Raw genomic sequence first — 144,179 nt, 5'->3', positions numbered from 1 at the left:
TAAAAGATAATGATGCTTCCTACTACCTTCATATTCCACATGCATAGCTCCAGACACTGGTGCTTTCCAGAGTTTGCTCTAGTTTGCATTGTGTACAGATGAAAGGTGATGTTCATATACTATCTCATATTCATTCCAGTTTACCGCTTTTGTTGCCCCAATTCTTTTTACCAAATAAATAGTTGTGTTTTTTGCTTGTTTATTTGTTTGTTTTGCTTTTGGGGTCACACCCAGAGATGCACCAGGGTTACTCTTGACTAATGCATACGGGAGTTACTCCGGAAGTTACTCCTGGCAGTGCTCGGGGGACCATATGGGATGCTGGGAATCGAACCCAGATCAGCCACGTGCAAGGCAAACGCCCTACCCTGTTCGGGGTCCTGGCCAGCCACCCCGGCAAACTGGAGTAAGAACCCCGGAAGTCACTGGACTTACTCCCTAAAGGGGAGGGAGTGGGTAGGGGAGAAGCCTCTGCCTTGGCCCTCTGAGCACTGGGATTCCTCAGTTCCTGCCCCTGCAGCTGTCTCTGTCACTGCCACCGAGAAAGAAAGCCATGGGGGGGGGGGGTGAGTCTGGTGGTCAAGCAGTTCTCCGTTTATTGGCCCCTACCCAGGGGTTCTTATAGTATACTGGGAGGATGGGAGGGAAGGGGCGGGGAAATCCAAAACTCAGCATGGTTCCCTAGTACACCTCTTTTCTCAGGCTCCTCAGGTAAGGCTCACAGACGTCAGTTAACGATTTACATATCCTGCTCTTAAGGCCGGATTAACAATATGGGTAGGTGGGCTCAGTCATGTCCCTCATTCTTAGCCAGAGTGCCCGCCTGTGGGGAGTGCTTGAGCGGGCCCCCTGCGTCTTTGTCTTGCTTCCAGGGGCAGGGGATTTGGTCAAAGTCTCAGGCTAGCTGCTGAGACCCCAATACTACCTGCTGTGTTATCGCTCCAGCCCCCAAAGAAATAGCTTTTACTCATACTTCCAACTACTTTTTACTGTCGTGCTTAAGACCAATAATTTTAACTTACTTAATAATTCAGATGTGTATTGTTTATTACTATAACACTCCATTATTTGTATTGCAATCTTAAGTATTTTGCACAATAATGGAGATTAATTAAAGTTTCCTTCCCCCCCCCTTCTTTATTGGCCTTCACTTAGCTACTCATATACATAGATGATCTATGGCAGAAATTCCCAGACTTACTTACCCTATAGACTCCTTTCCAGAAAAAGAAAAATTTAGTATCTCTCTGGAAATCTACCTTCTTTTAGTGAGCAAACAGAGAACACCCCACTTGTACTTGAGGCAACTCACCACTGCCCTGTATAATTCCAATGCCGCCTCTCCATGGAGGATGGGAGGGAGACATGTCTCCCATTTTGGGAACAACGGCTCTCCCGCATCACTAATACTGATCATCATCAAAACTTTCATTTTTTTTACATTGCATTCTCTATCATTCTTTCTCATTCATTCACTTCCATCATGCACACTTGCCTTCAGTGCAAACACAAATTCTTAATTTTAATACAAATACCCAATTACAACCCCATTTATTCAGTCTAGCCCTCCTATCTTCTGGCTGGTTCAGATGCACTCAGGTACCAGCTCTCCACTGGTTCAGGTCACCATCATTTTCTATGTGAATTACTGTGATACCCCTCACAAACCATCCTGCTTCTGCCTTCTTCCGCTGTCATCTATTCTCAAAATATCTAGATAACTTTAAATGTAAGTCATAGTCTGCATCTTGTCTCTCTGCTGAAAGTGACTCCCACTGCACTCAGTAAAAGTGGGAGGGATACTGGGACCCATGGTGGTGGAAAATGGGCACTGGTGGAGGGATGGGTATTTGATCATTGTATAATTGAAACCCAAGCACAAAAATCTGTAAGTCTACAACGGTACCTCATGATGTTTCACTAATTAAAATTTAAAAAAAAAACCTCAAGTCCCTAAAGTATCATGAGCCCTTTCTGGCCACTTTCCCTCACTCACTTTTCTCATACTATCCTCCCTGATCATATAAAATGCAAGGCCTTTACCTGAATTTACCTTTTCCCTGGACTATTCTTCCTCCATACTCTACAAGGAACACTCCTCCAAAGATTGCTCAGCTTCTATCTGTTCAGTGCCTTTATCACCTACCTTTTAACCTGCCTCTTGCCTTTCACCACCAGTACTGCTGTCTTCATTGCATTTTTCTTGTTCTTTTTTTCACGGTACTTAACACATATTTATTTTCTATGCTTATTATTTGTTTTCCATCTTTACTAAAAGAAAATGTTCTTTGTTTTGGTCATTGGTCATCATACATTTCATTTCATCATCCTGTTAATCGTCGATTGCCTCGAGCAGGCCCCAGTAACGTCTCTTTCATCCTAGCCCTGAGATTATATTCAGGGCTCTTTAGGAGAATGAGACCCATCATTGTTACTGGTATTTAGCATATTTGGTAGGCCACGGGGAGTTTGCCAGACTCTGCCCTGTGGGCAGGCTACATTCGACAGCCTGCAAGTTTGTCCAAAGTAGGAATGAGATAATAAGATGTCGCGCGGCCGCGATGCGGCCGCGCGGTTCCGGAATCTGGATTTTATAGTCTCTGAGTCTTGGCCGCTGATGGGATTACACGGCGCCAGGGGGCCAGGTGGTGGGTGTGACCCCCGCCTACTGGAATTTGGAGGATCTGGGTGGAAGATGCTCGACTCCAATTCGAGTAGGCTTGGAGGTCTCGGCCCCGGAACCCGCGTGGCTTTGTCCCTCTGCCAGTACCTTCAGGTGTGCGGAGAGTGGTCTCAGCATGGTGGTGGCTGGTCCTGGAGGTCTCCGGCTGCCGTAGCCCTGGCCGGGGCGGGGAGGAAAGCTCAACCCGCTCCCCTCCAAGGGACTCCGGGAAGGAACACCGAGGCGCGGGGGCAGAGACTGCACTGCTCTCGTCCGGGATCTGGATTTTATAGTCTCATCATACAATCCTAGAATAATTCACATAATAGGTGCTCAATATGGATTTAATGGGGGCTGGAGAGATAGCACAGCGGATAGGGCATTTGCCTTGCATGCAGCCGACCCGGGTTCGATTCCCAGCATCCCATATGGTCCCTTGAGCACTGCCAGGAGTAACTCCTGAGTGCAGAGCCAGGAATAACCCCTGTGCATCGTCAGGTGTGATCCAAAAACCAAAATATATATATATATATATAATGTATATATATAATATATATATTTAATGGAGGGAGTAGAAAATAATAAAGGTGCTGACACATTTCTTGTCAGAGACAAATCCATTTCATCCCCAATAACACATGGTCCTCTGGGCATTGTTAGGTACAGCCCTGGAGGCTACCTAGCACCCCAGAGGGACCTACACATCACTTGACATTTCAAGGCCCAAACAATACCATGTTCTTGGGCTCTCACATTGAACCATTAGCCCACAGGGTTAAGAATCACTGGGATGGACAGGCCTCTTGAGCACCACTTGGGATGCAAGAAGAAAAAGTAAAAGGATAAATAAATATTTATCTATTTGCTTCAAAGGTAGAATTGTTGAAGGATTAGATGAGTTAATTCAGGAAATGCACTTAAGCAGTACCTAACAGTGAGTAAACATTTATCAGTATATTGCATAAAAATTAGCTGTTTTTAACACCATAAAAACTTATGAGTGTTTCTGAAGGCTCAATTCCTAAAAACAGAATTTCTTGGTTTAAGAAATACTTTTAAGATTTTCAATATTCAGTATTTACAAATTTACACTCACACAGATGGAGTTTGAAAAAACTGTTGCCTCACACAATTAATAATACTAGATATAATTAAATGCTTGTTTTAACTTTGCCAATTTAATGGAGAGTTAGAGGATCTACCATGGCTTTCATTGGTATTTCTTTGCAGGCTAGTGAGGTTGAGTATTTTCTCAAGGAAGAACTGATTTCTTTCTAGTGCTAGAAAAACAGCAAAAGGGAAGCATTTCTATGCTCTCTTCTAATGATTTTTTGCTGTTTATTATAACTTGATAAATCTATCGTTATAGATTTAAGGTTTTATGGATCATCTTTTAGAATTCCCGTAAAACATCTTTATCCACAACAATTTTTTTCCAATGCTCATAAAATAATTTTGTTCACATGTAATCAAAACAGTCATTTTTCAGCATCCCTTCCTAAATTGCACAGGAATACCTTTTGAAGTCTGACTCAGACAGAGACATACTTTCATTGATTTTTGTGAAAATTTTTCTTAGGGCTGTCATGAACAGTTTTAACATAGATCTATGAATGTCTAATGGAGTATAACTGTCCCATTATATATTGATTAATAAAAAGTTTGTCCTAAAAATATTTTAACTGGGGCTTAAACACTGGTCAGTGGATTGTAGGCAGCAAGTTATCATAGATTAATGAGGAAGATCAACCTTCCAAAGTAGACATAATTTATTACTTAAAAAACATAATTTTTATATAACTCTTCATTAAATATATTTTTACAAATATTCATAGTATCAAAGTTACAATAAATAGTTCTTGAAACTCAACACAGACTTCAGTATTGTTGGAAAAATCTTAGCCTTTCTCATAAATAGTCTTAGAAAGTCAACTTTATAATAACAAAATTGATGTCAGTTGTATTTTTTGGTAACTAGAATGTCAGCGTTTGCTAATTTTCTCTCAATTTACCCTCCTATCAGTAAATCCTTGAACAGCTACCAAGAAAATCTTATAGTCTCTGCCTTAAATGTTATTAAGGTAAAAATCAAAGAAATTTGGCCTTACAATAATTAATATTTACAATTACTTGCTAAATCTCATTTTAATGCTTTTATTATAATTTATAGACTTTCATATTCCAGTTTGCTTACTGTTATTGGTAAAGATCATTATGTATTCATCATATAATGTGTGGTCACATTACTGGAAATGCTTTTATGATAGGTTCTTATAGGTAGAATTATTAGGTCATGACAATGACTTTCCAAAACCGTAACACTGATTTATATTTCCCCATCAGTATATGAGAACATATGTAGCTTGCCACCTTTGCATCAGTCTGAAAAAAAATTTTTTTCAAATTTATTTGGAACAGTAGTTTCTCATTTGGTTTTTAATGTAACAATTAACCTTGATGTATTATAATAGACATCATCTTGAGCTATGTAATGATCAATCCCTTCGCTAAAAATTGATTTTACCTAACTGGCAGATCCACTATTTTAGAAGTATGATCTCATCTGCCTGGATATAGATGAAGGTAGATAAATCATATAAATGAAGCTGGCCCATCAGATGTACTTCTTTGGAAAACTCAGGGAGATTAGTCTGTGAAAACTATTGAATAGAAAACATATAAACCTAAGAGTTCTGTTGTTCATATACAGAAAAGGAAAAATCTTTGTGGAAAGAGAAAAAGGCAGAAAGCTAGAAATACAAAGAAAATGGAAACAGACACTCAAAGCAGTACAGAAACATCCAGAAAAGAAGTGTCATGATTTTTCCAATTCTTTTGTTGTTTGTTTGTTTGCTTTTTGAGTCACACCTGGCGATACACAGGGGTTACTCCTGGCTCGGGCACTCAGGAATTACTCCTGGTGGTGCTCGGGGGACCATATGGAATGCTGGGAATCAAACCCGGGTTGGCCGCATGCAAGGCAAACGACCTATCTGCTATGCTATCGCTCCAGCTCCGATTCTTCCAATTCTTGATTCTTGCCCTTGATAAAGTGCCACTGCACTCTCTTCTCTTGGATTATATAAGATACTTCCACATCTTTATAACATATTTCTCCATTTTTCTTAAATAGTTCCATGAGCTTAGCTATTACCTGAAACAAGCAAATATAGTTACATTTAAGTTGTTACAACTAGGAGGATTGCAACTAGCAGACAACCCTTAGAGGAAAAAAATGTCCACTTGGTAAAGTCAAAGTTTAGTGGGTTTAGTGATATTTTCCATACAATATTTATTTTAGGATAATAAACTTAGTTTTGGTGTTGGTTAATATGAAGCAATTGGTTGCATTATAACATAAATCATCTTCTAATTATTTAATGCATATATCTATTGATGATTTAGAGTATTTGGTTGCCGTGTATGGAAGAACCAGAGTTTATGAACTGTTGCAGTAAATAACAGATAGATCTGACTCCATAAATTCCCCAAACATAGCAGAGAAAGGTATAGCTGGTCAACCGAGGCAAGCCTTACTCCAACAACCCTGAGTTTTGCTGAATTCCTGCAGTCTGGTTCACCATTGCTCTTTCCAAGCTAAGCAGGGCCTGACTGAAAAACCAAATGCTCATAGAAATGGAGATAAAGAGGAGCAATCGGGGCTGAAGTGATAGCTCAGCAGGTAAGGCATTTGCCTTGCACACAGCCCAACCCGGGTTCGATTCCCAGCATCCCATATGGTCCTCTGAGCATGGCCAGGAGTAATTCCTGAGTGCATGAACCAGGCGTAACCCCTGGGCATCGCTGGATGTGACAAAAAAAGCAATTAATTAATTAATTAATTAATTAAATGTTAAAAAAAAGAGGAGCAATCAGAGTTAGTGCACATCCCCAAACCAACATCCCCACAACCTCTCATCCAACTTTTTCCCCTAATGAGAAAAAAGATGTTTCTCTCTGTCTTTGCATGCCTTCGACTCCATTCATGTTGAAATACAGCATAGAGGCCGGAAGGAGTAGAGAAATGGGAAGACTGTCCCTGAATATTCCCCTTCCAGCCTGTTCAGCACACCTGTGGCTTAGAGCTATGGCCATTATTTATAGGACTGGGCTCTGAATCTTGCTAACTGGGTGTATTTCCTCCAACTGAGGACTCTTCCTTCTGAGCTGTGAATCAGGTTCTGAATGCTGATGACTGTGTGAGCGAGGAGGACCAGGTGGACTTTTCCTTAGGAAGTGCAAGTCTCTGGACTCCCATCTCACTTCCGGACAGAACTACCTGTAAGTGCTGCCACGCTGAGAGCAGGGCGGTGGCACAGTTGCTCTGCTTTTTAATGAATGGACATGTCCATTCTACCTGGATTTCAAAATTAATTCTGGCATTTGTCTGGAACCCTGGGTTTTTAGGTCTTGTGGTTAGCACACATGAGATTGAGAGTTTAATTGTCACTCTTCCCGTCTATATTATATCTACCAGAAATTCCACACTTGTTTTGTTTTGTTTCAGTCAAAATTCTCCTAAACTTCCAGATCTCCCATGAATTTGTTTCTGTGTGTTTATTGATCTTCTGCTGTGTTATTGGGCACTTGGAAAACTAAATGGATTTGTGTTCTCATCTCCCATCTCATCCTAATGCTTGCTGTTTTCTTCAGTTCTCTCAACTACCAGATATTCTTCTCTCATCTGCAATTCCTTTGTTGAGGGCTCCCTTCAGAAGTGGCTCTGTGCTTTTAAAAACCCATATGGCCCCTCATTACCTGAAAAATAAAATCCCATTTTTTCTGGCAAATCAGCTAAAATAGTTTCTAATGGATATTAACCTGTCCTCCAATTTTGTAATTTTTTGGTGCTTATTTCTCCAAATCAATTTTTAATTCCTTGTAAACAGAAAGCACTTCTCACTTTTCTATTCCCTGCCACCTATTGCCTGTGCAAGATAGGCAGAAACATTGATTATATTCCCTTGACTGCTGCAGCATCCTATATACTCAATAAACATTTGCCTGAATATATAAATAAGTGGCAAAATGATCATATTTTTTAATCAGGAATTGATGTTAAAGCATCATTAAATATTAGCATTCAGTTTTACAACTCTATATTTTTAATCAGCATGATTTTAAGAACACAAAACAATTTTTAAAACATTTTTACTCCTTTTTTGTTGCCAGGGGGCATACTTGACATGTGCTCAAGACTCTGTGTGGTGCCAGGGATCTAACCTGGGTCAGTCATGTGTAAGGCAGATGCCCTACCTGCTGTACTGTTTCTCTGGGCCCACGCACACAGTTTTGCTCTTTGGGTCATGCCCAGCCATGCTCAGGGGTTACTCCTGGCTCAGCATTCAGGAATCACTCCTGGCAGTACTCAGGGGACCATATGGGATGCCTGGGATCAAACCAGGGTTGGCCGTGTACATGGCAAAGACCCATCCTGCTGTACTATCACCCCTGCTCAACCCTCACACAATTTTTTAATGATTCTATATTCTGTCATATAAAAGGTTGCCTCTCACAAAGCTATTCTTAAATATATAAAAAGCTCCTGCTAAGTATGTTAACTCTTACACAGCTTCAGTAACAATTAAGTGGTGTGTTAAAATGATATAGTTATCTATAATATATTTCCTTCTCAGTGGTGCCATGTCGGTGAAACCTTCAGGGTCAGGTGAATGAGACCAGTTGTAGTTACTGGTTTTGGCATATCGAATACACAACGGATAGCTTGCCAGGCTCTTCCGTGTGGGCGGAATACTCTCGGTAGCTTGCCAGTCTTTCCGAGAGGGATAGAGGCTTTTGGGGCAACCTCTAATCACCCTTGTAGGTGTTACTATATTTGAACCCTATCAAATAGGACCGAGATAGGACCAAGAAGATCAGCTGAAGAACTTCACATCGGGACCCATGGCCTAGAATGGAATGAACAGGGTGAGAGACTGTCTGAGTTCATCATGTCGACCAAGACCATTCATGGTAACTCACAGTTCCAGAAGGCAGAATCTAAACGATGGACATGGGAGTCTCCCAGTGGACGATTCCACAACGAAATAGACCACATCATATTCAATCAACAGTTTTGCCTGACTGATGTCGCTGTTGTCCCAAAATTTCGAATGGGATCGGACCGCCGTCTCCTTCGTGCAAAATTCTACTTCACAGAGCGAGGAGAAAGGGCTGCAAAGTTCAAAAAGAGAACTCCCAGAATGACCACCAACTGGGAACTCTTTGGTACTATTGCGGCAACATGGGAAGATGCCATTGTTGACAACATTGACGAGGAATACGATCGACTGGTTCAGCACCTCCATGAATGTGCGAGGAACGCCAAGAGAGAGATAGCCACAAAAAATCGCCTATCTTCGAAAACTCTTGAGCTAATTTGCCAGCGTGGTTTGGCGCATGCCTCAGGCAACCGCAAGCTAACGTCCAAGCTCGCAAAGCAGTGCAGAGATGCGATCAAGGAAGACCTCAAAGACAGAAGAGCAGAAGTACTGGTAGATGCGGCAGAAGCCGGGAAAAGTATTCGTAACGCCCACCTGTCCTTCGCCAACTACAAGACCAAGATGACTGCCCTCCAACGTCCTGATGGATCCATCACATCCTCCAGAACGGCAATGGAGAAGATTATCCATGACTTCTACTCAAATCTCTTCGATAGCCATGTCCACTTGCCGACATACCAAATTCCACAGGATGGATATGTCGTTCCCAACATTCTCCCTTCCGAAATCCGACACGCCATTTCGTCGGTAAAGAAACAAACAGCACCCGGCCCAGACAAGGTCAGACCTGAACACCTGAAGAACCTGCCGTCAGTACTCATCAATACACTGGCTCGGCTCTTCACTCGCTACCTGTCTGAATGCAAGGTTCCGTCCCAATGGAAAACCAGCAGGACCGTACTACTGTTCAAGAAGGGAGACATCCATGACATTGGCAACTATCACCCGATCTGCCTATTGTCTGTCATCTACAAGTTGTTCACTCGAGTCATCCTAAATAGGATTGGCAGAACACTAGATGAAGGACAACCATGCGAGCAAGCCGGGTTCCGCAAAGGATTCAGCACCATCGACCATATCCACACGATAACCAAGCTCATTGAGGTTTCTCGGGAGTTCAAGATGCCGCTCTGTTTAACGTTCATTGATTTACAGAAGGCCTTTGATTCTGTTGAGATGGAAGCAGTCATTGAAGCCGTAGCCAATCAGAGCATTCAAGCCCAATACATCAGGATCCTTCGTGAGCTGTATTGCGGATTCACTACCAGGATCTCACCATTCTACAAAGAAGTGATCGTTGATGTCAAGAGAGGGGTGCAGCAGGGTGATACCATTTCACTGAAACTCTTCAGTGGCACCCTCAAGAACATCATGTGACGACTAGAATGGGAAGGAATGGGAGTGAAGATAGATGGTCGGCAACTACACCACCTCCGCTTTGCTGATGACATTGTTTTAATAACACCAAACCTCAGCCAAGCGGCACAAATGCTGGCCGAGTTTGACCGTGAGTGTGGAAAGGTAGGACTACAGCCGAATCTTACAAAGACAATGTTTATGAGAAACAGCCTCGTTCCTGACGCCCCATTCGCTCTCAACGGAACGACCATCTTCGAATGCAACAGCTATGTGTACCTAGGTCGAGAAGTCAACATGACAAATGACCTTGCACCCGAGCTGCGCAGGAGGAAGAGAGCGGCTTGGAACGCCTTCAAGAGCATCGAAGAAATAGCTAAGAGGACGAAGAACCTCCGGCTCAGGGCACATCTCTTTGATTCCACTGTTCTTCCTGCATTAACATATGCCTCAGAGACCTGGGCCCTACGCAAACAAGATGAGAACGCTATTCAGGTCTCCCAAAGAAGAATAGAAAGAGCTATGCTTGGAATATCACGTTTCACTCAAATGAGAGAAAGAATCCAGAGTTCTAACATCTGTCGATGATCAAGAATCAGGGACGCTGTCTCATTTGCCAAGGTGTCGAAAATCAGATGGGCTGGTCACGTAATGAGATTTAAAGACGACCGCTGGACTAGAGCTGTTACCGACTGGATTCCACGGGATGTCAAAAGACCGCGTGGCCGCCCACCTACCAGATGGTCAGACTTCTTCGTCAAGATCATGAACGATCAGTTTGAGGCTCTTCATGTTCCTGGAGTGAACAGATGCCATTGGGCTACACTAGCACGCGACAGGGACAAATAGAGATGTTACTGGCGCCCGCTCGAGCAAATCGACGACTAACGGAAGTTAAGTGATTAAGTGAATATATTTCATTGTTTCTCTCAGGGATATGTTACTGCCAACTTTCCCCCTGTTTACCAAAGTTTAAGATGTGCATTATTTAAATGATAGGGCATTTATATCTGTAGTTTTGCTTTCATGTAGGTGAAATATTTAGATTTGTTAGTGCTTTATTGTTGTTTGTTGTTACTGCTGGAGTTGTTATTTGTTTTGAGTTATTTGGTGGGGTAGTAGGAGGGATCTAATAAATCATAATAATGTGCAAATACATACACCTTAACTATTTTAGTAGTCGTGATAGTGATAAGGAAGTCACAAATTAATTTTTTGAGTAGTATTGTCACGTTTTTCCCTTAAAACATTTTATTTTTTCTCCTACAGGGAGAGAAAAGTAAAGATGCGCCTTCCTGGGATCCCATTGGCCTGAAATTTCCAGACCAGCCTGCTCCAAGAGACTCTCATTGTCAACTTTCCAACAGCCCTCGAGCCATAGAGCATGCCTATCAATACGGAGGAACAGCCAATAGCCGTCAAGAGTTTGAGCACTTAAGAGATGATTTTGGTGAAAAGTAAAGTAACACCATCCCTCCGAAACTTTAGACCCCTGCTTAGACTTTCACCTCATTTGCCACATCTCATCTTTTTTTTCCTGTCGTCTTTTCATTTTATGACACTTTAATCCAATTCATATCTCAGCTAACTAAGTACTATATATTAGGTAATTTATATTCCAACTATATTATTTCCGACTTCTCCTTTCTAAGTAAGATTGACTTTAAAAGCATTCTTCTCAGTTATCTTGTGTTTTATCATTTAAAAAAAAAGACAAGAAAACATGGAACAACTTCCAAATGATTCATCATTTAACTCTAATGCCACCATTCTTCCCCCTGCCCAGGCCTCCTGCAAAAAATATATATATATTTCTGGTTTTAGAATAGAAATACAAATCCAATGGAAATACAAATCCAAATATCTTGAGATTTAATCAAGAAAAACAATGAAAATACAAATACGCTTGTATCTTTACTGCCCAGTACCTCTTTCCAGTATTTCTCAAATTTCTAAGTTATTTACCGTTACTAAAGTTTCATTTATATATTTGTTTGTGTATCAGATGTTAACACTCAAATATTTTAGATAAATTGTATATAGTACTCTCAAATATTCATGTGGACAGTACCTTGGATGAGAACCCCTATAATTTGCTACTTTTCTAATAGAATCCCTCTTTTTGTGTTCAGGAAAAATTTATACTCAGACTTTGGCTTATTAGAAATTACTTCTAAAGCACGAGGGAGATAGCTCAAAGGCTAGTGCAAATGTTTTGCATGCAGGTTCAGTCCCCTCCAGCACATGGTCCCCTAAGCATGCAAGAATGAACCTGAAGCGGGGCTGGAGCAATAGCACAGCGGGTAGGGCGTTTGCTTTGCAAGCGGCTGACCCAGGTTCGATTCCCAGCATCCCATATGGTCCCCCGAGCACTGCCAGGAGTAATTCCTGAGTGCAGATCCAGGAGTAACCCCTGAGCATCACCAGGTGTGACCCAAAAAAGCAAAAATTAAAAAAAAAAAGAATGAACCTGAAGCAACATGCTAAGCGTTGCTAAGCAACATGCTGAGCACCACCTGGTATGGTCCCAAAGTAAGAGAGAGAGAGAGAAACAGAGAGAGAGAGAGAAAGAAATAAGTTCAAAAAAAGCTCAAAACATGGGTGGGAAGATAGTAGACAGAGCAAGGCACTTACCTTGTGCATGGCTGACCCTAGTTTGATCCCCACCTCCATATATGGTCCTCCAAGCACTACCAAAAGTGACTGAGCAAAAGTAACTGAGCACACACCTAGGAGTAATCCCTGAGAATCACTGGGTGTGGCTCCAAAACATAAAAAAATAAATTAAAAAAATTAAAAGCTCTAAAGGCTTATTTGAAGTTAATCTCATAAATATTTCTTTTCTTTGGACTACAGCTAAGTTTCTAGAGTTTTTGTTAATTTCTATACAACTGATGATAGTTTTTAACATATGATAGTTATCTATTTTTTCATTTGCTTATTACTGAGCCATACCTGGCAATATTTAGGGTACTGTATGTTACCAGGAATCAAACCTGTGGCTTCTGCATTCAAAGCATCTACTAAAACTGTTTGAGTCATCTCCCTGTTTTTTTTCTAGGAAAACAATGGAATCTGTATTTTAGCTAGTGCATACATACCATTTTATGAGATTTACGTATGCACATTATATTTCACTAGTAATTTTCCACATTAATGAGCTTTTTTAACATATAAATTGATACTAAACTCATACCAACTATTTTTACTGTCATAATATGATCCACAACTGAAACACTCCCTTAAAAATGAAAGGTGTCTGTGTTTAAGGAAAGAGGAAGATTGACATTTTTAACTAGTCGTGCTTGCCCAATATCCATAATAAAATATAATAAGCAATTCTGCTTGGTATTCAATAGAATAGATACTTATTAAATCTTCTTTACACAGGGTTGCTATGGAAATAGAGATCACACCAGTCTCATTTCTATGAGCTAAGTTTTTCTTTTTCATTCACTAGATCTCAGTTTTCTATTCGCCTGAAAACTCGTTCCTCCCATGGGATGATTTTCTATGTCTCGGATCAAGAAGAGAATGACTTCATGACTCTATTCTTAGCCCATGGCCGCTTGGTTTTCATGTTTAATATTGGCCACAAGAAACTAAAGATTAGAAGCCAAGAGAAATACAACGATGGACTGTGGCATGATGTAAGTTGAAAGCAGGGAATCTTATTATCAGCAAATATTCAGTACCAACTGGACTGACACTAGTGTGCAACTTTGGTTTCTTTAGAAACACCCATTTTAAAATCCTATTACTACATTCTCAGAGTGGAATTTCAAAACCTTCCCTATTTTTATTCAAAAATTCTTGTTAAAAATCTTGAAGACTGCCTCTATAAAAAGACACAAATTAAACATAATTTTTGACAGATCAATTTTCATTTTATTTTCATTTTTAGTGCAGTTATTTTAACCAAAGAATCTATCACCAAATTGAAGTTTGGTTTCTAATAATTTTTCACTCAAAGTGTTTTTTTTTCACTTTCTATCTAAATTTCAATAATTTCTGAGTATCTTTATTGACTGAAATGTAGAAAATACTATGGGAAGAGTGAATTGGTTAAGGAGACAGAATATCACAGAGAAAATGACCTAAATATAGAAGCAAATCAATGTGTATATAAGAGAAAAAATAAATCAACATATGATGCACTATAATTTATTACAATACATTTAAGAGAGAAAGAGAGAGTATATATGCTAGCCAATGGAGAAGAGATTTATAGTGTACACAGAAAAACAGCTGGATTCAGAAATTATGCCTTTTTTTTGCTTATATTTTTTCATTGAAGTAACAGTGTATTATAAGAGTTTGCTGTGTGCTGAAAGTAGACTATAGATAGAATATGATTGCCACGCAATAGCTCTTTTGCAAACCACAGCACCCAAAAGGAGAGAGAGAACAAAAGGGAATGCCCTGCCTCAGACCCAGGGTGGGATGGGGGGATGGGGAGCGGGAGGGAAACTGGGATCCCTGGTGGTAGAAAATGGGCACTGGTGGAGAGATGCGTACTTGATCATTGTATAATTGAAAACCAAGCACAAAAATTTGTAAGTCTACAACTGTACTTCATGGTGTTTCACTAATAAAAATTTAAAAAAAAATAAGTTTGCTGTGGTATCATGGTCACAGTCCTCTTATTGTTCATCGATTTGCTCGAGCGGGCCCAGTAACGTCTCCATCATGAGACTTGTTGTTACAGTGTTTGTCATATCGAATATGTCACGGGTAGCTTGCCAGTCTCTGCCAAGCGGGCGAGATACTCTCGGTAGCTTGCAGGGCTCTCCGAGAGGAATGGAGGAATTGAAGTCGGGTCGGCCATGTTGGCCGCTTGTAAGGCAAATGCCCTACCATTGTGCTATTGCTCCAGCCCTAGCTGTGGTATAAGCATCATTAAAAATCCGCGTGTATACATGCAATGCCATGGGCTGGAGCGATAGCACAGCGAGTAGGGCATTTGCCTTGCACGCGGCTGACCCGGGTTCGATTTCTCCATTCCTCTCTGAGAGCCAGGCATGCTACTGCAAGTATCCCGCCCACATGGCAGAGCCTGGCAAGCCCCCCCCCCCCGCCCATAGCATATTTAATATGCGAAAAACAGTAACAACAAGTCTCACAATGGAGACGTTACTGGTGCCCGCTCCAGCAAATGGATGAACAATGGGAGGATAGTGCTACAGTTCTACATACATGCCATATTAATGTGCCTCTGCCCTTCCAAGGCTGGACCATTTTCTACAAACTTCTGTAGACTTACAACAGTATTGCAAGAACAGAGTCCTTTGTCCTGGAATGTACTTGTGATACGCTGTTCTCCTTCACTCCACATAGGTTATATTTATTCGAGAAAAGAGCAGTGGCCGACTCATAATTGATGGCCTGCGTGTTCTGGAAGAAAATCTTCCTCCTTCTGGGGCTGCTTGGAAGATTAAAGGTCCAATTTATTTAGGTGGAGTGGCTCCTGGAAGAGCTGTGAAAAATGTCCAGGTAAGCCAGGTATGACCAGGTAAAGCCATTCGCCGTAAGAGTTGCAAGGTCACAGAGTTCAGAACCTTGCTTTACAGTTAGAACAACTACCATTTGTCCCATCTGATGGCATATCCTTGTGTGTGTGATGCTCTGGAACATCTGTCTTGAGGCATTACAAAGTCAATAGGGATCTTTTGATTTTCAGGTACAAGTTAGATGAGAAAAGTTTCAGAGGTATAAATTGCAGTGAAAACTTATATCTCAAAAAGATTATTCAAGTATCCATACTTTTGCTGTAAAATATACTTAAAGACATGAAAGTCATTCCACTTTATATTATGGCTTGGCCGGGCTGGCTGCGCGCAAGGCAAACGCCCTACCGCTGTGCTATCGCTCCAGCTGACTTATATTATGGAGCAAAGTAAAATCATCCAAGCCACTACATGAACTGTGAACTCATTTGCTTCTTATACCACAAGGTGGGGGTGGGGAACAGGAAGAGAAAGAACAATTTGTAAATATGCAAGGCACTATGATTACCCTTTAGACGTATAGTCAATGTTATTAATTTTGTAATTTAAAAAGATAACAATATTGAGGCCATGGGGCCAGAAAGAAATAGAACAGCAGGTCAAGTATTTGCTTTACACACAGCCGACCTGTCTGATCCCCAGCACCAAATATGATCCCCCATGCATCACTAAGAATTACCCTTGAGCATAGAGCAAAGAACAAAAAGTAAATTCTGAGAATAGCCCCAACAACCGACGCCACCACCCCACCCCCAAAAGAGAGCAGGCAAGCCAGGGAGATAGCTAAAGTGATAGAGCATCTGCTTAACATGTGCAAACCCCGAGTTCTGTCCCCAGCACCATGCGCCCTCACACCAGACTTTAAGACCTGAGTGTTAAAGCATCAGGCCACCTGATTCAAGAAAAACCACTGGGTCCAACAGTGCTAGGTTTGAAACAGGACACTTCTTGAAAATATTTAGCAAAAAATCTAAACACATCAAAGGACCACATTTTTCTTGACATAAAGCATACATTGGATTTTATGTTAGTAGCCCCAATTTCCATGGCAACTTTTAAAAGACAGATTTTTTTTAAAAAGTATGAAAACAAAATATGAGATTAATACCCAAGAATAGCTGAGATCAACACCAGGAGGATTACTCCATAGCTTAGAGGCCAGCCGGGCATTCTAGGGGAAAGGGCAGCTCAGATAGAGAAGGGAGCACCAAATAAAGGGTGTTTGGAGGATCCTCCCAGGAGGGGAGATGCATGTTGAAAGTAGACTATGGACTGAACATGTTTGCCACTCAAAGCCTCTTTTGCAGACCACAACACCCAAAAGGAGAGAGAGAACACAAGGGATTGCCCTGCCACAGAGGCAGGGTGAGATGGGAGGAATGGGGGTGGGAGGGATATTATCCATGGTGGTGGAAAATGGGCACTGGTGGAGGGATGAGTATTTGATCATTGTATAATCGAAACCCAAGCACAAAAAATTGTAAATCTACAACTGTATCTCATGGTGTTTCACTAAAAATAATAATAAAAAATATATATAGATACTCAAAAAAAAACTGAACTTATGATGTGTTCATTATATATTAATGTAGCTTTTATTAGAAAAAATTTCAGAATGAGAATGTATAAATACAAAAATTATACCTGAATGTATGTTTGTGTGCATGTGTAACAAGTAGATGCAAATTTTGAAAACTATACAAAGGGTATTCAAGAGTGGATTGATGAGATATAAAGAGGGGATTTCTTGTTTATTTCTTTTTTTGTGTGGTTCTATAACTTTAATTTTTTCCACTAAGAAACCCATATTGCTTTGCCCTAATAAGACTTTCATATTTTAATACAATTGAATAAATTTCCAGTGCTCCATAAAAAAGTATGAAAGCAGTTGTTTAAGGTGGCCCAATATTTCAGTTCCTGTGGTATGATAAGAACTCAACCACTAAAATAGCTTTTGGTCTGTTTGTTTAATATAGCTAAAATAAGGCCAGAAATATGAGCTTTCCGCTCTTAATTTATCCTGGGAAGTTTAACAGTTAGGAACTTAGCTAGCTCTCATCGGCTGTGGGTGATCTTATGCACAGCTGTCATTTTTGAAGGAAAACAAACAAGGATGCTTCTAATATTCTATTTGAAAGCTACAACTATAATCCGCTTTGTCACAGCTCAATACTGCAGGCTGACTTTAAGAAATAAAAAATTCCAGCTTCAAAGAACTAGTTAAAAGAGAAAACTACCTGGAAATTATTGATCTTTCAGAGAGCTAAAATAAGGAGTTATTTGGTTTCCCTGAAGACTTAAATTTTGGACATTTGTGAGTGCTGAGTACATGGATTAAGACTTGTGTTTTTCTCCCAGATCAATTCCGTCTACAGCTTCAGTGGCTGTCTCAGCAATCTTCAACTCAACGGGGCCTCTGTCACCTCTGCATCTCAGACGTTCAGTGTGACTCCTTGCTTTGAAGGCCCAATGGAAACAGGAACATACTTCTCAACTGAAGGGGGATATGTGGTCCTAGGTACTAATTAACAATAACTCATGGTGAAAACATGAATCATGAGCTACTTGGAAGTGGTTCACTGGGGAATTGGTGGCCCGGAGTGAGAGCAGGAGAATGACAGACTCACATATTCGTAGAAAATGGACTCTTTCCACAAAGACTCCTTTCTCCTTTCCTATCACACACTACTTCCTTTGTTCGCTTTTCCCAAGCAGAGCCTCTCTCCACAGCTGCCCCACCTCTGGATGTAGAGCATTTTGGCTACTTTAGAACTCCTGAAGCAGGTCTCTTTCAGGTCAGCTCTAGACTGCTTACTCTCCTCCATCTTAACATGACCCATTATTCCTACTCGTCTCCTTCTCCATAATCACCAGCGGGCAACACTATCCTTCAGAATTTTTATTTCTGATTTTTATTCACCTCCACCTTTATCTCATTCATTCAACAAGGCATTTATGGTATGGCATTTCCGGGCAATGGGACATGATAGTTCTAAAAAGGAATCAAAAAATTCTGACAGGGAGCTAGAGAGAAAGTACAGCAGGCAGAAGAGATAGTGCAATGCTTGCCTTGCACACTTCCGACCCAGGTTCAATTCCTGCCACCTGCCAGGAATGACCCCTGAGCACACAGTCAGGAGTAGACTCTGAGCACTTCTGGGTGCAGCTCAAAACAATCAAAAGAGAGTACATACAATTACCAACCAATCAATTCCAGCAAACATTCTACACAGCACCCATGAGGTATGAGGCAGGCGTCAGGACAGACTGAGGGAAATAGTTCAGAAGGATATAAACTACATGTTCTCTCACTCAGCATCCTCGAATACAAAAGACATCCTAAGTCAGACAGGTCCATCCTTTTAAGCCCCCCACAATGTCCAGCAGAATAAGTAGAAGTCATATTGCCTCTTTGCCTAGTGCATGATTTTGCTGTTCTTCTTCTTCTTTTTCCCTGCTAAAATACCAACACATATTTCTCAGTCCCTATTGAGTTTCGATGATAAAAACTACAAGGTTTTCATTACAACTTGAATGCCTAACAATGTGCAGAGTTTATGTTCTCCATAAACATTCACAGCAGGAAAAATTAACAAGAAATTTATAAGGAGACACATCAAATGAGTATTATTAAGATGCCCAAGTTGGCGGTGTGTGTCTTAGAGGGAATATGGCTATACTTGATAAGAATTTATTTCCTTCCATCACTGTCATAGCAAATCCTACCTGCTTGTTGCTACCACCAACTTTATTTCTTTTTTTAATTGAATCATCGTGAGATACAGTTACAAAACTTTCATGTTTGAGTTTCAGTCATAAAATGATCGAACACCCATCCCTCCACCAGTGCACATTCTCCACAACCAATTTCCCCAGTATTACCCCCGCTTTCCAAAACTCCCCCTGCCGCTATGGCGGACAATTTCCCCCATACTCTCTCTCTACTTTTTATACCACCAACTTTCCCTTTTAAAATGCTATGCAGTCCTGAGAATTTTTAAGAAATTACTATTTTTTTTACTTTTTTTATTTTTTTTAAATAACTTAAAATGGTGATTTTTTAAAAAAAATTATCTCAAAAACAGGCCCAGATCAAGTGAATTCCCTGGCTCACTAATGGCTTAGTAAAGTCTAATTTCCATTCTTCAGCCTGAGAACCCCTTCTGGTGTGTCTCCAAAAGCTTCCTCACTCATCTGCCTCCTTCTCCAGGAATCAATCCAGCGACACTAACCCTGAGGGTTTGCAGCTTCCAGTTTCTGCCTTTCTCTGCAGATGTCCCTGATTTCCCCTCAGTTGTGAAATATAAATGGTCCTGTTAGTTGGAACTGCGTTCTCCTTTCTGAATTCCTATAGTCAGAGCATTGGTGTTGTTCTGCACCCGCCTTGGTGTGCCAGTAATCTCAGTCTCCCTCAGTACCTTCCAGAGTTTGGTCAGGAAACTGCTCCTTTCTGATTCAAACACCTGTATACAACCACAGAGTTATAAAATAGTAACAATGTTCCAGAATTTAGGTGACTGTTCTTGAATGCTAATGGCATTTCTTTCCACAGATGAGTCTTTCAACATTGGCTTGAAGTTTGAGATTGCATTTGAAGTGCGGCCCAGAAGCAGTTCTGGAACCCTGGTTCATGGCCACAGCGTCAACGGGGAATACCTGAATGTTCACATGAAAGATGGGCAGGTAGAGTGTTTCAACAGTCTGTCTCCAATGATCTTCTGTTCTAGATCTAAGCAGATTTAGTCCACACATCTATTTCGTCGATCTTTCCTAAGTGGTGGAGTGGGTGGAAGAGAGGAGAAAGCTGTAATATGAAATTTAAATGTAGACAATCTTTTGATTCAGTTTCATAAGCTAATAATTGATTTTATTCAAGAAAAGAACATGAAAGAAAATGCAGCACAACTAAAAACAAGTATCAACTGCACAGATGGTTTTTCAAAATAATTTGGGAGAGAAATTTTTTCTGTACTATATGGAAACAATAAACTAAATGTCCTATCAAAATTAACAATCTAAACATCTACTTATATTATACATGCATACCAAATACATGTATGTGTATGCCTTTTATTTTGGCATGCTAGAGGTAAAAAATAAATCTGTTATACTTAACCACAACTTTTCTCCCAAAATGTCACTAATGAACTTTCATGGGATCTCCACTTTTTTCCAGAAATGTCATTAATGAACATTCATGGGAGCATTTGAATAAATATTAAAGGAACAGAAGCTTATTTTTATTGTTTTCCCTAAGTGAATATCTCTGATAATTTGGGTTTAAAACATATTTTGTATTTCAGGGCTGGAGAGATAGAGCAAAGGATAAAGCATTTGCCTTGCATCCCACCAATCCAAATTTGAATTCTTCATGTCCCCAAGAATCGCCAGGGGTCACTCCTGAACACAGAGCCAGGAAAAGCCCCTGTGAACCCTGCAGGGTGTGGCCCCTAAACTCAAAATAAAAATAATGAATAAATACATAACATTCTCTATAACTATATAACAATAAGATAGGTATTGATTTGGTTCTTACTATTAGTCACGTGCTATTTGAAATGCATTCTGTGGGTTTATGTATTTAATCCCCTGGCAGCAATGTGAGGTAAATGGTATTATCACACTGTGGTAGCACTGTAGCACTGTCCTTCCGTTGTTCATTGATTTACACAAGCGGTCACCAGCATCATCTCCATTGCGAGACTTGTTGTTACTGTGTTTGGCATATCGAATACGTCACGGGTAGCTTGCCAGGCTCTGCCGTGTGGGCAGGATACTCTGGGTAGCTTGCCGGGCTCTCCGAGAGGGACAATGGAATTGAACCTGGGTTGGCCGCGTGCAAGGCAAACGCTGTACCAATGAATAAATGGGCACAGTGAGGAAAGAGGGAGTGCTAGAGTGTCTGGGCCCAGACAGCAGGGCTCACGGAGTCTATACTTTTCTCCGGTACCTTAACCAGCACTTTATAGCATTTGTCATCTTCCAAAACTAAAGGAAGTCATTGTCACTGTTCTCTGTCACTGTTCTCCCCATCTTCTCTCCTTTGTCCTATGAACATTCGATTAAAATTATTTCTATATTTTACCAAACAGTGACCCCTTGTGGTAGATGACAAATGGCAAACTTTGTCATCTATGGAGGCTTTTTCAAATATTTGTTCCCTGTGCTAAATTTTAAAATGTAGCTTAATCTCTCTCTCTCTCTCACACACACACACACACACACACACACACACACACACACACACACAGAGTGAGAGAGAGATGAAATCAAATTACATGACATGCCCTATCTTTTTTCAGGTCATAGTGAAAGTCAATAATGGTATCAGAGACTTTTCCACCTCAGTGACACCTAAGCAGAGTCTCTGTGATGGCAGATGGCACAGAATCACAGGTAAGAAAGGCTGACTATCCTGGGCTTGCATTGTAAAATGAGGCTACTTGCTCACCTATGAAATGATGTTTAGTACAATGTAGACCACAACTTATATGAAGGAATAGGTAATGAATGATGCTTCGAACATTTTCAAAAAAAGAGACTCAAATGTAACTGTAACAATATATATGTGTTGAATCAACATGACGTGGTTAAATAGTATTGGTTAAATAGTATTTATGGAGCAAAGAGAATATCCTAAGTATTAGCCCTTCAACAGAAAAATGTTAATGATTTTTTGTTTATATGTTGATGTTTTTAATCATATAGTAGTGTGAGAGTTATTCTGGGATAGACAAAAGCCATTTCTCTGATAAACAAGCCCCTCTCATGCAAAAAATTAACAATGTTGTAAATCATGGTTCCTCATATTTTTTAAAATTAATCTCTCCAATTCCACTTATGATTTGTCTCTTCTCTGTATTTCAGTCATTAGAGATTCCAATGTGGTTCAGTTGGATGTAGACTCTGAAGTCAACCATGTGGTTGGACCTCTGAATCCAAAACCAGTCGATCACAGGGAGCCTGTGTTTGTTGGAGGTGTTCCAGGTAAGTGTTGTTTAAATGGGACAAGTTTCTAGATTCACAAAACAGAAATTTTCCTCCCTATGATTACAGTAATAATGGAGCCTTGAGTTTTCATAATTCACCTAATAACTGAGCGGATTTCTTCCTATGCCCTTCCATTGGAAAAAGTATAATGGCAATTGTGGGTCCTCACCCAAGGATTACAACAGCAGCACATGAGAAACACAAGTCCCCAGAATTCTAACTTATAACACTACTCCCACTTTGCCATATTCTTTTTTATTTTCTTTCCTTTAAGTTACCTCACACACAATGTAATACATGAGTCCACACAAAGAAAACTCACTGATACTGATCTCTGGGTCTAAAAACTTGGAGGACAAAATCTTAGCTGATAATTGCTCCTCCTCCTTGAGAAGAGTGAATACATAGTTCTCCCTGTCAGGGATTATCCTGGAGTGTGAAGACAGCTGCAAATCACAAATTCTGTTGTTCCTAGATAGTGACATTCCCTTAGAGAGGGTCCAGCTGTGATTCTATAAACATCATCAGTAACTTTGCTGCTGTCATCTGCCAAGAATGGTGTGTAATTTAGGTTGGTGACAGGTGGACACTTGTGGACCGCACAATTGTTTGAAATCACTGAAGCAGAGACCATGACCTTACCTTAAATGTGTTTTCACACATTTTACTAACATTGGAAAAATGTTGTGACTGGAGAGAAGACTATGAGAAGCTGTTACATGTGGAATTTTGTAGAAGGCTTTAGGGTGTATCTGCATTTGTATTGTATTGTTATTCAGAGGGAGTTTGTTTTTATGTTTTTGGTGCCAGAGATTCAACCCAGATCTCATACATAGAAAACTTTGAGTCACATCACAGTCTTCGAATGGGAGTTTTAAGGAAAAAAACTTAACATGATGTTTCCTTGCCTTCAATTAGATTATTTTTAATTAACCCATATAAAGGCGAATGCTTTGTTGTTTGTTGTTGTTGGGGGGGGGGGGGCAAACCTGAAAGTGCTCAGGGTTTACTCCTGGCTCTGCACTCAGGAATCATTCCTGGTGGGCTTTGGGGACAATATGGGATGCTGAGGATCAAACCCAGGTTGACGACATGCAAGGCAAGCACCCACCCACTGTACTGTCTCTCCAGTCCTGGCAAATAATGCTTTAATTGAGAGTGACAACACATGAATAAAATTAAGCATCTGACCGTGGCACTCCTGAAATAACACAAACTGAGCATAGTTCTGCTATGTCTTGTGAACTTTCCAGCACCTATATTGGCAATGACAGTAACTCACTGATAAAATCTCCAGGGAAATAAGTCTTCCTCTCCTTTATATCCCCTGTCCATGTGCATCTTCTCCCTGTCTTCACTCTGAAAGGGACTCTGGCAACAATCATCAATGCATTTGATGCAACACAGGATGGAAGATGTGGCACATGAATTCATATAATCTTGCACATTTCATTCTTCCTAGAAATCACAACTGTCTAAAATATTTCACAAGTACCCAAGGAACTGTTATGACAACTAACTCAGCATAGCATGCAGATTTCTTATTCATCATTAGATCCTTCCTTGCTCCTGCCTCTGAGACAGCTGCATATTTGGGGCTTGTATATCTCCAAATGTTAAATGATATTCCCATGGATTCAGACCTTTTTACAAGAACTCAGTTTCCACTTTTGTAAAATATTTTTCCTTTCCTCCACCTCCACGTTTGCAAGGGAAAACTCTCCCTACTCTTCCTTTACTGACCTTTAGCTTAAGTTCAAACTTCTACTTACATGTACACATTCCTCCCCTCTTAAACTGAGCTATTCACCCCACTGTTTCGCCACATACTACAGAACACTGTTAGAGGTAGCTTATTTGATTCCATGTGTTCAAGAATCACAACTTCACATAAAATATAATAAACATTTTTAATGTCTTTTAAGTACTGAACTGGATTCCAAGAAATGGACAGAATAAACCTGTTCTTCCCTCACAGAAGTCACAATATTTGTTATTTTCTTTATACCCCAAATCCAGACTATGTCACTCAAACAAATATTTGTTTTTGGTTTATTTTTAGAGTTTGGTCCCAGTATTATACACTATGATCAACTTATACTGCAAGAGTTGCTAAGCTCTTGGGTAGGGGAGAGGTGTTCAAAGCGAAAATTTCCCTCCCATATATATAAAATGAACAGAAAAAAATTAGCTAATTTTACTGGAATTAGCATGCTATGCACCACTAAACTCCATCGAGGAATCATGACAGCAAGCCAGAGACAAAAGCAATTATAAATGAAGTTGAATGCCAATAATTACATCATTTTGAGACGTTTGAGATTAATTCTTCCAAAATCACATCAGAAACTGAAATATGAAAAAGAAATTAGGCATATAAAACTCTTTAAGTATGAGTTATCTTAAAACCCCATCCAGTTCTCTTATATTAAACAGAACCCCACTGACATTATTTCTATCAATAAAAAATGAATGCATTAAACTTCATTGAATTATACACCAAAAATATTAACTTTATTGCTTAAATAATCAAAATTACAAGTTAAATAATTTTTAAGTTATGAAGTGTCTCTCTATATAGATATATATTATATATATATATGCAAGATTTTATATATATATATATATATATATATAAAGCACAGGGGCTGGAGTGATAGCACAGCGGTAGGGCATTTGCCTTGCGTGCAGCCAGCCCTGCTGAGCCGGGTTCGATTCCTCAGCCCTCCTCGGAGAGCCTGGCAAGCTACAGAGAGTTTTCAATATGCCAAACACAGTAACAAGAAGTCTCACAATGGAGACGTTACTGGGCCCACTCGAGCAAATCGATGAACAATGGGAGGACAGTGTTTGCTTTTGCTTATATATATATCCCTAGATTCTACTTCAAAATTCACTGAATTATTCTACAGGTAGTCAAGTTTTCAATCTGAATTTGAAAATGCATGCCCTAAAAATCATATGTGCATTATGCATATCATGCATTTGTTGTATTGCTTAAGGCTCTGATGCACTTCATTTTTATTGTGGAAGTTATGTATTGTTGGACCATCACAGGCCGGGAGCACAGACCCGAGGCCGCTTCATGCAGGTTGTTCAGTGCCTCAGTCATTAAGTGATTAAGTGATGTATTGTTTGGGGGCCATCCTTGTGGTATTTTATTGTTTGTGGTACCGGGATTGAATCTGTGGCCTCACACACACAAAACAAGTGCTGTGCCATTGAGTCATATTCCTGGTCCCAAATTGTGTGAATTATCACTGTATCACTGTCATCCCGTTGTTCATTGATTTACTCAAGTGGGTGCCAATAACGTCTCTAAACTTCCTAGCCCTGAGATTTTTTTTTTAATTTTTTAAATTTTATTTATTTATTGAATCACTGTGGGAAAGGTTACAAAGCTTTCAGGTTTATGTCTCAGTCATGCAAATATCAAACACATTTCCCTTTACCAATACTTATTTTTTACCATGAAGAACCCCAATAAAACCCCACCCCCCACCCCTCCCCGTCCCTGTGAGGCAGATGAATTCTAGTTAACACTCTATCTGCTTTGATTAGATTCATTGTTCCAATAAAAGATTCACCACTATTATTTAGAGTTTACCCCCCCCCCCAAATCAGACATGCTGAAAAAGCATTGTGAAGTGATTTGCTTTCTACAGCTGGGTTCAAGAATTAAATGTTGGTTTTGGATTTTTGCTATTTTACCTATTGACCCTGGAAGTATTTCTACTGAAAGTCAGAGAGTTAAGAAATTGGTTTCTGTGTTCTGGAGTCGTGGCCGTGCTGGAGAGCCGCTAGTGGGGGGCAACCGGTGGCCTCGGTAGGGCGTGAAGGGCGGAGCGAAACGCCCCCCTTCCCATGAGGTTTTAGTCGCCCCCACACTCCCGGCTCATACCTGCTGTCCACAAGACTCCCATGTGGCCGCCATCTTTCTTTCCAGAGAGGAGAGGGCGAATGGGGCAACACCCTTTCCCCTCCGGCAGACTTGATGGCCTGGATCAATGCATAGTCCTTTCACTTTTCTGCTCCAAGCTGCTGGGTTCTGCATTAAGTCCTTGTGCTTCTGGGGCCGTGGCTGTGCTGGAGAGCCGCTCGTGGGGGGCAACTGGTGACCTCGGTAGGGCGTGAAGGACGGACCGGAACGCCCCCCTTCCCATGAGGTTTTAGTCGCCCCCACACCCCCGGCTCATACCTGCTGTCCACAAGGCTCCCATGTGGCCGCCATCTTTCTTTCCAGAGGGAGGAGGGCGGAAGGGAGCAACACCCTTTCCCCTCTGGGCAGAAATGATTGCCTGGATTAACGCATAGTCCTTTCACTTTTCTGCTCCAAGCTGCTGGGTTCTGCATTAAGCCCTTGTGCTTCTGGGGCTGTGGCCATGCTGGAGAGCCGCTCGTGGGGGGCAACTGGTGACCTCGGTAGGGCGTGAAGGACGGACCGGAACGCCCCCCTTCCCATGAGGTTTTAGTCGCCCCCACACCCCCGGCTCATACCTGCTGTCCACAAGGCTCCCATGCGGCCACCATCCTTCTTTCCAGAGAGGAGAGGGCGAATGGGGCAACACCCTTTCCCCTCCGGCAGACTTGATGGCCTGGATTAACGCATAGTCCTTTCACTTTTCTGCTCCAAGCTGCCGGGTTCTGCATTAAGTCCTTGTGCTTCTGGGACTGTGCTCGTGCTGGGGAGCCGCTCGTGGGGGGCAACTGTTGACCTCAGTAGGGCGTGAAGGACGGACCGGAACGCCCCCCTTCTCGTGAGGTTTTAGTCGCCCCCCACACCCCCGGCTCATACCTGCTGTCCACAAGGCTCCCATGCGGCTGCCATCCTTCTTTCCAGAGAAGAGAGGGCGAATGGGGCAACACCCTTTCCCCTCTGGGCAGAAATGATGGCCTGGGTTAACGCATCGTCCGTTCACTTTTCTGCTCTAAGCTGCTGGGTTCTGCATTAAGTCCTTGTGTTTCTGGGGCTGTGGCCGTGCTCCAAACTTAACTCTGATTTTCAGGGAGAAAGATTGGGTGGTTTACTTCTCATTGATCACTTTGTATTTTGAGAAAAAGTCCTCGTTCCCGCATACTCGAGCTGTGTTTGTAGAGGCTTCTGGTCACCGGGGTTCCATCTGGGGGAGGCGGGATGCGGCACCTACTCCATCTGGAACTTGCCGGTGATCTCGGCTCTTTTTGGAACCTGTTTTTTCTTTTTTTTTTTCCCCCTCCGGGATCTGTGGTTCCCGCACCCTCCATGTGTTCCTTCTCTTATCAGCCCTGAGATTTTAGCAGCCTCTTCTTATTCATCTTTTCCCAAAGATTGGAGGCTTTTTCAGGATCAGGGGAATGAGACCTGTTGTCATGACTGGTTTTGGCATATCGAATACGCCACGGGGAGCTTGCCATGCTCTGCCTGTGCGGGTGGGATATTCTTGGTAGCTTCTTGGGCTCTCCAAGAGGCATATATTTATATATTTCTCCCTATGATTTGTTGCCCATTGTCTGAACCCCATCAAATATGGTGTGGCAATTATGGAAAATGGGTAGAAAGTGTCTCATAATGTGTTGCGTGGCCGCTTAAAGTGGAGGTCGACTGCTGGGGCTGGGTCCCTTGGGGCGGGGAGGGCTCTCACACACCCCACTCTGGGGCACTCCATGTGAAAACAGCCTGGCGCAGAAGCTGGTGGCATGCCTATGGGGGCTTCATTTTATACTCCCCTCTAGGAGGAGCAGGCGTGAGTTCTGGAGGGTGGCCAATGAGATTATCTGGTGCCAGCAGGATATGGCTTATGGTTGTGACCCCTGGTCACCGGAGACTGGGCAAAGCAGGCAGATGATTTCCGCTCCTGGTCCCATTGAGTCCAGAGTCCAAGGTCACAAAGTTCCGCATTACCTGGGTTCCGTGGCACTTCATTCATGCGTGAAGCTCGGCCCAAGCGTCCGGAAAGCCGCCTGGAGTGTGGTGGTGGTTGGGCAGTGGAGTTTGGCTGCTGGGGCTGGGTCTCTTGTGAATTATGAAAAATCATAATTTCTATTAATTGCATGATGTCTCACTAGAACCAAAGGGTGATAAGCTTGGGCAGAATAAAAGTTTATAATCAACAATTAGTTTCCAAAATGAGCAGAAGAAATAGATGTACTCCTGTATTATTTCCTGTTTTCTCATTTTTATCCTAATAATGTAGCACACTGAGCAGACATAAAGACTGTATACTCATATATATATATGTATATATATACATATATTCATACTCATTTTGGGAATTGATCTCTCAGACCTCTTCCAGATCTGAAACTTTGTAATTATCATTCTAAATATGATATTATACATGATTTATTTTCAACACAAAGCTTCTGTGTATTCTTTTTTTTTTTTTTTTTGCTTCTGTGTATTCTTAACCTGCATGATTTACGAGTGTGGTACAGCTGTTTGATGATCTTTAATTTGCTGTCCTTTTTTTTTTAAATGTCCTCCTGAGTTACTGGCTTCTGTTTTCCATATTTTATCTGCTACTATTCATATTCTGTTTGTACATAATAATAAGCTTTGACTAAATGGATTTTAATTTCATTTTTCTAAGCTCTCTAAATTGCTTCAAATTATATTGCTCCAATCATCTCCACACTTTTCATTGTATCTGTACAATTAATAAGCATAAGACTTCTTCCAGATCTCTAATTAAGATAAGGAAAGAAAATCTCCCTGGCATACTGCAGGGCACCTGTGCCCACATAAAGACTAGGCTAGCAATCATTATTCAATTTATAGTTCTCAAACCCTGAGCTAAGAAAAATTAAAACTTAGCTTATTTGAATTCATTATTTTGTCATTATATTTTATGAACTTGACAAAATGTGGAGGCTTAAGGGTGAAGGATAATAAAATGAATTAAACTGAAGTGTTACTTAGTCCAAAAATAGGCTGAAGGTTAAAATTTCTTCATCCCAGCTCAGCAAAGCATTCAGATGAAACTTAAAAGACATAGTTATATCCTGAAAATTCATCCTGAGGTTTTTTTTACATGTAAAAGATAAATTTCAACCTTGGAAGCAACAGAAATACAAGCACATCTTAGAATATTGCAGGTTTGGTTCCACACTACAATAAAGGAGCTATGGCAATAAAGCAAGTATCACTAATTTTTTATTTCCTGTGGCATGTTAGGTTTACACTATACTGTAGTCTGTAAGTGCACAATAATATCATGTTTAAGAAAAACACACTTTATTTTTATGTTTTCTTGCTAAAAATCCTAGCCATACTGAGTCTTCATCAATGTAATTGACTACTGGCCGGAGTGATAGAATAAAAAATAGTTAATGAATATTTTATATAATAATGTAATAAATGACAAAGCCTGGCAAGCTAACCATGACGAATTCAATATGCCAAACACAGTAACAAGTCTCAATGGAGATGTTACTGGGCCCCCTGGAGCAAATCGATCAACAATGGGAGGACAGTGCTACAGTGCTAATGTAATAAAATAATGAATTCAAATTGCTGAAGGTTTGGGTGCCTGTGACAATTTCTTATGACAAGATGATTATTTTTGATGCATTAGTTGCATTTTTTCATTAAGATGACTCACTAGTGTTCCATACTGTTTGACAGCATTTTACCTACCATAGATTTACTTTCAGAACTGGAGTCCATCCTCTCAAACTTAGTCCCTACTTAAATTTAAATTTAAGTAGCATTTAAAATTCTTTGTGATCATTTCAATGAGGTTCATAGAATCTTCATCAGTAGCAGACTGAACATCAAACCACTTTGCACATCCAGTAGTTTATTATGCGATTGAAGAAATTCAATCATCATCTGGCACAACTCTTAAAATTTTCCAGCAGATTCTATCACATCTGAGTTCCTTTCTCTACTGGAAGTTTTAAACCCTCTGAAGTCATCCTTGAGTGTTAAAATCAACTTCTTCAAAACTCCTATGGAGGTTGATGTTTTGACCACTTCTCATGAATCACGAAAGCTGACAGACATAAAAACAGTGTTCATCTTCTTGTATATCCCTGGCAGAGCTCTCAGGTGGCCTACTGCATTGTCAGTGAGCAGTTATACAAATTTTGAAAGGATTCTATTTTTCTGAGTAATAGGCATCAACACTGGGATTTAAATAGTCCCTGAACCATGATATAAACATATGCTATAATCCAGGCTTTTTGTTCCATTTATAGAGTACAGGCAGGGATGGTCTACTAGTGTTTAAGCACTCCAAGATTTTTAGAATGGTAAATGAGCATAGCCTCAACTTAAGCTCTTAACTACATAGCTCCTCAGCCTATAGTTTGAGGCTTTGAAGTCCAATAACTGATTCTTCTCAAGCTATGAAAGTCCATTAGGACAAGTTTTTGCATTCTTATCATTCATGTGTTCACTGTAGTACACTTGGTTTCTTTCAAAGATTTTCCTTTTGCATTCATAGCTTGACTGCTTGTGACTTCTCTTGACTTTTGGCATGCCTTGTCACTTAAAATTAATTACTTCTAGCTTTTTCTTTAAAAAAGAAATGTGAAACTCTTCCTCTAATTTGAAAACTTACGAGGGCAGTGGTGGATTGTTGATTAGCCTAAGTTCAGATATTGTTGTTTCTCAGGAAATAAGGTGACTTAAGGAAAGAAAGAAAAATGAGGGAATAGCTAGTTGAAAGAACAGTGAAAACATGTAACAACATTTCTCAGTTAAGTTCACATTTTGTGTGAATATGGGCACATTTTTCAGCATTCCAAAACTATGACATCAAAGACAACTCATCACAAATCACCAAATACTGAAAACATTGACATAATGTAAGAACTACCAAAACTTAACAGTCATGAAACAAGTCTATGAGAACCCAACAGACACTCCATGCTGTTGGTTGCCAATTGACTTGTTCTAGTTTTCAAAGTAAAGCACAATAAATGAAGTATATCTGTACGCTTAGAACTGATCATGAAAAATGTGACAAAACTCTAAAAATTCATGTTCAAATTATCTCCTGAGAGGATGCATGAATTATTCATGTTCCATTTTTGACATGCATGTCATCATCATATGCACTATAATTTTTTAATTGTTTTCTTTTTATCTTATGGTTTGGAATTAGAATGTCTCAATTACAATCTTTGTGTTTCTTTCTCTCTTGACAGAATCACTGTTGACACCACGTTTGGCCCCCAGCAAACCCTTCACAGGTTGCATCCGTCACTTTGTGATTGATGGGCGGCCTGTGAGCTTCAGTAAAGCAGCCCTGGTCAGTGGTGCTGTGAGCATCAACTCCTGTCCTGCAGCCTAACTCAGGAGGGAAAAGTCACCCAAGTACTGTTCTTCAGCGCACTGAGAGAAACAGAACGCCCTTCAGGAGACCAACGACTCTTACTCCTTGTGGCAGCTCCCACCTTACCGAGCAGGACTCACTTAAAAGAATCATCAGGGATTGAATGTTTATTATGTTTCATTTGGAATCTTACTGTGGAACCAACAGGAGCATTATCAAAAGTGTTAAACTTACTGAAAGCATACTTATTTCCTGCTGGTGAAATTATCGTGTCTGTTTCTAATAAAATAGAAGGGATTCAAAATAAACACTGGCCCACAATTTTTTTAAGTATAATAGATTAATGAGCTGAAAGATAGCACGGTGGGCAAGGTGCTTGCTTTGCACATGGCTGACCAAAGTCCAAAATTCCCAGCTCCACTTATGGCCCCTGAGCCCTGCAGGAATGACCCCAGTGTAGAGTTAGAAGTAAACCCTGAGCACAGTAGAGTGTGACCCCTCCAGCATTCCCCTACAAAAAAAATGAAAATTGTAGCTAAATTCTTAAAAAGCTTTATAACTTTCAGGTTATAAATTTCGAAATTCTTAATTTTCAATGCATATACAAAAATGTCTGATATTGTTCTTTATCCTTAAAAGATTTACTAACAGATTTGCTTTCAGCTCTTTCATTTGGTCTATAGTTATAACAATAAACTGTCAGTTTATATCAGTTATCAAAGTCTTATAAATTTTATATAAAATTATTAGAAAAATAGTATAATTTAAGAAAAACTAATAAAACAACTTTTGCTCTTTTCCTAAAAGAAAAATAAAATTATGCATGAATTGAGTCTCCTATCAGATATTATTACTGTGCATGCTGAAGAATACAGCAAAGAGAGTAGGGCAAATTTTTTAGTGATTAAAAAGTATAAAGATCTTGGGGCTGGAGCTATATAGTACAGCAGGTAGAACACTTATCTTGCACATGGCCAACCCAAATTTGATCTCCAGTATCCCATCTGGTCTCCACTTCACCAGGAGTAATTCCTGAGTGCAGAGCCAGAAGTTACCCCTGAGCATCAACAACAACAAAACAACAAAGTATAAAGGTTTTTATTAAGATTTTAAACACAGGGGCTGGAGCGATAGCACAGCTGGTAGGGCATTTGCTTTGTATGCACTAACACGGGTTCAATTCCCAGCATCCCATATGATCCCCCGAGCACCGCTAGGAGTAATTCCTGAGTGCAGAACCAGGAGTAACTCCTGTGCATTGCCAGGAGTGACCCAAAAAACTGTCACTGTCACTGTCCTCCCTTTGTTCATAGATTTGCTCGAGCGGGCCCAGTAACGTCTCCATTGTGACACTTGTTACTGTGTTTGGCATATCAAATACGTCATGGGTAGCTTGCCAGACTTTGCCATGCAGGCGAGATACTCTCAGTAGCTTGCTGGGCTCTCTGAGAGGGGCAGAGGAATCGAACCCACTTCGGCCAGGTCAGCAAGGCAAACGTCCTACCCACTATGCTATCGCTCCAGCCCCAAGAAACAAAACAAAAAAAAAACAGGATTTTAACCCCAAAGACATACAACAGAATTAATATTATTTATAAAACTGTATAATATTTTTAAGATATATGATTGAAGTCTAGGAAAAAATAGAATTGAATAGCTGAATCATAAAACACAGAAACAGAGATAGACAAATGATATATGAAATTAAAGCTAGATAGTACAGGGGTTAAGGTAAGGTACATGTGTTGAATGTACTCAAGCCCAGTCTGATCCCCAATACCACATGGTCCCCGGAGTACCACTGGATATAGCTCTGGAGGCCTCTAAGCACTGCCAGGTGTGGCACTGGTGGTACTGGGTACTAGTACCACAGGGACTGAACCTTGGGACCTAGCATTGATCCAGTCAGCCCAGTTGGCCGAGAATCACTGAGAGTCACCCAGATTCCCTTCGGCATCTCTTTGGAGCCACGCCCCCAAATTGTCCACGAAAGGATAACCAACATGGAAGAGTGAATGAGCGAACTGCTATCTCTCCCTCTAAGCTGATGACATCACAAAATACACTACGCATGCTGCAAACCCTCTCTAGCTTCCAGTAGCTGGTATGCACCTGATTCATATGATGCAGATTAAACTTTCAAAGTTCCAGAAAAATTCTTCTACCTTCTTTGCAATTTACACAGCTACTGCTTTACAGAGCCCATATTTCTTAAGCTCAGCAAATGAGAATCAACTGACTCATAAACCTCTTGCCACACAATGACCTCCTAAAATTTTAACTTTTTGAGTTTTGAATGCTTGGTCCAGTGCTTAGATGGAACTCCATCTTTTGGCTAGTGAGAAAGAAATAGGATATTTTTTAAGCATGGCATTATTAGGACTTAATATTGAGGAATATGGATTAGATACTTACATTAATTTTGGCCAACTAATGTTTATGACCCCTACCATTTTCAGAAAAAGTCACTGTGTCCGTGTGCTGAGACTCAGGTCTGAGGCTTGGCAGTGGAGGGAGACGCTGCCCAGTGAGTGACCTCTTGATGCTGAGGGATAAGCTGAGACCCGCTGTCTTTCCGTTCCAAGACAGGGGGCCTTTAACATACGCCTCAGAGACCTGGGCTCTACGCAAAAAGGATGAGAACTCTATTGGGTCTCCCAAAGAGGAATTGAAAGAGCTATGCTTGTAGTATCAAGTTTCACCCAAATGAGAGAAAGAATCCGGAGTTCCGACCTCCGACCTCCATCATGATCAAGAATCAGGGATGCTGTCTCATTTGCCAAGGCGTCAAAAATCAGATGGGCTGGACATGAGATTTAGAGACGACCGCTGGACTAGAGCTGTCACCGAATGGATTCCACAGGACGTCAAAAGACCACGTGGCCGCCCACCTACCAGATGGTCAGACTTCTTCATCAAGATCATGAACAATCGGTTTGACGCTCTTCGTGTTCCTAGAATGAACAGATGCCATTGGGCTACACCAGCATGCGACAGGGACAAATGGAGATGTTACTGGCGCCCACTCGAGAAATTGATGAGTAACAGGAAGTCAAGTGATCAAGTGATCAAGTGACCATTTTCAGAATCCATTTTCAATTAAGAGAACTCTGAAAATCCTCGCTTGATTAGCAGCCCTATTTTGGCCTGTGTCTCTTCTCATGTCTGGTTATTAACTGAATGAAGGGACCATCCTATAACTTCCCAGTGATATAAGTTAATTCTAACAATTGAACATTTTGAATTTTTTATTTGAAATTTTGATAAAAAAATTGATTTTGATTTGTAAAGAGGCTGGTGCTTAGCAAGAGGCTGAAACCAAAATAATCTTATCTTAAGGTGAGATATCAATTTGCTGAAGTGGGCACCAGTATCGTCTCCATTCGTCCCTGTCACATGCTAGTGTAGCCCGATGGCATATTGGAGGCTCATTCAGGGTCAGGGGAATGCGGGCCATCCTTGTTACTGTTTTTGGCATATTGAGTATGCCACGGGTAGCTTGCCAGGCTCCACCGTGCAGGCAGGATACTCTCAGTAGTTTACTAGGCTCTACGAGAGGGATGGAGGCTTTTGGGTCAGCCTCTAATCACCTTTACAGGTGTTCCCAGTCAGGCATATATTCGGGCAGGATACTTTTCGGTATCCTGCCTGGTTCTCTGAGAGCGAAAACTAGACAATAAGAGTTTTCAGTCATTAGCACATACAATAGCAGACATACATCACAACACACACACACACATACACACACAAGCTTCAAGTCTGTAAAATGAGATAATACATTCACTTTCCTTTTGTCCAAGAAGCACTATCTGGACAGTTTATAGGGGTGGAAGGTGTATCTCACAACACACTGAGACACACTTGTTCTATTGCCTACCAAGTTCTTACATGTAACATGGCAGTGAAGGGTAACATGGGGATCTTTCACGTGGGGGTTATCTTAAAAGGTGAATACAACCAATAGATGGAACCATAAAACAATAAATATCCACTTTAAATCCACCCAATTTTGACTTGTAGAACCAATCCCTTTTTTAGAAATGTCTAAGAAGCCACTTAAAGACAACCAGCAATAATTTCCCAATATCATACACAAGTGCACACTCATACTCAATGTATATGTAGTGTATTGTGTTTTTGTGTGTATTTATGAGAGAAAGGCAACAATATAAGCTCTATTTTTTCATATTTTATTTATTGGTTATAAGAACACTAAGCACAGTGTCTGGCATGGAAATATATCCTCACTCAGTAAGTATTTGTGGAATGAGTTTCAGGAAATTAGAGTTTTCATAAAGGTTACCACTTCAACTTATTATTATTATTGAGGCAATAATTTGTAGGGCTGGGAGTTTAAGTAAAGAAAGCATTGCTATAATTTACTTTTCCATTTGGGTTCTCCTGAGCTGGAGTTTCCTGGGAGCATGAGGGAGAGAATTAGTGAAAATAATGCTGCATCACAAACACGAACAAGAAAAATTCACTTGTCTTTCAAATCTGAATGAAAAGTCAGGAAAAAGATTGGCCACCACTGATAAAACCACTCAACTTCACACTGGAGGACATCATTCCCAAAGGATACTGCACGAGGATAGGATCGAGCGGGCTGAGGGTAGATGAGACTGGGGGATGAATGCCGGACATGATCTGCTGCAGCAGGGGTGGAGAGAAAGGGAGTATGAAGCTCCAGTCAGAAAGGACAACTAAACTCCCACCCACACCCACTCCATGGAACTCCTAATATATAGCAATAGTGGCCGCTGAATAGTGAGTGCCATGGAAGACCAGCCAGGTCAGTGAGTTTACAGTGAACTAAATCAACAATACTGGGGGCAGGAGGTAGGGGGGGCGGCGGTTAAAAGGAGGAGGGGGGAGGCAGGAATTCCAAATTATCAGCTCTAAGCACAACTGATCAATTTGTTGATATCAGTGTGGAACTCCCGAGAAACCTCAGTGAGCTTGGTTATCATGTGGATATGGTCAATCGTGCTGAATCCTTTGTGGAACCCGACTTGCTTGCATGGTTGTCCTTCATCTAGAGTTCTGCTAATCCAATTCAGGATGACTCGAGTGAACAGCTTGTAGATGACAAACAATAGGCAGATCGGGCGATAGTTGCCTATGTCATGGATGTCTCCCTTCTTGTACAGTAGTACAGTCCTGCTGATTTTTCACTGGGACAGTACCTTGCATTCAGACAGGTAGCGTGTAAAGAGCTGAGCCAGTGTATTGATGAGTACTGATGGCGTTCTGACCTTGACTGGGTCAGGTGCTGTTCAATTCTTTACCGACAAAATGGCATGTCAGATTTCCAAAGGGTAAATGTTGGGAACGACATATCCATCCTGCAGAATTTGGTATGTGGGCAGGTGGACGTGGCTAGCAAAGAGATCTGAGTAGAAGTCATGGAATATTCTTCTCCAATGCCCTTCTGGAAGATGTGACAGATCCATCAGGATGTCAGAGGGCAGTCATCTTGGTCTTATAGTTGGTGAAGGACAGGCGGGCGTTACAAATGCTTTTCCCAGCTTCTGCCGCATCTGCCAGCACTGCTGCTCTTCTTTCTTTGAGGTCTTCCTTGCAGTTACCTGAGGCATGTGCCAAATCACGTTGACAAATAAGCTCAAGAGTTTTTGAAGACAGGCTTTTTTTGTGGCTATTTCTCTCTGATAGCACAGCAGTAAAGCGTTTGCCTTGTTACAAGCAGCCAACATGGCCAACCCAAGTTCGATTCCTCCGCCCCTCTCGGAGAACCTGGCAAGCTACCAAGAGTATCTCACCCTCACGGCAGAGCCTGGCAAGCTACCCGTGACGTATTCGATATGCCAAACACAGTAACAACAAGTCTCATGATGGAGACGTTACTGGGCCCGCTCGAGCAAATCGATGAACAACGGGAGGATCGTGATCCGTGATCTCTCTCTTGGCGTTCCTCGCACAAATACGAAGGTCTGAACCAGGTGATCGTATTCCTCATCAATGTTGTCAACGACAGAATCTTCCTATGTTGCAGCAATCATGCCAAAGAGCTCCCAGTTGGTGGTCGTTCTGGAAGTTCTCTTTTTAAACTTTGCAGCCCTTTCTCCCCGCTGCTCAGTGAAGTAGAATTTTACATAAAGGAGACGGTGGTCAGATCCCATTTGGAATTTTGGGACAACAGTGACATCAGTAGGGCAAAACCAAGCTCATTGAGGTTTCTCGGGAGTTCAAGATGTCGCTCTGTCTAACGTTCATTGATTTAAAGAAGGCCTTTGATTCTGTTGAGACAGAAGAGGTCATCATCGAAGCCTTAGCCAATCAGGCATTCAAACTCAATACATCAGAATCCTCCGTAAGCCGTATTACGGATTCACTACCAGGATTTCACCATTCTACAAAGAAGTGATCATCGATGTCGAGAGGGGTTCGGCAGGGTGATACCATTTCACCGAAACTCTTCAGTGCCACACTCGAGAACGTCATGCAATGACTGGAATGGGAAGGAATGGGAGTGAAGATAGATGGTCAGCAACTACACCACCTCTGCTTTGCTGATGACATCGTTCTAATAACATCAAACATTAGCCAAGCGGCACAATGCTGGTCGACTTCGACTGTGAGTGTGGAAAGGTCGGACTCCAGCTGAATCTCACAAAGACAATGTTTATGAGAAACGGTCTTGTTCCTGATGCACCATTCACTCTCAATGGAACGACCATCTCCAAATGCAACAGTTATGTGTACCTTGGTCCAGAAGTCAAAATGACAAATGACCTGGCACTTGAGTTGCACAGGAGGAAGAGAGCGGCTTGGAATGCTGTCAGAGCATCAAAGAAATAGCTAAGAGGATGAAGAGCCTCCGGCTCTGGGCACATCTCTTCGATTCCCCTGTCCATCCTGCATTAACATATGCCTCAGAGACCTGGGCCCTACAAAAACAGGATGAGAACTCTATTCGGGTCTCCCAAAAAGGAATCAAAAGAGCTAGGCTTGGAGTATCACATTTCATTCAAATGAGAGAAAGAATCCGGAGTTCTGACCTCCATGGACTGTCAAGAACCAGGGATGCTGTCTCGTTTGCTAAGGCATCGAAAATCAGATGGGCTTGACACATAATGAGATTTGAGATGACTGCTGGGCTAGAGCTGTTACCGACTGGATTCCACGGGACGTCAAAAGATCATGTGGCAGCCCATCTATGAGATGGTTAGACTTCTTCATCAAGACCCTGAACAATCGGTTTGAGGCTCTTCATGTTCCTAGAACGAATAGACGCCATTGGGCTACACTAGCACGTGACAGGGACAAATGGAGACGTTACTGGTGCCCACTTGAGTAGATTGATGAGTAACAGGAAGTCAAGTGATCAAGTGATCTTTTTGAAATCAATTTCTATTAGAGACTTCATGTACTAACATGTGGTTTAGAATCTCCGTTCTACAGTCACCTATATCCTACTATAGATGTAGAAATTTCTCTCCATTATTATCAGGGTTCTCTACTCCCTCTGGAGAAGTCCATCTTCTCTTTTGTATGTATCTTTATTTACCCTTAATAACATTTCCTATCACACACACACTCTTCACACTCTGGTTGAACACAAACCATTCCTAGTCTTTTATGAGCAATCACTTCTGTCATTCCTATACTACTTTTCCAGCCTTTGGCTTTCTTTTTGGATTGTTTTCTTCTTTTTATGAGAATTAAATTGTTATTTGACAAATACTATGTATTAACCTTATTTTCTAATTTATTTTAAAGTTGTGTTAAAGCCAATATACATTAACTTTCAGTCTAGTTCCAAATTTAGACCTCCTACTCAAGTAGAACTTTTCAGAAGTTACTACTTAATGCCCCATAGTTTCTTCAGGGTCTTTCATGATGACTTTCTTTGAATTTATACATCTCCTAGAACTGTGTGAGGTATCAAATTTTTCCTGTAATAGTATATTAATGATATTTCATCTCAGATAATATACTTAAATATACATCTATGTATTTTTTTTTATTTTGAGGGATCTGGAGCCACACCTGGTTGTGATCAGGGCTTACTTTTCGCTCTGTACTCAGGGATCACACCTTGTGAGATCAGGGTAACATATGCAGTACCAGGCACTAAACCTAGATCATCCACATGCAAGGCTACTTATACTATAATTACCTACCTATAGTATCTCCTTGGTTCCTATATATCTGGCCCCTATAATTTTAAATTAACTTTTCATGTAACAAAAATCTTATATGTATAAGCTTCTTCAAGAGTAAAAAGATAGATTAAAGGAATTTTATCTAACCCTAAAGTCAATCCTTTTGAAAGAGAATTTCAGGGTCACGAAGATAGCTAAAAGACCTGGAGTATTCGCATTGCATGTGGGAGGCCTGGATTCAGTGCACAGCACTGCATGGTTGCCCCAATATCACAATTGACTAATCTCTGAGCAGTGACCCAGAAGCAGCCCAAGTCACATAAACTTTCCTTGAAAAATTAAACAATAATAAATTTAACCAATAACCAGAGTTCCCATATGCAAGCAGTTTGTATGATTTACAGACTAATCATTGACTAAGAACTTTCTCTGGAATGTTCTTATAAAATTTTCAACATTCAGGTCAATTTCTTACCCAATACAATTAGCTCTGAGCAGAGCATTATCAGAAGATATCAAGCCAGAGGGTGGCATGGGGTATACAAACTTAGAGGATTCAACTATTTAGTAACATAAATATGAAAATGGAAACCACAGCCAGGAAGATAATCAAAGTGCTGGAGCTCATTTTGTGCTTATTTGATCACTGGCACTACATGGTTCCCCCAACCATCACCGGGAGTTATCCCTGAACACTTAATCAAAAGTAGCCTCTGAGAACTGCCAGGTGTAACACTCACCCCCTCCCAAATAAATAAATAATGAAAACCACCATGAAAGACATTGAGTACTAAGAATTATTCTTTCTAACTAATAATGTGAATTTAGTTTCATTTTGAATTATTGATACTAATGATCCACTATAAGCAAGATGATCTCCAACACACTTACTAATTCTGAGTTATTATTCTCTCATCTGTCAAACATACCAATACACAGTGAATGACTTATTACTACAATGTTTCTTAAGGAATACTTTTTTTTTTTTTTTTTACTTTTTGGGTCACACTCGGTGATTCACAGAGGTCACTCCTGGCTTTGCATTTAGGATTGCTCATAAAAGACTAGGAATGGTTTGTGTTCAACCAGAGTGTGAAGAGTGTGTGTGTGGTAGGAAATGTTATTAAGGTCCCCTGGCAGTGCTGAGGGGACCATATGGGATGCTAGGAATCGAACCTGGGTTGGCCATATGCAAGGCAAATGCCCTACCCGCTGTGCTATCGCTCCAGCCCCATGGCAAACATAACTTATCTTAAATAAAAATAAGCATTCCAACTGTTGTCATCATCCAACAGTGCCACCACTTTTATTTGTTTACCAGATAATAAGAGGATACTGGCCCATTACCCTTGACCTAGTCAAACCTCTACAAAAAAGACTTATGATGCTATTTAGGATGCATTTCCTTGCTGCTTTGTGCGGGTGGCTTTCTCATTGTTGCATAGACAGTAATGGGAACATCGGTTATTGTCAGGCAATGACTTCCAGGGCATCTTCGAAGTTGCCTGAATAAAACAACAAATGACATGCAGGTTAGACACTAAAAAGGAAACATTTGTTCCAAAGTATCAAGTTTAAGTGTAAACACATAACCAACAGTTTGAAATCACGAAATCTTTGTCCCTAAGTAATTTTAATAGTGTCACTGATGATGCAGACAAATTTTAGACTAACGTCCCAATGAAATTGTGACTTTTATCACAAATTGAACCACAGGAGGCTTATAAACACAAATGCTCATTTTGAAAGGTGATAAATGGAAAAAGTGTCACCGTCATTATCACTCTTCTCCCACTGTTCATCAATTTGCTTGAGCGGGCCCAGTAATGTCTCCATTGTGAGACTTGTTGTTACTGTGTTTGGCATATCTAATACATCACGGGGAGCTTGCCAGGCTTTGTCATGCGGGTGAGACACACTCGGTAGCTTGCCGGGCTCTCCAAGAGGGGAGGAGGAATCAAACTCGGGTCAGCCCGGTCAGCCGTGTGCAAGTCAAATGCCCTACCCGCTGTGCTAGTGCTCCAGGCCCATGGAAAAAGTGATAAATGGGAAAAGGGGGAAGAGTGCATAGTTGAAAACTGAGTGATAATGTTATGGCAATTTACCCATAGTACACTATACTATATACTATATTTCAGCTGAAATGATCTTAAAAATAGAATGAGTAGGGGCTGGAGCAATAACACAGTGGGTAGGGAGTTTGCCTTGCACGCGGCCGACCTGATTTTGATTCCCAGCATCCCAATATGGTCCCCTGAGCGCTGCCAGGAGTAATTCTTGAGTGCAGAGCCAGGAATAACCCCTGTGCATTGCCAGGTGTGACCCAAAAAGAAAAAAAAAAATAGAATGAGTATTTTTGAAAAATCTAAAACTGAGCATGCTATTTAAATGTTGGAAGATACTCATATTTGAAAGAGCCCTTAATGACTAGTCCAAAAATATATATCCAGTACTTTAACTTCCTTTCCAATCCACCAACCTTAAAAATTTATAAAGAGGGGTTGGAGCTTTAGCACAGTGAGTAGGGCATATGCCTTGCACGTGACCAACCCAGGTTCGATTCCCAGCATCCCATATGGTCCCCCGAACACCACCAGGAGTAATTTCTGAGTGCTGAGTCAGGAGTAACCCTGTGCATCGCCGGGTGTGATTCAAAAATTAAAAAAAATAAAATAAAAAAAAGTTTATAAAGAGCTCAGTACTTCTCAAGTAACCTATCATTCCTTAAACAACTCTGATTTATAATGTACCCAGCCACCTTATTTTATCTTATAGAGTCAGTCTCACTGTTTGCCAAAGGTCAAACCAAAGTCAAAACATAAATCTAATCTGAGGTCTGATTTTTTTTTCTTTATCTTGACAAGCTGCCTACCATAGTGCCCTTTACTTAACACTAGAGGTTTGCTTTTTTTCTGGAGTGGGGAATAGGGTCTTGGGAACATATCAGGTGAAACTTGGCTTATCCTTGCTCTGTGCCCAGGGATCACTCATGAGGATTGGGGAGACAAACAGCAATGTTTGTCATGCTAAATAATAACAATGTACTGGGGCTTGTTTCCTGATACTGTTGTGCATATTAGCTGTCAATAAGCTAAAGCTTGCATTGATGGTATCTAGTACATGTTTCATACATGTAAGCTGCCAGAATTCAAAGACTGTACCTAGTTGGTGACATCTCTTTCCCGTTACAGGCAGCACTGGCGCTCACCCCAGTCTCCAGTCCAATTGAAGAATCTCCTCCTTCCACTGGAAACCTCCTTGGCTGGGTCCCAAACCGTAAAGGCATAATTCACAAAAAACCTAGATTCAAAATTGAAATGAGAGAAGATAAATTGTCTTCGAATGGTTCTTTGAACTTTTTGGTTATTATTTTGTTATTGGCAGAGAGAAACATTCTAAAAGTGACTTTTCAGTAGCTATGCAAGTTTATAAATCTCCCTTACATACAATTTTAAGTCTTGCAAAAAATACAAAATAGTCACTAGATAATCATAGTAAACTGTTCCCCATGGTTAGTAGAACTGGAAGGTCATTTCTCTTGCATGGAGGAAAAAAATGCTTTCTCTTAATCAGTTTGTTGAAATTAATAATCTTAAGCCTCAACACCAATCTCCCCACTGCTTCTCACTTATCTAATCCCATCTTTTCTTTTGAAATACAGATGAGATTTATACCAGCCATGAAATTTTCAGTGAATCTTCTGTTTTTGGAGATCAATCATTCCATATTACCTCTCTGAATTTACAATACACTAGGAACGTATCCTGAGAGAGCTGAACTCATCTGAGTTCAAATTCCATTTCTCGCCCTTCCATGTCAAGGCACTTCACTAAATGTTTTCCAAGGATTAATTGGTAATAATAATAGTATCTACTTCCAGAATTATACAGAGGATTAAATTAATATAAATAAATACATAATAAGTGCTCCATAAGTGTAAGCTATTATTCAACATATACAACTAAACATAATTAAGTATATACAAACAAGTAATGTGTACACAGGTATATAAAATAAAGCTCCTTACGGCTACTGTTGCCTTTGCTTATAATAATCCTTCCACCCTGTCATTGCCACCTTGTTAGGGCCAATTCACAGTCTAAATTTACATTTCTCTTCTCAAAGAAGTCTTCCAAAGGGCTCCACGCCAAACTTAGGTACCCTTTACTGTTGGTTAATCACAGAACATGCCTTTTGACTTCTGGTGCCTTCAAATGATATCACATCACTTCACATATCCTTACAAGAGAAAATTCTATTTCCCCTCTCCCGTTTTTTATTATTGTTATATATTTAAATTTGATCAAAGACACATAGACTTACCAAAATAGGCTGCGTCTGATTTCTGTAGAGGTGAGTAAGTCAACTGCTTCTACTGGCCTTCCATAAAAGACTGGAATTGCCAAAGGAATGATGATCAAGTGTTCCAGTGACACCAAGAAATTATGACATCAGAAAATTCTTTTACATAGTTTCCTACCTGTTGAAGAATGAAATGATGTAATTCATAGCTCCAGCAACAAGCTGAAATTTAGTCAGAAATTAGAAGTATCAAAAATTAATACTGTATTCTTGTCATTTCCTTATTTCCTTATTCCTTTATTATTTCTGATTTTTTTGGTTCTCATTCAGCTGTGCTCTGGGATTACTCCTTGCTCTGCACATAAGGATCATTCCTGACAGGGTCAGGAGACCTTATGGGGTTCCAGAGATCCAACAACACCCCCACTGTATTATCTTCCTGCCCATTTATTTTTAATAATAATTCAACAATAATGAATTTATATCTACTCTAGACCTAGTATCTAATTATGCACCATAAATATCAAGAAATTCTTCTCACTTTACATCTTATTTTTCTCATCTTAATCTTTCATATTTTCTCTTAACTAGTAACCTAATTCAATTCACTTATTTCATCCATTTTACAATAATGACCTCAAACAACAGCTTTATGCATTTCTCTATTGTTCCTCCTATGTGGGACACTTTACCAGTCTTTCTAATTCCTTGGACTCCTCTTCTTTCCTGTCTTTTCAGAGGAGGCTTGAAAGTTCAAAACAACAGGAATAGAGCCAATTGAGAAAAGAAGAATACATCTTGAACTGTCCTCAGTTTTGTTTCCTGAACCTAAATGTTCTCTGTTCATACAATTTTTTTTCACAAAAGAATGATTATCATATGTGGACATGACTCCTAGAAACTATGACATCTATTGTTTTTTTTTAAATAGTTTCATACCTATGAAGGAATAAAATGTCTTAGTTCACAGCTCCAACAACAAGCTAAGAATTTGTTGTCTCTTTCCCTTTCCCAATTTCTGCATCAACAAACTACCTCACTAAATTTAATACTAAAATTTAGGTGCCCTTAAATCAGAACATTGATCTTTAGTGAACCATAGTTTTCCACCTCTCATAAATAATGGTTAAGCTGTAGCACTGTAGCACTGTCCTCCCATTGTTCATCGATTTGCTCAAGCAAGCACCAGTAACATCTCCATTGTGAGACTTGTTATTACTGTGTTTGGCATATTGAATACATCATGGGTAGCTTGCCAGGCTTTGCTGTGAGGGTGAGATACTCCCGGTAGCTTGCCGGGCTCTCCGAGAGGGGTGGAGGAATCAAACCTGAGTCGGCCGGGTCAGCCACATATAAGGCAAATGCCCTACCCGCTGGGCCATCACTCCAGCTAAGCTATCAGTAATTGATGAGAATTTTTTTTACATTTAATGAAAATATTCACTACTGACATTTCCCACTGTTTTGTTTTATATTACTTGTGTCACAGAAAATTATTAATTTATACAATAAACTTGGTGTCAGACCAAATCTTACCACTACCTCCTTTTCTTTATAAGTGTGCCATCTGTGGCTAGATGTACAAATTTTTAATTTAGAGAAACTATTGAATTGACTGTGTCATGGTCAGATAAATTAAAATAGCTGCAGGTCATTGTTAGCCAATGTATCATTTGGACCTAAATATTTGTCCTTTATTTCCTTAGTTGAAAAAAATTTTAATAGTTTACACTTCTAAGGCCACAGTGGGAAAATTATAAGTTTTTGGATTCAGATGTAGTTTGAGTTTCAACACATACATATCACAAGTTTTCTTTGAAAAAAAACACTAAAAGATGTAAAGTGATATATATTCCATATTGTAGAGTTGTTTTGAGGAATAAAAAACTCACATATAATGAAGGCAATGACTAAGTCAACAAACATCTTTAACTGTAATTCTTGAAATCAGTGTGTTGAGACATTTATTTTTCACTTTCGTCATTTATATATCTTTAAATATATACAGTAAAGGAACTGGAGCAATAGCACAGTGGAGAGGGCATTTGCCTTGAATGTAGCCAACCTGGGTTCGATCGCCGGCATCCCTCATGGTCCCCTGAGCACTACCAGGAGTTATTCTCTGAGTGCAGAGCCAGGAGTAACCCCTGAGCATCCCCGGGTGTGACTCAAAAAGCCAAAAAAAAAAAAAACCCCAAAACTACACAGTAAAGTTTCTGCATGTGTAAAAATAGTTATTTTTTTCCAAAATAAGAATTTTGAGGGGTAGTCACACCAGCAGTTCCCAAGGTTTACTCCTGGCTCTGTACTCAGGGATCACTCCTAGCAGTGCTCAGGGGACCATATGTGGTACCACTGATCAAACCTAGGTTAGCCACATACAGGGCAAACACCTACCTACTATACTCCCTCTCTGGCCCTCAACTACATTTATTTTATCTGTTCATCTTTATTTACAAATATGTTCACAATAGAATTTTTGGCATACTATGTTTCAACACCAATCCTACCATCAGTGTCAACTTCCATCCAACAATGTTCTCAGGTTCCAACCCTAACCAGCATCCCCTCCTTAATAGGTATATTTTAAATCATTTTAGTTTGGGGGGGGTGTCTATTCTCCATAGTTATGGCGCTGCAGTTGAGCTATATTCATATGCCACACCTCTACATCACTGATGAGTCCAAAGTCTACTATGCATAATCTTAAATTTCTCTAACTTGAAGCGATAGCACAGCGGGTAGGGTGTTTGCCTTGCATGCAGTCAATTCCTCCTTCCCTTTCGGAGAGCCCGGCAAGTTACCGAGAGTATCCCTCCCACATGGCAGAGACTGGCAAGCTCCCCGTGGTGTATTCGATATGCCAAAAACAGTAACAACAAGTCTCACAATGGAGATGTTACTGGAAGACAAATGCATTACCCACTGTACTATTTCTCTAGCTCACAAAACAGTCTCAATAAAACTTCACACCAGAAGAGTAATAACCAAATGTCAAGGATCTGCTTGACTCCCTAGCAGAACCTCAGAGAAAAATTAATAAGCATGAAGAGTGAAAAAAAATCATCAGATCTCTATTCTCTTTCATTCTTTTTTTTTTTTTTTTTTTTTTTTTTTTAAGCAGGCATTATTTTTTCTCTTTCATTCTTATATACCCGTGAAGAATAATTTTTCAATCCTCAGGCTACTGACTCAAGAGATTCTGAAAAGGAGTGATGTTTCAACTGGTCATAGCTTAAGAAAACAAATCCATGCTTAGAATTCATCCATTCAACAAATATTTGTTCAGAATCCATGAGACAGAGAAGTGTTTAAGTATTAAAGATAAAATAATTGAGCAAAATATCGTACCTGTTTTAGTGACGTTTAAAGACTAAGAGATGTCCTACAAAATGTAACTCTGCTGAATAATTAGTCATCAGCAAGAGGAAAATGGCTAGGTGACAAGGACACTGAGAAAGTTGGTCAGGGAACAAACAAAAAAAGAACATGTGCAAAAGTCTTAGACTACTCGAAAAGGTCAACCAGGATCTGAAAGATGAGCAGAGAGGCCAAACAAGGCATGAGACCCAAGTTAAACGTTTCAGATTTTATCTTATAAACAAAAAGGTAGACAAAAAGTTTTCATCTCTCAGGAAACACATTTTATTGATCTTTCTCAATTTTCCATTTACTTCATTTTCACTTCAATCTTCACTATTTCTTCTGTTTACTTTACGTTTAATTTCTGTTTCTTTTCCTGATGTATTAAAATGTAAGCTTAGATCCATTTGCAATCTTATCTGCAACTTTATTCCTTGACACAAGCATTTGGATTTTTAAAATAAACCACAATGTTTTGTTGTACATTTTTAAATTCTGGATTTTCATAAAATTTTATAAAAAATATCCTTTGAGGGGTGAGAGAGAGAGAGAGTGCAGGGGTTAGACCACTCACCTTGCATCTGGCTGGTATGCATTTGATCCCAAGAAGTGCATAAAGTATCCTGAGCCCCAACAGAAGTGATCCCTGAGCAACAGAGCCAGGAAAAAAGCCCTGGTCGTGTGGTGTGGCCCCAAAACTAGAAAGCAGTTTTCATATGCCATAAGATCAACTTTTTTTTTTTTGCCTTTTGGGCCACACCCAGCGACGCACAGGGTTTACTCCTGGCTCATGCAGTCAGAAATTATTCTTGGTGGTGCTCTGGGGACCGTATGGGATGCTGAGAATCGAACCCGGGTCAGCCGCATGCAAGGCAAATGCCCTACCCACTGTGCTATTGCTCCAGACCCTAAAATCAATTTCTTGGGTTCTACTCCTGAAAAGCAAAAAAAATCACTAATCTTAGGTATGTGCACTCTTAGGTTCAGTTCTTAGTACAATAAACAGGATACAGAGACAACTCAAATGTTCAATAAACAACAAATAGATTAAATTATTATATACACAATGAAATGCTATGTAGCTGGAAGAAAAGACAAAATCATGGAGTTGGCGGCAACTTGGATGGAACTGAAGGGCATCATGCTGAGGATATATGGCCAGAGAGAAACACAAGTATCAGATGAGCATGAGCTCACTAAACTGTGGTGCAAAGGAAAACTAAATAAGAGAATAGATATCGATTAATAACAAATTAAGGGAAATACGTGTCAGGAGGTAACACAAAAGCATGGGTGCTAGGCCTTGGGAACTTTAGCAGTGATAATGTGAGGTAACTGTGTAAACAAAGACCATTATAAACATTATAAACATATTACCTTAGCTACGATAAAATTTTTCATTAAAAATGTTAAAGTGATACTTTTATGATTATGAAATATCCTTTGCCCCTAGTAACATGAAGTTCTAAATCCTATTTAGAAATACATACTATTGTGTATTTAATAATACTGTTATGTATCTTACTTTTACAATAGTTTTTATATTCAAAACATATCTTAATGGGGCTGGAGTGATAGCACAGCGGTAGGGCGTTTGCCTTGCACACAGCCAACATGGCCAACCCGAGTTCGATTCCTCCGCTCCTCTCGGAGAGCCCGGCAAGCTACCAAGAGTATCTCGCCCGCACGGCAGAGCCTGGCAAGCTCCCCTTGACGTATTCGATATGCCAAACACAGTAACAACAAAGTCTCCAATGGAGACGTTACTGGGCCTGCTCGAGCAAATTGACGAACAATGGGAGGGCCTTTACCTTTACTATAAATATTACTGAATATAAATCTTTCTTTTTATTTCCCTCTTGCACTTAGTACACATAAAACTCTGATATTTTCTTGGTGTGTCAGTTATTGTTCTAATACTATTGCACAACCAAATTACCTTCAACCAAAAATATTTTTTTTGCTCATGAAGTTGTGGCTAGCATTCTGTTCAGCTGATCGCCACTTGCCCCGTCTGGACTTAACTAGGATCAGCAGAATTCCATATTTCAATTAAGCTTCTGATTCAGATCTGATCTACAAATCTTTATCATTTGGGGGATTAACAGACACAGCAGTTTTTTTCTTAGAAAAAGTAAAAAAAGAAGTTCAAGAGGCAAGTACAGCATTTAAGCACAGTTAAAATTCCTGCTTGTCTCATATGTGAGATCATTGTTTTGATATATGTAGACATTCAATGGGGCAAAGATTTTATTCATCTTTTCCATGCCTATTCAATGCCTATTTTGCTAGAAGTTACTGCAGAGAAAATATGCAGAGAGAGAGAATTCAAAACATTCTTATCTACAGGGCAAGTTCTTGACTACTACTTATCATGACTTTTCTCACATAACGGAGGGTTGAAAGTCATTTTCTTTTCTGTGTGTTTCACTTTGAGGAGGTATATACCATCGGAGTTGTGTGTCACCTACCAAATAGCCTGAATTTTGCTTTAATGACTAACGTGTTTGGAGAGAGATACTCGCGCAGCATCCGAAAGAATCTGAAAAGAAGGGCTTTGGCGACCGCCTAGAGTACTGAGACAAAACAAAAACCACCCGTGAGCCGTTTTAAAGACCCAAGATTCAGAATCCCACTCCCAAGCCTAGTTTCCCTCCAGTTACCCCGGCCTCTGGTGCTGCCGATGCTCAAAGATGTTGACAAGGCAGCGAGGATCTTCGGTCCAGAGGCCCAGTCGCTATGGTGACAGTGAGACGCTAGCGGAAAACCTCGGGCTGAAGACCTGCTTTGCGACGGCTGCGACTTGCGGCAGCCGCGCGACTTACGGCAGCCCAGCCCGCCCGCCGCGAGCACAGTTGGTTGGCGGCGGGGGATTCGAAGTACGGCGCGGGGCCTGCGGACGTCGGGGGCCCGGCGCGGAGCGGGATGACGCAGTCCGTGGTCGTGCAAGGTGATGCCCGCGGGGAGCAGGCGGACCCGCGTGGCCATGCTTTCTTCCTCACGCCTGTTCTCTTTCCTTCCGTTCCCCGCTCGCAGTCGGCCAGTGCGGAAACCAGATCGGCTGCTGCTTCTGGGACCTGGTGCTGCGCGAGCACGCCGCGGTCAACCAGGTACCCGCCGCCCCGTGCCCCGGCCTGGCCCCGCACCCCTGCAGGCGCCACAGTCAGGCCCCCACCCGAACCAGCCGCAGACTCATCTCCGTTGTGTGAGATATATTCAGGAAACAACACGCTGGCTTTGTTGGGGGGCGGGGGTGGGGCGTTGGCCTTGCGTACAGCACACCGGGATTTGATCCTCTGCACCCCGCCTGGTACCCTCCTCAGCACCGCCAGCAGTTCGTGAGCGCAGAGCCAGGAGAAAGCCCTGAGCACCGCAGGGTGTGGCCCCCAAACAAAAAAGAGACCAAACCCACAACAGGAAAAAGTATGTTGAGATTAGACACACGAATTCAATACCCGGCCCAAGAAATCCCCTTCACCTGTTCTCACGGCTTCCTCTTGATGTGATACTTGTGAAACGCATTGTAACAATATAACACATTGTAACAATATATCTGAAAGCACTTTTTAAAACAGGTGTGGGGTTTTGTTTGTTTGCGTTTTTGTTTTTTGGGGTTTTTTTGTTTGTTTGTTTTTTTGGGTCACACCGGCGATGCTCAGGGCTTAGTCCTGGCTCTGCACTTAGGAATCACTCCTGGCGGTGCTCGGGGGAGCATATGGGATGCCGGGTCCGAACCCAAATCGGGCGTGTGCAAGGCAAACGCCCTGCCCGCTGTACTGTCGCTCAGGCCCCAAGTGTGGTATTCTTAATTTAACCACTCGGCTAAACTGATCTCCAAAATTCCAAACAAAAGTCTCATTTGATACATCTGTTCTACATTTTATTGGGAATTCCTTACTTAACCCTTTAATGAACTTAATCTGTAGATTTCAAGACATTTTGTATTCTTTAGAAATTGAAGAATCAGTTTAAGCATTTTATTATAATTTGCTCTTTTTTTTTAACACTTCCTAGCCATCATAGTATGAGGTTATTAAATGGAAAGAACTTCACTTGGAAAAGAGAGAGAACTTAATCAAGTACTATGTTCTTCTCTTTCTTAGAAAGGAATTTATGATGAGGCAATAAGCAGCTTCTTTAGGAATGTGGATACCAGGTAAGAGGGGACTAAAGTCTCAGACAATGAAATGATTCTTTTCATGTTAACAGAGATGAGAATTCTTAAAGGACAGTGAAAGCATTTGATAACTGGAAAAGTTGTCTGCCTTTGTTTTCCTCGTTATTAAAATTATTACTATCATTATTCTCATTTAATACTTATATAGTATTCTGGCATAGCAGAAAAGGTTTTCTTACTGGAGGGCAGGATGCACAACCAGCAGTACTCAGGGCTTACTTCTGGCTCTAGACTCAGGGGTCATTCCTGGTGGGGCTGGGGAATTACTTGGGGTGCTAAGGATTTAACCTGGGTTGGTCATGGGCAAGTGAAAGCGCCCTAGGAGTTGTACTATGCTCCAGATTCTGAGAGCATTTTCATATTTCCCCAATGTCAGGTTTGCAGGAAGAGGGAGAAGGAGCTTGGCATCTTAACTCCTCTTTCTGTATTCTATCAGCTTCTGTTTCTAAAATCAATACCAAAAAATACTTATTCTTTTTTTTTTTTTTTTTATTGAATCACTGTGGGAAAGGTTACAAAGCTTTCAGGTTTATGTCTCAGTCATGCAAATATCAAACACATTTCCCTTTACCAATACTTATTTTTTACCATGAAGAACCCCAATAAAACCCCACCCCCCACCCCTCCCCGTCCCTGTGAGGCAGATGAATTCTAGTTAACACTCTGTCTGCTTTGATTAGATTCATTGTTTCAATAAAAGATTCACCACTATTATTTAGAGTTTATCCCCCCCCCCCCCCCCCAAATCAGACATGCTGAAAAAGCATTGTGAAGTGATTTGCTTTCTACAGCTGGGTTCAAGAATTAAATGTTGGTTTTGGATTTCTGCTATTTTACCTATTGACCCTGGAAGTATTTCTACTGAAAGTCAGATAGTTAAGAAATTGGTTTCTGTGTTCTGGAGTCGTGGCCGTGCTGGAGAGCCGCTCGCGGGGGGCAACCGGTGGCCTCGGTAGGGCGTGAAGGGCGGAGCGAAACGCCCCCCTTCCCATGAGGTTTTAGTCGCCCCCATACTCCCAGCTCATACCTGCTGTCCACAAGGCTCCCATGTGGCCGCCATCTTTCTTTCCAGAGAGGAGAGGGCGAATGGGGCAACATCCTTTCCCCTCCGGCAGACTTCATGGGCTGGATCAACGCATAATCCATTCACTTTTCTGCTCCAAGCTGCTGGGTTCTGCATTAAGTCCTTGTGCTTCTGGGGCCATGGCCGTGCTGGAGAGCTGCTCGCGGGGGGCGACTGGTGACCTCGGTAGGGCGTGAAGGACGGACCGGAGCGCCCCCCGACCCATGAGGTTTTAGTCGCCCCCACTCCCCCGGCTCATACCTGCTGTCCACAAGGCTCCCATGTGGCCGCCATCTTTCTTTCCAGAGGGAGGAGGGCGGAAGGGAGCAACACCCTTTCCCCTCTGGGCAGAAATGATTGCCTGGATTAACGCATAGTCCTTTCACTTTTCTGCTCTAAGCTGCTGGGTTCTGCATTAGGTCATTGTGCTTCTGGGGCTGTGGCCGTGCTGGAGAGCCGCTCGTGGGGGGCAACTGGTGACCTCGGTAGGGCGTGAAGGACGGACCGGAACGCCCCCCTTCCCATGAGGTTTTAGTCGCCCCCACACTCCCGGCTCATACCTGCTGTCCACAAGGCTCCCATGTGGCCGCCATCTTTCTTTCCAGAGAGGAGAGGGCGAATGGGGCAACACCCTTTCCCCTCCGGCAGACTTGATGGCCTGGATCAATGCATAGTCCGTTCACTTTTCTGCTCTAAGCTGCTGGGTTCTGCATTAAGTCCTTGTGCTTCTGGGGCCGTGGCTGTGCTGGAGAGCCGCTCGTGGGGGGCAACTGGTGACCTCGGTAGGGCGTGAAGGATGGACCGGAACGCCCCCCTTCCCATGAGGTTTTAGTCGCCCCCACACCCCCAGCTCATACCTGCTGTCCACAAGGCTCCCATGTGGCCGCCATCTTTCTTTCCAGAGGGAGGAGGGCGGAAGGGAGCAACACCCTTTCCCCTCTGGGCAGAAATGATTGCCTGGATTAACGCATAGTCCTTTCACTTTTCTGCTCCAAGCTGCTGGGTTCTGCATTAAGCCCTTGTGCTTCTGGGGCTGTGGCCGAGCTGGAGAGCCGCTCGTGGGGGGCAACTGGTGACCTCGGTAGGGCGTGAAGGACGGACCGGAACGCCCCCCTTCCCATGAGGTTTTAGTCGCCCCCACACTCCCGGCTCATACCTGCTGTCCACAAGGCTCCCATGTGGCCGCCATCTTTCTTTCCAGAGAGGAGAGGGCGAATGGGGCAACACCCTTTCCCCTCCGGCAGACTTGATGGCCTGGATCAACGCATAGTCCATTCACTTTTCTGCTCCAAGCTGCTGGGTTCTGCATTAAGTCCTTGTGCTTCTGGGGCCGTGGCTGTGCTGGAGAGCCGCTCGTGGGGGGGTGACTGGTGACCTCGGTAGGGCGTGAAGGACGGACCGGAACGCCCCCCTTCCCATGTGGTTTTAGTCGCCCCCACACCCCCGGCTCATACCTGCTGTCCACAAGGCTCCCATGTAAAAAATACTTATTCTAAAGCAAAATCATGTTGGGTTGGGAAGATGGCTCAAGGGCCAGAGTGTGTGCTTTGCGTGAGGGGTCCCCAAGTTTGATTGCAAATACCTCATGTTCCCATAATACTTGAGTGTGGCCCTGTTTTCCACCCTCTAAGCTCATCTCTGGCATTCCATATGGTCCTCCTAGCACACCAGGAGTAATTCTTGAGTGCAGAGCCAGAAGTAACCCCTGAGTATCACTGGGCATGACCCCCAAATCAAGGGGAAAAATTACATAAATTACATAAATTTATCTACAGAGAGGTTGGTAAACCTTTCTTATAAAGGACCAAGTAATTTTTCCAATTTTACACACCCTGGGGCTGGAGCGATAGCACAGTGGTAGGGCGTTTGCCTTGCACGCAGCCAACATGGCCAACTCAAGTTCGATTCCTCCACCCCTCTCGGAGAGCCCAGCAAGCTACCGAGAGTATCTCGCCCGCACGGCAGAGCCTGGCAAGCTCCCCTTGACGTATTCGATATGCCAAACACAGTAACAACAAAGTCCCACAACAGAGACGTTACTGGGCCCGCTCGAGAAAATCGATGAACAATGGGAGGACCGTTACCGTATACACCCTGGTCTAGGTACTTGACATTTCCATTATAAATAATATACAAATAAATGGGCCTGAAAGTGTTCAAATAAAACTTTTCTCATGAAAGCAAGCAACTAGGTAGATTAGGCCCAAGGACCTATGTTTACCTATCCCTATTGCATTGTCCGTTTCCAATTTCTCTGACCTTTAAGGTAAATTGAAAAAATAAGTACTGATTCTATCTGGTTCCTATCACCAGAAAAGCTTCCTAGAGACCTCTGATATATCTTGGGAGTTGAGCACTTGCATATTGGATCCCGGATACTCACACAGAATGAAGAATTTCACAGAATACCTCCTTTTGGTCTCATAATCAGGACTATATTACATACTAGCTCTTGACAAGGAAGTAAGAGTGGAGACCTTCTTAGGTGGTCTTTTATGTCTGTATCTGATCTACAAGAAGCTTCATTTTGTAAATGGAACAAAGCTTTATTGTCTGATATAATAACTGGTTCTGATTACCACTTCTCTCACTTTTTTTTTTTTTCATTCAGGGTGATTGGTGATGGTGGCAGTATTTCCAGGGGGAAAATTCGTTCTTTAAAAGCACGAGTAAGATATATATACTGAATTCTTATATTGTGTGTGTTGTTAAAACACACTTCTATAACTATCATGAAAACAAAACTTTTAAATTTTAACTTAATATCTTCAAAAGGTACTAAGCCACATTTAATATATGTAGACATTTGTGTCTAGCTGAAACTTTAGGGAATTTTGTGCTTAAAGTAAAAACAGTGCATATGTTTTTTTTCCTACCTGTTTAGAAAAGTACATCAGATCAATATTAAAGGCTTTCTATAAAGACCTAAAAAATACTCTAGAACAGCTTATCTCTCAAAGACAATGGAAAATTTATTTACATGAGGGTTATTAGTCACCATACAAAACATGGATCCAGTCACAGTAGAGTGAATATTCCTTTTAAACCCAAGTTGTATTCCAACAACATTTCTTTCTGTGACTGCTTCTACAAAAATTGCTTTTTTGTAATTGTTGATCTTTGACTTAAAAGAGAGCAATTTGGGGCCGGAGCCATAGGACAGAGGTTAGGGCACTTGTCTTGCATGCAACCGACCCAGGTTCGGTCCCCAGCATCCCATATAGTTCCCAGAACCTGCCAGGAGTCATTCCTGAGTCCCGAGCCAAGAATAACCCCTGAGTATCTCCAGGTGTGGCCCAAAAACCAAAAAACTTAAAAGACAGTTTAGCAGCCATTGATGTAACTAAGCCAAGACAGATCAAATTTTAAGTTACTGGAAGAGTGGAGAGAAGTGTTACACCTGGAAACCCTCCTGAATCTGATCTTTGAGGTTCCTGGAAAACAAAACTTGGGGCACAGTTCATGTTTTGTAGACCAGATTAGGATAATGGATTAATATATGGTGGATTCCATGTCACGGAGAGAACTACCACCCCAATAACTTAGAGAAAAAGATGTTGATATTCCTTAAATCACTTTCAATTTGAGCACTTACGGTAAAACTTGCGTTTTACCATAAATTCCCTTGGAAATACCTAAGTTGCCAGTAAATAGTCTAATGTGTACAAATGTATGTACAATGTTTGTGTATATAATGATTGCACATTTGTAAAAATAATTTGTAGACATAATTTTACGGTTTAACATACTGTCAAATACATTAATAAGCATACCATCACTGTCTATTATACTATCAATATGCTATTATAGTACACTGTATATAAAATGCTTCTATTAATACTTTATTATTATACAGTTAGAAATATCTCTTATACACTGAAATTTTTAAAAGGAATTTACTAAGGCAAAAGTGTACACCCAAAATATGGGTATGAACATTCCTGAGGAATGAACACCTGTGTAATAGATTTTTAATCACTAGCTTACAATAGTTAGCAATTAAAATAGTTAACTACACAAATCATTGAATTCACAGAATTGTGCAGATGCACAATTTTAACTCGCTGTAGTCAGTAGTCATTTATCAGACTTTCCTATTTTCCTTCTACAAGATGGAAGGGCCTAGAGCTTGGTGGTTTGGAGGAAAAATCTGCAGCCAGGCTAACCAGGGTTAAATCTCAGTTCCAATCACTTCCTAGCTCAGTAATCACAACCAAGTTATTTAACTTTTCTGAGTTCCAGGCTACTGACATGGAGTTGGGAAAGTTGGGGGTGAGCTTAGTACCTATCCATAAGACTATGGGGATTGGGGGTCTGATGGGACAGTAGAGCTGATAGGGCATTTGCCTTACATGTTTCCGACCTGGGTTCGGTAACCAACACCACATATGGACCGCCGAGCCCTGCCAGGAGTGATTACAGAGCCAAGAATTAGCCCTAAGCAGCACCAGTGTGCCCCCCCCCCCTGAAAAACAAAAAGGGGATTAAATAAAGTGATATTTAGATGCACTTCTAATAGTGGCATGCAGTAAGTACAGAACATTATGTGGTAGGAGGAACAGAAAAAAGCCTATTAACCAAGTACATACTCTGGATAAATAGCTTTGTAGTCTACCCTATGGTTATTTCAAAATACTTTTTCAGCTTTGCTTTTTTGGTACACTGATTGTCTTTTTTCACACTACCATAGAAAATTAGGAGGAAAAAGTAGAAACAAGTTGGAGTATATATGATCCTACTGCTAATCTACTCTTGCTTATATTTTGCTGTATTTTCTAGTTTTTTTTTTAACTTTTTGTTTCTCTAGTGAATTTTATATTCTTATTTGTAGTAGTAAAGGTTATTTCCTTTATCCATTATACTTACTGTATATTTCTTGGCCTTATGAAACCCTATTATGCTTCATTGACATATATATATACATATATATATGTAGATAGATAGATAGTACCTTAATTCTTCCCAGAATATATTGATTTGAAGGGTACATTTTTAACTGTGGTTCTTCAAGGAACATGTTTATTCCAAGTGAGCAAATGCATTAATGTACCTACATTTGTTGAGAATTTTTTGTTTGCTTTAAGAGTACCTGTCTTACAGATTTCTGAGACATTATTCTTCAGAAAATTTAGTCATATGCATGCAGACACATGGGGGAGAAAAGCATTGTAAAAAAATTATCTGATGGGGGATTATTCCATTCCTTTTCTTCCCCCATTTGGCATTTTGATATAGGATGAAAGAATTTAGAGTCTGTTTTTAATTGGATTGTACCTCTTGTGTATAGTACAGTTTTTTTCTTAATTCCTTAGAACAGATTCCACAAAGAAAGATTTGATTAACCTATAAAATAAATTAAAAATAACAGTGCAACTGTTGGCTTTTAAATGCCTTTCAGAGAGTTATTAACTAAAACATACTAATGAACTTTTCTCTTTCTCAGGCTGTCTTGATTGATATGGAAGAAGGGGTAGTAAATGAGATTCTGCAAGGTCCATTAAGAGATGTATTTGATAGCAAGCAGCTCATCACTGATATTTCTGGCTCAGGGAATAATTGGTGAGAATATGCTGAACATAAAAATTCAAGATCGGGCCAGAGTGATGTGTAGCAGATTGGGTACCTTGCACGTGATGTATCTGGATTCTATGCCTGCCACCCTATTTTGTCCCCTGAGTATGCCAAGAGTAGTCCCCGAGTGCAGCAGAGCCAGGAGTAAGCCCTCGGCACACTTGCTTGTGGCCCCAAAGAAAAACAAAATATTGAACATCTGCACTGCACTGTCCTCGCATTGTTCATCGATTTGCTCGAGCAGGCCCAGTAACGTCTCCATTGTGAGACTTGTTATTACTGTGTTTGGCATATCGAATACGTCACAGGTAGCTTGCCAGGCTTTGCCGTGCAGGCAAAATACTCTCGGTAGCTTGCCGGGCTTTCTGAGGGGGCGGAGGAATCAAACCTGGCTCGGCCAGGCCTGCAGCTTGCAAGGCAAACACCCTGCCGCTGTGCTGTGGCATCATCTGGAAATAAATGTTTTCTTTCACTCTAATAGGCCTTGGCCACATAAAAGCAAGATGTAACTTGCCACGTCTGACTTTTAGTTGCTTGATAAGACAGATTTTACTTCATAAAGAATTCAGATAAAAGTTAAAAGTCTTTTACTTGATAAAGCATAGCTTTTCACAATGCTTGGAAACCCCTTGATCCTAGTTCCTTTTTAAAAAATCTGATCTAATTCAGGGCCTTGCATATGATAGATAAGTGTTCTACCACTTGAGCTAACTCCCAGATGCTTTCCATACCCATTTTTGTTGTTTTTAAAGAAAAAGATAAATCATAAAAAATGTATTTGGAATACTTCTTTTTGTTGAGTCTGTCACCTTGTCACTAGTGACAAACTTGTTTTTTATAAACAATTCTCTGAGCTATATTACTGGACAACAAGCATCTCCTGTTGGTAATATTTAATAAAAATGATACAGTGATGCACATTTTTATTGGTCTTTTTCGGGGTTAAATGGGTCCTTGTTATTTGAAAATTCAACATTATTCTTCCTTTTTTATAGCCCAGATTCATAATATGCAGTTACACATACTTTTAATAAAGCATGAATTTAAGTCCTGTGTACTAGGAGATATCATTTGAGGAGAATCAATCACTAAATGAGCCCCCTAATGGCCAAACTGATGTTGTATCCCTGTTGTGTAATTTTTACAGAAGGAGGCAAAATTCATCATAGTGGTACTTAGACAATTTTAGCAGTCAAAAAAGCTTGCCTTTGAGTATCAGTTTCCTCCCTATTCTCATATTTAAAGCAAATCTATTTTTTTAATTGCCTTTCTATTTGACATTCTGATATTTTGGGAGGGTAGATAATGCCAGGTATTAAACCCAGGGCCTTGAATGGTAGATCTGTGTTCCACTTCTCAGCTTTATCCTTGTTCTTTGATGTTCTACATTTAGGTTTAATTAATTAATAGATTTTTATTTGGGGGCCACACCCAGCAGTGCTCAGGGCTTCCTCTTGGCTCTGCATTGATGGATAGCTACTAGCAGACATGAAGGATCATATAAGGTGCCAGGGATTAAACCCGGGTTCACTGTATGCAAGGCAAGTGCCCTATCTGCTATACTATCTCTCTGGTTTCTAATTTTTTATTGAGTTTATTTTAACTGAAGAAAGGAAAAAATGATTTAACTAAAATGTTACTTTGCTATGTAAATTTCAAAAACTATTTTCCATTGGCAATGAGCTATTGGGATATTTGAGAATTATAAATAAAGACTTGGAAAAAAATTTACCTGCAGTACAGATCCTTGAAGGAATCTTAATATGCTGTATTGATATGAAAATTAAATTTGCTTAGTAAAGTAAAATTTTTTTAATTATTTTAAAATTTAGATTAGGAATAATCTAGCAATACAAATATATAACAGACACGACACTTTCTTTTTTTCAGGGCTGTGGGTCACAAAGTTTTTGGCAGTCGTTATCAAGAACAGATTATAGAGAAGCTCAGAAAAGCAGCAGAGCATTGTGATTGTTTACAGTGTTTTTTTATAATACATTCCATGGGAGGAGGTAAGTCATTCACTCTTTCGTAGCAATGTGAAATGAATAAGGAGCTTGCCTCACGTGTAGCCAACCCAGGGCTGATCCTCTGAGTGTAGAACCAGGAGTAAACCCTGAGCACACAAGATATATACCCACCCACCCCCCCCAAAAAAGTGTGTGTGTGTGCGCACACATCATCAGACAGGTCAAGATAATTTTTATTGTACTTAACATCTCATTTGTATTCTCTTAATCAGGTTGTTTTGGCATCACACAATTACCTAGATATAAAAAAAAAAACTATAGAAAGCCTTCCCAGTCTCATAATCAAAGCTAGAGCTTATATACAGATCTTTAAAACTCACTGTCCATATTATCTCCATTTCTTTACTCAAAATTTAGCTAGTTAATTAATACATAATTATAAGTTGAAAATTATTTAAAATAACTAAAGGTTAAAGCCTAAGTTCCTCATAATCATATGGTTTTGAATCACTTACACCATTTTATTTTTGAAATTTTAATCCTCAGGAACAGGATCTGGACTAGGCACATTTCTTTTAAAGGTGCTCGAAGATGAATTCCCAGAGGTATACAGATTTGTGACTTCAGTTTATCCTTCTGGTGAGGATGATGTCATTACCTCACCGTACAATAGCATGTTGGCAATGAAGGAGCTTAATGAGCATGCGGACTGTGTGTTGCCCATCGACAACCAAGTAAGAAAGGACATTGTGATGTGTACACATTCAGTCCTGGGTTTGCTTCTTTGTTCATGTAAAATATTCACTTCAAAAAGTCTTCTTATTTAAGATAAAAATAAATTTCACCTGTTTTTCTTCTCTTCTTTCCTTCTTAGTAGTATGTCATCTGTGTCCACTCATCTTAATAACCTCTCTTCCAATATTTTTCCCTTTAAAGTCCTTAATTGACATCATTAGCAAAATTGACCTCGTGGTGAATTCTGGGAAATCCCGTACAACTATAAAGCCAAACAGTTTGGTTACTTCAGGAGCTAGAGCTTTAAAAAAGCAGCAGGAGAAGCCTTTCGATGCAATGAACAACATTGTGGCCAATTTGCTGCTCAACTTAACCAGGTAATGCTATTCATAATACACCTAAGGACTATTGGAAAACTTCCCTGTTTTGCATCCTCATTTTTGTAGTGCCATTTTTGTTAGCAAGTTGTAGCAACTTATTTTTTCCTTTTAACATTGACTTGGGTTTGCAAACCTTGGGGTTTATAGTACAGAATTTTCTTCACTTTTTAATTGAAGTAATTTTAATTGAAACATTACGTGTTTCACATTTGCACCATTAAAAATTAATGAGTATATAGTACCACCTTCCATTCATCAGTTAATTCTATTTGTCTCTTCTAACCTTCACCGTACAGTTGATCCATTATACTGGTTTGCCCCTTCCCTTCCTCCTTTCCTTCTGCTAGCCTCTAATTGGTTTTCTAGTCTATAAGTTGATTTGGGGACACTAGAGAGATAGTCCATCAAGTAAGGCACTTGCCTTCCATGCAGCCAACATGGGTTCAATCAAAAAAGCATATGTGGTTTTTCCAGTCTCACCAGGAGTGATCCCTGAGAGCAGAGACAGAAATAAGCTCTGAGCACCTCTGGGTATAGCCAAAAAAGCAAAATAATAACTAAAAGAAATGCAGCTGCAGCTGCATCAGTACAGCCACATAATTCCTTCCAGGGCCAGAGAGATAGTACAGTGGGCAGAGCGCTTGTCTTGCGTTATGTGGCAAACCTGGGTTTGATGCCTAGCACCCTATATAGTCCCCCAAGCACCACCAGGAGTGTTCCCTGAGTGCAGAGCCAGGAGTATGCCATGAAAACTGCCGGGGTTGGCCCCCAAAATAAATTTACTTTTGTTTTAGTTAATTCATCTATTTGCTTACTCAGTATATTATGAGTATAAATTTATTATATAAGTAAATTTATATGACTGCAAAGTATCATTTCCCCAAGAACGTAAGAGAATCTTAATGAAATGCTAATGGATGTTAAATGATAAAAGCTTTTGTAAATATATAAACAGAAAAGTAAATGTATTCTGTTTGCTACAGAGTGTCAATCTTTTAAACAATCTAATCTGTACCTGTGGTCCTGAATATTTCTTTGACTTTGCTCTAAAGTAGGGATGGCAAATGTCTGGCCTGCAGCCATTTAAGGCTTGGTACTTGATGGCACAGTCACGAATGCTGCTTGTCAGTTGCCCACAGCCCATCTGCCTGTATTTTATAGTCTGTAAATGATGTTGTAAATATTTAAATGGCCCTTGGCAGAAAACATGACTCCCAACTTCTTTTCTAAAAGTTGACTGCTATTTGGCATTTTGTATTTCTAATTATAATTTTTGTATTTTAAATTATACTGTACAATTTCTCATTAAGCAGATCCTTGAGAAATGTTGCTTACTAAATAAATTTTTGTGCTCATCATTTAACTCAATGTACTGTTTAAGTAAGATATTTTATTTGACTTTTGGTCATAGGCCTCCCCTCGCAATACTCAGTCAACAAGGGAACCAAAGCCAGTAGTTCAGTGGGCGGGGCAGGGGTTGCTTAGGCCCTGCAGTCTGATGGTGCTGGTGCAGGCAGGGAGGGCTCTCAGGCCATCCCTAGAACTTCTTGGAGTTTCCAGTGATGCATCCAGTAAATGGGCAGCTGTGTGGTACTCTAATGCCTAAACTACCTCCTGGCCCTTAAGTAAGACACTTTTATGAAATAATTGATTGTACTAATGTGTTAGAAGTCAGATAATCTGATTGAAATCTTTATGTGGCATTTCACTGAAAATAAAAACTAGCATACACTAAATTTGAGCCACTAAATTTCACTGATAATGAAAAAAAACACTCTGCATTCTCCATATGAAGTAGCATGTGAAGAAATGTCTGCTGAATAAATGAAGCTGCAAAGGAATGTTTTAAAATTAGTTTTTCTCATGTTTGAATGTTATTTTTTTTTTAGCTCTGCAAGATTTGAAGGGTCCCTTAATATGGACCTCAATGAAATCAGCATGAATTTAGTTCCTTTTCCTCAACTACATTATCTTGTGTCCAGCCTTACACCTTTATATACACTGGCAGATGTCCACATTCCTCCTCGAAGGTAAGTTATCTTCACTTTATTCCAGTTTTTCAAGAATTTGAATTATCTTTATAAAGATATATAGATATATATGTATATACACACACATATATGTGCGTGTGCGCGTGTTTTTAATTTGGGGCCACACCCACCTGTGCTTAAGGTTTACTCCTGACTCTGTTCACTGAATCCCACTCCTGGGATTCCTCTTGGACCATGTGTAATGCTGAGGATTAAACTGGGGTCAACTATGTGCAAAGCAAGCACCCTGGCCCCTGTACTGTTTCTCTAACCAATCTTCTTTAATTTTTAAAAGTTTTTTTTATCTTTCCTTTGGGAATTGATTGCAGCCATTTTCCATTATATGACTGCATTATTATTTAATTTAATTTTAAACTGTTTGGAATTAAGTCTGATAATTGGTTTTAGTTATGAAAATTACTATAGATAAAATTTTTGTTGGAAAACATTTTAAGAGCTTTAAGTCTGAACCTAGTAATTAATCACTAGCTATAGGACCTTAATTATGCAACTTAAACATTTCCTCTTACATTCTTTCTCCTTTATAAAGATAAGAGTACATAACACATCTTCATCTTGGTTATATTAATTAAGAATGTTTTAGAACCCTTACCATCACCATAAAGGGCTTCCGTATTGTTATTCTGTGTGATGACTAATTACGTTATTTCCAAAATATGTTGTTTTGCAATGTGTTTGGGAAAGGAAGCTATACCAGATGGTGCTCAAGGCATACTCCTGACTTTGTGCTCAGGGATCACTTCTGTTTGTGCTTGAGCTACCATATACTGGTATCTGGAACAAACCAGAGTATGTCAGCCTTGTGCAAGGCAAGCACCTTAACTTCTGTTCAGTCTCTCTGACCTCTGTCTGTAAAATAGCTTTTGGGGGGTTGGGGGGGGTTATTTCCGGTTTGGAGTCCACACCTGGGTGGTGCTAAGGGAAAACTCCTGGCTCTGCACTCAGGTGGGCTTGGGGGACCATATGGGGTGCCAGAGACTGAACCCAGGTTGATTGTGTGAATGGCAGGCACCCTACCTGCTGTACTATCTCTCTGGCTCCGTAATGTCATTTTTAAATAAAATCTGACATCAGTTTACATAACAAGATATGTTATGGAGCTAGAGCAATAGCACAGTGGTAGGGCATTTGCCTTGCGTGCAGCCGTCACGGCTGAGCCGGGTTCGATTCATCCGCCCCTCTCAGAGAGCCCAGCAAGCTACCAAGAGAATTTCGCCCGCACGGCAAAGCCTGGCAAGCTACCCATGACGTATTCCATATGCCAAACACAGTAACAAGTCTCACAATGGAGACGTTACTGGCCCCACTCGAGAAAATCTATGCAACAGGAGCACAGTGCTACAGTTAATCATGTTCGTTGAGCATAAGCTGGGGAAAAAATCACACTGACGTTTACAGTTGACTTATGGGAAAGTTCTATCACGCTCTGTAAAGAAATAATTGAGAAAGCAAATACGAAATTAAATATTGCTTTTTATAATTTAAGTTTTGGTCAAATAAATGTGTGCTACAGGAATGTTACAATGCTGTTGATAAATTTTCATTAGAGTCAGTTGCAGCTAACCATTTAATGTCACCTGCTTTTTTCTCTGTAAGAGATACACCAGTTAAGCAGCTAGCATAGTGCCTGTAAACTTGGTAAATCACTCATTGCAAGTTCATTGTGACAAATGAGAATGGTATTGGTGATGGTTGATATTAATGTCAGTAAGTGTTCATTGTTATCAAGAGGGGGGGAAGTATATTATTATGAGTGTGTTCCTGGAAATTCAGCATTTTTAATGTGAATTATTCTGATAATTATATATATATTATATTTTATGAGATAAAAGCTAAACAAGAATGCATTTGCCGGGGCTGGAGCAATAGTACAGTGGGTAGGGCACTTGCCTTGCACGCGGCTGACCCGGGTTCGATTCCCAGCATCCCATGTGGTCTCCTGAGCACCGCTAGGGGTAATTCCTGAGTGCAGAGCCAGGAGTAACCCCTGTGCATTGCCAGGTGTGACCCCCCCCCCCCCCAAAAAAATGCATTTGCCTACTTGTAAATAATGATTTCTAATTTTCTTTTTCGGTTCCTCAGAAATGCCCCACATCACAGTCACACTAAAAAGTTTGAACAAAATAACAGAGGATTCAAGAAAATTTCAAAGCTCATGTTTCCCCTAGGGATTCCTCTTGATGTAGGATAATTAGGACAGAAAATAAGCTCCAGCAGTCCAAGAAATGTTGTTCACTTGATCTTTTGTACTTAGAATAGTGCCTGGCTCAGAGCAGATGGCGCAGATACCTGTTGAGTAAGTAGGTGCAGAGATAGTCTCTGCTGCTCCGCCAAGAATCTCAGCACAGAGCCAGAGTGCGGCTCTCAGAGGCTGTGTGCAGTGTGTCATTTGTCATTCACCTGTATCTATAATTGGAGGATAAGAAGAATGAAATGAGGGGCAGGAGTGATAGTACAGGGGATAGGGTGCTTGCCTTGCATGTGGCCTTACCAGTTCAAGTCCCAGTACGACATGTAGTTTCCCAAACCCTGCCAGGTGTGATCCCTGAGCACAGGCCAGGAATAAGTCCTTGAGCATTGAGCACAGACCCAGCCCCCCCACTTCCCCTTCCCCCCCCCCCAAAAAAAGGACCAAAAAGAAAGAAGGAAGCAAGGGAAAAAAACTTCATTTAGTTATATAAGTTTCTCTTTTCAGGAATACTGCTACAGAGTTTCATCTTTTATGGCAGAGCTTAACTTTGCCCTCTGACAGTTTTCTCTTAATTGTGTTTAATTTAGGATATGTTTTCCAGAGACCAACGACTCTTTCTGTAGGTTTTTAATTTTGTGTTTAGTTCTCTTAATGTAGGTTTTGGTAGCACTAACATTATGAAGTAGATGAACATACTGAAGTAATAATGACTTCATTTTTCAGAAATGAAAAATATACTACATAAAGCTCATTAATTCCGTAGTCAGGGGCTGAAGCAATAGTATAGCAGGCAGGGCATTTGCCTTGCACACGGCTGACCCGGGTTTGATTCTCAGCATCCCATATGGTTCCCTGCGCACCGCCAGGAGTAATTCCTGAGTGCAAAGCCAAGAGTAACCCCTGTGCATTGCCAAAAAGAAAAAAAAAATTGTAGTCAGCAACAGTATCCTGCAGCAGTTTTTCACTCCAAAAAAATAATAAATGATTTTCTCTCCAAATATTTATGAAGGTGGTTTGAGAAAATGTTGGCTGAGACTAGAATTTGTTGGTTTTTATTTACTTGTAGATGACTATCTTTTCATTTTATAGTTACACATAAAAGAAATGTATAGTATTTTGTATATTTCTTTTATAGTTACACATAAAAAGAAATGTGTAGTATTTTGTATTTTTGAATGATGTGACTCATCATTCTAGGTTGGATCAGATGTTTTCAGATGCATTTAGTAAAGATCATCAACTGATTCAAGCTGACCCCAAACATAGCCTATACCTTGCCTGTGCCCTCATGGTGAGAGGAAATGTACAGATTTCAGATCTTCGCAGAAATATTGAAAGGTTTGATTTTATATTTTTCAAGATAATTGTTTACATGTATTGCTTGGGACAGAGTAACATATTAAGGTATTGCCACTTAACTAAGGTGTGGCTTGAGTAGGCTGCATCTCCTCTCTGAGGCTTATTTTTCTCAGGTATAAAATAATAGTAGTACAAAATTGTTACTAGGAGCACAAATGAAATGAGATGTTTCATTTTCTGAAAGTATTCAGAAAATTTAACTTACCACCAATACTCCAGCTGCACGGTTTCTAAATTTAATTTTACTGAACTGTTAAGTAAGCAAAATTGTAATACTTTCATTTCATTTTATCTCAATATTTCTGATCTTGGGCTGGAGCGATAGCACAGCGGGTAGGGCGTTTGCCTTGCACGTGGCCGACCTGCATTCAATTCCTCCGCCCCTCTTGGAGAGCCCAGTAAGCTGTTGAGAGTATCTCACCCGCACAGCAAAGCCTGGCAAGCTACCTGTGACGTATTCGATATGCCAAACACAGTAACAGGTCTCATAATGAAGACATTACTGGGTCTGCTCGAGCAAATCGATGAATAATGGGAGAACAGTGCTATTTCTAATCTTAGAGAATGCATTTCTAGCTTTGTAAATCACCATCATAGCCAATCGAATGTTCCCTAATTAAATGTACCTTAGTTCACTATCAGACTATACCATAATGCTGCTATAAGTGTATAAAAATCTATAATTATAAGCTAAACAATTGCACTGTTGTAAATTTCCGGAATGCCTCTTCACATTTTTTAAGTGTACAATCCTATGCCTTTATATACACCTGTATACTATATTTAAAGCCTAAAGAGGTATAAAGGTGCTCTGCAAATGCTATAGTCTTATAAGTAAACCAAAAGTAAATAGTAATATAGATAATTAGAATGGTGCCATCAGTAATGTGACCATTTTCTGTGTAGACTACAATAATACAGCAGACAGTTTCAGTGTCTTAGTTCTTACCTCCCAGAATTTGCATTTCAGATTGAAACCTTCACTACAGTTTGTATCCTGGAATCAAGAAGGCTGGAAGACTAGCCTGTGTTCAGTACCACCTGTGGGCCATTCTCATTCATTATTAGCTTTAGCAAATAACACGTGTGTGAAGCCTACCTTTGTGGAACTGAGAGACAGATTCATGAGACTCTACAAGAAAAAGGTCATTATCCATTCATTTTTGTAAATACATGTTTGTTTTGACTGTTGAAGATGCCTCTCCACTCTTCCAAATCAGGGATTATCCTGTCTACTTTATTTATTGTACTGATTAAGAGAAGAGGCTTAATGAAGTACCCAGTTGCTCTAAATGAGAAATCTCATGAGTTTATAAAATTTAGGTGAACTGCTCAGTTTTACCCAGCTCTCATTTCATTTTTAAATCTGAGTAAACTGTCATTGTAATCAGAATATCTATTCACATTCTAGAATAGTTTCCTACATTCTACAATATGAAGAATGTAGGAATACTTCTGTAGTATGAAGTTTCCTGAGATGGTAAATGTTGTCCATTTTGTTAATATATAGGCTCATCTTCATCACTACCTACAAGTCGAAGGGATGGAGGAAAGCTGTTTCACAGAAGCTGTGTCATCTTTATCAACACTCATACAGGAGTACAACCATCTGGATGCCACAAAAAATATCCCTGTGCAGGATTTGCCCAGACTAAGCATCGCTGTGTAAAGGGAAAACCCAGGCCAGGAAATGGCTGGACATGTGCTTTGCATGTGGGAGCTGCAGTTCTGATCCCCAGCACGCCTGCAGGCTCCCCTAAGCATTTCTGGGTGTGGTCCCAAAGAACTCAAAGTATATCTTTTATTCATTTCACTTTGGTTTTTTGTCACTTGGTCTTTCTGTTTCAGCATTTTTGTGATTCAGAAAGCCCAGTTTGTGTTTGTTTTTCATGTTAACAGGAAGAATTTTTGTTTAAAAGAGTATTTTCTATTTCATCACAATTTGCTACTGGCATGTGAAACCAGTGATATCCTAATCTATATCAAATATTTGTCATCAGGGAATTCCCCTTTCTAACATTAAGAGAATTGAGTTCTTTTAATATTTTATTTATAGTTTTTATATTTGGGGATTTATTTAATGATCATGGCTTGGTTAAAAAGCATACATATATTTTTATATTTGTTTTATATTGTGTTATATTTAGAATATAAAACTTTTATATTTTAAGCCTCCTGCTTTAGAAAAAAAGTAAATACTGGAGCAGTGTAAATATTTTTGTATAATATCCACTTTTAATATAACTTTTCAGAGTCACTGCATAATTGTTGCCACCACAAGATCATCACATCCTATTTAGTACAAAATTTGATTTATAATCTTTTATCGCCTAATTATCATATGGTATAATCCTGTTCATCACATAACTTAAACAGTGGCAGTGCAGTCACCGATGGCCTGTGGATGGATGCACATTTGTCTTCTTACACTGAGCTGCCCCACAGCACATTGCCAGTGTGTAAATAAGCCCTTCAAAAACTACTTCAGAAAGTGTTTCTGTTACAAGTGGATGATGAGGGCTGACAACCAGTTGATGCCCACTGATAATACTAAGCGTCCATCCTTAAAATTCTTAAGCACCTGGGCAATTGAGAGTTGGGACTGTGTGAGACATGATATCGTTGTCAGAAGCATCAAAAGACGGGAATTTCTAATGCACTGATGGATCCTAGGAACACAGACTGTGGCAGAGTGAGGAGTAAACACCCCTCTTATGGAATGAGTAGCACCGAGGACAGTGTTCCAGATAAACCAGTGGACAGCATTTTTTTCCAATTTTTAAATTTTGTAAGTCAGCACTTAATAGTGTAATAGTTTCTCAAGTATAATGTCTTTTTTTTTTTAGGCCAGAAAAATGTTCATTTGACTTCCATGAAATGATGAGTGTGGACTTGGGACTATACTCTTTTTTTTTTTGTTTTGTTTTTTGTTTTGCTTTTTGGGTCGCACCCGGCGATGCTCAGGGGTTACTCCTGGCTTTGCACTCAGGAGTCACTCCTGGTGGTGCTCGGGGGACCACATGGGATGCTGGGAATCGAACCCAGGTCGGCCGCGTGCAAGGCAAACGCCCTACCCGCTGTGCTATTGCTCCAGCCCCCGGGACTATACATTTTTAACATATATACACGCTTTCTGCATCCTAGTCTTGTATAAAAGCTTTTTAGTAATAAATGATATTTTAAGTAATACTTGCACAATTGCTATCGAATGTAGCCTGCCCACAGGGCAGAGTCTGGCAAACTCCCCGTGGCGTACCAAATATGCCAAATACCAGTAATAATGATGGGTCTCATTCTCCTAAAGAGCCGTGAATATAATCTCAGGGCTAGGATGAAAGAGACGTTACTGGGGCCTGCTCGAGGCAATCGACGATTAACAGGATGATGAAATGAAATGAAAAACTTGCACAATTAATGCTTCAAATGGTCACACCCACTCTTTTTTCAAAAATTTGGTATAAAATCTGAACAATGTGGTGAAATATTGTTGGCTTTATTACAACTGTTGAATCAGAGTCACACTTCATTTAACATGTATTTGTGCTGAATTATTTTAAAATATGCTTTTTATGAAAGCAATTTTCTAATAATAAATGTTAATACTTTTGAGCAGTGCTACTCATACTGTTTTGTTACCATTTATGTAAGTGAACAGCATAACTGTAGCTTGATAACTTCTGAACTTTGCAGTAAGTGACTTTAGCAGCATGCTATTGAAAGAGTCCCAGTTACTATAATCTCCCAATTTGTCTTTAACATTAATTTATCTTTAGTCTGAATGTATATTTCAGATCCATAGGATGAATTTATCATTTAAGGAAATAACCTTTAACTATTTTCAAGCAAAAATAATTAGTGTGTACTTTATTTCTTGTTACACTGTCGAGTTTCCTTTTCAACATGAGTACTACTAATGGTCTTTATCCTGAAGTTTTATTTAATATTTGGTATAATAATTTTTAGAGTGTTGTCAACAGAAGCTAGATAGGTTCCGCCATCTTTCAAAAGAAATTGTAATGAACTGATATTCAGGATAAAGCAGTAAAAATACAGAGTAAGCATAATTCTATTCAAAACTTAATCTCAAATCTTGCTTACCCTATAATGATTCTCATCTGATAGGCACTGACCTTGTCAGAATATAAATGAAATATTAAAACTGATTTGCTTTTCAAGTATTTTTAACAAAGTATTCCAGATTTTCACAGACTAAGATGATTTTTGTACATTACTGTAGAACACCCAGATGGATATCTGTACTATATAATTATAAAATATATTTTTAAAGTAATAGTTAATTTTTTTTAATTTTACAATTTTACAGAAATTTTTTAGGAGAATATTTTAAAAAAAAACTTAATATCTTTTAAGTTTTTAGGTAGTTGGGTATTCTTCCTGTTCTTTATGTAATCATGTGATTAGCCTTAACTTTCCCCAGGCATGTGTTATAGAATCTGGAGCTCAGAAAAAGTATCTCCTGGATCTTTACAGTTTCTCTGACATACACAAGATATAATCCACTGCATCTTCCATGTGAATGAACCCTCATTTGGGCAATCAAATTGGATGGTAATCATTTTAGACTTATTAGGAACACAGCATCTGTTATCCAAGCATATTCCACAGAAAGTGGGTTTATAACTCTGAGTACTTGTGCATCCAGAGAAGATAAATTTTTCAGCTTTGAAGAGTTGGAAAGTAGGTTGGCATGTTTTTCCTTTGGGGATCTGAAAAGATACACAACAGTAAGTCATTGTTTGAATTTTATTAGAACAGCCTAGAAAAATGATAACTATATAAGATATAATGCAGACAGTTATTTTTGGTGTATTGATAGCTGTCATTAGTGATTTATGATACTCTTCTATTTTTTTTTTATTTAATTTGAGGCAATATGATTTACAGTGCTGTTTGTGACCAGAGAGAAAGCTTAATGAGCTAGGAGTATGCTTTGGAAGCTGGAGTTCGGGTTTGATCTTCAGCATCACATGGTCCCCTTAGCATCACCAGGAGTACATCTGAGCACAGAGCTAGGATTAGCCCCTGAGCACTGCTGTGTTTGATTAACCAGTCAACTAATCAATAACAAAATCCCCTCTAACCAGAATCCTGCCTGGTCTTACTCCATCATATAGGACTCACTTCTCCATGTTTTGTTAACCTACATTTCACTCGGTTCCACAATGAAAATATCTTTTTTAATATCTAGGATTATATCTTACTAAATATTTATCTAAAACTTAGCAAATTACCTAACAGCTCAGTTATCTACCTTTTGAATAGATAGGTAATAGCTATTCCATATAAAATTGAATTACCAACTTTCTTAATTACATCTACCAAATCCTTTATTAGTGACACTTCTGTTTGTTGCTTTCTTATTTCTGCTCTCATTTCTTCTTTATTTTGATGGCTGTCTGTCCCATTGTTTCTTTCATTGTCTTTAATTTACTGGATGTCTGTTCCACCATTTCACTGAACATCCTTAACATTTCATCTCTGAATTCTTTATTATATTTGTGGGAATTCCCTCTTGTCTCTTCAAGGCTCTTTTCTTCATCCACTCATGGTGGGGATCTGTGCCGTTTCTTCATGTTGCTATGGTAGTATGGAGGTGGGTTCCTCCAGTTCACTACCAGAGACACCCCACCCCCTCGCTACAAGGGAGGATTCTAGATGAGCTTGGTCAATAGTGGTCTCCTTTTTCCCCTTTGAGAATACTACCTTTTTGGTGCCCCTCTGCCTTATGTGAGACCACTAGTGAAGCTTCAGGGAATGTGTTCTTTTACATTATGGTTGTTCACAGTCTTGGATTTACTGTTATTTGGTGAGTTTTGGGAGTATTTATATTGGAATAGGCTAGTGGACTATTGGCCTAATGCGTTTGGGATGGCCAGGATGCCCTCTTCAGAATTAGGTAATGGAGGCTGGGCTGTGAATCCAAAGTGCTGGGAAAGGGAAGAATAACTGCAGCTGCTTGAGCGGCTGCCTTGCCATTGCTGCTGTACCTATTGGGGAAGGGGCGGCTTTGGTGCCTGCTCAGGGCTTGGAGTTCACTTCTAACACGCTCCTGAGGCTTACAGGCTCCCCTTTGTCCAGGTGCTCCAAGAATTACCAACTTTCTAATATAAGAAGAGTCTCCTGCCCCCGCACCTAGCTGTTCTCGCCAGGGCTCTTTGGAGGGGGGCGGGTTGAGTTCCCTCCCCGCCCCGAGCAGAGTTCTGGCAGCCGAAGACCTCCAGAACCAGCCAGAACCATGCTGAGACCATTCTCCACATGCATGAAGGTACCGGCAGAGGAACAAAGGCATGCGGGTCCCAGGGCTGAGATCTCCAAGCCTGCTTGGATCAGGGCTAAGCATCCTCCACCCAGATCCTCCATCTTCCAGTAGGCAGGGGTCACACCCACCAACTGACCCCCTGGCGCCATGTAATCCCATCAATAGCCAAGACCCAGAGACTACAAAACCTAGCTCCCAGAAGTGCGCGGCTGCGTGATATCTTATCTCATTCTTACTTTTGGACAGCCTGGCAGGCTACTTAATGTAACCTGCCCACACGGCAGAGTCTGGCAAACTCCCCATGGCATACCCAATATGCCAACTACCAGTAACAATGATGGGTCTCATTCTTCTAGCCCTAAAAGAGCCTTGAATATGGCACTTTAAAATCTCAGGGCTAGGACGAAGGAGACGTTACTGGTGCCTGCTCGAGGCAATCAACGAACAACAGGATGATCATGATTTTTGTGATTTCTCTAATATGAGAAAATAGCTTAGGAAAAAATTCTTTGTAGAATTTCTAAAGGTACTCGAGACAGTTGCCTTGCTTAGTTCTAGAAATAGGACCAGTTCCTGTTATACCAAGCAATCTTAGAGTATGTTATCATAGTCTGTTAACAAGTGTATATATAGATATATATATATACATATATGTATGTGTGTGTTATATATATATATATATTTTGAAATGGTATGGTTACTCTCCCACATTGGTGTTGCAAAATTAGGACCAGACTTTCTCTAGTGTTCATAATTTCATTTTTATAATTATGGTGTAGCAACCAAAACCTTTCATCAACTTGGACCTGCTCATAATTTTTAAAAAGATTTTTTTAATTGAACCAATATGAAATAGACCCTTAGAAAATTTTTCATGAATAGGTTTCAGTCATACAGCATTCCCTCTACTAGAGTGTATTTCCAAGCATCAGTGTCCCCAGTTTTCCTCCCATCACACTTCCACTCCTCACTCCCCAGCCTGCCTCTATGGCAGATACTTAAAAAGATGTTAATACCTAATAAGAATCTACTCTTAAAAAGCAATTGATACTGTAGGACCCACATTGAATCAGACTAATTGAAATTCATACTATTAAAATATCTACAGTCACGGTAACAGAACTCTCTACTTGGTTATAATTTTTTTCACACAACAATATCTGATTTTCTTGAAAATAGTTTGACACCCACAGAATGGGAAAGAATATTTACCCATGACCATCTGATAAGGTACTAATATCCAGGGTATACAAGATACTAGTAGAATTGTACAAGAAAAAACCCTCCAGCCCCATCAAAAAATGGGGAGAAGAAATGAACAAAAGCTTCCTCAAAAAAAAAGAATTACAAAGGGCACATGAAAAAACGTTCTACATCACTAATCATCAGGGAGATGCAAATCAAAACAATGAGATATCGTCTCACACCACAAAGACTGGCACACAACAAAAAGAACAAAAGCAACCAGTGTTGGTGTGGTTGTGGGGAGAAAAGGGCCTCTCCACAGTTGATGGCAATGCTGAATAGTCCAGCTTTTTTGGAAAACAATATGGGAACTCCTTCAAAAACTAGAAATTGAGCTTCCATATGACCCCACAATACCAATTCTGGGAATATATCCCGAGGATGCAAAAAAGCACAGTAGAAATGACATCTGCACCTATATGTTCATTGCAGCACTGTTAACAATAGCCAAAATCTGGAAACAACCCAAGTGCCCTAGAACAGATGACTGGTTAAAGAAACTTTGGTACATCTACACAACAGAATAATATGCAGCTGTTAGGAGTGATGAAGTCATGAACTTTGCTTATAAATGGATAGTCAGGGAGAGTATCATGCTAAGTTAAATGAGTCAGAAATAGAGGGACAGACATAGAAGGACTGCACTCATTTGTGGAACATAAAATAATATAATATGAGACTGACACCCAAGGACAGTTGAGACAAATGCCAGGAATATTGCTCCATGGCTGAAAGCCTGCCTCATGAGCTGGGGGAGAAGGCAGCTGGAATAGAGAAGGGATCACTAAGTCAATGATGGTTGGAGAAATCATTTGGGATGGGAGATGTGTGCTGAAAGTAGATAAAGGACCAAATATAATAACCTCTCAGTATCTACTGGAAACCATAATGCCCAAAAGTAGAGTATGGGGGAAATTGCCACAGAGTGAGGGGGAGGGTTGGAAAAGGGGGAAGTATACTGAGAACATGGGTGGTGGAGAATGTGCACTGGTGGAGGAATAGGTGTTCGATCATCGTATGACTATAACTCAAACAGGAAAGCTTTGTAACTATCTCATGGTGATTCAATTTAAAAAAAAAAAAGTTTGACTAACTTTAAGACATAATTTGTAAGTTAAGTTTACTGAAAAGACCAAACCATCAGAACTCTCCCTCCATACTACCACCACACCCACACCCCAACACACACACACACACACACACACACACACACACACACACACACACACTCCTCAGGACCTTAATGTTGGGTTAATAATTAAACTTTTGGGGCTGGAGCAATAGCACAGTGGGTAGGACATTTGCCTTGCATGCGACCAACGTGGGTTCGATTCCCAGCATCCCATATGGTCCCCCAGGCACTGCCAGGAGTAACTACTTAGTGCAGAGCAAGGAGTAACTCCTGAGCGCAGAGCCAGGAGTAACTTCTGAGCATTGCTGAGAGTGACCCCCAAATGCAGAAATAATAATTAAACTTTACCTTAATTGTCTTTGACAAATTATTGTCACAAGGTTTTATATAACACAATCTTTTCTCTTCTCTCATTTCACAGTTGTTATTTTCATTGGTGATCCTGTTAGATATTCCCATCCCACAAGTTCTGGAGCAAGGAGTCCACTTTGTTGCTTGCACAAGACATTTTCTTTTCCAAATAAGTGGGAGATTCCTATAAGCTAAAACGAAGTGTGGGGTGGGGATGAGATACAGATTTATATACATACATACTCATGTAGATAGATGATTTTAATCATTTTTAATCTGTACCTTGTTATAATTAATAAAATAAGTTTATAGTCTAATTCATTATTCTCTTTTTTTTCCACTCCCCAGATAACTTTGATCGAATGTTAGAATCTTAACTAAAGATTTGAATTAAGATTTGGATTAAAATTCAGTTTCATAGGACTAAAACTATTTTATCTGTGACAAACAGATTTACCCATTTGGTTTTTTTCTGTTTAGCCCATCGCCTGAGTACTAAACTTGTCTTGTTTGTGGCTAGCTCAGAACTTACTCCTACTCTGTGCTCAGGGATTCTAGCAGTCCTCAGAGACCAAGTGATGCTGGACATTTAACTGAGGTTGGCCATGTGTCAGCAAGCCAAGCATCTTACCCCTGTACTATCTCTCCAATCTCTTAAGCTTATGTTTCATTAGATATCTTCCTTTTTTCTTTTCTTTGCCTCAGATTTGTTGTTATTTCCAACAGACGCTGGAATAAACAGTAATTTGATTAGGAAAGTCAGCATATTTATTAGAATAATATGATCTTTATTGATTTCATAATATGTTAAAATTATATTTAATTTATCTTTTAGGAATTCTCTATATCCTAGCTTCTTAAAATGTCGGTCACAAACCTATCTGGAGACACATAATTGAATTGTGGGGGGTTATGAAAAATTGTGGCACCAGTAAAAACGTTGAACACAAAACAACCAATCAGCCAAATCATGAATCCATGGCATTTGTTATGCCTTGGATGCATACGAGGATGTTTCTTGCAGTGCTTGCCTGTGTTGAATTTCTTGAAGAAAAAGGATTGGGAGTTGAGAAAGTTTTTAAGTCCTCCCTCCCTATTCTATAATGAGCTAAACTAAAATCTCATTTATGAGTCATGGAAAAGACAGGATCGAGTTTACTTTCGGCTTTATTATAATATTTCCTGTGGTATCACTCCCTTTGTATTTCCTCCAAAAGCTGTCTTAAATCGCTTCCAAAAAGATTTGAAGACATAACAATTCCACCACTTTATAATTCCACTGGGAGCAACTTATTCAGGTCATAATGAATCAGGCCCTTGCTTCATTTTGAGCAAACTATGATGTTAATGTCTCAAGGCATTTTCTTACTATGAATGCTAAAATGGATTTTTGGAAATAGGTGGTAATTTGAGTTTCTAGTTGAACATAATAAAATTTTAGCCACATTACTTCAAGATGTTCATCTAATTTTTTTTAACCCTAAAAAAATTGCTCTTTTGTTTTTTTGTTTGTTCTCAGACTACCCAAAGGTAAAACTGCCCTTTTTTGAAGGAAATATCATATTCATATTTGATCGACCCCTCAATAAAATATGTTGATACTATCTTCAAGGTTATTATGTAAGATCTTGCAGTTGCCCATAGAACTGAGAGGAGGAAGCAGAAACATGAAGATACCTGGAAGGTAGACACAGTTTAAAGCGTCAATGCAGGGAGCAGATTAAAAGCCTGGCTCGCATCTGCAATAAATAAAGGTTGGTTAGATGATCGCATTACCAATAATCCCACAAAGATAAGCATAGAGCTGCAGTTGGAGGATGTTTAATTTTCATGAAAAAGAAAGAAAACTAGAAGAGATTTTTAAAGATTTAGTATTTGGTGAGCATTTAGAAAAGCATGGCATCATGCTTCATAATAACCAAGCAAAGCTAGATTCCAACCATAGACCACCTGGAATTAACTCAATTTATCAATTCCTATCATAAATATATCCTAAAGTATGTGTGTGTTTGTCCTTGCCCGGTTTTAAAAGCCACACTACTATTTGGAACCATATATATATATATATATATATATATATATATATATATATAGTTTCTCTGTTAATTAACAATGAGACTTTAGAGTGAACAGACTTCCATTGAAATATGTCTAGGCCTGCATTTCAAATCCCAGTGATCACTTTGGGAAACTTCTTTTTTGTAGCAAAGTACTGACCACAAACAATGACCATCCAACATCATTAACCAGGATCCAAGTGATACCATCGAAACTTGTAACTGATGAACATCCACTGATGAAACCAAATTGAACTTGATATCAAGGTGTTGACTTGTGGAAAACTTACCCAAAGTACCCAGAGTTTCATGTATGGGTCAAAGAACCTTCTATCAAGCCATTCATATTTGGTACACAAAACCACTGTTCTAATTTGGAAAATGAAGAAGTTGGCTTATAATTTCAAAAATTTTAGAACATTAGTACTTTGCTGGTAACTGAATAACTGATAAATGCAAATTTACCATATCACAAATGTTTTGAAATTTACTGATATAATCAAAGTCCCTGATATGTCTATTTCATAGTTTCTACATGTCTAGAAAAATTTTAATTATGTTCTTTTGATTTGGGGGCCACACCCAGCTGTGCTCAGCACTTATCCCTGGCTGTGTCCTCGGGATCACTCCTGGCTGAGCTCAGGTGACCATACAGGATGATGAGGATCAAATCCTGCTTAATTGAGTATAAGGCAAGCACCCAATGTACTATTCTTCTGCCCCTTAAAACAAATTTCTTAAAGGCCTTCCTCATAGTGCTTGAGTGCCACCAGCACTATAAGAACATGTAGTGCCAGGAATTGAACTAGGGCCTTGGGCATGCAAATCATGGACCCATTTGAGCTATCTCCCTGGCCCACAGTTTCTACATATCTAAGACTAATTCATGGGAACAGTTACTTTTATTAAATACCAACACCATGCATGTGAACTCCAAATTCTAGCATATATAAATATTAGTTCCAGGACACCTTTCATTTACTAAGCTCTAAATTATAAGAAACTATAAGAAAATGTCATTCTTTGACTTCTGGATAAGAATACAAATGTGGCTGATAATATGACTTTTGAATTCTCTTCCCTCGTCTGTGCTTTACTTGCTGGTATTTGTAAAGTTTCCCCCAAATAATTCTGCAGTTAAATAAGATGCTTATGATTGCCACTCAATGCCTCTTTTGCAAACCACAACACCCAAAAGGAGAGAGAGAACAAAAGGGAATGCCCTGCCACAGAGGCAGGGTGGGATCAGGGGGATGGGGGTGGGAGGGATACTAGGACCCGTGGTGGTGGAAAATGGGCACTGGTGGAGGGATGGGTATTTGATCGTTGTATAATTGAAACCCAAGCACAAAAATTTGTAAGTCTACAACTGTACCTCATGGTGTTTCACTAATAAAAATTAAAAAAATAAAACAAAAAAATAAGATGCTTAGAGCAGACAAGAATATAAAATTTATAAATAATATTTTTGGTAATTATAAATGGTCAGATGCTCAAGATAATCTCATTTTATGCTTCTGATTAGTTTATACATACCCATGTAACCTATTTTAAAGTGCCTGTGGGTGTGTATATGTTTTTATTTAGAGGGAAAATTTTATAATTTTTTTCTATTTAAAGAAAATAATACTTGCAAATTCAAAGCATGTCCTTAATAATTTTAATCAGTAGCCTTCCTTTTTGCTTGCTACATATTGAACACTGCCTTTAAAATTTTTGGAACTGGGTGGGAGAGATAATATAGTGGGTAGAGTACTTGCTGACTCATGTTGGATCCCCAGCACCACAGATGGTCCCCTGAGCAATACCAGGAGTAATCCCTGAGTGTAGAGCCAAAAGTTAAGGCTTGACCTGCCAGATGAGTTCAAGAAAAGAAAAGGGAAAAAAATGTTGATCATTCCATTTAAAATAATAATAAAATTGGGGGAAATGGATGGTCCAAATATCATGACCCAGATATTATGATAAAAATAAAAGTTTGTCTAGTGTGTCTGTGAAAAATGCTTTTTCAGTTTTCCTAGAATGATTTCTAATAGAGTATGCAGAGGTAGTATTTTGCAGAGGTAGTATTTTAGGAGGGTTTTCCTGATCTTTTAAGGCTTTTAAGAATGGAATATTTCAAGGGGGAAGAAGCCTGAAACATTTTCCTTTCAGATACTTAGGATGTACCTTCCTGAGGCAAAAACTGAGCAAGCAGGAATTGTTGAACCAAGCTGAACCAAGTCTCTTACTAAGCACCAAATCATACTTGATGGCTGCTTGTGATACCAAACAGGAAACAATGGAAGGGCTTTCTGATGCGTGAAGGTGCTGTAACTTCATACCTGAAAACCATAAAAGTTAGCACCACTATAACCACAGTACCTAAACAACAAACAAACAGAAGTCATCCATAAAAAAGTGTTCTACTTATGTGCACCTGGCATTGTTTTATAGTTTGCTGAGTGCTGCTGTTGCGATGATCCCAGGCCACATTTTGATGGTTCCGTCTTCTTTCCATCTTTGACTCCAGAGCAGTGACCACCAGCCAGCTTTGACATGAACAGCGGTGTGCATCCAATGGCCCCACTCACACAGAGGCAGCTGAACAGGGGATGGGGCTGAAACACTTGACCATTATGATAATGAACTTTGTTGAACTCACATCCCACTGCTACAAGGTCTGAAAAAAGAAACCATAGCTGTGATAGATGAAGCCTTCTAGAGGAAGTCACTGTATTCTTTATGAAGTACACTTCTCAGTGTCTTAGACCCCATCTGGAATCTCTTTCAAAGAACATCTGCAAGCAGGGGAAATGAGAATTTTGTTTATATTGTAGATTATCAGCCCCCAGTGGTCACTTTCGGAATTACACTCAATTAAAAGCCCTATCCTAAACTTCATTTAAACTAATCACAAGGAGTATGGCGGTGAGATAATGGCTGAGTCAGAGACAATGGTGATAAACACATTTCTCTGGATTATCCACCAACAGTTGAAGATATCTCTCTGCCTCTGTCTGTCTCTGTCTCTATATATCTCTGTCTCTCTCTGTCTGTATCTATATATCTCTGTCTGTCTGTCTGTCTGTCTGTCTCACTCGCTCGCTCGCTCTTCCTTTTGGCAGTGCCTAGAATGAAACTCAAAGCCTCAAATGTTAGGTTAGGATATACTTTTAAGAAGCAATTATACTTAGATGACTAGAGAAGTCATAATTTGCAAGGTAACAGATTTATTTTTTCTTTAAATAGGGGAAAACTTATACTTCATTGAGAATTCTTGATCTAGAGAGCCCTTCAGAGAATCTACAAAGTCAAGACTACTGAGGGATTAGAGATAGTGTAGTGGATAGGGTGTTTGCCTTGTACCAGCAAAGTCATCCAAGTTTGATCCCTGGTCTGTGATCCCTAAGTACAGAGGCAAAAGTGATCCCTGAGCACCATAGGAGTTACTCAAAAGACAGAAACAACAAGAAAAATCTTTTTAGAATACTAAAATTTGATTGAAATATTTTTTTCTCCTGTGTTGATATTGGCACTTGTGATAATAAAACACCAGCAGCTGAAAAAATATATACTGGCCTGTACCATACATCAACTATATAGTCTGTCATTGTATTTTCCTTGGTGTATGCTTGTTTTAAAAGATGGCATGAGGGAGGGAAGGCCTAGGGTTGGGCTATGTATGGCTCAGCAGTAGAACACATGAGTGAGGTCCTGAGGTTTGGTACCCCCTTCCTTCTCTCTCTCTGTCTCTCTGTCTCTCTCTCTCTCTCTCTCTCTCTCACACACACACACACACTTATTCTCCATCTCTCCCTCTCTCTCTCTTTCTCACACAAACACAGAGGCTAATTTTTTACAGTGTGCTTGTTGATACAGTAAAAATTATTGATTTTATTAAATCTTAATTATCAAGTACACATCTTTTAATGTAATTCTAATTGACAGTAAAGGAAATACATAGAGCATTTCTGTTCATACTTTATCAAAGTACGATAGTTACCTTGAAGAAAGGTACCAATATTATTCGAGGGTCAAACTAGCCTATTTTTTAGTGGGAATCTTACTTGAAGTAATAACTGAAAGATGAAACATGGTTCTTGACTCTTAAGTATTTGGTAGACAATGAAGTCAAGTGAGCTTGTTACTTTAAAGGAAACAACTTCTTGTCCATGATAGAATCCAAGCTTTCAAGCAAAAGTAAGAAGCTTTTAAAATTTGCACCTGCCCTGAGACCTTTGTACCTAACCACTACATAGACTGTTTTGTTCTGGTTTTTTGGACCACACCCAGTGATGTTCAAGGGTTGCTGCTGTCTCTGCTCTCAGGAATTACTCCTGGTGATGTGCAGGGCACCTACATGATGCTGGGTATTGGATCTCAGTCAACCATGTACAAAGCAAATACCCTGCCTGCTGTACTATCGTTCCAGACCTAGGTAGACTTTTTCTAATGAGATTGGTATTCAGGTCAGGGTCCTCCCATTTTTCATCGATTTGCTCAAGCGGGCCCAGTAACATCTCCATCATGAGACTTGTTGTTACTGTGTTTGGCATATCGAATACGTCATGGGGAGCTTGCCAGGCTCTGCCGTGCGGGCGAGATACTCTCGGTAGCTTGCCGGGCTCTCCGAGAGGGGCAGAGGAATCGAACTCGGGTTGGCCATGTTGGCCGCTTGTAAGGCAAATGCCCTACCGCTGTGCTATCGCTCCAGCCCCGAGATTGGTATTAATGTGGTTTTTATAATATTGTATATTATCAGGAGAGAGAGAAAAGGGAATGCCCTGCCACAGAGGCAGGGAGGGAGGGGGGTTGGGGGGTGGGAGGGACACTGGGATCCGTGGTGGTGGGAAATGGACACTGGTGGAGGGATGGGTATTTGATCATTGTATAATTGAAACCCAAGCACAAAAATTTGTAAGTCTACAACTGTACCTCATGGTGTCTCACTAATAAAAATTTAAAAAAATAAAAAATAAAAAAATATTGTATATTATCAAATGTTGCAATACCTTCATAACTATTTTTTCTAAACTGGTGTTTTAAAAATGGCATTATAAAATTATGCATGTGTAAAATTACCTATCCCTAGTGGCTACTGGGGACTGGAGCAATAGCACAGCAGTAGGGCGTTTGCCTTGCACACGGCCAGCCCAGCCAACTCAGGTTCAATTCCTCTGCCCCTCTCGGAGAGCCCGGCAAACTACTGAGAGTATCTCGCCCATGTGGCAAAGCCTGGCAAGCTACCCGTGACATATGCAATATGTCAAACACAGTAACAAGTCTCACAGTAACATGGAGCAAATTGATGAATAATGGGAGGACCATGCTACAGTGCTACAGTGGCTATTGGATAGATGTGAAATTTAACATCAAGAGCTTGAAAGGTTTATTGATGTGATTTCTGATACTATGATGCAGCAAATTTTTAAGGAACTACCACATCTCAAGCTTTAACATCAAAATAAGAATAGTCACACTGATTTGAAAAATGTGCTAAATTATTACTTCCTTTGCTAATGAAAACCAGCATGAGACTATATTCTTTTTATGTATTTAATCAAAACAATAACAACATATTGAAATCAAAAGCTTGTCTCTACTTATATTCTAATAAGCTTCATAAAACTTAAAAATTTTCAGTTTTCTCATAAGAATTTTTATTTTTTAAAAAATCAGGTATTTGGGGGCTGGAGAGATCGCACAGTGGGTAGGTCATCTGCCTTGCACGCAGTTAACCCGGGTTCGATTCCCAGCATCCCATATGGTCCCCTGAGCATCACCAGGAGTAAATCCTGAGTGCAGAGCCAGGAGTAACCCCTGTGCATCGCCAGGTGTGACCCAAAAACCAAAAAAAAATCAGGTATTTTCAGGGGGCTGGAGTGATAGTCATACACCACCAGATGTGCCCCTCCAAAAAATTTTTTTAAAACCATCAGAGGTAACTTCCCCCTCCACCCCCCCCTCTCTCACACACACACACACAGACACACACACACACACACACCCTCTTGAGTTTCCATTCACTTCTTCAATGAAAGTTTAAAATTTGTTGTTCTGTGTCATTGATCAGAAAATTTCCTGTAAAGGACAATAAAGGACAAAATAGTGACTATTTTAGCCACTGCAGACCATTTGATGTCACAGCTACTGGACTCTGATATTTAAAGCAACACAGATTATTTGTAACTAAATGTAGACCGGATTTGGTCTACAGTCAACCCAGCTCCATAGAGGGGCTCTCATTCCATGTTCAGACCAAACTTCATCAGTAACTTTTCTCCCTTACACTTTCCTGCATTACCTTAACTCCCCAACTGACATGAGTTTTTCTCTTCCCTTAGAAATTTTATTTTTTTTAATCCTGAGTAAATTGTCATCCTGAATTGTCAAGGTTTTGGGAAGTTCACCGGGTTTTTAATCAGTCTCCAAATCTTAGATCCATAAGACTGAGGGTTAGAGATTTGGAGTTCCTCCTCCTTCATTTTCAAAAATCTGCTTTAGTTCCAAGCACAGAAACCAAGGCTGAGATTAACACAGAGTGTCTGCATGCTAGTTATACATTCTTACATTGTAGGCAATATTATCTTTTAGTTGCAGAAAAGACATAATTCAAATTCCCCATAACAATACTGCTAACAAAGTTGTCATTTTAGTATGGTACTTTAAGAAGTCAAATGCTACATAATTTTTCTTATTTTTATCATTAGAGACATGAGAACTTCAAGGCAATGAAACTACCAAAGACTTCCAGGGACCCATAAACATACTTTTGACTTTGCTCAGGTTTCCAACATAATGGGGTGAGTCCCACTGCTGTTTGAAAACTACAATTGCCTTGTATTTATCCCAGCTAAGGTGATTATTCCAAGTTGATTACTAGAGGATCGGAAAAAAAAGTACTTCTGTATTGACTCACTCTTTGCCACCAGGCTTGGAAATAGAGACTTACATGCACACACGCCTGTCTCGAACCGCGGCTGGTCTGCAGAGTAGTCACAGTACAGCCCTTTGTGTGGGTCACACACATCAGCTTCATTGCAGAGATCCCCAGGCTGCTTGGCACACATCTTACAGCAGCCGCAGCCATCCCTCACCAGGCTCACTCCAGGAGCACAGCGAGGCTTCTGACGCGGGCACGTGCAGGGCCACTGACAGAACTGTTTCCGAGGGTGCACTTCTGTCCCAGCCTCAGGTGCCATGTGTGTCAGCCCAGTGCCCTGCACCCTGCAGTAGATCATCACCTGAAAATAAAGAAAAGGTTCCTCAGACTCACATGTGAGTTTATAGAAGCCAAACCCCAAATTGGTAGGAGACAGCGTGGGATGCTGTGACAATAGTAATAATATCCTGCCGCATTTGATATACCCACTCTCTCCTCCAGCTTTTCTTCACTTGTCATCATCCAAAACTTAACTCCTCTGACTCTCTTTTTAATTAATGGCTCCTTCTCAAGCTCCTTTGCCAGCTTCCCCTCATTCTTTTCAGCTCTCAGTGTCTTCCCATCCTATGGCTCATAGCTCCCACCCAGACCCCTCTTGGAACTCAGATTCACTGGGCACTAAACAGACTTCCACTTCTATACTGGGAGCCAGAGCAAATTTGACATGACCAAAACCAAGCTCTCCACATTCCCTTCCAGTCTATAGCACTGCACTGTCCTGTTCTCCCCTTTCCTCCCCTTGTTCATCAATTTGCTCAAGCGGACACCAGTAAAGTCTCCATTGTGAGACTTGTTGTTACTGTTTTTGGCATATGAATTTGCCATGGGGAGCTTGCCACGCTCTGCCGTGCAGGTGGGATACTCTCGGTAGCTTGCCAGGCTCTCCGAGAGGGATGGAAGAATCGAACCTGGGTGAGTCACGTGCAAGGCAAACACCCTACCCTCTGTGCTATTGCTCCAGACCTTGCAGTCTGCTTTTCATAAACGTGCCTAGTTGAGAAAATGACAATTTCATTTTTCCAAAATAAACTGCAGTGAGGTCATACTTGACTCATATTTTACAGCCAGTCTCACTAGTAAATTCTACAGTTAAAAGTTACCAATTCAGGGCTGGAGCGATAGCACAGCGGGTAGGGCGTTTGCCTTGCACGCAGCCAACAAGGCCAACCCGGGTTCAATTCCCAGCGTCCCATATGGTCCCCCGAGCACCACCAGGAGTAATTCCTGAATGCATGAGCCAGGACTAACCCCTGAGCATCGCCAGGTATGACCCAAAAAGCAAAAAAATAAATAAATAAATAAATTTTAAAAAGTTACCAATTCATTTAAACTATATTCTAGGGTATCAAAGACATAGAACAGGGCTTAAGGCACTTGTCCTGAATGTGGTTAACCCTGGCTTGATCCCTGGTGTCACATGGTCCCCTGAGCCTCATTGGGTATAGTTCAGGAACACACCTCCCCCCCCCACCCAGAACCACAGGGGTATCCCAGGTAATCTCCAGCCCTGCAGTGTCTGAGGGGCACCTTGCTTTGAACCGCCACCCTGGCCAAGAATTTCAGGGAGCTAACTCTAGACCTCCTGAGCACTGCTTAGGAGCTCCTGCCCCCACAAAAATAAATAAAAATCATTCTAAACATTTACTAGCCCCACTGTTATCATAGGGATCCAAGTCACCATTGTTTCTCACTAGGATGATTATAATAGTCTCCTAAAGGTTCTCCTTCATCCCCTCTGCCCTCTGTGTTTTACTTTCTTTGCTTTTGTTTTTTGTCTGTTTTGTTTTTGACTTTTTCAATTACACCCTGCAATGCTCAGGGCCTACTCCTGGCATTGTATTCAGGAACTACACCTAGTAATGCTCAGGAGAACATACAAGATGCCAGAAATCAAACCCGAGTTGGCCGCATGCAAGCCCAACCCACTATACTATCGCTTGGGCCCCCTGCCCTCTATATTTTCAACTCAGCATCCAGAATGATCCCTTAGTAATAAGATTACACCAAAAAATGAACAGAATTGTATTACACCAAAAAGCTTCTGCACATCAAATGAAAACAACAAAATGAAGAGGCAATCAACCTATGAAATGGGAGGAAAATTGCAAGCCATATGTGCCATATGTCAATTAAGGTTCACTGTATCACTGTCATCCTGTTGTTCATCGATTTATTCGAGCGGGCACCAGTAGTGTCTCCATTTGTTCCAGCCCTAAAGGTTAATATCCAAAAAAAAAAATGTAAGGGGAAGTCAAGTCAATGACAATAAAGAGTGGAAGGGAAAGGGATAACAACCCAATTTAAAAAATAGACAAAGACAAAGGACCTAATGTAACATTTCCTCAAGGACATGCCATTGGCATTTGAAAACCAAAAAGGTGTTCAAAACCATTAGCAGGAAAATGCAAATAAAAACCAGCACTTCTTCTCCTCCTCTTTCTCCCTCATTCACTTAACTTCCTCTGTGAACTTGCTGGACATGGTATTCAGGGTCTTGCTCATCTGCACTCCTCACCTCCCTTGCATTCCCCTGAGAAACTGATGCTGTTTCCCTGCCTTTAATTCACCTACTAACATACGCCTCAGAGACCTGGACCCTAAGAAAACAGGATGAGAACACTATTCTGGTCTTCCAAAGAAGAATCAAAAGAGCTATGCTTGGAGTATCACGCTTCACTCAAATGAGAAAGAATCCGGAGTTCCGACATCCGTCGACTATCAAGAATCAGGGACGCTGTCTCATTTGCCCAGGCTTCGAAAATCAGATGGGTTGGACATGTAATGAGATTTGGAGATGACCGCTGGACTAGAGTCATTACCGACTGGATTCCACTGGACATCAAAAGATCAGGGGGCCGCCCACCTACGAGATGGTCAGACTTCTTCGTCAAGACCCTGAACGATCATTTTGAGGCTCTTCGTGTTCCTAGATTTGAGCAGTCATCATTGGGCTACACTAGCACACGACAGGGATGAATGGAGACATTACTGGCCCACTCAAGCAAATTGATGAGTAACAGGATGTCAAGTGATCAAGTGATCAATTCACCTAAACTCACTCTTGCTTCACCTACTTTAGGGCTCTTCACCTTCTTGCTTCACCCTCTTTACTACTTTTTAGGACTTTTTAGGATTCTTTAAGACTCTAGTTATCACCTTATCCAAGAAACTTGCTATTAACTTTTCCTCCTTCTTTTCACGTGCCATTGTACTGCAATTTCCTGTGTAAGTGCCTGTCTTCTCCAATAGTAATAGTTATCCAACCTCAGAATATCTGTGGTTCATTTGTTTGTGAATTGTTGGCACGTAGATGGTGCTTGGCAAGAATTTGTGTAATTTACTCTGTTTTAACTGGATAGAAACCATGGTAGTTGGAAAAACCAAAACACTAACTCTCCAACTCAAAAATTCTACATTAAAAAGTATCAATGTGAAAAAGTACCAATAAATGTATCAATATGCTACACACCACTAATTTATGCAAAGGAGCCAACAGCTTACAACAAAGCAAGTAAAGTCTTCAATAAATTGGTGTTAACTGGGAAGTCACATGCAAAAGAAGGACACTGGACCACTCACTTTCTATCACTATGAATAAAACCTCAAAATGGATTAGAGATTTGAATGCAAGACAGGAAATCATAAAATACATTAAGGAAAACAGGCAATATGTTTCTTGACAGACTTTGGAGATGTCTTTGGCAAGGAAATGATGGGGAATGAAAATAAACAAATGAGACGCTGTCAAACTAAAAAGCTTCTTCACAGTAAAAGAACCTAGCATTAAAATAAAAAGGCATTCAGAAAAATACAAGGGAAATTTTACATCATACAACTAATGGGGATATCATTTAAAATATATAAAGAACTCATTCAATTCTACAACAGAAATATAATTTTTTATTAGAAAATGAACAGAATGAGACTGAGTTACAGGGGTAAGGAGCTTGCCATGTATGAAGAAGACTTGAGTTCAATCCCAGCACCACATATGGTTCCCCAAGCACCACCACGAGTGATCCCTGAGCCTGGGTAATCACAGAGCCAGAATACATCTTGAACACCTCAGAGTGTAGACTCAAAAACATAATAATAAATTTTAAATATGCAGAAGATTTAAATAGGTCCATCTTTAGAGAAGACACACAGGGGACCAAAAAGCTCAAGAAATAATGTTCATAATCTCATTATTAGGAAAAAAGATCAAATGAGACAACAATGAGAAACCACTCACACCTGTGAGAATAACTATTTGCCAAGGGCTATGGTTGGAATGCAATGACAAGAGACTGTATCTAATAGAAAAATAAAGATGAACTCTACAAGGAAATATAGTGGGGTTTTAGATTTTGCCCATGTCTCTAAAGCAGTTTTCAGTGCCAGAGTATTAGCACAGTGGATAATGTTGTACTTGCATGTGGCCTTGCCCATGGGCAACCCAGGTTTGATCCCTGGCACCCTCAATGACACCCCTGAGCCCTGCCACGAGTAAGCCCTGAGCACCACTAGGTATGAACCGAAGCCAAAAATTAAACATTTTTTTATTATTGCCTCAACTTGTCTATCACCACCAAGGATAGATGAAAGGGGGAAACTCCGTCAATAAGTATGAAAACCTGAGTTCAAAAAATTCAACTTGAAATTCTACCAGTAAACCCTCAGACAACTGATAAAACATGAATCCCCCTACTAAAAAAATAAGACTTTTAGTTCCTGTTCAAGTTGTATACATAATGTGAGAGTATATTGCTGAGGATACAGTGCTGTACTTCTGGAGAAGTAGGTTGGACAAAGAAATACAAAAGTAGAGAAGAGAGTAGGAATAGTATCTCCTCTGTATTGCACGTTTAGATCCACAGCTACAGCCTCAGTGGGCACAGCAGGATTTACAATCAGGAGTCTTGATCCTCCCTTTGCTCTACCTTCTAAGACACCTCATGCTCCTTTCTTAATCTTTTCTTAATAAGACTTTTTTGTTTTTTGGGGGGGGTGTTGGGAGGCATAGGTGATGGTGGTGGTGGTGGTGACTGAATCATACCCATCTGTGCACTGGGCTTACTACTGGCCCTGTGCTCAGGGAACCGCCTGTGGTTCCAGGGATTGAAGTAGGGTCAACTGTGTGCAAGTAAATGCCTGAGCATCTCCTCTGCCCCTAACTCCCTTTTCTTAGTTATTTCCTCATCCATGATTTTCTTGGTTCCAATCACTACTAGGTCTACTCCTATTGCTCAACATACTTTCTCAGTTTTCTTTGCAAGTATTCACTTGAATGTGACTTAGATTTATGCTAATAGGTGATCTGTGGGCTGGAGCTATAGCACAGCGGGTAGGGAATTTGCCTTGCATGCAGTCGACCCGGGTTCAATTCCTCCACCCCTCTCAGAGAGCCCGGCAAGCTACCGAGAGTATCTCGCCTGCATGGCAAAGCCTAGCAAGCTCCCCATGACTTTTTTTTTTTAATTTTTATTAGTGAAACAACATGAAGTACAGTTGTAGACTTACAAATTTTTCTGCTTGGGTTTGAATTATACAATGATCCAGTACCCATCCCTCCACCAGTGCCCATTCTCCATCACATTTTTTTTTAAATTTTTGTTAGTGAAACACCATGAAGTACAGTTGTAGATTTACAAATTGTTGTGCTTGGGTTTCAATTGTACAATGATCAAACACCCATCCCTCCATCAGTGCCTATTTTCCACCACCATCTCCGTGACGTTTTTGATATGCCCAAAAGAGTAACAACAATTCTCACAATTTGTTGTAAGACATTACTGGTGCCCACTTGAGCAAATGAATGAACAATGGGAGGACAGTGCTACAGTGCAGATGATCTGTGATGTACTGCATTGTTCTTCTTACTCTGCATACTTTCTCTTTATTTATTTTCCTCTATTTATTTTTATTAAATCACCTTGAGATGCAGCTACAAAATTTTCATGATTGGGTTGCTGATGTAAAATGTGCCAATACCAATCTCTCCACACTTTCTCTTAACAATCTCATCTACCCTCTTGCCTTGTTTCCGTTCCTAGGGATAATTCTAAACTAAATTCCAGTCAAACAAAATTCCAGCCAGAACTTTTCCATTGAGTTGTATTTATTTTGTGGTAGGGGCCACACCCATTGGTGCCTGAGGACTGTTTCTAGTGTGGTGTTCTGAAGCCATTCCTGGCAGAGATTAGGGGCCATGTGGTTCCATGGATAGAACCAGAGGCTCCCACAAGCAAAGTATGTGAATCGGCCCTTTGAGCTAGATCCTTGGCACCTCTAATGAGGTCTTGACCCATATAGATGATGTCTATTATATAAATTCATGTCACCATGTCCTACCCCCCCCCCCCATGTCCTTCTCCTGCACCCAGTTTACTGCCTGCAGCTTACTGCTCTTACTGTGTCATTTCCTCCTCCAACCTTTCCCCCTGTGTTGCTCCCTCTAATATTATGTCCACCCTCTAAACTCTCCACCTGGGGACATCTTTCCAGTCTTGAAGCATTTCTAGCATTTCTACATAATTTCTATGACCCAAAGACACTTTTGAAAAGAGAGAAAACAATAAAAATAACTTGAGGCGTACTATATACAAAAGACTAACAGAATGAGATCTGTTTTGTGTCATATAAAAGAGACCAAGATATCCCCAAAGAAGTGAATGGACAAATACGCTGTGGTAAAAATAACCACATGGGCTACTGCTCAGCACTATGGGGAAATGAGCTATCAAGTCACAACACAGAGGAAACAAAAATGCATATTTCTAAGTGAAAGAACACAACTGGAAATATGCTATATAATTTCAATGATGCTGAAAAAGAAAACTCCGGAGGAAGCAGAAAGATCAGTGGTTTCCAGGGATTGGAGGACAAATAGGTAAAACAAGAGATTTTTCACGGCAGTAAAAATATTCTGTCTATGAACTTAGTAGTAGATACATGTCATTGTACAACTGTCCAAATCCATAGGAAGTACAATACCAAAAGTAAATTTTTAACATGGACTTTGAATAATTTTGATGTGTCCGGGTTGATTACTCAGTTGTAACCTGTAGGGCTCCAGTGGAGAGCTGATACTTGGAGGAGTATGTGCATATGTGGGAGCAGGCAGGATATGAGAAATATCTGCACCTTTCTCCCCATTTTCAGTTTTTAAAACTACTCTTAAGAAATTAAATCTTGAACAAGAGAGATCAAAGTGGTAGTGGTACACAGTGGTAGTGCATTGCTTAGAAGAGGCCTAGGTTCAGTCCCTGGCCCACATGTCCCCTGTGCACTGTTGAAAGTGACCCCAGAGCACTGCTGCTTAGGACCTCCCAATTTTTAAGTGTTTAAAAGAAGAAAATAGAGAAGAAAAAGAATATAACCAAAATAAGCTGGAAATATTTCTTTTAAAGCTGTCACCTTGGAATTCCATCTCCAGTAAAGCTTTCTTAAGAGCAGAAGTGAGAGTAAGAGAGCACAGGGTTTTGCATGCAGCTCACCCCAGTTCCACCCACTTCACCAAATGTGGTCTCCTGAGAACTTCGAGGGCTCAGGCCTGAATACAGCTGGATTAGCCCCTAAGCAGCACGAGATGTGGGCCTCAAAACCCCTGACTCCAAATTAAGCAAGAGAAATTGTTCCAGGCCTACCTGTCTCACAATAATTATTAAAAGATCTTGGGTTTCAAGGGAAATGACAATAGCTAGTAACTCAGAAATAAAGACACAAAGTCCTGGAAATGGCAACAATGTGGGTATATGGAAAGAATTCCTTATTTTTTCCTCTTTTCAGAAATTTTAATCGTTTCAAAAGCAATATCTCAAAACAACAAAAAAAATCATCAAAATACTAGAAAAGGAACAAAGGTTTTGTTAAGAAATCTAAGTTTTAGTATAGCTCTGGCACTGAAGATAACTTTCTGTGTCAAATTTACCCTTTAGGCCTCAATATTCCACTCTGAAATGGAAGATATAATGACAAACATGCCTAGAACAATGTTTTGATATATAGTCAATACTCAATAAGTGGTCAGTATTAGCAGATTCTTCAAAACTTCATAATGACATATCTAAGCAAAAGATAATTTATGATTGCTTTATGTATAACATCTTTTGGTTTTTGTATTTTGGACAACCTCCTTACACTGGATGACTTGCTATTTGGAGACATGTGGTAGGTAATGATGATCTTTCTTGAAAAAGTCAGACTAGGACAGAGGCAGCTATGTCCTCCGAAAGAACTTTGGGCCAAACAGTAGCAGGAATAACTCCCACCCCCGATACACTCTTGGTGATTAAAAATCTGAAATTCCATCCTATATAACAATTTCAATCCCTTATCTTCTAAGCAATATCTACTGTCCCCATCAGTTGCGAACTCAGAAGCATGACCGTGTTTTCTGAACCACCAGGTTTCCCAGAGTTCTGAAGCAGTGACCTCTACAATGTCAATCAGTGCTTGCACCAGTCACCCTGTTTTAATCACCCTTATTGAAAATTTCCAGGCAATGAATCACGCCTGTTAAATTGAAGTTCCCTTTGATCTGCCTGCAATATTCCAAGCTCTCCGTGAACTAATTTTACTTTCATGAAAAGTGAAAAATACAGAGGTTGGAAAAGAAAAAAAAAATACAAGTAATAGAATGCTTTTAAAATATCCGTGTTCCCAAGGGTTCCGACCACACAACGCCAAGCTCTAACTGAAGGAAATGACCAAGGTCATTTTTTTCCATGACTTTTGACACAGTTTTCTCACAACTATGGAAAGTTCAACTCCAGCCTGAAACCCACCCAGAGAGGCACCACTCGCCCACCCCCCTTCCTGCCCCAAAGCAGACCTACCTCCCAGCCAACGCCTCTGAAAGCAAACACAGACATAGGATGTATAGAGCACCAAAGTTTGGGAGGGCTGAGCAAATATACCAGAGGAGGATTAAGAGGCATTCCCTGGAAGGGAGAGATGCTTTACACTTCTTTCAGAAAACCAATCAACTACAACAGAGCTTTATTCCAAAAGGAAAATGGCTCCCTGTCCCTCCTGAAGGACTTCCACAAGGACTGCATCCTCCTTCTTCCCCCACCCCATCTTCTGCCTTCTTGGGTTCTGGCCTGAAGGAACAAGAGCCGCCCTTGTGTCCTGAAGGGCAAGAGCCGTGCTTGAGGACTTACCTGGGACAGAGCAGAGACGAGCAGCGCGAGCAGCAGGCGCGCCTGCATGTTGCCTGGACGGTGCGGGCCCCACCGGGCGATGGAGGCCACACAAAGCTCCCCTCTGTCTCCTGGGCAGAAGAACACACGCCTCCTTCGCCCAGGCCGCCGGGGCAGACTCCGGCTTTCGCTTTCAGGGATCCGTTTTTAAGACTGTTTGCTTTCAAGAGACTCTTCCCATATTTACCTTGCAACCCTGTGGCGGGAGGCGCCCTGAGTGCTCAGGACTGAGCGGGGAGAGGGACCCTGTGGTGATTTTTCTTGGTGGGAATTAATTTTTCTACCTGTTCCCAGAGATCAAAGCCAGCCCTTGAGCCAGATGACTGATGCCCTTCCATCCAGGCTGTCGGCCTCTGGGTCTGGGTTGGCCCTGCCCGGGCCCACGGTGTCTTCTCTTCTCCCTCAGCCCTGCCACCGGCACAGAGGACTGGTCTGGTCCCTCCCTGCAGAGCTCCAGGAGAAGCTGTTATTGATGTAACACATCACCTCATGTCACTCACACATGCTCTGAATAGCCAAGCTTCTGACCCTCTCTCCTGACCCCTCACCACAGAGCCTGTACTCTTTTCCATCACTCTTTCCTTCCTTCCTTCCTCCCCTCCTTCCTTCCTTCCCTCCTTCCTTCCCTCCTTCCTTCCTTCCTCCCCTCCTTTTTCTTCCCTCCTTCCTTCCTTCCCTCCTTCCTTCCTCCCCTCCTTCCTTCCTCCCCTCCTTCCTTCCTTCCTCCCCTCCTTCCTTCCCTTCCTTCCTTCCTTCCCTTCCTTCCTTCCTTCCTTCCTTCCTTCCTTCCTTCCCTCCTTCCTTCCTTCCCTCCTTCCTTCCTCCCCTCCTTCCTTCCTCCCCTCCTTCCTTCCTTCCTTCCTTCCTTCCTTCCTTCCTCCCCTCCTTCCTTCCTCCCTTCCTTCCTTCCTCCCCTCCTTCCTTCCCTTCCTTCCTTCCTTCCTTCCTTCCTTCCTTCCCTCCTTCTTCCTCCCCTCCTTCCTTCCTTCCTTCCTTCCTTCCCTCCTTCCTTCCCTCCTTCCTTCCTCCCCTCCTTCCTTCCTCCCCTCCTTCCTTCCTCCCCTCCTTCCTTCCTTCCCTTCCTTCCTTCCTTCCTTCCTCCCTCCCTCCCTTCCTTCCTTCCTTCCTTCTTTCCTTCCTTCCATCACTCCTTCCTTCCCTCCTTCCCCCTTTCCTTCCCTCCCTCCCTCTCTTCCTCCCTTCCTCCCTCTCCCCTCCCCCCTCCTTCCTTTCCTCCTTCCTGTGAAGTGAAATAGTTTCTTTTTATTTTTATAAAGTTGTTCAGAATAATGGATTACATTCAATATTTTGACACCAGTCCCACCACCATTTCTCCTTCCCACCACCATTATTTTTAATTTTTCCAACACCATTCAAACCTGCCGAAAAGGCAAAAGCTAGATAATTTATTTTGTGTTGCTTGTTATGATAGCATAAGATGCCCAGTGGCCACAAGAGTGGCCGTGCACTCCTGGAATTCTAAAATTCTAGATCATTAGGGTCTGGAAAAATCTCTGCAGTGAGCTGCTCTGTTCGAAGATTCTTTTTTTTTACTAATTAATTTATTTATTTTGAATACCCATCCCTCCACCAGTGACCATTTCCCACCACCACGGATCCCAGTATCCCTCCCACCCCCCATCCCCCGCCATCCCACCCTGCCTCTGTGGCAGGGCATTCCCTTTTGTTCTCTTTCTCCTATTGGGTGTTGTGGTTTGCATAAGAGTTTAGCCTGATTTTCAGGGAAAAACACTAGATGATTTACTTTCCACTGATCACTTTGTATATAGGGCCACGTAGTTTGGAGTAAAGGTCTTGGTTCCCTCATACTCGAGCTATGCTTGTAGAGGCTCATGGTCACTGGGGTTCCATCTGGAGGAGGCGGGATGTGGCACCTACCCCATCTGGGACTTCCCAGTGATCTCGACCCTTTTTGGGACCTGGTGCATTCTCCAGGAGCTGTGGAGCCGCCCAGCAGCCTTTCTTCTCTGTGGCTGTGTGCTGTAAAGATGGCGCTGGGGGGCGGGTTGTGGGCATGTGTGTCTTAAATGGCCATTTAAGGAGCTTAAATAGCAGCCAGAGGCAGTTCGTGGGCATGACTTCCAGGGTCCCAGAGGGACAGAGAGATGAGAAGGACTGGCCCATCCCCTGTCCCTTGAGGCCTGGTGTTTGCGTCACAGATCCCAGGTACCTGAGCTTCTCATTGGGTTCTGGAAGTTGGTAGCTGCCAGGATTCCTAGGAGGCAGGTGGAGTGACAACACCTGCTCCCATCTGAGGCACCCCAGTGAAGTCAGCCTGCAGTAAAGTCTAGAGGTATCTCTGCAGTGAGCTGCTCGGTTCCAAGATTCTTTTCTGTGTATTGTGAAATAGTTTTTTTGATCTTTTTTTTTTCTTTTTGTGTCACACTCAGCGATGCTCAGGGGTTACTCCTGGCTCTGCACTCAGGAATTACTCCAGGCGATGTTAGGGGACCATATGGGATGCCGGGAGTTGAACCCAGGTCTGCCATGTGCAAGGCAAATGCTTTACCTGCTGTATTATCTCTCTGGCCTTATGAAATAGTTTTATTTTAAGAAGTTTACTCCAAGAAATGTGGCGGGAGAGATGTGTTCAAGGGCAAACACCAGGAGGGAGAGAACTGAGAATTCACACCTCAGGCTAAGGTACATGCCAATCTCCGTGGCTGGGAATGAACTTCCAGCATGTTTCTATCTTAGATTGGGTTAAGATTAGAAAAGTAGAAGATGGAACCCGAGTGGCTCCCTGTAATACTTGGTTTGAATGAAGCCCCTTTCTGTGGTCACATCACAGTCCCGTGATGTAAGAATAAGTGCATGAGATAGAATAATTATGCTGCACTAATCAATTAACAAATTGAATTGGAGGTTAGAGAGATAGGCATTATGGTGCTTGCGTTGCACATGGCTGACATGGGTTCAATCCCAGGCAACACAAGGGTCTCCAAACACCCCTGGACGTGGCCCCCACAAACCAAAGTATAACAAATTATGAAATGAACAACAAAATGCAGGTTCATATTCCTTCTAGTTTCTGCCTCCTGGTGACTAGCAGACTATCTCTTCTGGGGTCCAGCCACCCGCGACCTTTGCATATCCCACTATTTTCCACCTTGGTTTTCGCTCATATATCTTGACTTGTGCCTGCAAAGGAACTGTGTTTTCTTGTGGATCCAGAGTCTCCTCTACCTCTTGCTCACCCAGGGTCCATTTCTATCCCTGGGACCTTTAATACCTTGTCCTGTTCCCTTACTCTGTGCTCACTGCTCACTTTTGCGTCCATCCATCCAATATGAAAATATGACTGCACTTATCAACAAGTCAATTCAGCCTTTCTTCTCTTCACACCCAATAAGAAAGAATGCTGGTGCAATTGTAGTAATTCTCCCTAAGACACGGGACAAGATCCCTGGCCAGGTCTAGGATGGAAAGGTATCTGTTTGGTGGCTCAGCTAATCTACCCCTTATATTTTGCTGGTTTAATGTCATTTGGTCTTTGGGTCCCCATCTCAGGGATTCATGCCCTGCCTGGTTGTGGAAAAGGATTCTTTCTCCTTTCCTCTCTGGTGTATCAAAAGCAGAGAAGGTCTCAGTTCAGGGCTAGCATATTTGTCCTCCCGGTCCACCTCTGCCTGTTCTGAACTTGGTGCCCCTGTATCTGTGAAGCACTTGAATGTGAAAGAACACCCCCTTCTCACTTTTGCTCTCAGAAATGCCAGCAACAACCACGTTTTTGTTTGTTTGTTTATTTTTGAAATGTCTTCCCTCATTCTGCAATCTCTACCCACCTCTGGGGCAGAGTCGGGGGTAAAACTCCTTGTCTATAAAAAGTCGGAGAACATCACACACACTAGAGCACTAGAGTACAGAATTGTTAGTTCTGGGGAACTCATTGCTATGCATGTTTAAACATCTCCAGCTGGAGTTATGCTCCTGTTCGGCCATGGTCAGCCCACTGTGGCTGGACTCAATGACAGTAGTATTGCTAGCAGGTAGGGCTGCCACCTCTGGTTTATTCCCTAAGAGCCATGGCAATGTGCATCGAGTTCTCAGCACTTTCCTATTATCTCATTTAACAAAAAGCTCATCTGTCTAGGAGCTCATTTCACAAGTGTTCAGCTTGGGAGGTACGTTCAGACACAGGCTGAGCAGAACTAATAGTGGCATCATGGTTCATGATTTACAAGCAAGTTTCCACATGTATTATCTTTTTTAATTTCACAGCTCAGTGAGATAGGCAAAAGCCGTGTTACCATCCTCATTTAACAGATTAGAAAGTTGAAGTTAAGTGATTGCACTTAGTCAATAAAACACACTTAATCCCTGCCCTCAGGAACTATATATGCTAGTGACTGAGAAGATGCTTGACAGACACCAAAGTTCCCAAAATTAAAAGTTGAACGAAGCTAAGTTTGTTTTCAAAAAACAAAAAAAAAAACACAAGAAACTCTGAGAATGACAAGTAGGAGCTAATTTAGATTAGGGGACAGAGAGGACAGCTCTGAACGAGTGACAAACTGATGTTTGGGGAAGATTCAGCACTCTTTCTCCTGGAAAAATCTACCTAGCCATAATGGTGCACCAACCACAACAAGAAACCCTTCCCTGGAAAGTCCTGGAAACATTCTACCAGGAGCTTCATCAACTAGAATGGGCAGGCAAAGGTCAGAACCCTCAGCTCCTGCTTATCTGTGATTGGCACAGGTGCATCTTCCTTTCTGCAACCCCTCTGCCCTCTCGCCCTCTTCTGGAAGTGGTGGAGAGAGCCAGCATCAGCTCCCAGAGAAGCCCCAGACAGGAGGGGCTGCTGCATCCTCTTCTGGCATTCACTGTATGCTCGTGAGGTCAGCTACGAGGAAGAGAGGGTTGGCTCTTATGTCAGGAAAACTACGAAAAGAATAATCGCCACCCACAAAGACTGCTCACAGCACCTCATTGTTGCCCCTGGGCCCTGGGTAATATGTATTCACTCACATGGGCCTTGTGGTCACACGGTCCAACAGGCACTGCCATTACCAGTCAGGCAGTCTCATTACTTTACTGATGGGAAATTGAGGACTCATGGAGCCAAAATATTTAATGCTCCTAGACTCCACTGCCTCTCAGATCTAACAATTTGTAAGCAGGGATGGCTTAGGGGTAAGGGACCCCTTCAGTGCCTGGGTGACCATGGGGTACTGGGGATCAAACCCAGGGCTCTTGCATCCAAAGCAGATGCTCCAGCTTTTTAATTTTGAAACTTCTCTCTCTCTCTCTCTCTCTCTCTCTCTCTCTGAATCACTGTGAGATACACAGTTACAAAGTTGTTCATAATTTGATTTAAGTCATACAATGTTCCAACACCCATCCCTTCACTGGTGAGTATTTTCCATGACCAATGTCCAATGTCCCCAGTTTCCTCCCACCACCCCACCCCTCTAGGGCAGGCCTCTCTCTCTCTCTCTCTCTCTCTCTCTCTCTCTCTCTCTCTCTCTCTCCCCTCTCTCTCCCTCTCTCTCTTTCCCTCCTCTCTCTCTCTCCCTCCTCTCTCTCTCCCTCTCCATCCTACCCATCTTCCCTCTTCCCTCCCTCCCTGCCTCCTCCTCCTCCTCCTCTCTCTCCTTTTTGCTCCAGCTCATTGAGCCAAGTCATCAGCCTATAGCAGGATGATTAGGTAAGATATCATTTTGCCTGGAGTCTAGACATTTTTCTTCCTCCTGCTTCTCCTAAACTCAGCAGTTGACGAGGCCCCTTCTATTTCCTTCCATGTAGAGGGTCGTTTGGAAAACCTTCCACATAGAAGGTCGTTTGGAAAACCTTGTCTTCTGGAGAACGTTAACCTCATTAAGGACAAGATGCTGGATCGAAGCAGCCAGAGAGGAGACGAGGACGTGAAGAAAGTCTGTGGGTGGGGTGAGGACGGAACACTGGCCATCCCCACAGGAGCAGCGCGGGGAGGGGACAAAGCCCAGAAGAAGCGCTGTTGCAAGTGGTCCTACAGACCTGGTCGGGTCTCTGCACAGAGGCACAAGAAGCTCTGCGCATGCTCAGTCTCTAGCTAGGTGTGGCCGGTCTGTGTGCAGGCAAAGCTTTTAGCATGCAGACAGGAGTCTCCACCCAGCACCAGCAAGGCCTCCCGGTTTGAGGTTAGACTTTCGGAGGTGGTGGAGCTGGGGAAGGAACTCACCAGTGATAGCGTCCAGCAAATTTGTCTCCAGAGGGAAACGATGGGACATAGAGATTCAGAAAAGGTTTAATTTTAATTCTTTGCATTATAATTTTAAGAAATTAAAAGATGAATACGTCTATACTCCTGGATCTGTGTAGTTTTTTATTTACTACACATACCAGACCAGGGCTGGAGTGATAGCACAGTGGGTAGGGCATTTGCCTTGCACGCAGCCAACCCGGCTGAGCAGGGTTCAATTTCTCCGCCCCTCTCAGAGAGCCCCGCAAGCTATTGAGAGTATCTCGCCCGCACAGCAAAGCCTGGCACAGCAAAACCTGTGACTATTCAATATGCCAAACTCAGTAACAACAAGTCTCACGATGGAGATGTTACGATTTGCTCGAGCAAATCGATGAACAACGGGAGGACAGTGCTATACAGTGCTATACACATACTGGACATCTCACAAACTCCTTTCCAGTATGTAATTTCTCTTGTGCCTGGCATTAGACAGAGATCAGAGTTCATTTTTTTTTTTTACAGGTAACTGTCCAGTTTTCCCAGCACCACTTGTTGAAGAGGCTTTTTTTTGTTCCACTTCACATTTCTTGCTCCTTTATCAAAGAATAAGTGATCATAACAAAAGTCCTAGCCCAGATGGATTCACTAGTGAATTCCTCCAAATCTTTAAAGAGGACTTACTCCCAATCCCTTTTAAGCTTCTCCAAGAATCAGAAACACTTCCAAACAGTTTCTATGAAACAAATATCACCCTTATATCAAGCAGACAGAGATACTACAAAGAAAGAGAATTACAGGTTGATATCCCTGATGAACACAGATGCAAAAATCCTCAACAAAATTATAGAAAATAGAATCCAACGACTCATCTAAAAGATCATACACCATGACCAAGTAGGATTCATTCAGGGATGCAGGGATGTTTAACATTTGCAAGTCAATCAACATAACCATCATATCAATAAAAGAAAAGATACGAACCATACAATCATATCAATAGATGCAGAGAAAGCACTGGACAAAATCCAGCACCCGTTTATGATGAAAACTCTCAGCAAAATGGGCATCAAAGGAACTTTCCTCAATATAGTCAATGCCATCTACCACAAACCCATGGCAAGCATTATTATCAACGGGGAGAAACTAAAAGCCTTTCCTCTAAGATCGGCACAAGACAAGGTTGCCTGCTCTTGCCACTCCTATTCAATATAGTACTGGAAGTTCTGGCCATAGCAGTTAGGCAAGAAAAAGATGTCAAGAGCATACAGATAGGAAAGGAAGAGGTCAAACTGTCACTATTTGCCAACAAAATGATACTAAGAAAACCCCAAAGACTCTACAAAAAAGCTCCTAGAAACAATAGGTTTGTATAGTAAAGTGGCAGGCTACAAAATCAACACCCAAAAGTCCATGCCTTTCCTATATAAAAATAATGAAAGAGAAAAAAATATTTAAAAAATCCCGTTCACAATAGTACCTCAGAAAACCAAGTACTTTGAAATCAGCTTAATTAAAGAGGTGAAGGACCTATACATAGAAAATTACAAAACATTACTACAAGAAATAAAGAGAGGACACTAGGAAATGAGACTCCCTCCCCCACTTATGGATAGGAAGGATTAACATTATCAAAATGGCAATACTCCCCCAAAGCATTATACAGAATTAATGCAGTCCCTATCAGGATACCCATGACATTCTTCAAGGAAATAGACAAAACACTCCTGAAATTCATATGGCACAATAAACCCTCACGAATAGCTAAAGCAATCCTTGGGAAAAAGAAGATGGGTGTACTTCAAACTGTACTACAAAGCAGTAGTAATTAAAACAACACGGTATTGGAATAGAAATAGACCCACAGAACAATGGAACAGAGTTGAATATACTGCCACAGAATCTAAAATATATAAAACCTGTCTTCTTTACGGGAACAAACAAAAGCTTGCACCTGAGGCTACTCCTGCCCCTGTCCCTGCCCCCGCTGCTGGATTTGTCTAGTGCCCCCTGGCGGGCTGGTGGCTTAGTCCACTTTGGGAGGCGCTACTCTCTACCATCTCCATCTCTGGAGGCGTTTGCAACAAGATCTCTGGAAACGTGATCTTTAAGAGTCCAGATTTTTCTAGCCTAAAGTAGCGAGTGCAAGCCCAAAGTGCTGAAGAACATTCACAGGCAGTGGCAGCAGCTCAATAAAATCCAGTTGTTTATTTAAAAGGACTCCTTTCCAAATTACTTCTAAGAACTGGAACTGAGCAGAACTGTAATGTTGTATAACTAAGCAGGACTACACTTCTCCAGTGCTTGCTTTCCTCCCCATTTCTCTAATTAGCACCTATTTCACTTAATTGTTTCCTGGAGGGTCCTTTCTTGAATTCAGTCCCGACTTTTTTTCTTTTATAAAGTTCTAGACCAGGAGTTCCCAGATTTATTTGACCACATCTCATTATTGGGGTGGGATAGAGGAGAGATTTGGGGACTAGATATAAATCCATGGGCTCTGTAAGTCTACTTTCTTTTAGTGAATACAAAGAAAGCATCCCCAAATTGCACCTAAGTCTGCTACAGTTGTAATTCCCCCCTCCACCCACCATGTTCCAGTACCCCACAGAAAACAGTGTCACAAACTTTGGCGAAAACTTGGGAGTTGGGGGGCAGAGAACACCCAGAAGTGCTCAGGGATCACTCCTGACATGTTATGGGGACTCTATAAGGTTCCAGGGATCAAACCCAGGTTGGCAAGGCAAGGCAAATGTCTCACCCACTGTCTGGGTAATGGTAATGGCTCTGACCCTGAGGACACTTTTAGCCTTATGAAAGCAGGTTTCCATTTCCTTCTTCCTGTATCTATACCAGCCTTGTTTCCCCAGTCCTGTGCATTCTCCAAAGCTCTGTGGTAGGTGCTAAATGAAGCCAATGTCCCAGCTCAAGAGTGGGCTGGAAGTTAACCAGTTCTGCGTAGCCTCTCCTCCTCCACCACCTCTGAGTGAGCAGAGTCCAAAAATGAGCAGCCTCTGACACCCACAGGACACCCTACAGGGGCTCTGTGGGCTTTGCAGCAAGGTCATCTTTGAAAGTCAGAAACTTGTCCTCGTTCCCCGGGGAATCAGAGCATGCTGGCCGTCTGCAGAGACCAAGGCTGAGCCCAGGAGAGGATCATTCCTCAATCAACATGGCTATTGATGGGGCTTGCAGGAAAGCCTGGGAAGGGAAGCAGGTGCAGACACTGAGGGGCACGCCAGGAGGAGGAAGGGAGAGAAAAGAAGATGAAAGAGTTCTGTCTTCCCCACAGAGCAACTCTTTGAAAGCAGATAAAAGCATGGCCCACTACATCACTCGTGATCATCCCAACGCTTGGTTGTTTCAATCAGAATCTCATGCAGGTGCAGGGCCCTTCACTGAGTGTCAGGCATGTTGGTCTGGGAGCCGGACTTCAGCCATGCTCACACACCTTGGGCCGTGCCTCCAGCTCTTCCCCTCTGGGAACTCTTTGCTCTCTGTCCATCCATGTGTTGCCCAATGCTGGAGATACAGGGAATTCAATGCCTGGTGGCACCATCAGGGTGCTGACGTCAGTGACATGGGCCACAAGGGGAGACTGTAAGGATCACGGTTACATCTGCCGTTTCATATAGACTCAAGGGCTGTTAAGTGACACAAGAGTACCTTCCTACCAAACATGATAACCTCTCAGTGTCTGTATTGCAAACCATAATGCCCAAAAGTAGAAAGAGATTATGGGGAATAATGTCTGCCATGGAGGTAGGGGGAGGGTGGGAAAGGGGGGGGTATACCGGAGATATTAGTGGTGGGGAATGTGCACTGGTAGAGGGATGGGTGTTAGATCATCGTGTGATCGAAATCCAAATATGAAAGCTTGTAACTATGACACGGTGATTCAATAAAATTTTTAAAAATTGGGGGGTGTCGCCAGGAGGTCAATCTGTACCTGTGAGGCGAGTGCATCAGCAGCCTGATGGCACCTTCAGACTTCCAGATACCCCAAAATTGCTGCTGTGCCTTTGGCCAGACCCCAAAAACGTGGGGCAAAGTTTACCAAGAAAGTAAACGGCCAAAAGTTAGGTATGTGGGAGACACACCCACAAACCACCTTCGGCTCAGCTATGTAATTGGAGGCATGGCCTCTCTGGTTCCTGATCTAACTGCTTAATGGCCATGATCTCAGAGACTCAGAAACAAATCTTGAAACCCAGCGGCTTTTTGCAGAAATGTGTCCAGATAGCGCAGTAGGTTACTGTCGCCGGGCCACCCCAGGGGGGAAGGGTGCTGTCCCTCCTCCTGCTCCCCCTTGGCAGCTTGGTGGCTCCCATCTACCAGAGGCCATTGGACAGTCAGGTTTGGGCCCACAGTGATGAGACACGTGGGGCATTACGGGATGGGTGGGGAGCTGGCCCTTTCCTCTCCACCCCAACAAGACCCCGTGTCGCCACCCACGAATGGCCTCTCTGGGTCCTGATCAAGCCGTTTGATGGCCATGATCCCAGAGACTCAGAAACAAATTGCAGAACCCAGCGGCTTTTGGCAGAAATGCTTCTAATCCCTACACTAGGTTACCAGCAATGGGTCACTCCAGGTGGGAATAGGTTTCAGACCTTGGCCTGTTCCCCCTGGCGGCCCAGTGGCCGCCATCCTCTAGAGGCCACTGGACAGTCAGGTTTGGGCCCGCAGTGGCGAGACACGTAGGGCCTCACAGGATGGGGGTGGAGCTGGCCCTTTCCTCCTCACCCCAACAAGACCCTGAGACGCCGCCCATGAACAGCCTCCCTGGATCCTGATCAAGCTGCATAACAACCATGATCCCAGAGACTCAGAAACAAATCTTGAAACCCAGCGACTTTTGGCAGAAATGCATCCAGACCCTGCAGTAGGTTACTGTCGCTAGGCCACCCCAGGGGGGGAAAGGGTGCTATCCCTCCGCCTGCTCCTTCTTGGCGGATCGGTGGCCGCTATCTGCCAGAGGCTATTGGACAGTCAGGTTTGAGCCCACAGTGACGAGATACGTGGGGCTTCACGGGATGGGGGTTGAGCCAGCCCTTTTCTCCCCATCCCAACGAGACCCTGAGTTGCTGCCTACGAACGGATTCTCTGGCTCCTGATCAAGCTGCTTAACGGCCATGATCCAAGAGACACAGGAACAAATCTTGGAACCCAGCAGGTTTTGGCAGAAATCCCTCCGGATTTAATTGTTAAATTTTCAGAATTTCAAAATCGCATGGCCACTACTGCAGCCACGCGACATCATATGTTATTCGTAACCAGCAATAGAAAACAAATTGTCTACTGTTGCCTTTTCAGCAGATCTGAGTGTTGGGGTAAAATCCCAAATAATAATGGTGGGTCTGGTGTCAAAATATTGAATGTGATCAAAGTATATATAGAGAGAGTAATGTGGAAATCATCTTCCCCACAGGTAGGGGAAGGATGTGGATGGGGGTATACCGGGGTTTTTGGTGGTGGAGAATGAGCACTGGTGAAGGTACGGGTGTTTCATTGTATGACCGAGGCTTAGACCTGAAAGCTTTGTAACTGCTTTCACGGTGATTCAATAATTAAAATTATAAAAAATGAAAAAATAAAAATAAAAAATTTTTTTAAAAAAGAGTAACTTCCTAATCTCAAAAAGGACTGTTCTTGTCTCTCGTCACTCTTTCACTCACTCTGCTCAGGGGAACACCACGGAGAAGGCTCCTGTGAGGCAGTCCTCCCCGCCTCACCCCTGTGCTCTGGCAGCACCGGAGTTCCCTTGGCCTCTGCTGTAGTAGCAGGGGAACCCTGTCCTCTGCTCCCTGGTTCAGTGATCTGCATGAGACTTTGTCCTGAGCCTTCCCCAGGAAAGTTCCTCAGGCACCAATGGGCCCTTTATATGTCACCACTGGGCCCTATAAAACTAGAACTGTAATCATCTGACGCCGTGAAAGAGTACAGATTTGGCTAACAAAAATAACGATACCAGTGCTGGCATGTCCAGTTAAATATTTTCATCTCAATTGGACATACCTTCATAAAAACAAGTGTTGCTCATCTGAAATTCAATTTTTATTCATTTTGGAGTGCTGCGGCTTGAACCGAGGGCCTCACACATGCAAAGCAAATGCTCTGCCACAGAGTCACATCCCTGGCCTTCCGAAACTCAATTTTATCCCGGGCCTTTTGTTGATATTCATTTTCTTACTAGACTTAATCATGTGGACGGGGAAACCGATGAGACCCAATCAGGATGAAACCCAATCAAATGACCAGCTGGTGCTTGACAACCTTTTTATTTACTTTACACGATTTGCACCTGGAGATCCTGGCTTTAAAGTTATTTACAGCTCGGGCAAAAGAATGAGCACGATTCTCTCTGTTTTCTCAAAGGCCTTTGAACATGAGCACTGCTTTGGAAGGGGTAAGACGGCCACGTGCACAATTGACTTTCCAACGCTCACTCGCAATGTCTACAGACGGACGCTAGATGGCGCAACGGGCTCACGCACCAGCCTTGCGACCCGGCGCGGGCGAGCTCTGCCGCAGAGCCCCGCATCATTGATTTTGATGCTGCCGCAGAGGTGGGAGGAGCCCGCCGCCATCTCGCCAAGTCTGCAGTGTCGGGACACCCCCTTCGAGAAGCTTTTTCTGCAAAAGTCACCCCGCAAAATGTCCTTTGAGGGGATAAGGAGACGACTGTCTCTTGCCAACGTTCCCCCCCTCCGCCCCCCGCCACCCCACCCCACCCCAGTTCACAGGGAGAATGCACCAAGTGAGCCAACATGATGTTTCTTTTCACATTGTCGCGGTGCAGAGCGGCACCAAAGAATTGCCACGATCCTGCTTTCAAAGCCACTGCCTTTAAAACATCAGCATCTATGATTGCACATATTGCCCAGTGTGCCTAAACGGCCACAAAATGAAGGGGGGAGGGTGGGAGGGAGGAAGTGTGGCTGTTCCGCATCTACTGATAAAGCGTTCTTACACGGACACGTAAGTGAAATTACTGAGGATGCGAAACCATTTCAGGATGTTGAGGTTGATGAAAATGCCAAGGTGACATTTTCAGCCGGCCTGGTCGCCGGACATCTGCACCTTCTATGAAAACAGGCTGTCGAAGAAGGCGTGGGCGGGCTCTCCCGGGTGGCACCCCTCGCTCCTGACCGCTAGAGGGCGATCGTTCATTCCGACAAAAGCCGGGGATTGCACACAATGGTATCACAGACCGCCACCGTCTTATTGTAACAGGGAGCTTTAAAAAAAAAAAAAGGGTGCATGCACCAATTTTTATTTGGCCAATGCCTTTTCTTTCACGATGGCTTCTGAGACGGTGCTGCGTCGGCCCCTGCCCTGACAAACCACGCACAGAATGCGCGTGGTTTTCCCCGAGGGGAAGGAGTCTTTAAAGACAATGCAGCAGAAACTGAGAACTGGTCTTTAGCGGGAAGCGTGCCACTAGCACAGGGAATGGGGGAGGGATGGGATGGGCGGGAGGAGGGGACGCTGGGACAATGGTGGCGGGAAACTGACACTCTGGAGGAGGGTGTGGTTTGGAATGTTTTACGCATGAAGCCCTGCCTTTATCAATCTTGTAAATCATGGCACCAGCGAGAAAATAAAATTTAAAATAAAATACAAAATAAAGACAAAGCAAGCTTCTCCAGCAGAAGAGAATACAGGAAGTAAGGCACTTGCTGTGGACTTGACCCTTGCCACCAAATTTCGTCCCCTTAGCACCACCAGGGGTCACTGCTGAGCGCAGAGCCGGGACTAGCCCCTGAGCACTGCTGGGTGTGGCCCCCAATACCTCCCGTCCCCTCCTCCCAGAAAGACAGTGCAAGCTGCTCAACTCAGACTCAAGAATTCTTCCCGATGGATAACCATAAATAGTAAATATCATTCAATAACCCCTTTGTGATTTTTTTTGTCACTGCCTTCACTGCTTAACATGCCTCTGTGTTTTTGTGCATCGCCAATTTTAATAATAATCGATCAAACTATGTAATTACTGGAAGACATTCAAACGAGGTGCAGAGGTGAGGAGAGATGCAGACAGCAGACCATGGGCCTACGAGGCAGTGACCTGTCTCACCTCATGGCAAGGGGCCTCCACCGGCTGTGGGTGATAAGCACCCAACTTCTCTTTCTCACAGTTCTGGACGTTGTGCAATGGGAACCCTCTTCCTGGTTCACAGACAGTTGCTGGATTCTCTCTGTTATCCCACGGGATTGCAGTGGTATGAGAGAGCTCTCAGGAGTCCCTTTCATAGGGGCACAAATCGCTTTCACCAGGATTCCGCCCTCACACCAAATCGCCTTCTCAGGGCCTGCCTCCTGAAAGCCTCACTCTGAAGGGCCAAGACGATAGTACAGTGGGTGGGACGTCGCCTGCTGGGTTTGCTCCCGGTCACTCCATGTGATCCCTGAACCCTGACAGGAATGATTCTTGAACGCAGAGCTAGGAGTAAGCCCTGAGCACAGTTGGCTGTGGTCCACCCCCTTTCCCCTCAAAAAGGCTTCACCTGGGAGTATAGGCCATCAACAGTGTAATCAGTGAAATCTGGTGGGGGCCTGAGAGGTGATGTCACCTACGGAGTCCATCCCTTACACTTTGTGTGTTTCACAAAGGAAATGAAAGGAAATGAGGAGATTCCTCAGAGCCTTTATTTGGCCAGTTCCATGGAGGTCAAGTGAAAATGCTACTTAGCAGGAATGTGGCTTAGCCAGAGAGAGTCTGCCTGGCATGTGTGTGTGTCCCCGAGTTTCATCCACAGTATCACAAAACAAACTAACAACAACAAAACAAAACAAAAAAACCTTCCACTTGATTTCAGAAAAGTGATAATAGCTTTATAAGAGTGCAATTAAAACCGCATATTAGAACTGGTCTGTAGAACTGAGCTTATAGGGGAGGAGAGGGGAAGGGACCCTGAAGCAGTAGTGGATGGATGTGAACACTCAGGTGACGACTGTGGTGCTGGAAACGTTCGTGGATGAAACCCTGGCATTAACAGTATGAAACCATCACCAGCGTGGATTTCAGGGACCATGAGAAATGTGTGCAGCCGCCTCCTGGGTGAAGAACAAGGCCGCCCTGCAAGGAGCTCTCTGCTCCTCCTCACAGCTCCTCTTTCTCCCCAGAGACAACCCTTAGTGTGTAAATGACTTTGTGTGTAAATAAAGGTAGCACTGTAGCACTGTCTTCCCATTGTTCGTAGATTTGCTCAAGCGAGCACCAGTAATGTCTCCATTGTGAAACTTGTTGTTACTGTGTTTGGCATATCGAATACGCCATGGGGAGCTTTCCAGGCTCTGCTGTACTCTCGGTAGCTTCCCGGGCTCTCTGACATGGACGGAGGAATAGAACCCGGGTCGGCCACGTGCAAGGCAAAGGCTCTACCCACTGAGCTATCGCTCCAGCCCATAAATAAAGGTACTAAAAATAATTTCTTTTAAATAAAGGGGCTGAAGAGATAGTCCAGCAAGTAGGATACTAGCCTTGCACACCGCTAGTCCAGGTATTTGATCCCAAGAACCCCCTAGGGTCCTCTGAGCACCCCAAGAGTGATCCAGGGGTCCACCCTGAGCACAGCAGGTGTGGCTCCAAAACAAAAAGGTTTTAAATAAAAATTGATTTTAAAAAGCAAAATAACGAATTGCATACTAAATGACCACTTAGCTGAAAATCATTTATCATGTAGCTGAATCCATTGCTAGATCACAAGCTACCCTAATTGAAGCCTGGCGGAATTAGTGACTTTATTCTCACCCCCAAAAAGGTGCTGTGTACTCTTGAGGCACTTCCATAGAGGGTCCCACACACACACATAACACACCCTGCAAGAGAGTCTAACATCAGGGCCCCCAAGTGTGAGAGTAACTCCGGCTGCACCATCTGCATCTTACCCCAGCGACATCACCCCTGCACTGTCCAGATTAGTATCATCAACAGTGGCGGGTGAGACTCTGTGTCCTACAACTCAGGTGCGTTCACCCATCATCACCTGGTGTTAGAGAATCCCAGAATCCAAGTTCAGTGGGATTCCCTTCAGCCCAGCTGGTGGGCAACTGCATTGTACTCCTCAATGGGTGTGTGCTGAGTCCTGGATGGTCTCTTCATCTGGTTTCTATCATTCAAGGCTCATGACTCTGGATATCTTTCAGGGCACACACATCAGTCAGAGTCTGAAGGTTCTGAATCTGGGGGACAGTCTCTCTGCAATGTCACCCCCTAGAAATGTCTCACCATTTCTCACCCCACTAATTGTGAGCAGCTCTGTCTTCCTCGCCTGCCACATGCAGAGCCGCAGCTCACCTCCCCCTCAAGGGGAGAGAAATCATTATAAACAGCAACAGCTGCAAACTACGCAGACCATAAGCCCTTCCTGCTAAGGGGAAGCAGAGCTCATTGGTGGATTGGTAATACCTGGAAATAAGTTTTATTCTAATGGGGATGAAAGAGTAAAAATGAATAGGCTCGAGGTAGCATCCATTCAGAATAATCTGTCTTTTCTGGACAGTTGCAAAAGAAGAAGGACAGCGGCATCCCCACCGAGGAGAGCACACAACCTTTGTGGTCTGGGCTCATGAAGCATTTCCACATCCAAACATTTCACTTTTTACACCGAGTTTCCACTTCTGCACATTCCTCAGTCCCAGAACTAATTAAAGCAAGGGCATTAAATTTTCAGTGTCAGCAATATTTGTCCCTCCAGCCCCAGCAATTTCTGTACAGTAGGATGCCTTTCCTGCTGGAGAAAAGAAATAACTCAGGTTTATGAGATGCAAATGTGGGCTCTGAGAAAATGAATACGGAAACAAGTCAGAAGGTGTCCAACAAGACACAGATTATTGGGGAAGAAATTTAGAGCTGGGGCCGGGGACAGGGCCAGGGGACACCCCAGGTGAGTGCTGCATTTCCAACAGGAAGCTTATTATTTCAGGTGACACCCAACTGCATTGCTAGAATCCTCAGCAGACGCTGTCCGGCAGAATGCTCTGCTCTGACGAAGGTAGTCTCCAATACAGAGCCACATGGGCCAGCTATAGGGTGCTCAAAATATGGCCCGTCTGACTGAAAATCATCCTGGAACTGAATTTCACACTTTGCTCCATCTTAATTAATTCCATTTTCATTTAAATTATTCGATGGGACTAAAGGTTGCCGGGAGGGATGGCCACAACTCAGCGGCCTCTTTCTTTCTTTGGATTTTTTTTTTTTGATCTATGATTCATGCTTCACCTGCTTCCATGAAGTTTCTGAACGGCTTACCCCATAGTCAGGAACAGCCAGAAGAAAACAGACATTTTTTTAATGAATAAAAGAAGAAAGCCTGTCTGTAAAAGACAGGATGAGTGAAAAAAAAAATGGATGATCCCAGACACATGGAATGAATTAGTCATTGCTTTTGAGAATTAAATCTCTTTCTAAATTGCTGGAAAGGAAGGCCTCTTACTTTGAAGGCCCCAAACTCACCCAAACCACATACTTGGATCTAGGATTGTCACTTAGTAGGATCCCCCTAGCAACTAAGCCAGGTCCACCCATCCCAGCCCTTTCCCTGGTAGCTTCGAAGGCACTGTCTCTCTCTCAGCTGGCCTGCAATTCGACGTCAATGGAACTGAGAGCAAAGGGCTGTGGTTTGCCTCAGGCAGGTAAACAGACAGTGGTGAGCGTCCAGCGTTCGGACTCTGGGTTCACACCCGCCTTTTCTGTCAACCACCTGTGTGATACTGACCTCGAGTGAGATTTCACAAATAAGAATGATTTTAGTTCCATTTTCATTGTTAGTGTACCCCCCATAAAGGTAGTTCAAAAACAACAAGATAAGTTTCACACATTGTACTCATAATTACGATAATATTAGGGACTGAATTTTGAGACTGGATTGGTGTCATTGAAAGTCTTAGTCATTATTAGCCTTTGGAATCTGCAAGGCACACTGCTGCCCAGTAGTCTGAGAATTATATTCAATATTCTTGCTTAAGCATGGTGGGCATGTTCAGGAGAGTCTAACTTGTGCGCCATTTTGTTCAGAAGCCTACATTGCCTGGTTCCCTCCGTAAGGTCAGGAGCACTTACTTGTCCCACGGGCATGACACATTAGGGAGTCTGATGGACACGGCCTTCAAACTACAATGCTAACTGACCATTTGCTGTGCTTTTGGCTGCCTATAACCTATGTCCTTCTTTTCTTTAGAAATAAGGCTTTCAGAACAAGCATCTTGATGGACTGCAGGACCTCACCTTCCTGCTACAGGAGTTGACCATTGCCAAAAAGATGCTGTTCTCTGCCCCTTGGGTGCCCCTTGGGTGCCACAGTGTGGTTGAGAGATCTCGGCATAACTGAATCCTCCTAATTATAATTTTGGAAGGAGCAACATGGTCATGATTTGCAACTTTCATAGTGATGGTGGTGTTGGCATCCAGAACCTGCTTTGCAGGCAGATGCACCAATGTGAGGGCCTGACTTAGCAGATTCCCGCAACCCTGAGACAGGCACCTCACCTGGGTGTCCTCCCGCCCAGATTCCTATTCTTGTGTGTCTAGTTTGACAGCCTTCCTGTCAGAATCTCTCAGCAACTCCATATGCTCCAACTAGAAGGGGTGGGGGGGTGGGAGTGAGGGGGTGGTGCAGTCTTTGACTTGTCAGCAAAGACTTTGCTTTTTCCCTTTTGCCCCTTGGAGTAATTAAGTGGCGGAAATCAAGCACAATCTGTTCCCTGACCTTTTGCAGCCACACCATCAAGCACTCCATTCCCCAACAAAGGCACATGTCTATCTAGGTTCAAATGGGCACTGGGCCACATCTGATTATCACCCCATGCCACAGTCTGTGGTGACCCCACTGAGAAGGACCCTGAGGGATCAGGCAGGCCATACTGCTTCCGATCTTACCAACATCAGATCTGGGACTAATACTGTGGGGTTTTTTTTTGGCTTTTTGTGTTACAATTGGCAATGCTCAGGGGTTACCCCTGGCACTGCACTCAGGAATTATGCCTGGCTGTGCTTGGGGGACAATATGGGATATCGGGGATCAAACCCAGGTCAGTCACGTGCAAAGCAATCATCCTACCCACTTTTCTATCGCTTCGGCCCAACACTGTGTTCTTTAGAGAGGAAAATACAGTGCTCTGCAATGACTACACTGATGTACAAGTCAAGTATTTAATTTTCTATTTTAAATGTTTGTGCCAGAATATCTCTAATCACAATCTTAGTGATTAGAGCATTAAATTAGTATTCTCTATTGATAACAGCAATAGAGTATACATAGCTTCATTTTTCAAATATAAAGTTCTTTTTCTGGAAACTTCATTCAATAGTTTACCCACTACGTGTTCTCTAAGTTTTAGGTGGAAGAGATCACATACATCATGCTTACTGTTGTGCCCAGAGAAAAGTAGATAATAAATATTTGCTGAAGAAACAAAAAGGGAATCTCATTTATGAGTTACTGCTCAAGTGGGATGCCAGAGTGGAATGAGGAGTCAGTCTTTTGTTTGCCTTGGAACAACAAACTTTCTCTGAGTTTGGTAATGCAGAAAAGTAAGTAATACTAATGATCCAGAACATTCACTCATCACAAAAATATGAGGCTATTTGCTCATTTTTGTTGTGAGGAAATTTTACAATTAAATCCATCTGTTAGGAAGAAAACACACCCAATGGGACACTTAGGTTGAAGCTGTAAGACAATCAAAGATAGGGAAATTTGTATAGGCTGGTGAAACCGGATATGATAACATCCTTTACATCTAAAATCTTGCCTATGCTTATATGAACAGGGAGAATGAATATGGCCAAACATCCATTATACTAAATGCAATATACAGACAATGTAATCCCAGTGAAAATATCAATGACACGGAGGTATGGTGCCGCCAGCAGGTCAATCTATACCTGTGAGGCGAGTGCATCAGTAGCCTGATGGCACCATCAGACTTTCAGATACCCCAAAATTGCTGCTATGCCTTTGGCCAGAACGCAAAAACTTGGGGCAAAGTTTACCAAGAAAGTAAACGGCCAAAAGTTAGGTATGTGGGAGACATACCCACAAACCACCTCAGGCTCAGCTATATAATTGGAGGCATAGCCTCTCTGGTTCCTGATCGAACTGCTTAACCATGATCCCAGAGCGTCAGAAATGAATCTCGGAGACCAAAGGCTTTTGGCAGAAATGCGTCCTGTTCTTGTAGTAGGTTATTGGCGCTGGGACACTCCAGGTGGGAATAGGTTTTGTGCGTTGGCCTGTTCCCCCTGGCGGCCCAGTGACCGCCATCCTCTAGAGGCCACTGGACATTCAGGTTTGGGTCCGCAGTGACGAGCCACATGGGGCCTCACCAGATGGGGGTGGAACTGGCCCTTTCCTCCCCATCCCAGCGAGACCCTGAGTCACCGCCTACAAACAGCCTCTCTGGCTCCTGATCAAGCTGATTAACAGCCATGATCCCAGAGACTCAGAAACAAATCTCGAAACCCAGCGGCTTTTGGCAGAAATGCATCTGGACCGCATACAAGGTGGCCACCGCCTGAGAGCTTATTGGAAAGCCAGGTATGAGCCGGTGGTGACAGGGCAACTGCAGTCTCATGGGAAAGGGGCTGGTACCGGCTTGTCCTTCACGCCCTACTAAGGTCACGAGTTGCCCCCCACAAGTGACTCTCTGGCATGGCCATGGCTCCAGAGGCAAAAGGATTTAATCCAGAGCCCAGCTGCTTTGGCAGAAAAATAAATGGACCATGTGCTAAACTATGGTGCCATGCCTCCCCGGGAGGGAAAGGGTGTTGCTCCCTTCCACCTCCCTTCCCCTCCCCACCCCCCGCAGCAAGGGGGCCGCCACCTCAGAGCTTATTGGAAAGCCAGGTATGAGCCGGCAGTGACGGGGCAACTGCAGTCTCATGGGAAGGGGGGCATTACCGGCTCGTCCTTCATGCCCTACCGAGGTCACGAGTTGCCCCCCACAAGCAGCTCTCCGGCATGGCCATAGCACCAGATGCACAGAAACCAATCTCATATTGTCTGTCTCTTTGCAGAAATCCAAAACTGCAGCCACATGACATTATATGATTCTCATAACCAGCTATAGAAGACAAAGTATTTCACAATGCCTTTTCAGCAATTCTGATTGTTGGGGTGGGGGGTAATTCTAAACAATAATGGTGCATCTTCTGTCAAAATAATGAATGTAATCAATGTAGAGAAGAGTTAAGTAGAAATCATCTGCCTCACAGGCATTGAGAGATGTGGGAGGGGGGTATATTGGGGTTCTTGGTGGTGGGAAATGGGTACTGGTGGAGGGAAAGGTGTTTGATCATTGTATAACCAAGACTTAAACCTGAAAGCTTAGTAACTTTTCCCACAGTGATTCAATAAATAAATATAAGAAGAAAAAATTAAATTATGGAAAAAATATCAATGACATTTTTAAATGAAATTAAAAAAACCTATTATGTACACAAAAAATCATAAAAGGTGTTGAGTAACTACAGTAACCATGAGGAAGAAGTAATGGAGGTATCATATTACCTGATTTCAAAATATATTGCCAAGTATCAACAACTAAAATTGTATGGTATTGGGATAAAATGCACAAATGCTGAACGACTTTGACCGTGAATGTGGAAAGGTCGGACTACAGCTGAATCTTACGAAGACAATGTTTATGAGAAACAGCCTTATTCCTGATGCTCCATTCGCTCTCAACGGAACCACTATCTCCGAATGCAACAGTTATATATACCTAGGTCGAGAAATCAACATGATAAATGACCTGGCACCTGAGTTGCGCAGGAGGAAGAGAGCGGCTTGGAATGCCTTCAAGAGCGTTGAAGAAATAACTAAAAGGACAAAGAACCTCCAGCTACGAGCACATCTCTTTGATTCCACTGTTCTTCCTGCATTAACATATGCCTCAGAGACTTGGACCCTACGAAAACAGGATGAGAACGCTATTCGGGTCTCTCAAAGAGGAATCGAAAGAGCTATGCTTGGAATATCACGATTCACTCAAATGAGGGATAGAATCCGGAGTTCTGATCTTCATCAACGCTCAAGAATCAGGGACGCTGTCTCATTTGCCAAGACATCAAAAATCAGATGGGCTGGACACGTAATGAGGTTTACAGACAACCGCTGGACTAGAGCCATTACTGATTGGATTCCACGGGACATCAAAAGATCACGTGGACGCCCACCTACAAGATGGTCAGACTTCTTCGTCAAGACCCTGAATGATCGGTTTGAGGCTCTGCATGTTCCTAGAACGAACAGATACCATTGGGCTACGCTAGCACGCAACCGGGATGAATGGAGACGTTACTGGCACCCGCTCGAGTAAATCGATGAATAACGGGGATTAAGTGATTAAGTGATAAGTGATTGGGATAAAAATAGACACACAGATCAATGGAATAGAATTCTAAACTCAGAAGTAAACCACACATTTATCAATATTTAACTTATGGCAATAAATCCAAACCAAGAACATGAAATAGAAAAAGGAGAATCTCTTTAACAAATAGTGTCGAGAAAACTGGACAGTCACATGCAAAAGAATGAACTTGGACTTCTCTATAACCCCTTATAAAAAATAAGTTCAAATGGGTTAAAGACCAAATGGAAGGCCTGTAATTATAGAAGATAGCACACAGAAGATTACACAGGTGAAACATTTCATGACGTTAGCATGTGAGAAGTTTGGGGGTGGGCTCTTTACCCTAATAGTAAGGAAAATGAAAGTAAATTGTATTATATTTAAATTAAAAGGTTTTTTGTACAATAAAAAAAAATATAAACAGAACAAAACGACAACCCATTGAATCAACTATCTTTTTTAACATATGTGATAAGGAGTTAATAGTCACATACATTTAAAATTGTACATTAAATCACATAAAAAACACAATAAAAAACTAGGCAGGGGATTTGAATATCTGTACCTTCTCAATGAAGATGGTCAAGACAGATGATAAACATGAAAAGATACCCTTCATCACTGATTATTAGTTAATAAGACCGCAATGAGCTACCATCTCACACCTGTGAGAATGACTTACATCAAAAGCAGCAATAACACAAGTGCTGGAGAGGGTTTAAAGAAACAAACTCTCACGCACTTTCAACAAGAATGTAAATTGGTGCAACCGGTTTGGAAAACACTATGGAACTTCCAGAAGAACCTGATCTAGCAATCCCACTTCTCTGGGTATATATCTGGAGTATACAAAAAAATTAATCCAATGAGTTTATTGTAAATAATGCTGTGTTGCAGTATGATTTATTTATAACAGTTAAAATGTGAATGCAAACAAGAACCTGTTAACAGATAAATAAAGAAGACATGGCTCATTATATCATGAGATACTGTTTGGCTATAAAAAAGGATTAAATTTTATCATTTTCAACAAATAAATCAGAAGGAAAAAATAGTATTGAATGACTCGCCTATGTGTGCTAAATAAGGGAATAAAATGAATGAACACTGTCACTGTCCTCCCGTTGTTCATCGATGCTTGAATGAGCCCAGTAACGTCTCCATTGTGAGACTTGTAGTTACTGTGTTTAGAATATCAAATACGTTATGGTAGCTTGCCAGGCTTTGCCATGAGGGCGGAATGCTCTTGGTAGCTAACCGGGCTCTCTGAGAGGGGTGGAGGAATCGAACCCGCGTCGACCGGGTCAGCCACATGCAAGGCAAACGCCCTACCCTCTGTGCTCTCACTCCAGCCCAAAATTAATGAACAGACAAAACAAAACAAAACAAAGGCAAGCTAGTGAACATTAATAACAGAATTAAGTGAAGTGGGAGTTGTTCCAACCTTGATCCTGAGGGGCAAGAGCACAGGGTTAATCAAAGAATTTAGCCTTTAGTGAGCTGTTCAGGCAAGAACAAAGCTTTTGTTTTTGTTCTTGGTTTGGTTTGTTGGGTTTGGTTTGGGACCACACCTGAGGAAGCTCGGGGATTACTCCTTCCTCTGTACTAAGGGATCACCCTTGGCTATGCTCAAGGGACCATATTCAGAGCCAGGGATGGAACCACTGTTGGCTGCATGCAAAACATGTGCCTTAACCACTATGCTAACTCTGGCCTCTAAGTTTCTTAAAGGATACACTGCACTGGCCAGGACACACCAGAGAGACTCAGAAAAGGGAATCTCTGTCTAGTTTAGTTTGGGAGTCTTCTTTCTTATCTTTTTTTTGAAGAAGTTTTATTTTAGGAATATCATGTGTTTAGCATTTTGTGTTAGGAGTTTCGCCAATGACTGGTAACAAGATGTGAAAATTTTGCTGGAGGTCTGATGCAAGAGATTAATTTTGTTAACAAAATGGGAAACCTGAGGCTGGGGTCCTAGGTACTTGAGACTTTGCTGATGTCAGCTAATTGAAGGAGGGGTCTTCTATGGACAGTGAAGCTGAAGGGGCCCAGAATCTGTACCCATTTAATCTTTCTGTGAACCAGACCCTTTAACAGGGTCTGAATGGAGCCATGTGTGTACATTGGGACATGGACACTTCACTAAGGTTAGCTGGAGAGAAGGAGGTAAGAATAAAACAAAAGAAGAAAACTGTTAGTAAGCCTAAAATGACAATAATGATTCATTGAAATGTGACTTGCATGGATGTTCACTGCTGTCAGACTCAGAGTATGGTAAGATCTCAAGTCACCTTGCAGTTTATTCTCAGAATATTCTCAATAAGGACTTGCAATTATCTATAATTCCCTTTGAACAGAATTGAGCAGGAAATACATTCATTGTACTCACGGGATATGTTGATTTGATTGTTGGAAAATACTAAGTTGGTTACATAATTCATTCTGAGTACAGGTTTAAGGAAAGCAGATGATCAGTAAAAATAACATGGTAGTTAAGAAGTGCCCTCGGGTATAATTAGGGGGTCACATATTTTCTGGGGTGGAGTTTACTTCTGACATCGAGGGGGGTTAGCTTTAAGCCTCTGCCCCACCCCACATCCTTCACCCATCCATTTTAATGCTCAAGGAACACCTGATACAGATGATTGTTCTGTTTCTGGCTCCCATACATCTCTCAGGGACTACATTTCTGATTTCACCTGATTCTTTATTTGGTCCAAAATAAAGAAGAAGAAAAACATTCCTGACACCATTTGTCAACTGTATAGACAAAATACATTTCTCTGGTGTTTCTGTTCTGCCTACATCAGGGGAAGACAGAATTTTATCCACTAGAGATTGCCTAACAAACTTTTAACCAACTGTTCCTTGAAACATTTCCTTTGAGATCCTGGAGTCTCCCCCACGGAAGAAAGTCATCCTCTCTGGGGAGATAGAATTGGGGGTTGGAGGAGTCAGGTGACTGCTCAGCAAGAGACAAGGCTCTGCTAATCAGATGAATTTAGAGGCGGCCTCCCGGCCAGACTCTCTGCAATAAAGGTTTTAAGTCAAATGGAGTTTGCTTTGCCCAGGGCAGCTCTATCTAGCACTCTGCTTCAGACAAATATAAATAGTTTAGGATCTTGGCAAGGTCTGAAAATATAGATTTTCAGGTCTTGGGGGTGGGTGGGAGAGTTGGGCAACACTGATTTTCTCAGGTCTTCCTCCTTGCTCTGTGCTCAGGGGTCACTCTTAGTTCAGTGGTCACTGTGCTCAGGGATCACTCAGGCGGATTTGGGAGATCACCTGTGGTCCTGGGAATACAAGCAGGGTCGGACAGGCAAGGGTGTTAGTTAACCTCTATACTATCTCTCTGGCCCTGAAAATTACCAACAGTAACCATTTCTGGGTCATTTCAAACATCTCCTCTGCCCCTAACCACCCCATGGACAGTGATTTACAGAGCTGGGTTGACAGTTTCCCAGAGCCATTTCTAGTACAGGAGAAACACTCAATAAAGGAAATGTAAACGCAGAAGGTCAGTGTCAGGAACTGAACGCAGCGTCTCGCGCATGCTAGGTATGTGCCCTACGACTTGAGCTCTCTCCCTTGATCAAGAGGGAATCGACTCAAACATTTTCATTCCCCGAAAGGAGTGGTCTTCAACGTGGGCCACCACCAGAACAGACTGGGTAGCTGTAAAAATTTCCAGTGCCTAGTACCCACCTCAGACCAGTGACAGCATCTCCGGAAGATGAGCCCAGATATCCGCGGATTTGAAAACTTCCCCCAACTGAGACCAATGAGCTGCCAGAATGAGTATGGCTGATTTACAACCCGCCTTTGCCGACAGGTGATTGGTTTTCATGGCCTACTCATCTTTTTTATTGCTCCTCCCACCACTCCTGAGTCTGAGATGGGGATTGGTCACCTACTTGTGGAGCCTATGCTCAGGATTCACTCTTGGTGGAACTCTGAGGACCATCTGGGGTGCCAGGGATCAGCCATGTACAAAGCAAGCTCCTTAGTCACTGTGCTATCTCTCTGAGCCCTGAATCTACTTTTTATTGAAATAGAATAGCTTAGGTAAAACATACTAGCTTCGTTTACTCTAACGGTGATCCAGTCCTTTAATATTTACTAGGCTGGTGTCTTCATCCTCAATAGGAAGTTATTGCAAATAATATTCTTCAAACAACTTTAACTATGAACTTTTTTCATTAAGAGCAAATTCAGAAAAGAGGTTTTGTGATATACTTTTCAAGAATATAATTTTCACTTTTATTGCCACTTTTATTACTATTTGATTTTTAGATCACACCTGATTGTGCCCAGAACTTACGGGTTCTATGCTCAGGGCTCACTCCTGACAGTGCTTGAGGGACAATATGTGGTGCCAGAGATTGAGTTATAGTTGGCCTCACGCAGAACAAATGCCTAAACCCCTGGACTATCTCTCTGGCCCTCAGAGTATAATTTAAATGTTTAACCCTTCTGGATAAATATTATAATTTTCTCAAAAATGATGCCAGTATGCATATACTTCCCTCACTTTACTCATGTTCTTGATGAGTTGCCTAATGCTTCCATCCATGTTGGGTGCCAGGAAATAGGAATTTGGTATGTGATTTACAGGAAACAAGTAGAAAATAACTGTGCTCCACTGAGTCATAATTTTAAATGTAGTTAATTTGATTTAGGAAAGAAATAATATTAGAGGACCATATAAAGCAAGGACCACTTGGTGGATAAAGAGGCACTTTTTCTTGAAACCCTAGAAGAATGAGTAGAGCAGAAGACCAGGAATTTACAAAAAAGGGAATGGCATAAGACAGACTCCAGGCAGGAGCAGGAGGGAATGGGGGGGCAGTGTAATTTTAGGGGTACAATATGGAGGTATGCAGGACAGTGAAGGAACTAACCTGAATTTAATGATGAAAATACTGAGTGTAAGCAAATAGAAATATAATGATCAGAAGATAATATCCAGATTTCCCCCAAAAATAAGAGAATTCTAATAGCCAATCTCAATCTATAAACTTGCTAAGACATAGATGAAGTCCCCAAAAGCTTCCTATACTCATGCATCTCCATCAGAGTCAGGGAGTGGGTTCTCAGGAAACAGATGCTGAGATGGTGTTTGGGTGCAAAATGTTCAGTAGAGATCACTACCTAGGATGGGGAGAGAGTGGAAGCAGGAGCACTGGACAGAAGAGGTTAAAAAAATCGTAATTCCAACTAGATAAATACTTCATCAGGCCTGCCGGGGGTTCAGGAGCAAGAATTACTTTCCAGAGTTACCCCAAGAAAAGCCTAGTGGGCTGAACTTGCTAACTTACTATGTGCCATAGCAAACACAGTCTACTGAGGGTGAGATCTGAGTGGGGGGCCACCTGCAGGCAGGGGAAGATCCCAGGGTCTTCTAGTGGTTGAGTTCTGCCTTCAAGGCCGAGGGGCAGTTTTGTGCCTTCTGATGCTCATACTATTCTAGATCAGGTCTCAAACAGTATGATGAACTCTGCTTTGCTTTCTCTCCCTTATGTAAGATAGTTTTGGAGATACTCTTTTCATCAGATGAAGCTCTGTTTTGAGTAATTCTTCATGTTTTATATTGTGGGGCACATCCCTAGAGGTGGGGCACCCAGACCTGAACTCCATGGTCTGTGCCCTGTATTATGACTCAGCATTCAATCCCAGCTGTGATCAATCAATTTCATTCTATTAGATTGCTTATTTTTCTACTTTCTTTCTGTTTGTAGTTGCATAATCACTGTCTCCACACAGTAACCTCTTGCTGCATAGTTCTAAGTAATTATAAACAGTTAATCACTCACAAATTCTAAGAAATGAGGTCATATTCTCAGAAGCAATTATTACACCATGTTCAATTTCTTTGCAATTCTAATAGATGACCTTGATGAACATCCCAAACTAGCATTGATTTCAGTTCAATATAGGTTCTCCAAGCAGCAAATTTTGTTCCAAATAAAGTTGTTAAGTAAACACCCATATTACATGCACTTTCTACAGAAGGTAACAAACTTTGTCAAGACTTCAATAGAATATGCCTTTTTCTTTTATGAGGGATGCTACTGGTGATTAATAATTTATTCAAAACGCTTTGCTAAACTGGGTTTTAGTTTAGGGGGCTTGGAGATAGCCTGAGATTCTGCAGTCATAACAAAATCTTGTGAAAATTCTGTTTGTGGAGGTTTTCTTTTCCTTCTGAAGATACCCATGAGCCACAGGGGATGATCTCACCTGGGCAGCATGCACCCATTTAGATTATGAGGCATTCATGGAGAATTCCAGAAAACAGCAGAACTTCCTAGCAAGTAGGCGCCTCATGGCCAGAGTCTGATCCTACCTAGAGAGTGGAATTCTAGAATGAGCAGAAGCCGGAGAACAACTGTCAGTCAACAGCTTCACAGAGGAGAGTGGAGGAGGCGGGGACTGTTTTTGGCAAGAATGAGGACTATTTTATTATGGAGAACTCCCTAATTGTGCAGCTAGGGAATCGTGTGCGGCACATTCCAGAGCCTACACTGCTCTCATAAGGATTCCACTGTTAATTTTAAGAAGAGAATTAGCTCTGCAACTTTCTCAACTCCCACGCCATTCACACATTGACGTTGTGTGCCAACTCCTAGCATACCCACTGGAAATGAAAACAGAGTTCACGCCAATCCCTACACTGAAGCCTGTCAAGCCACAGAGATGTATAGGAGGGCTTTGTTTGCTTTCTCCCATTTCAAAACAAGTATTAATCTCTAAAATTTGCATTAAATATATACATACATATATGTATATGTATGTATGTATGTATGTATATACATGTATGTATACACATATACACAAACATATATGGGACCCAAAATGCCATAACCCACATAGACTAACACAGGCCCTTTGCATTTCAGGCGCTTGATCTGCCTTTGTCGCCTGAACAGGTTTTCAAGGACTCCACAGCCTGCTAAGGAGATAGTTCACAGTACAGTTTTCTGGTCGACAGACCCACAGGCTGGATGTTTCCCAAGCAAATTAATCAAGTACAGTCCCTTTAGAAATATGAGTGGGCAACAAGGGATGGATCCATTGGGTCAGAATATGTCTCTGGACCAAATAGAGACTGTGGAGCAATGAGACAGCAAATCTGTCCCTAATGCTGGCCCCTCCAGCCAGCTTTGTCCTTGGCCCAGGCTATCAGACTCTCTAGGACCAGGATTGCAAAGTCTCAGTGTAGCACTCTCTAGAAGAACAATGGTTTTGTTGTTGTTGTTGTGAAGTAAAAGGGATTTATTTAGAAAATATGAGCGGAGAGAGGGAGAGAAGCAGGAACCTCAGGGAATAAAAGAAGGGAACTACACAGGCCAAGTTGGGGATGCCAGATCGGATGTGCCAGTAGGGATAGTGTTTTAACACATGCACAAATACACACACACAACTGAAACAGGAACTCCAGGGACTACAGCCCTCTACTGCATAGGACAGGGTTGCCTTCTGTTTTTGTTTTGTTATTTCATTTTACTTCTTTATTGCCTGCATAGTGATGAGGTCAGACAGTATGTTTTCCTCTGACTTCTTTCACATAGCACAATACTTTCATGTCTATCCATGTTGTTACAAAAGGCAGAATTTCATTTTTTTTAGGCAGATAACTCAACAGCTCTCTGCTTCTCAGGCCCACTGATACCGGGAGCTGCTCAGACTATATCCAGTAATGGTTAGGGGTCCATGCAGCAAAACTGAGTATCAAAATAAGGTGTTTACACATGCCAGCCATATGCCCCTGACTCCTGAGCTATTCACCTGGCTCCAATAGAAAGACAGACAGATAGATAGATGTGTATACATGTATCTATATACCATATAATCCTCATACATTCATCTGCCCATAGAAATAACTTAGGTTGTTTCCATATCTCAGCTCTTGCTGTAAAGTGTTGCAGTGAATAGAGCAGTTCAGATATCTGTTTGAATTGGTGTTTTTCTATTCCTTGGATAGAGTCAGAAGTGGAATAGCTAGATCATATAGGATTTCTATTCTTTGTGGGGAGAAATCTCTGCACTGTGTGTATAATCGACTGCAGCTCACATTCCCAGCCACCAGGTGCAAAGGGTTTCTTTTTTTCATATCTCACAATACCTGATGCTTCTCGTCTATTTATGACAAATATTCTCACATGTGAGATGTGCAATCTCATGTATTTTCACTGGTATGTCCCTAATGGTAAGTGATGTTGAACCTCTTGTCCATATAAATTTCCTCATTGGTGAAATGCTTATTTAGATCCTCTGTCCTTTTTTTTTAAAAAAAAAATATAGAGTGCTTTATTTTTAATCACAGATTTTAATTTCTGACAGTACTACTGAATTTTCACTCTACCCATTTTTTAAATTGAGTGATGTGCCCTGCCTTTGGTTTTTGTTGTTTGTTTTTGGGGCCACACCCCGGTAATGCTCAGGGATTACTCCTGGCTCTGCACTCAGAAATTATTCCTGGCAGTGCTTCAGGGACCATATGGGATGCCGAGGATTGAACCCGGGTCAGCTGCATGCAAGGCAAACACCCTACCCACTATACATCTCTCTAGCTTCATAAACCTTATTTTTTGAGTGGTCTCTTTAAATGCACCATTCAGACAAGTCTCTAAGTCACAGGTTTCTCCTATGAATCTTCCTTATGCAATAAAACAAAATTTTATTTATTAATGTTTTGGGAGCGGAACTCATTCAGTGATACTGGGGGCTACTCTAGGAACCATGCTCAGGGTCACTGCCTGCAGTGCTCAAGAGACCATGTGGTCGTTCGGATAAAACATGAGCCTCCCATATTAAAAACATGTGCCCAACTCTTTAAGCCATTTGCCTTCTCCTCTTCTCACAATGACAGTGGGAGTGAGGCAGATTGGTGGAAGGAAATGGGCACTCATGAAGGAGTACATTGGTGTTGTAACATTGTATGCCTGAAAACTAATCACGAATAACTGTAATTTCACAATTACTAAAAATAATAAATTTAGTAGAAATGCGTAACTTTTTAAAAAAATTTTATTTGTGAAACACCATGAGGTACAGTTGTAGACTTATACATTTTTGTGCTTGGGTTTCAATTATACAATGATCAAGTACCCATCCCTCCATCAGTGCCCATTCTCCACCATCACGGGTCCCAGTATCCCTCCCACCCGCCCATCCCCCCATCCCACCCTGCTTCTGTGGCAGGGCATTCCTTTTTGTTCTCTCTCTCCTGTTGGGTGCTGTGGTTTGCAAAAGAGGCATTGAGTGGCAATCATGTTTGGTCTATAGTCTACTTTCAGCATGCATTTCCCATCTTGGGAGGATCCTCCCAACACCCTTTATTTGGTGCTCCCTTCTCTATCTAAGCTTCCTTTTCCCCAAGCGTGTGCGGCTGGCCTCCAAGCCATGCAGTAAACCTCCTGGTTCTTAACTCAGCTATTCTTGGGTGTTAGTCTCCTATTTTGTTACTTTATGTTCCCCAGATGAATGCAATCTTTCTGTGTCTGTCCCTTTCTTTCTGACTCATTTCGCTTAGCATGATACTTCCCATGTAGTACCACTTGTATGTAAATTTTATGACTTCATCTTTTCTAACAGCTACATAGTACTCCATTGTTTAGAGGTACCAAAGTTTCTTTAACCCGTCATCTGTTCTCGGACACTCAGGTTTTTTTTTTTTCAGATTCTGGCTATTGTAAAGAGTGCTGCAATGAACAAACAAGTGCAGATGTCACTTCGACAATACTTTTTTGCCTCTCTGGGATATATTCCCAGGAGTTGTATTGCTGGGTCAAATGGGAGCTCAATTTTTAATTTGTTGAGAATCGTCCATATTGTTTTCCAAAAGGGCTGAACCAGTTGGCACTCCCACCAGCAATGAAGGAGGGTCCCTTTCTCGCCACATCCGCACCAACACGGGTTGCTTTTGTTCTTTTGGATGTGGGCCAGTCTCTGTGGTGTGAGATGATATCTCATTGTTGTTTTGATCTGCATCTCCCTGATGATTAATGATGTAGAGCATTTTCTCATGTGCCTTTTAGCTATTCGATTTCTTCTTTGAAAAAGTTTCTGTTCATTTTGTTGCCCCATTTTTTGATGGGGTTGGATGTTTTCTTTTTGTGGCGTTCAACCAGTACTTTGTATATCCTTGATATCAACCCCTTGTCGCATGTGTATTTGGCAAATATCCTTTCCCATTCTGTAGACTGTCTTTGTATTTTGGTCACTGTTTCTTTTGAGGTGCAGAAACTTCTTAGTTTAAGATAGTCCCATTTGTCTATCTCTGTTTTCACTTGCTCTGCCAGTGGCATGACATCTTTGAAGATACCATTAGCTTCAATATCATGGAGGATTTTGCCAACTTTGTCTTCAATGTACCTTGCAGATTCCGGTCTGATGTTGAGGTCTTTGATCCATTTTTATCTTACTTTTGTACGTGGTGTTAGGCAGAGATCTGAGCCCATTTTTTTGGATGTAGCTGTCCAGTTTTGCCAGCACAATTTGTAAAAGAGGATTTCCTTACTCCACTTCACATTTCTTGCTCCTTTATCAAAGATTAGATGATCATATGTTTGAGGGGAGATGTCGGTATACTCAATGCTGTTCCATTGATCTGCAGCTCTGCCTTTGTTTCAGTACCATGCTGTTTTAATTATTACTGCTTTGTAGTAGAGTTTGAAACTGTAATCAAAAGTCTTCCGAAAAATAAAAGCCCAGGTCCAGATGGACTCACTAGCAATTTTTTTCAAATATTTAAAGAGAACCTATTGCCAGTTCTTCTCAAACTTGAGATAATACCAAAGGAAAGATAATATCGAAAGGAAACAAAGACGCCACAAGAAAAGAAAACTACAGGCTGATATCCCTGATGAATACAGATGCGAAGATTCTCAACAAAATACTAGCAAATAGAATTCAACATCTCATCAAAAATATCATACACCATGACCAAGTGGGATTCATCCCAGGAATGCAAGGATGGTTTAACATTTGGAAATCAATCAACATAATCCATCATATCAACAAAAGAAAAGATAAAATCCATATGATAATATTAATAGATGCAGAGAGATCCAGCACCCGTTTATGATGAAAACCCTCACCAAAATGGGGATAGAGGGGAATTTCCTCAATATAGTTAAAGCCATCTACCACAAGCCTACAGCAAGCATCATCCTCAATGGGGAAAAACTGAGAGCCTTCCCCCTAAGATTAGGGATGAGACAAGGATGCCCACTCTCTCCACTTGTGTTCAATATAGTACTGGAAGTACTTGCAAAAGTGATTAGGCAAGAAAAATATATTAAGGGCATCCAGGTAGGAAAGGAAGAAATCAAGCTCTCACTATTCGCAGATGATATGATACTATACTTAGAGAACCCTAAAACCTCTACCAAGAAACTCCTAGAAACGATAGACTTGAATAGTAAAGTTGCGGGCTATAAAATCAATACCCAAAAGTCCATGGCTTTCCTATACACAAATAGTGAGAGAGAAGAAAGTGACATGAAAAAAACAATCTCATTCACAATTGTTCCCCAGAAAATCAACTACCTAGTAATTAGCTTAACTAAGGAAGTAAAGGACCTGTACAAAGAAAACTACAAAATGCTACTTCAGGAAATAAAAGAGGACATGGGAAAATGGAAATATATCCCCTGCTCATGGATCAGGAGAATTAACATTGTCAAAATGGCAATACTTCCCAAAGCATTGTACAAATTCAATGCAATCCCTATACATAACTTTTTTTTAAAAAGTACCAGTTTAAAGAAATTTAATAACTCCTTTATCCTTTTCACTCAATGCATTCCCTCATTATTATCAATGAAGTTTATTCTTTTTCAAAATGTTAGAAAGAAATTAGCACAATAAATAAGCAAAACTTTACAGCAAGCTTGTCTTGACCTCTATATGACATTGGACATATTGCTTCATCTCTCAATTTCCTCATTCGTAAAAGGATGATAACAGCAAGCTGCCTGATAGAACATTGTGAGAATATATTGTGTTAATCCAGACTAAACCCTTAGAATACGATGAGGCACAGAGTAAGGGCCTGTTGGCCCAGGTTGTCACTGGTCAAACACTACCTCCGAGAGGAGGCACCCCTGTCTCCGTCATCTCTTCTCAGAGCTGATGCATAACACTAGGACAGCCTGTCCAGGGCACAGTGGGGCTACACACACCTGAATTTTGTGATACTGGAGTTATCACTGTAGGTATGCAGGTTTATTTTCTATTTAGTATTTTAAAAGTGAATTATTTGTGGGAAATCTTTGCCTTAGCAAAAACCCCAAGGTCAGGATAGTCTTTTGAGCAAAATAGTTTAGGTTATAGAGAATAATGAGGAATAATGAGGTAGAAACCATGGGCCCTCCAACAAACAAATATGATCCCAGTAAAGAACAGAATAGATGAGGACAAGCAAACTTGTACCCAGGAAAGAATAGAATAAAATAGTTTAGGATCTTTTAGTTGTAGAAATCAGCAAAGACAAAAACAAAAGAGGAAATTGGCATGATTTTCTACTTGCTGATTGGCCATTTGAAATATCTCATTCTTTGCTCTTAATGGGCCCATTGAATTTTGATGTGTTTACTGACTGTCCTTAATGTCTCTGTCAATTTAAACAATGGCTCACACACTGGAAGCCAGGGTGAGGGAGTGATATTGCATCGAATAAATGGCCAACCTCACTGATGAGCTCACTGATGTCTGTCCAGGTGACCCTAAAGCTTAGACAGTCCCTGTGTGTTTTTTCCTCTCCTGTGTGAATGTCTCATTCTCTGCGCTGACCTTCACTGGTAAAGGTGCCAATCAAATTGACTATTGTGATAAATTGCCACAATAATTTAGGGCTAGAAGATAGCACAGTGGTTAGGCACTTGTGTTGCATGTAGCTAACCCCGTTATACTCCTATATATGCCGCCCCCCCCCCCCCCGAAGCACTGTGAGCATTGCTGGGTGTGGTCCTCCGTGTATTCATTAACATCAATTATTTTAGAAGCTCCTTTAAATTTTACTTGATCACAAATTATCCTCATTAGGAACATCAGCCATGACACCCGACTGTATGACAATGTCCTGGAAGGCTCATAATAAGTTCCTATTAGGAAGACAGTTCCACTTTCTATTCACTCTGATGTTTCTGAAAGGATGGTACCCAAAGAAGTACATTGTTAGAAGACTGAATAAAATCACAGGACAAATGTCTGTGTTGAAAGAATTCCTGGACCAACCCAGTGCACCCACTTTGCTACAGGCTAAGGGTCCCTTATTCTGGAATATCCAGGGACACTGGTTTTCAATTTGTTTCAGTTCACAGCTGTTACCCCCAAATTCTCTCAATAACTGAGATGTTGTTCTACCCCCATGCTCAGGAATGTTCAAAGATATGTAGATTCTTTCCAGCTTGATTCTAAGAAGGGTGCATAAACTGTTATTTCATTTAACTTATTCACTCTCTGATTCTCCAGCAAATAGTCACTAAGAACCCATGGTGCCAAGCATTATTCTAGATGATGGAAACAATAACAAACATGTACATGGAACATGATAGTTGACAAAGAGCTTTTCAGTACATTACCTCATTTGTTTATTCAAACAGCTCTAGAGACAAGTGGTCATATTTTACAGCCAAAGAAGTGGGAGCTGGAGCTCAGTAAAGAGTAAAGGGAAAGGCAAGAAGCATTTATTAACTGATCCTGAGTCCCAAAGTCTAAGGTCCTGGGACTGGCTTCTCTGTTGGTATTCAGGGAAGGTTGGCACTGACGGCATGGACCTTGTTTTCTGTACGTGCTTGGTACTCTGCCCATCCTGAAAAGCCACTCAAATACTTTGGAGAAAAATAATTTTGAAATGAGATTTCAGGTCATTGCTGGGGAAAGGAGAAGGCATGACAATTAATTTTGATTTTTGTTTTGTTTGGGGGCCCCACCCAGTTGAGCTCAGGGCTTACTTCTGGCTCTGCACATAGGGATTACTCCTGGGAAGCATGGGACTATACGAGATGCTGGGGACTGAATTCAAGTTGGCTGAGTACATGGCAAGCACCTTACCCATTGTACTGTCTCTTTGATCCCTAACTTTTAAAAAAGAGAAAGAAAAGAAAAAGAGGTTAATGGTGCTGATCCAAAGATAAAGGGGTTGACAGGGGGAACAGGCAAGACTTCAAAGGGATGAATGAGGTTGGTTGTGGTCCTGGAGCCAGGAAAGCCCCACCAAAAGGAGGTGGAGTCCACCAATGCACGAGAGCTCAGAAAGCAGGCGCTGATGATCCCAGGACTGTTTCCAGGATGTTCTAAATTGGCCTTCAGGAAAAGGAAACACTTTGCCTCATGCTTTCACCAACAGCTTCCAGCCATCAGAGCAGTTCCAGATTTCTGGCAGCCTTTTCAATAAGCTGTAGCTCTAAATTCAAAGCAGAAACTTCCTCACTTTCACTGTTTCTCAAAATTTCCTTTTACTGTTGCATGAGGTAGCCAAGATATTCCTTATTAATGATCTGGTGGAGGCACAAAGATGTGGCTTCAGGATAAGTCAATGAGTCGAAGGTCTCAGGAGATCCTGAAGGCCTGCTGCCTGCTCCCAGCTGTGAGGGGTGGGGTGTGGAGGACAGACAGTAAGTATCACAGAGCACAGATGTGGCCAGCATCTGATTTCTCACTGCACAGTGTGATGGATCCCTGCATGATAGACACTGCACAAGAGGTTCTCAGTGAACAGGAAACCTGAAGTGAGACTTCAAATACATATCATGGGACTGACTGTATCACAAGCCTAATGTGGGAGGTGGTCTGGTCACAAGCTTTCATTAAAATTTGGTTCCAAAATAGGTGTCTAAAATCTATCTGGACATACACAACAAGGATTTTTTAAAAAAAGTATTGATCCATTTTTAAAAACTTACTTTTTTATTCCCCATTGCCTTTGGTGGCAATGGTTTTTGCTACTGTCATAATGACTAGAGTCATCCACCAACATGCTGTGGTGCTCACCCATTTTCGTGGTGATTCCAGGGTGAATACACATCATATTGCAGTGCTCGCACAATCAGCTGTGCTTGCTGAGGGTTGTACATCTTCATTGGATGCTCCCTAAAGGTTTCACTCTTCAGCTGTGGTTCTCAGGTATATTCTGGTTGCAGTGCTTGCTGTGGGTTACTGTGATACTCACACATGTCATCTTCAAGGGACTATACTTCCTGGCCACATTGCTCATAAACCTTTATAATAACTGGTGCTCTCCAGGGATTCCACCTCTTTCTTGTCCTCACACTGGGAAATCATATTTGGCTCAAGGAATCTCAGGCAGCAGAGCCACGGGGATTGCCCTGTAGACATGTGGAGGCACTGAGGAGAAACAGCACAACCTCATGTTAACGGGAAAGATGTTCTAAACCACTGAATTATTCCTCTGGGCATGCACAAAATGATTTTGAATGGCCATGTGTCCTCGACACAGATATTTCCTCTAAATCATTACACCTTGATATCCAATTGTATCAAATAAGATTTTCACATCTTTGTAGAACTATTCTGAGATTAGGGAGAGATTGAAGTCTGCCATTTTTCTGAAGACTGGAATTTTTGACTCTTGAAACCAATGTGACCAATTGGAGATGGAAGATGAGAAGCTGAAAGAGAACTGTTATTTGGCACACTTTGAACTCATGCTACTGAACAACAGAAAAATGAGTGAAAGGTGAAAGAAGTCACTGCTAGTGCCAACTTCTTCTCCTACCCAGGAATCGCCCCTGGGAGAAGAGCCATAGAGAACATGCCTGCTGCATCTCTGTTGTATAGGTTTCTTGACCCAAGAACATCCCAGTCTGACCACTGAGTCTTAATTGTCATAATCCCCCCGCCCCAGTCTTCCTTAGAGTGGGGAGTAAATTTGATAACTTCTGAATCTTAAAGAAGAAAGGCTTCCAAGTGAATAGTTGATAACTCTAACAAGATGCTACCAAACAGCCTCAGCAGAGAAGATGCCATCATCCTTCTAGGACAGAACTGCATCCATCCTGTGGTTCCCTCCTTTCACTCCTCCTACCCTCTCTTTGTGCACAAAACACAAGTATGGCACCTCTATCTAACCCTTAGTCCAGACCTAGAGCAATGCTGCTTTTTATATTATTTCAACTTTAATAACTGGAACATAACAAGAGAAAACCTATGTGGCCCAAGGTCATTGTCTTAATAAGTCATCTATGATGAGTACTAGCAGGGGACATTACCCAATAGAGATGTAAGGGAGTCACATACAATGGATAGAGTAATTATTTTTTTTAAAATATTTTATTCATGAAACATTGTGCGATAACAGTTCATGTTTTGTGTATGTCATTAAAAATTAAAAGCACATATATCACATAAGAAGGGGAATTTATGTTGTTATTTAAAATATTTCTAACATACTAAATATCCTTTGAGAGACAGTAAGAATATTTTTAATGTATTTTTATTATAGTTTAGGTCTTGACAAAATTTTCTTCAAGTTCCTTTGCTAAATTTGTTCAAACTTCTCTAATCTCCAAAAAAAATTAAGAAGAACTGGGCTGGAGAGAGAATATAGTAGGTAGGGCACTTGCCTGGTACATAACTTACCTGGATTCCATCCTTAGCTCCCCATATGTTTCAAGCCACCAGGATTGATCCCTGATTGTAGAGCCAGGAGTAAGTCCTGAGCACTTCCCACTGTGCACCCCCTAATAAAAGTTAAGAATAACAAAGGATTTCTGCAGCACTACTTACTGTTCTGAGACTTGAGAAGGAAGAAACTGAGCTTTTCTATGGAGGTTCAATGCTTTTGTATTTTCCTAATGCTTCTTGATGGAACCATCACTTAGAAAAGATGTAGAACCCTTGACTTCTCTCAATCCCACACTTACTAGCAATTAATTTGTATGTCACCTGACCAGTAGAAAGGAAAGAATTACCTAATGGTTGAAATATCTAGATGAACTCATTGAGTTGAAATTAAAAATTTCTTACTTTGTCTGTGTTTGACTTTAGTGTCTAGATAAGTATCCCAGAGGTGACCTCACAAGTCTACACTTTTTAAAAGTGAGTTCTAAGACTGGGAAGAACAGAAAAGGGAATGAGGGAGAAGAGGGAGGATGAAACAAAGGCAGAACCTCCTGTCTCTGCTTTTGGAGGCTAGTAATCATTTCACTACTTGGAAAGTCACAGCCAGATTGGTCTTCTGACCCATCCATGAAAACGTAAGATCTATGCCTTGACCTACCACAGCTGTGCCCTTTAATGGGATCTATCTATACTGCCTATCAAACATCTTGTCTCTCATGATGAAAGATCCTATCTAAGAACCATTCAGAATATGAGAGCTTTTCTATGAGAATTTCTTTTGGACCCTGCCCTTTTTTGCATTCAGGAAAGATCATCTCAACTCATACCTGATTAACAATAACAGCGTGGGTCTGCTACTTTAGAGATAATTATATGTTATCATGGGCAATCTTTTATCACTTTAGACTTTAGTAGAGTCAACTGGTTTTGCAAGCTTTGGACTGAAAGTACTTGTACACAACAGGATGTGGTTAGACAGTCAAAAATCATAGGTCTTCATAGTCTTATAAGGCAAGATGGAACAGGGGAGCTGAAAATCCATACCAGAAATATGTAGGGTTTACAGATGATGTCAGAACTTATAGTTTAAGTACACATATATGCATTTATGAATATATTATGTAACATATATTTATACATATATATGTGGATGGTGGAAGTAAGAGAGAATAAGACCACATGTTCTAAACACATTTAGAACAGTGCTTGTGGCTATGGGAAGTAAAATTATGACACAGTTCCTACTGTGTAATGAGGCTCTGTGGTGAAACATATTCAGGCTGAATAAAACTTGTTTAAGCTTCATTCTGAAAGGAGTGTCTCTTTCTGAGTTTTCCCACCCAAATTGTATTTGGTAAGACCAAATCCTTTTAGACAGTTAGTGACACTTAGGAGTATTAATTGCTATTAATCAAGAACCTTAATAGCAAACTAAGAACAGTTGTTGGGAAAAGATAGGACCCAAACACTGAAGTGAGAACCTGATGCATGAGAGTGACAGCTCACTTGGAAATCTCCACCCAGCTTCAGAGGAAGGCACGAAGTGGGTTCTGAGCCACGATTCCACCTCCATATCACTCAGAAACTAGCGAAAATCAGATCTTTCCCAATCAACTTCAGCTGGGAAGTATTTAGCTTTATCTTCTAGAATGCCTGGTCGTAGCTGTCACTCCTTGGTTGATCCAGGCCCATTTTGTCCTACTGGCAGGCTAAGTTTCGGCTTCTTGCCTCCCACATACTCTGGCACACTCTGGCTGCCAGCTGAGTCTCCTACCAGCAGTTCAAGACTGGCTCTTTTACCCCATTCTGTTTATGTGAAGAGCTGCTAGGGACTTCTTCTCTGACCCCACTGTGGCTCCATGTCATTGACAACCTTTAATAAAATGGTGGAGGGAAGAGTGTGATATAGAGAGCATTTTCTGGCACTGGGGATTGTGCTACAAATGAATCTACCTTGAGCAGAAACCAGACTCCTGACACTGCTTGCATAATTATTAACTTCCTAGCATTATTTCTTTTCCAATTTGTTTTTTAATCCACACCACTAGCACTTTAGGTCAGGGTGTGAGCTAAAGGAGAAAACTCTAAGTATGTGTGTATGTGTTTAAGAAAGAGAGGGGGGATAGACATAGAAAGATTGCATTCATCTCGGGGATATAAAGTAACAAAATATGAGATTAATACCCAAGAATAGCTGAGATCAGCACCAGGAGGATTACTCCATAGCTTAGTGGCCAGTCGGGCATTCTAGAGGAAAGGGCAGCTCAGATAGAGAAGGGAACACCAAATAAAGGGTGTTTGGAGGATCCTCCCAGGAGGGGAGATGCATGTCGAAAGTAGACAATGGACTGAACATGTTTGCCACTCAATGCCTCTTTTGCAGACCACAACACCCAAAAGGAGAGAGAGAACACAGGGGATTGCCCTGCCACAGAGGCAGGGGGGGATGGGGGGATGGGGGTGGGGGGGATATTATCCATGGTGATGGAAAATGGGCACTGGTGGAGGGATGGGTATCTGATCATTGTATAATCAAACCCAAGCACAAAAAATTGTAAATCTACAACTGTACCTCATGGTGTTTCGCTAATAAAAAAAAGGAAAAAAAAAAAGAGAGGGGGAAGAAACATTTCACTTCCTATCAAGGGTCTCTTGGACTTGTCAACCTTCTACAGGACTGTGAGGTTTGCAAGGGAAGGTCTTTTTTTCTGACATATTTGCTAATTCTTCCTATGCCAGATATTGGCGAGCACAACAGGAGTGCTTAATAATTAATTACTGATTAATTAATAAAATTAATTAAGAGTCTTGAAGGATGCTCTTCAAGAGTGTCGAAGAAATAGTTAAGAGGACGAAGAACCTCCGGCTCTGGGCACATCTCTTTGACTCCACTGTTCTTCCTGCATTAACATACGCCTCAGAGGCCTGGGCCCTACAAAAACAGGATGAAAACGCTATTTGGGTCTCCCAAAGAGGAATTAAAAGAGTTAAGCTTGGAGTATCACCCTTCACTCAAGTGAGAGAAAGAATCTGGAGTTCCGACCTCCGTCAACGATCAAGTATCAGGGACGCTGTCTCATTTGCCAAGGTGTTGAAAATCAGATGGGACGGACGCATAATGCGATTTGGAGACGACCACTGGACTAAAGGCATCACTGACTGGATTCCACGGAACATCAAAAGATTGCGTGGCCGCCCATCTACCAGATGGTCAGACTTCTTCGTCAAGACCCTGAACGATCAGTTTGAGGCTCTTCGTGTTGCTAGATGGAGCAGACGCCATTGGGCCACACTAGCACGCAACAGGGACAAATGGAGATGTTACTGGTACCCGCTCAAGCAAATCGATGAGTAACAGGATGTCAAATGATCAATTAGTAAGTCATTTCTAGCTATTTCTTTCAGGTTAAGGAAAGCCACATCCACTCACCTGCATCCTACTTCATGAAGTCTCCATCTAATAGTCAGAAACCATCAAATTAGTTAAAAATGCAACAAAACAGCCAAAAGCACATAAAAACCCAGGATAAAGACATGAAATATTCTTAAATTGTTATGTCCTACCAAATTTAATACAGTGAAGTCCTATCTTTATAACATTAAAAATGTGACAATTTAGAAGAAAGGGTACTTGGCCAACAGGTTGAGTTCAATTAAAATGAGTTAATATGGGATCAGAGCAATAGTACATCAGGGAGGGCATTTGCCTTGCATGCAGTGGACCCAGGTTCTATCCCCAGCTTCCCATCTGGTCACCCAAGCATCACCAGGAGTAATTCCTGAGTGCAGAGCCAAGAGTCACCCCTGAACATTTCTGGGTGTGACCCAAAAAGACAAAAAAAATTCATATGACCTCTAATCCAGTATGACTGGTGTCCTTATTAAAGGGCAATTTGAGGCTGGGGGAACAACTCAAACGGTGAGTGCTCAGGCTATGCATGCAGAAGGTCCATGTTCTATCCCTAGCAATACATGGGTCCCAGAGCAGTTCTAGAAGCAACCCCAGCAATGCTCTAGTAGTCACCTCTGAACACTGCCAGGTGTGCCTCTTGACCCTCCAAAATGGAGAAACTTGAATTTGGGATACACACAGCAAGAACACCATGGCACTATTCTGCCTTGACCCAAGGAGCTACCAAAAGCCAAGAGAAAGATCTGGAATAAATGTTTCCCTCTTAGTGGGAGCATGACACTACTCACTCCTTGATTTTCAGACTTCTAGTGCCCAGGCCTACAGACAACACTTTTCTGTTATTTGACCACTCCGAAAATACAGCTGCCTTTAGAAACCAATCTTCTGTGTGTCTCAGTTTTTAATGAAACTAATGATGGCCTCATCTCATGGAGTTCTGAGAAGTTCTCAGAACAGTACCATGCAAGATGAATGCAATATCATCATGATCTAATTCTTAAGTATCCCATGAGGTATGGACAAATGCAGCTGTCACAAATTCTGATCCGTGTAATGTCCTAATTTTCTTGCTGTAAGTCTAAGCATCTCATTACTGTGTTGGGTCATTGCCTAACTTTGCTTCAGTGATAAGCATAGAGACATAGAGAGGACACAGAGATTCCTCAAGAGGATACTGAATACTAGGGATATTTTGCAGTTGCTTTTATTCCACAGACATGTGAATTTACCCCACAATAGGTGTGGGGTCTTCTTTGGCTAAATGTGTCCTTACAAAGAAAAATGTGCATATTATTTCATTGTTTCTAATACTGAACCTTTAAAAGCAAGAAGAATCTTCTCCTTTCCTCTTCCAGTTTCTGCTCACCACCAGTGTGTTTGGCTTGAAGTTACATCACCTCTAGCTCTGCCTCTGTCCATATTGCCTTCTCTCCTGCTGTGAGTCAAATGCCCCTATACCTTACTTCAGTGAGGTGACAGCATTTAGGGTCGAACCAGAAAAAAAAGCTGGATCATCTCTGCACCTCAAAATTCCTAATACATTTACAATGGAAAGCCCTCATTGCCGTTTAAAATAACACACGCAGGTTGCAGGGTTGAGGAAGTGGATGTCTCTGGGGAAGACCATGATCCAGCCTGCCTTCCTCATCCAAGTTCAGATGTTCCAGGAACAATTCCTTGTGAGTGTGAGTTTCAGGGAAAAGGGAGAAATAGACTGGGGGCGGGGGGGAGATACACCTACAAATCATCTGCATATGGGTCTAGGATTTGCTTTGCTTCCAGGAGACTGGACCACCCAGGGAGAATGTGGGTTTTTTTTTTTAAAGAAAAGATGTCAAAAAACTGCAACTGGGACCCTCTGGTTTAGGAGAATCATAGCAGGAGAAATCAGCAAAGGAAACTGTAAAGGAACAGCTAGAGAAGCCAGTAGGAAATCCGAGGGGGTAAGCAAAGGTGGGTATTGAGGCCATAGAGAGCAAACAGCTGTGTCCAAGTCACTGAGGGCTCCAGGAGAACGAGATGTTAGGACATTGGGTTTAAGCAGAGAGGTCACTAGGTCCACCACAAGAGTCCTTTGAATGCAGAGGTGGGGACAAAGTATGAGCTGAGAGGTCTGAGGAGAGGAAGAGGGGAAAGAACTGTAGCTAGCAAGTACTAACTTCTCTAGACCCCTACCCTGGGAGACACCAGTAAAAAGAAAAAATTCTTGCACCTGCTTTAATTCTCATAACAGCTGAGAGAACAGCCGAGGGGACTTGAAAGCTTTACTGGCTTTCTAGAATCCAGTAAAGATAGGTTGGATGCTGGAGATTTTCCATACCTGTTTCATTATCCGTGCCATGTGTCCTTCTTAGAGTTGCAAAGGCAGACAAAACTTAGACAACCCCTGTAGAAGGTTTGTCTCTGTGGGTGTGTTCCAGCAACTGGTCAGATGAACCACACTTTTCTTTAAGCCCTGAACACAAGCAGAGATGCCTTGATCTTAGAACTGAACCCCATCCCTACACTGAAAGATCTTTCAATAACAAGGTTTCTAAGACAGTGGGAGCTGTGTACACACTCTGGAGATGCAGAGCTAATTAACCTTGAACTAGGCAAGTGTCCAGTCTCCTGAGTTTACTTATGCCTGGGATAACTGAAGGCAATGACTACAGCATCTGATTTTAATTCTATGTTTGAGAGACTGTGCGGCAGTTCTCTCATGCTAATGAAGAGGCATCTGTAAGCAGACTCCACCTTGCAAGAACTTTAGTGAAGGCAAATCCAAGGTTCCCTCCTAGATTTCTATAATATACTGCAGTGTCTGTCCCTTTCCAGAACAGTGATACTGAAGCGGACACAAGTGAAATAAGTCAGAGAAAGACAAATACCAGGTGATATCGCTTATATGTGGAACCAAAAAAAAATTAAAAGACATCACCCACTCTCTCTCTCCACCTGTCAGGATTATGCTAAAGGAAATAACTCAGAAGGAGAACAATTAATACCAGATGACTTCACTCATATGCAATGCGTGAGATAAAGTAGCAAAGCAAAGAGGCAGACTAAACCAAAGCAAACCAAAGCCTTCTGATCTGATTGCACAGCTGAAGTTATTGATTGTAATCAAAGGGTACTGGCATTTGAGTAGTGGGTATGGTGTAGTGGTAGTGCTTTGTAGTTACACATGTCGTGTATTCCTAAAACATAGTGTTACAAAGCAATATGGCTTCAAGGCTTTTTTAAAAAAAATCCACCCAGGTTCTTACATAAAGAGGACAAGTTGGGTAGCTGGTTGTCAAAATTTGGATTGGTAGGTGTTGAGGGTATAAAATGGGTAAAGAAGGTGAAAATTACCAATTCCAGTAAAACCATTGAAACTTTCCTAGGGATATAATGCACAGTTTGTTGACTAAAGTTAAATATGCTGTATCAGATATTTAGAAATTTCACTTCTTTTAAGTTCTCATAACAAGAACAAAAAATGACTATTAAAGGATGCACCTCCCCAAAATGTCCAGACCAGGCTTTTTCTCATGCAATTTGGTGGTGTGGCTTAAGTCATGGAAAGCCACAACCAAAAGTCAGATTTAGGGTCATCCCCAGAAATAAGTTTTGTCTGAGAGAAAACCCTCTCAGGGCAGGGCGAAACCAGAGCTTCTGATCTGCAGACCACTGGTGCTCTATAATGACTTTATCATCACAAGAGTTCTGGGGAGTAATTATTTAGACTTATTTTACAGTCGGGAAAAAATGAGGCTTAATGAAGAGATGTGGCTTCATCCCCTTCTCTGGGACGTGAAGAAGAACGCAGAGTTTGATGGGTAGATCATCTCTGCAAAAGTAAAATGTTGGACCAGCCAGAGTTCTGGGAGAGTTTCGTGCCCCGAAAACAACCTGTTTTTTCACTCTGTATTTGCAAATGTGTTTGGCCATAGACAACATCCTGTTAAACTCTCCATTAGTCAAAGAAAATATGTCCTTTGTGGATGGGAACAGTCACACATGGCACAGTTGATGTGGGTAGGGGCTGTCCCCTCTTACAGAAGAAACCTTTCAAACTCAGCAACATTCAGTTCTGGACAGGGCACACTGCTGAGTTTATTGACAGGCTACAGTCTGGTTATCAGCTCAGCTGGAGTAAGCTTGTTAAAGGGAAAAAGAGAACAAAAGACAACTTCATTTTCCCCAAGGTCCATGTGCCAGTGGCATTTTCTTTTTTATTGTGGTAGTTATTTTAATAGGCTGGAATTTACACAATATCAGTACTAAATCCCCCAAAGAATAATTGGTACATGTGAGGCTATAATTTGGCATGTGAGGGCTAGAGTGGTTGTTTCCAGAACCCTAATGGGCTAAGTAACCTTAATGGGTTTAGGAAAATTATGAAATAAAAGTAATACTCCATGATGCTTTTTTGATTGACAACACATTCTTCAGAACCTCCCAGTCAACCTCAAGGAGCTAGTACTAATCTCAGAGGCCCAAGACTCTCCCTCTTAGAGGACTCCAATTTTTTGGAGGATATTAAAAATTTTAATTTATTTTAATTAATTTATTTATTTGTTATTGAATCACCATGAGATACAGTTGCGAAGCTTTCATGTTTGACTTTTAATCATACAATGATCAAACACCCATCCCTCTACCAGTGCACATTCTTCACACCAATGTCCCAGTATACCCCCCTTTTCCAATCCATGGCAGACAGTTTCTTTCCCCCATACTCTCTCTCTCTCTACTTTTGGGCATTATGGTTTGCAATACAGATACTGTGATGCTTAGGACCCCAAATTTTCACCTTCTTGCTCTCATCAATATTTGGGTCCCATTTTCAATACTTTACCATCCTTCTGAGGTGTTAGCTAAACTGATTTTATTAGAATGGACTGCTGGTCAGCTGGTGGGCTGGAGCAATAGCACAGCGGGTAGGGCGTTTGCCTTGCACGCAGCCAACATGGCCGACCCGAGTTCGATTCCTCCGCCCCTCTCGGAGAGCCCGGCAAGCTACCAGAGTATCTCGCCCGTGCGGCAGAGCCTGGCAAGCTACCCGTGACATATGCAATATGCCAAACACAGTAACAACAAGTCTCACGAAGGAGACGTTACTGGGCCCACTTGAGCAAATCGATGAACAACGGGAGGACCGTGGACTGCTGGTGTTTTCAAAGAGAAACATGTTCAGGTGCTGTTTGAATCACTTCTAACTCCTCTCGCTTTACTCAGCATTGGCTCTGCCTTGGACACTGGCCAATCTTTTCCCAGGTCATGTATCATCTACTGAGAACCTGAGAGATGTGTGCTAACTAAAGCACTCACTTATATCTACTTAAAACCAACCACAGATCTTACAAGGAATTCATTTCTCAAATATGAATAAGAACATAATTAGACCAAAACTTTTCTTTGAGAAGATTACAGTTTCCAAGCCTTCATCAGACCTTCTCCCCATGTTCCCCCCGAGAATATCATGAAAAAACAGTACTAATAACCACACAAAATCCCCACACCCACTTACAAGTAAGCATACGTGCACTAGCACCTCAAAGGAATAACCTCATTTTGTAACTTATTAACAGACTTATCTTGGACTACTAATTACTTCATCTATAGTCAAAATACTTTGTACCCCAAAGGAATTTGTGTGAATTTTTCTTTTTGTGTGTATTTGAGTGTTAGCACAGCGGGTAAGATGTTTGCCTTGCATGCAGCTGACATGGCAGACCCTAGTTCGATTCCTCTCGAAGGGCCCGGCAAGCTACCGAGAGTATCCCACCAGCATGGCAAAGCCTGGCAAGCTACCTGTGATGCACTGGATATGCCAAAAACAGTAACAACAAGTCTTGCAATTTCTTTTGAGACGTTACTGGTGCCTGTTTAAGCAAATCAATGAACAACAGGAGGACAGTGCTACAGTGTATATCTGATATGAAAATTCATGTGAAAATCATAGTCCAATATTCAATTCCTAGTAAACATTTCAAATACATTAGTTACAGTGTTATTGATCCCTATTGAATAGTAACAGCTACACTCAATGTGTGGTTTACATAGGGCCCCATGCTATGGGAAGTGCTTTACATGGACTAACCCATTAAACTTTCACGCCAACACTTTGGTATAGATACTGTTTGCCCTGTATGAATGAAGAGCAAGTAGACATACAGAGAAGTTAGGTCACTTGTCAAGAGGGGTGAACAACTAGATTACAGAGGCACAATTCGAGCCCAAGTCATCAGCTGCCCTATTTTGCTTACTTTACCACAACTGCCAAGCTTGACCTCGTTGGATGGGGCTCTTAAACACTCTATTCTGGACCCATCTTAGATCCAAAAATGCTATGTTGGGGTTAGGACAAAGAAAATGTTTTATGGGGAATCTGTCCCCAAAGGGAAATAAGGTAGTAAGAAACTCAAGTACCTAGAGAAGATTTCCATGAGGATGCTATAAACTCCACACCCTCAGCTTCTGAGACTGGCAAGGTCCACCTTCCTTTAATATAAACTCTATGGGGAGGAGGTTCCCCGTCCTACATATAAGTCACTATAAAGTTAGAGACTAAAGGAATATTCTATTGAAAGTGCTAATTAAAGAGCCAGAGAGATAATACAGGAGATAAGGTGTTTGCTTTGGATTTGTTTGAATCCCAGCCACATAAGATCCAACAAACACTTCCAGGAGTGATCCTAGAATTCAGGGCCAGGAATAATTCCTTAGCACAGCCGGTTGTGGCCAGGCCCCTAAACGCCCACCCTTGCAATTGCTAATGGAAGAAGAAGAATGATGGAAGGGAAGAAGGAAACAAAAGAGAGAAGAGAGAGAAATATTTCCTGGGTCATAACTCACAGGTACCACAGGTTCTGGAAGAGCTTATAGCCTGGAGTGAACATTCACTATACACAATACTCCAAGGACTTGCTAGATGTGGAAATGTTTTCTTGAATGAGAGCCACAGAGATAATTGTTGCTGTTTGACATGCCTTCAAGTTTAACAGGCCATAGTGACCTGTGTGAATCTCTGTGGGTGCCACGGGCAGGGCAGCATTGGGCCTACAAAGCCACAGGGATTTATTCACATGTCCATCTGGTTGTTCCAGTTTGGCTGCGACTACATCTTGAACTTACTTCATTCACTATTTGAGGGAAGGAAAGGAGTGGAAAGAAAGAGAAGCCCTCATAGCCATTTGCCTATACTTTTTTTTTTAAAAAAAATGCCAACTTGTTCTTCTTTTAGAAAGCATTTCATCTTTGAATAAGATCTTATTAAGGATGCCTCGGAATAGGAGCACAGCACTCATGGATTTACAGTGATAAGGTCAGGACTGCTCTGCGCTGGTCTACAGTAGCTCCAAGTGCCAGCGCCTTGAAAGATGACACAAAGGTACCTCCCATAAATTATTTTATTCATT

General features: G+C 41.6%; 4 protein-coding genes across 7 annotated transcripts in view; 2 read left to right on the top strand and 2 right to left on the bottom strand.

The window, feature by feature from the left end:
* Positions 1 to 32,484, top strand: part of LAMA4 (laminin subunit alpha 4) — a 177,647-nt gene extending 145,163 nt beyond the window's left edge. For both annotated transcript variants that reach the window (XM_056125022.1, XM_056125020.1), the window contains exons 32-39: positions 11,290 to 11,477; positions 13,481 to 13,670; positions 15,358 to 15,513; positions 17,886 to 18,045; positions 20,080 to 20,210; positions 21,830 to 21,923; positions 22,395 to 22,514; positions 31,650 to 32,484. In XM_056125022.1, coding sequence (XP_055980997.1) covers positions 11,290 to 11,477; positions 13,481 to 13,670; positions 15,358 to 15,513; positions 17,886 to 18,045; positions 20,080 to 20,210; positions 21,830 to 21,923; positions 22,395 to 22,514; positions 31,650 to 31,795 — 1,185 coding nt within the window. In that variant the 3' untranslated portion in view covers positions 31,796 to 32,484. The remainder of the gene's footprint in view (positions 1 to 11,289; positions 11,478 to 13,480; positions 13,671 to 15,357; positions 15,514 to 17,885; positions 18,046 to 20,079; positions 20,211 to 21,829; positions 21,924 to 22,394; positions 22,515 to 31,649) is intronic.
* An 8,743-nt stretch (positions 32,485 to 41,227) lies between these two features.
* Positions 41,228 to 50,360, bottom strand: FAM229B (family with sequence similarity 229 member B). Of its 2 annotated transcripts, none has more exons than XM_056125354.1 (4): positions 50,232 to 50,360; positions 44,227 to 44,383; positions 43,065 to 43,203; positions 41,228 to 41,408 (listed from the first exon to the last, which is right to left on the bottom strand). In XM_056125354.1, exons 3-4 carry the CDS (start codon positions 43,187 to 43,189, stop codon positions 41,291 to 41,293), a joined length of 243 nt encoding a protein of 80 aa, XP_055981329.1. In that variant the 5' UTR covers positions 43,190 to 43,203; positions 44,227 to 44,383; positions 50,232 to 50,360; the 3' UTR covers positions 41,228 to 41,290. The 2 variants fall into 2 exon arrangements, with proteins under 2 accessions (XP_055981329.1, XP_055981330.1); XM_056125355.1 differs by having other exon boundaries at positions 44,227 to 44,296; positions 50,232 to 50,284.
* Positions 50,361 to 50,421: 61 nt separating this feature from the next.
* TUBE1 (tubulin epsilon 1) lies at positions 50,422 to 68,744 on the top strand. 2 transcript variants are annotated; one of them, XM_056125255.1, is made up of 12 exons: positions 50,422 to 50,518; positions 50,605 to 50,678; positions 51,672 to 51,724; positions 55,420 to 55,477; positions 58,252 to 58,367; positions 60,270 to 60,391; positions 60,896 to 61,083; positions 61,286 to 61,461; positions 63,354 to 63,494; positions 66,904 to 67,044; positions 68,036 to 68,210; positions 68,576 to 68,744. In XM_056125255.1, exons 1-12 carry the CDS (start codon positions 50,494 to 50,496, stop codon positions 68,732 to 68,734), a joined length of 1,428 nt encoding a protein of 475 aa, XP_055981230.1. In that variant the 5' UTR covers positions 50,422 to 50,493; the 3' UTR covers positions 68,735 to 68,744. The 2 variants fall into 2 exon arrangements, with proteins under 2 accessions (XP_055981230.1, XP_055981231.1); XM_056125256.1 differs by lacking the exon at positions 55,420 to 55,477 and having other exon boundaries at positions 50,481 to 50,678.
* Positions 68,745 to 71,441: 2,697 nt separating this feature from the next.
* Positions 71,442 to 88,421, bottom strand: CCN6 (cellular communication network factor 6). Its single transcript, XM_056125455.1, has 5 exons — positions 88,320 to 88,421; positions 85,065 to 85,356; positions 80,550 to 80,792; positions 76,071 to 76,264; positions 71,442 to 71,792 (listed from the first exon to the last, which is right to left on the bottom strand). The coding sequence occupies exons 1-5, from the start codon at positions 88,419 to 88,421 to the stop codon at positions 71,511 to 71,513; spliced, it is 1,113 nt and encodes a 370-aa protein (XP_055981430.1). The 3' UTR covers positions 71,442 to 71,510.
* Positions 88,422 to 144,179: the final 55,758 nt, after the last annotated feature.

This window comes from Sorex fumeus, unplaced genomic scaffold (genome assembly GCF_029834395.1).
Source record: "Sorex fumeus unplaced genomic scaffold, SorFum_2.1 ptg000054l, whole genome shotgun sequence".
Classification (NCBI taxonomy): domain Eukaryota; kingdom Metazoa; phylum Chordata; class Mammalia; order Eulipotyphla; family Soricidae; genus Sorex; species Sorex fumeus.
The sequence above is the reverse complement of the archived record's forward strand: the minus strand, read 5'-3'. Positions and strand labels throughout refer to the sequence as shown.

Bases quoted from the DNA above. Each gene is read 5' to 3' on its own strand.
- FAM229B (XM_056125354.1), bottom strand. From the start codon at position 43,189: ATGCCTTTACGGTTTGGGACCCAGCCAAGGAGGTTTCCAGTGGAAGGA. The intron at 41,409-43,064 runs GTACAGTCTTTG...TGTTTTATTCAG, and splicing joins AAAGAGATGTCACCAACTAG to GCAACTTCGAAGATGCCCTG.
- TUBE1 (XM_056125255.1), top strand. From the start codon at position 50,494: ATGACGCAGTCCGTGGTCGTGCAAG. The intron at 55,478-58,251 runs GTAAGATATATA...TCTCTTTCTCAG, and splicing joins TTCGTTCTTTAAAAGCACGA to GCTGTCTTGATTGATATGGA. The intron at 60,392-60,895 runs GTAAGTCATTCA...TTTAATCCTCAG, and splicing joins AATACATTCCATGGGAGGAG to GAACAGGATCTGGACTAGGC.
- CCN6 (XM_056125455.1), bottom strand. From the start codon at position 88,421: ATGGTTTCTATCCAGTTAAAACAGAGTAAATTACACAAATTCTTGCCA. The intron at 76,265-80,549 runs GTGCACATAAGT...ACTTCGTTTTAG, and splicing joins AAACTATAAAACAATGCCAG to CTTATAGGAATCTCCCACTT. The intron at 71,793-76,070 runs GTAAAGTTTAAT...GTATCTTTTCAG, and splicing joins ATTTGTCAAAGACAATTAAG to ATCCCCAAAGGAAAAACATG.